Source organism: Myotis daubentonii, chromosome 11 (assembly GCF_963259705.1).
Source record: "Myotis daubentonii chromosome 11, mMyoDau2.1, whole genome shotgun sequence".
Taxonomy (NCBI): Eukaryota; Metazoa; Chordata; class Mammalia; order Chiroptera; family Vespertilionidae; genus Myotis; species Myotis daubentonii.
Window position 1 is genome coordinate 49,754,984 of NC_081850.1, and position 121,973 is coordinate 49,876,956.

At 41.9% G+C, this 121,973-nt stretch overlaps 3 protein-coding genes, 1 long non-coding RNA gene and 1 pseudogene across 11 annotated transcripts; 2 read left to right on the forward strand and 3 right to left on the reverse strand.

Annotated features, from left to right (window-relative positions):
- The first annotated feature begins 20,556 nt into the window (after positions 1-20,556).
- On the forward strand, positions 20,557-68,615 carry NAA35 (N-alpha-acetyltransferase 35, NatC auxiliary subunit). 7 transcript variants are annotated; one of them, XM_059657086.1, is made up of 23 exons: positions 20,557-20,806; positions 21,490-21,633; positions 26,600-26,633; positions 28,776-28,890; positions 30,183-30,257; positions 32,572-32,739; positions 43,147-43,213; positions 43,288-43,331; positions 44,506-44,556; positions 45,196-45,279; positions 46,109-46,223; positions 49,272-49,450; positions 51,973-52,032; positions 53,675-53,781; positions 56,518-56,584; positions 58,461-58,559; positions 59,370-59,548; positions 61,008-61,144; positions 62,155-62,222; positions 63,298-63,438; positions 63,832-63,954; positions 66,567-66,647; positions 67,462-68,615. In XM_059657086.1, exons 2-23 carry the CDS (start codon positions 21,510-21,512, stop codon positions 67,519-67,521), a joined length of 2,178 nt encoding a protein of 725 aa, XP_059513069.1. In that variant the 5' UTR covers positions 20,557-20,806; positions 21,490-21,509; the 3' UTR covers positions 67,522-68,615. The 7 variants fall into 7 exon arrangements, with proteins under 7 accessions (XP_059513069.1, XP_059513070.1, XP_059513072.1 ...); XM_059657087.1 differs by having other exon boundaries at positions 21,505-21,633; XM_059657089.1 differs by having other exon boundaries at positions 20,572-20,672; positions 21,505-21,633.
- LOC132212040 (thymosin beta-4-like) lies at positions 37,349-37,574 on the reverse strand. Its single transcript, XM_059657058.1, has one exon. The coding sequence runs from the start codon at positions 37,478-37,480 to the stop codon at positions 37,349-37,351; it is 132 nt and encodes a 43-aa protein (XP_059513041.1). The 5' UTR covers positions 37,481-37,574.
- Positions 59,940-60,065, forward strand: LOC132212910 (small nucleolar RNA SNORA48; annotated as a pseudogene).
- Positions 68,616-69,360: 745 nt separating the features above from the next.
- On the reverse strand, positions 69,361-114,942 carry GOLM1 (golgi membrane protein 1). Of its 2 annotated transcripts, XM_059657092.1 has the most exons (10): positions 114,804-114,942; positions 104,505-104,654; positions 102,767-102,946; positions 88,976-89,030; positions 86,545-86,647; positions 82,476-82,605; positions 77,769-77,904; positions 76,827-77,099; positions 75,044-75,157; positions 69,361-72,446 (listed from the first exon to the last, which is right to left on the reverse strand). In XM_059657092.1, exons 2-10 carry the CDS (start codon positions 104,631-104,633, stop codon positions 72,403-72,405), a joined length of 1,164 nt encoding a protein of 387 aa, XP_059513075.1. In that variant the 5' UTR covers positions 104,634-104,654; positions 114,804-114,942; the 3' UTR covers positions 69,361-72,402. The 2 variants fall into 2 exon arrangements, with proteins under 2 accessions (XP_059513075.1, XP_059513076.1); XM_059657093.1 differs by lacking the exons at positions 75,044-75,157; positions 114,804-114,942.
- Positions 108,264-110,019, reverse strand: LOC132212041 (uncharacterized). The gene is made up of 2 exons (XR_009447643.1): positions 109,456-110,019; positions 108,264-109,337 (listed from the first exon to the last, which is right to left on the reverse strand). It is a non-coding gene; the product is annotated as an uncharacterized LOC132212041 (long non-coding RNA).
- Positions 114,943-121,973: the final 7,031 nt, after the last annotated feature.

Below are 121,973 nucleotides of genomic sequence, written 5' to 3' on the forward strand. Positions count from 1 at the left end.
GTTCTGAGGCTTCCACTGCTGAAAGCAGGTATCTGGTTTGTTTGGGTTCTATAATCGAAATACTGTATCAACTCCAGCTCTGATATCCCGGAGGGCTGAAAGCAGGTTTCTGGGATTTTGTTTAGCTTCTATATTTGTAACAATGTTTCAAACTGCAAGCTCAGAGGCCGGCAGCAGCAGGCAGGGAACATTGGAGTCCTCCGTCACTGAAGCAAGCAAGCCTCATGTTAGTTTCAAGCTGCCTGGCTGCCGGCCGCCATCTTGGCTGGCAGTTAATTTGCATATCACCCTGATTAGCCAATGGGAAGGGTAGCGGTCGTACGCTAATTACCATGTTTCTCTTTTATTAGATAGGACTAGAGGCCCGGTGCATGAAATTTGTGCACGGAGGGGGGGGCGTGTCCCTCAGCCCGGCCTGCACCCTCTCCAATCTGGGACCCCTTGGGGATGTCCAACTGCCAGTTTAGGCCCAATCCCCCCACTGGCTCCTAACCATTTGCCTGCCTGCCTGCCTGCCTGATCGCCCCCTAACTGTTCCCCTGCCGGCCTTATTGATGCCTAACTTCTCCCCTGCCGGCCCAATCGCCTCCCCAACAGTCCTCCCCTGGCAACCCGATCACCTCCAACTACCCTCCCCTGCCAGCCATCTTGTGGCAGCGTGAGGGCAGCCATCTTGTGATGATGTTGTGCAAGGGCGTGATGCCACCGAGGCTTTTATTATATAGGCTACATCTCAATGCAGCTACTGATTCCTGTCTCCCAGTGTTTTCCCACTGGTTTTGTGGCAGGATAGTAAGAAGCTAAGAAAATCCCTGGCAAATGGAATTGGAAAACTGAGACAAGAAAATTCAACAAGACCAAACAATTTAAACCATTTGCAGCCAGCTAGTGAATTGTAAGACCTTATCTTCCCTAACCAAGGACACTTGAGAGCAAATGGTTTTTACCTCCCCTCCCTAATGAGAGAATGCATAGTTTAAATCACCATGGTTGGGGAAAATAGGGAACATAGACCAAATTAATGCCATTTGTACCTAGTAAACCCAAGGACAGATGAAGTCAGGAGAACAAATAACAAAAATCCCATTAAAGCCAGACCAACCCAAGGTGAAAAGTAAAACGGTAAAGTAAAGCCAACCAAAGAATAACTCCAAACTCCCCTATTTGTTCATTTTGATGCATCAGCATATTTAAAAAATGTACCTGGGAAGCTGATGACTATTCTGCTGAAACTCTCCCTTAAGATTCTCACCCACAGGAAAAAATATATATATTAAAGACCCTCAAGAAAATGTTCCAGTGTGGGCTCACTTTTAGTTTCTCCTAAACTCTAAGGGATCAGAGAGCAAGGACAGCTCGTCCTGAGCATACCCCCTGATTCTGTCTCCAATGCCCCCTTTTTCTCAGACTTCCCAGTGAGCTACCAACAGCCCTGCCTTGGCTCACTTCTTTCCTATAGCTTTTCTAGAGAACAAAGCAGAGCACCATCTAAGCTCTCCCCTGTTGTTCTTCTCCCCTAAGACCTTCCTTGGTTTCTCTGTCTAGAGCTTTAATAAACATACTCTCAAAATCACCTGGACTTGTGTTGTGAAATCCTTTCTATATGAAGTCAAAAACCCACACACTACAGGCTGGCCTGAAACAGACCCGCTCCAAGCCTGTCACTGCCCCGTAACAGTGTCAGGGGCTGGGCTGGCCCCCACATCAGACCCGGAAGAGGAAGTTGTGCATCAACTTAAGGAACGTGTCATATTCTTTTTCTTAATGCAAATGTCTCTATTTCATGGATTTTATATGGGTGATGAGAATTCAACTCCTTCAGGTATTGCTAATTTTCTTGATATCTTTTTGCTTTCTTCTAGTTTACCTAACACATATAACACTAGCTACATGCTTGCTTTAACTCATTTAATCCTCAAAATTTCCCCATAAGGTAGGTACTGTTGTTAATAGCTGCCCTTTTTAGATGTAGAAACATCTATAGACCAAGTTAATGGCAGAGTCAGGATTTGAACCCAGAGAATTTCGGACTTCAAAGCCTGTGCTCTTAACCCCTAAACTTACTCTCTCTTTTTTCATTCTGTACCCTGCCTCTAGTTTAAGATATTTTTCTAGAAGTAAATGGTATATTTGTATACCTGTAGAACAATAGGTCTGAAGCAACCCTAATGAGGGCCTATTGTTCTGTGTAACCTGTAGGCATTCATCAATTGAGCCAGAAAAAAATTTCAGAGGTCACTTAATGCTTCAAGATGTAGATTATGGTTAAAGTGTAGCTTTTCTAAGTCTTGAAGGAACTGGCCAAATAAATGCTTTTCCAGGTCCTGGAGTTCTAAATCCTAGGCTCTCCCAGCAATTACCCCAAAAGAACATGGACCGGAAAGGCAGTTGAACAGCTGGTGGCTCCGAAGAAACACAGACCTGCTGATCCCTGGTCTCCATCACATTCCTTGGGCCCTGGACAGCACTCTATTTTTTTCATTTTTGTACTCACTCTCAGCTGGACCTATGTGGTTTTATTATTCCGTGTTCATTTAGTTTATAGACTTTCAATGTTGTTGCTTTTCACATTATCTGTTCATTACTGCTAGATTTTGTTTTTATTAAATAACCACTTTATTTTTTTCTCTTTTACTTTTCTTTGATTTTAAAATTATGCCTTTATTTTATCATGTCTTATTTTTTTACCTCTCTTCTGTCATTCTATCTTTTGTTATGTATCTCTTTCTCTTGCCATTTTAGTTTCACAGCATGCTGTTTAGTTTTCTAGATTTTTTTTGGTGTCTTATTTTTTCCTCAACTTCTACAAATGATAAGCAAGAAGCCCAGGCAAAAGGGGCATAGTGTGAGATCCCTCTTCATCCTAAAGGAAGGAAGATAAATGTCTGCTGAGTTAGGCCTGCAGTGACTTGTTCAATCTCCACATCACACTTCTAAAATATTAACTTCAGATGTCTTTCCAATGGTTCTAAACCATCTGTACCTTTAACAAAATCTTCCCTGGCATTTTGTTGTTGTTGTTTTTGTTGTGTGTGTGTGTGTGTGTGTGTATTCAACTGTAAAATAGCCAAGGGTTTTTTCCTCTTTAAAAATCTTCAAACTTAAATTCAATATGTGACTTCATTCTGAATTTCTTTGTGGGAGGTTGGGGGGAGAGTAGCATATTCATTTTCTTGGTAATTTTTAATATTGATATAACTTTAACTTGCAGAAATATTCTAATAATATTACAAAGAACACGTAATCTTTTAACCAGATTCACAATTGCTCACATTTTGACCCGTTTGCCTTATAATTTTCTCTGTATATTACACACATTTTTTCTCTGAATCATCTGAGAATGAATTGCAGACAACATGCTTCTTTATTCCTAAATAGTTCAGTGTTTATTTCTTATGAACAAGGATAACACTTAAATAATTATATTAAAATAATCAAAATCAGCAAAATTATCATTGATGCAATAATCTTATTTAATCCAAGTCCATATTAAACTTTTGACAATTGTCCTAATTATATCTTTTGTAGCAACCGTACCCCCTCCTCTTCCCCCAGATTCAGTCTAAGATGACACTTAGTTGCTATGTCTTCTTTAATCTGGAACAATTCCTCAGTCTTCTTTGTTTTTCATGATTCTGATATCTTTTACCAGTTCTTTTTGCTAATCATGGAGGTAGCTGCTTTAGTAGATTTCCTGTGCAAATAATATACAAGTCACTCATTAACCCAACAGGGTCTGTCTGGTACCCCAAAATCCATTAGGAATCCCTCTCTCCATGGATTTAAAAAATACCCATTATCCAATCCCATAAATCCTTTGATTCCTTCTGCATTTACTGAAAGAAAAACAGTGGCAGAGATAAGGCTTTGCCAGCCATGCTACTGTCACTTAACATGACATTTGATATCTGAGCTTTTGTGATTATGTAATCATGACATGTTTCTTCTGACCTTCATTCATCTCCCCGGTGAATGGAATTGGTATGTCTCAGTATTTATATTCCTTCTGCAAGTGCATACAAATCCTTTAAACATCAGATATTGATTTGAGTCTTCTAAACGCTCTATATTTTATAGGATGAAGCCTGGTGTGTGTAGAAATAACTTCATGAGAAGTCAGAATGCCTAATTTAAAATTCCAACTCTCACTTTAGGGTCTGTTACTTAATCTCTATCAAATTGAGATAATAACACCTAATTTATAAATCTGTAAATCTTAAATAAATGTATGTAAAGTGTCTGACCTTCAACAAACTTTAGCTTATTGAAACTTTTCCACTCCTAAACTCAAATGTATACTAGCTTTGATTAAGGTATTGCCAAAACCACACACACAAATATTCCAAAGTATGAGAAGTATTTTCACGGGAATCACATTTAGGTGAAAGATAGATGGATCAATGAAGAAATCACCTGGCTGGGCCATTCACAACCTTCATATTGACTCCACATGCCCCTCAATCAACCACCCAATTTCTTTGCTCACTTTCTAGCAAAATTCCTCTGGGGACTGTCTCTACTCACAACCTCCTATTTTTCCTTGGTGTCTTGTAGCAGTTTCGGAACATTCTTGGCCATGATCTAGTTACTTCCTCCCCTTCTGCAGTTCCTCCGTCGGGACCACATGTGTTTCTGATCTGATGATCTTTTTCCTGCCTGTGCTTCTTGGTGCCTTCATTCTTTCCACTTGTGTGCTCATAAATCCAGGTAGGGAGTCATCTGATGTTTGGGTCATTTGCGTGAGACACTGAGAGAGCCCACAGATGGGAATATGGAGCTGTTTTTTTCCACCAAATGAGCTGGAAGAGAGGGGAGATTAGTTTGTAAGGTTGTGTTTCAGCAAAGCTCCCAGGAAGCTGAGGATGCTTGGTCAGCAGAATGCTTCACAAAGATAGGCATCAGCCTCACCTGGGAGGCTTGTGAAACCACAGATTTCCAAGCTCCGCCCCAGAGCTTTTAATTGAGTAGATCTGAGGTGGGGCTTGAGAACATGTTTCTAACAAGTTCCCAGGTGAGGCTGAAGCTGGTGGTATAGGGAGCACGCTTTTGAGAACAGTGTCTACATGAAGTAATAGGTAATGGAATCTTGTGCTGGGGAGCTGGAAGGAACTTACTGATATTCAGAGCAATTGCTTTTCTTTTGAGACTGTGCAAAATAAGTTTTGCCCTTTTCTCCTGACAGCTCTTCCCCCTGCCCAATAAACCTATTTCTGGTTTCTATTTCAGAAAGTCATCAGACTCCAGCTGACTTTGCCTTACTCTGAAAAGAATTGAATTGCTAAAAGGGTGGGCCTTCTGAGGACCATTTTAAAAGCCAGAATAATAATAATGATCATTAAATAAAAGAATTAATAGTAAAAAATAAAATAAAAATAAAAGGGTGGGCTTCATTTCCACAGAGTAGGAGTTTGAGAAAAGCAAGAGTTCAGAGAGAGGCTTCTATTTAAAAATTAGATTTTTAGCAATTAGCATCAGAGAGGTAAATTCCAATCTGTAATAATAAAAGCGTAATATAAGAAAAAGCTAAAGGAGTTCATCACCACCAAACCAGGATTATATGAAATGCTGAAGGGTATTCTTTAAGAAGAGGAAGAAGAAGAAAAAGGTAAAGATAAAATTATGAACAACAAAGTGACAACAAATACATATCTATCAACAAGTGAATCTAAAAATTAAGTCAATAAAAAAAATCTGATGAACAGAATAAACTGGTGAATATAATAGAAGCAGGGGCATAGAAATGGAATGGACTGACAATTCTCAGGGGGAAGGGGGTGTGAGGGGTGCAGGAAGAGATTGGACAAAAATCTTATATCTATGGATGAGGACAGTGGTGGGAGGTAAGGGCATGGGGTGGGGTGGGAACCAGGTGGAGGGGAGCTATGGGGGTAAAAAACAAGAGGAACATCTGAAATAACCTGAACAATAAAGATTTATTTAAAAACAAATAAATAAAGCGTAATATGCTAATTTGACCATATGACCTTCCAGACAAAGCCATGGCTGTGAGGGAAGCCGGTGCTGGCAGCTGGGGGAAGGAAGGCCTACTCTTGCATGAATTCCATGCATTGGGCCTCTAGTATAAAAGAAGTGGATTGTGTAGAGAGGGAAAAACTAATACAAGACTTTAAGAAACAATTGGTAGATTTAATAAAGCAGATTACCCTCCTGAACGAGAGGCTCATCCAATCAGTTGAAGGCCTGAATAGAATGAAAGGGCTTATCCCCATTTTCACCTGCCATGGATAAGGGGAAACTCCTCCTGCCTGGCTGCTTTCAAATGTGGAACATCAGTACTTTTTCTGCCTGCAGACTCTAACTCAAATATTGGCTCTCCCTGATTCTCAGCCTGCTGGTCTCAGCATTACCTCTCCTGGTTTTCCACCTTGCCAACTGCAGATTTTGGGACTTAGCTCCCATAATCACATGGGCTACAAATTCTTTAACATAAACACACACACACACACACACACACACACACACAATATCCCAGAGAATCCTGATTAATAAAAGCAGAGATGATCCCAGCCACAGCACAAAGAAGTCTTCTCAGAAGGCACCTGATGAGGAACCAGCAAGAGGAAGGTGCTTTGAGCCCAGTGATTCCTCAGGATGGACCAGCTTGGAACAAAACCTGAGCTTTGTCTTTAGTGTATTAATACATCTTCAGCATAATCCTCACTGTAGGCTAAACTTACCCTCGATCAGCCAAACCCACACTAGGGATCAATGGTTTGGTCTCCCCAATGTACATTTTTGTTATTTTTTCTAGAGCAGTGGTTCTCAAGCTTGGCTACACATTGGAATCACTTGGTCTTGGAATATTTCTAGAAAATTTCCATTGACCTAACCATTCTACAGACCAGGTAAAACAGAATCTCTGGACAGGAGGCTTGGCCATGGTGTTTAAAGCCCTCTGGGTGATTCCAGTGTGCAGCCAAGGTTGAACCTCTGAGTCCAGAACACCGCAAGTTTGCTAGGAACTAAATATTATCTAAATTATAGTTCTGAGTCCCCATATTCCTCTGGTTACAGTGTATAAAACTACTTGACAAACTGGGTTCATAAGAGCAGTAAATATTTTACAACTGATCCTTCTTCATGACTCAAAGCTATGTCATTTTGTAAATTCGTTTGTAAACATCTTGACGATACCTTATTTAAAACTTAATCCAAACCTAAAATATGGGTAGTGTTATGACTACTTCCAAGACAGTAAAACTGAATATTAAGGATGTTGTGACTTGCAAAGTTCATATAGCTAATAAATAGTAAAGCCAGAATTAGATCTGAGGTTAGTGGATCCAAATTTATAATCATCTCTACTCTACCTATTAATATAGTAAAGTAGTATGTTCTCTGTGACTTGAGAAGTCACTGTTTTTTACTTTGCACTAAACTCTGGATGCCTACTGGGAGGCATGTAATAGATAATGTAAAATATGACAATTCTCAGAACTAATGGGTTATTGGCAAGTTAGTAACCTAAATCTCAACTTAAAGTAACTTAAGTAAATTTTCTAAATGAAATAGACATGTTCAAAATCCTCATTGAAATACTTCATTCATAAAATAATTATTCAATTGCTGCTGAGGGTTTTTTCCCCAGACTTTTTCTTTCTTGAGAATTTGTCATGGAGATGTCACATCTAATTTAAACAAAAATTGCCTTCCCTATCTTGCTAACCTGTATTCTCAATGTGCTTGGTTCCCAATTATCAGCAAATACAACATTCATCTTCATATCTGTGTTTGCCATCTTTTGTATCATTAGATCGTTCTGGTTTTTCCCCCTCTTATTCTATAGCCTTTCCTGGGAATGGTGGAGAGCATCTCACATATTCCTGTGGCTTCGGAAGTATAGAAAAAAAATGATCTCATTTCATATCAAACCTAAAAACCTAAAAGACAGATGGGTGTTACAGATGATGAACTTGAAGTTTAGCCAGGGAAAGTAGCTTTATTACTTAGATAGTTAAGTAGTAAATGGCAGGGCAAGAACTAAAGCCCAGTTTCATGCAGTTTTAATGACTGCAATCTCTTGGACCCCCCAAACTTATATTTCCTTGATTTTCCTCTGGAGAATCTATTGCCTTAAGGACTTGCCTTTAGACCAGTCTGAGCGCTTCAACCCATATAGATTGATAATCTAATGGGCTGTCCTAGAATGTAACCCTTCAAGTTAATTTTTCCATCAATGTTTTTTGTTTTCTATTGCCAACTATGGTGCCAATCTTAGATGAAGTAGCATGTGGTGGACCACATTAGTTTAGTTCCCAGTGGATGGTAGTTCTTAGCCTAAGAACAAGGCTGGTATATACAGCATTGCTTATAGATGCTACTTGGAAGGTTTGGTGGGACCCTTCTGGATATAGTCGTGAATACCACAGTGGATAGCTAAGCTATAGTGACCAGTGTTGCAAATTTGACCAAAAACTAGTTACTAGCTTTTACCTTATAAGAATCCTGTGTGCCTGACTGACAGAGAAATCAGGTAATTAGGTGAAGATCTCCCACCACCATTCCAAGGTCCTCCATGCCTATCTCAGGTTTATGGTATAGTTCGTCCTGCATTGGTGGCTAGCCATATGGATATGTTCTTGCCTGCATGGGAGAAATGGAGAGGGAGCAGAGGCAGAGACTAGGTACATCTCTGCTTCTCTGCTTTCTCTCTGATTATTAAAAATTATGAAGTCTGATTTCTGGAGCTGTTTAGATGAACACTGCCCTCAATTTATTTGACCTGTGGAATTCTATGGGGGGTATTAGGCCATTTCACCCACCAGGAACCAATTCAGTGACCTTACGTAACTACTGTCCTAAGAACATCTCCAGTGTAAGAAGACACCATGGATGGTTATGCTCTGCTGGGCAGTCTAATATACATAGAGTTCTGTGCTCTAGAAGTTGACATAGGGCTATAAAGAAATGCTCAGCTTCACAAGTCTTTGCCACCTAACCAGTTGAAAATTGGCATATGCCTAGCCAACTGGAATTTGTAAAATATTATTGCCTGCAGCAAAGCTCTGGGCCTGTGGGTGACCACAAGTCTCTCCAGTGGTCTGAGGCTGGCCAGAAAATAATGCACCTCACAGGGAGCATTCAGGGAGTGTGACTTCTGCTTCAGGGAGCGTGACTGTTCCAGGAATTTGAGTCTGACCAAGAATATTTCTTGCCTCTCTGAGCTGAAATTCCAAGCCCTGAGACTATACTTTTTAGAAATGTTATATTAATGTATAATTTATATACCAAAATTTTCACTCATTTTAAGGGGGTACACTTCAATTATTTTTAGTAAACTTAGAGTTATGAAACCATCACCATAATCCCATTTTAGAACATTTTCACCATCCCAGAAACATCCCTCATGACTACTTGCAGTCACTCTCCAATCTCCAACTATCTCAAATGCTTTTTAAAAAGCCAGCTTTATAAAGATAACTCAGAGATAATACAATTCACTCATTTAAAGTGTACAATTCAATGGCATTTTAGTGTATTCAGAGCAACCATCACCATCACCACAATCAATTTTAGAACATTTTCATTACCTCAAAAAAGAAACCTTGTGCCCCTTAGCAATCACCCCCTGCCCCAACCCTTTATCTCCCCTAGTCCTATGCAACTACTAATCTACTTTCTGTCTTTAGAGATCTGCCTTTTCTGGATATTTCATCTACACTGAATCATGTAATATGTCGTCTTTTGTGACTGGCTTATTTCACTTAGCCTAATGTTTTCTGTTTTTAAATTTTTTATTGAACTTATTGGGGCTACATTGGTTAATGGAATTATATAGGTTTCAAGTATACAAATCTATAATACATGTCTGTATATAGTTTTGTGGGTTCACCACCCTAAGTCAAGTCTCCTTCCATCACCATTTATTCCCCCTTTACTCTCTTCTACCTGCCCTCACCGCCCACCCCCCCTTCCTTCTTGTAATCACTAAGCTGTTGTCTGTGTCTATGAGTGGTGGTTGTTTTCTTTTTGCTTAATAACTTCACCTATTTCACCCATTCCCCAAGCCCCTCTGACAGCTGTAAGTCCATTCTCTGTCTCCATGAGTCTGTTTCTATGTTTGATTGTCTCTGTCATTGAAAAGTTTTACTATTAATCTTTTTCTAGTAAAGGTATTAACTCTGAAAAAATAAAATAGACTTCTGTTCAGCTAGTTTTCAATTGGTTGTTCAGGCCAATTGTCCTATATTTTAGTTGTAATTCCAGTTTGATCCTGGGAGGAGGTTAGTGTAACTTCCACCTACTCCGCTGCCATCTTGGATCTCAGCCTAAACTTTTCAAGGTACATCCATATCATAGCATATATAAGTACTTCATTTCTTTTTTAAAATATTTATCTATATTGTTGATGGTATTACAGATGTCGCCTTTATGTTTTTTCCCCCCATTGGTCCCCTCCACCCCACACCTGCCCCTCCCAGGCCTTCACCAGACTTTTGTCTGCGTCCAGGGCTATGCATTTATACATATAAGTTCCCCAGTTAATCTCTCCTCATTCATTTATTTTTATTACTGATTAATCTTCATGGTATAGCTATATACCACATTTTATTTATTCATTCATCAGTTGATGAACTTTTGGGTTGTTTCCACTTTTTGGCTATTATGAATAATGCTGCTATGAACATTCATGTACATGTTTTTGTGTGGCCATACATTTTGATTTCTTTTAGGTTTATACCTAGGAGTGGAGTATCTGAGTCATATGATCACTTTATGTTTAGCTTTTTAAGGAGCTGCTAGACTGTTTCACATTCACATCAGCAATGTATGAGGGTTCTAATTTCTTTACATCCTTGCCAACACTTGTTATTATCAACCTCTTTTATTGGTATGAAGTGGTATCCCACTGTGGTTTTGATTTGCATTTTTTCTGGTGGCTAATGGTGTTGAGTATCTTTTCATGTGCTTATTGGCCATTTGTCTATCTTATTTTGGAGAACCATGTGTTTAGATACTTTTCAAGTTATTTAATTGGATTGTCTTTTTATTATAGAGTTGTGATAGTTCTTTATACATTCTATATACAAATCCTGACATCTGAGATACAAAATTTTTCTTCCATTCTTTGTATTGTATTTTTATTTTCTTCAAAGCTTCTACCTCTGTTGTAGTACCTTACTTCCTCCCGGCTCATGTTGTAGCTAGTTGTTAACAAATAATTACCTCCTTGGAAATCAGGAGCTAATTGAGGGCCACACCTTTATTTTGGTTTACCCTCAGAAACCTAGGTGGTTCTCTGCACATATATACAGTTTATTAGAATTAAGCCCTAAATTCTAGGTTCTATTATCTGAAGTATTTCAAAAATATCACTAAAGCCAAAGATTTTGTTTCCCAAGTAAAATCAACACGGCTGCCTTATATCTGAATAAGATAAATGGGTGGACATGACTGATTCTATCCATTAACAATTGTTCCCTTTATCAAGGAAAAATAGCATTGATATAACAGTCAACACTTTATAAATAGGTCATATTCCAAAAAGGTATTTGTATGGCAGTTACTTGTAATGCTGGACATATTTTCACCTACTGCCAACATGATAACAATGATTCAATTAACACATCTGGTATCCAAAGCCAATGAAGCTTAATGTAATGAAGCTTAATACTAAGTCCATCATAGGCCAAAAGAGCCCTTCATGATCAGGACTTTCCTGGGAATTGAGATGTCATTCATCATGTTATTTCTATGGAAAAGTGTGTAATAGCACTGGTGGTAGCATAAGCACATATTTGTTTTCTGTGTAAATCGATTGTAGACTTAGTGACCTCTGGTCAGCAAGCCTGAATTTAAAAGAGGATTTGGGGGTATAAGGAGGATTTCTTACAAACCCCAGTAGTGGCTAGTTATTCCTAAGGATGGGATATATAAACTTGAGCTTTGGATATTACCCAAATACCAACGTCAGGAAACAGTGAATATTTGAATATTATAAACTATCAAAATGATGGTCATGAAGATTATGCAGTTACATGAGCACATGTATATAAGTGGAAAATGGCCGAAACCGGTTTGGCTCAGTGGATAGAGCGTCTGCCTGCGGGCTGAAGGGTCCCAGGTTCGATTCCGGTCGGGGGCATGTGCCTGGGTTGCGGGCACATCCCCAGTGGGAGATGTGCAGGAGGCAGCTGATCGATGTTTCTCTCTCGTCGATGTTTCTAACTCTCTATCTCTCTCACTTCCTCTCTGTAAAAAATCAATAAAATATATTTAAAAAAAAAAAAAAGTGGAAAATGTAGGCTCTGATATTTAAATACTACCCCCCCCCCAAACACACACACACCCCATAAAGAAAAACAACAACAAAATTCTAGCAGAGGAAAAAAAAATAACTGAAAACAAAGAGACCAAAATGCTAACAATATATTTGGGCAGAATTACCTTTTTCTGCTTCTCTTTATTCTGAATTACTTCCAATTTGCTTAGATTTATTTTTATTTAAAAACACCAGAATAACTTATCTTTCTCAATTTTAATTTCTGTGAGAGCAGGATTGTTTGTGTGTATATTAAGATATTGTCACTGCATAGAAGAGTTTGTGGGTTTTTTTAAAGGTGCTTAAAAGTATTTATTGAGTTATATAAGTAATGAATTAAAAAGTTTCAGAGCTGAAAAATAAGTAGGGTTTAGAATGCAGTGATGTGCTTGACAATAAAAATAGTAATTTTTCTTCTTTTTTTAAAAAATATATTTTATTGATTTTTTTTTACAGAGAGGAAGGGAGAGGGATAGAGAGTTAGAAACATCGATGAGAGAGAAACATCGATCAGCTGCCTCCTGCATACTCCCTATTGGGGATGTGTCCGCAACCAAGGTACATGCCCTTGACTGGAATCGAACCTGGGACCCTTCAGTCCGCAGTCAGATGTTCTAGCCACTGAGCCAAAGCGGTTAGGGCTAATTTTTCTTCTTTATAGTTTTCTCAAATGGAGTAAAGGGAGACCAGCACCATGTAAAAATTCAAGAAATCATATAGTTTTTAGGGGCTTATGTTGTAGAGAAAGATTTCACAGCATGAATGTAGTCTGCTTTTAACCAAACACAAAAGGATGTGTAGAAATATAAGTTCTACACACAAAAAAAATCTAAAAAATATGCACTTCATATCTTTCCCAGCCTAATTTCCAGAAAGGGTGATCAATAATGAAAGAAGACTAGTACTGCAAATACATGGCAGGTATCTTTTCAGTTATCTGTTTCATTGTGATTTGTGTGTGTAGAAGGATGTCTCACAGTTTAGATTCTTGTAGAACCTAGAAGTTGTGATACTTCCTCAAATTCTTTAGTATAACTGCAAATATTCCAACACTCATATGCTGACATTGTATTATAAAGTTAACTCTAAATTTCATACATTGGTATATCTGCAGCAATCCTAGTTCTCAAATGTCCTAAGGAGAAAAAGGCTAGAGCAGAACTGGAAACGTTACTAATCATAGTCTGTAACACATGGTGTTTTCCCCCCCTGCACACTTGCCAGTGTACTTTTTCTGGATTAGTTTCAAATTATTTTAGTAATTATTTTGTAAGAAAGATTGCTAGAATAGGTGCCATTTCAGATTCTTTTTTAGCTACTGCATTCCAGTTTTGAATGAACCATATTCTTAGTCTTAACTTTTTAATAATACCAATATACGTAAATCTTGTTTTGTTTGTACTTAAGCATATTTTAAGAATAATTGGCACTGAATAATGGAAATATGCCATTCTATAAATAACAACATTCTTTTCGTGATTTTCTACATTTGCTTGAGTTGTCCAAACTTTTCTTTTTTAATCTTGACAGAGTTCTCCAAAGACTTTAGATGTTTAGGGACTATGCAAGTTAAATAGCATTTCATTTTTTAAAATAAAAGGTACACATGATCATTTATAGCTTTTTTAAAAAGTCATGCCTAAAGGATAAAAAGAGAAATCTGTAATTTTGGTTCAATTTAGTTTAGAATTATAATAATTTTACAATTTATCTCAGGGCTGACAATCACAGAGACTTAATATAAATCTTCAAGCATCTAAAGGGCTGCTTTTTAGGCAACTGAAATAATTTTTTCCATCTACACTGAGTACTTGTACAGAAGCTAAAGCGTAAGTGCCTTTATAGTTTTATAAACTCAAATAACTGAAATGGATTTTTGAAGAGATGGGAATATAAAATAAAGATATTTTCCTCAAAGATGCTTGATAAAATGGGATAAGCAAGCCATGAATCTGAGTGGGACAAAAATGAAGTACTGGACTTCACTTTCAGTGCTGGATAAATAGTCTTCTAGACAGTGTAATCAAGTGCTACTGAACAACTAAGACATCCGAAAATTGATAAAAAGAACTACATTATATAATTTTACGATTCACCAATCTCTCTGATTCTCATAATGCTGTAAGTGATGTGACGTCATTGTTTTATGAATGAGGACACTGGGATGTAGCATACTCAGGAGACTTGCTCATGCTGCCTTTGCTAGGTTTTTTGTTAAATATGGAGTGAGCCCTAGCTGGTTTGGTTCAATGGGTGGAGAGTTGGCCTGCAGACTGAAGGGTCCTGGGTTCGATTCCGGTCAAGGGCACATGCCCAGGTTGCAGGCTCAATCCTCAGTAGGGGGTGTGCAGGAGGCAGCCAATCAATGATTCTCTCTCATCGTTGAGGTTTCTATCTCTCTCTCTCTTCCTTCCACTCTGAAAGCAATAAAAATATATTTTTAAAAAATATATGGAGGAGGGAACAAAGGTATTATAACATCCACAAAATGAAAGTGAAAAGGCACACAAAATGACAAAAGGAATGGAGGAAGTAAAAACAAACAATATATTGGAAGATATGAAGCAGACTATGGGGACACTGACTTGGCAAATCCAAGAGAGTTAGTCAAAGGCCAGTTGTGGGGAAAGCCAGAAAGCCACCCATTTTTGTTCTATAGAAACACCCGAGACCCAGGAACTGGTGGAACCAAATGCCTCCAGAGGTGGAGGTTAGTGAGTAGATCTAAGGCTCTGTGAGGCGATGTAAGGCTCTATGTTACTAGTAGGGGTTTGTCAAGGGAGATCTAAAACAAGGGACTGTGTTTAAGAAGCACCAGCACTTGACATCTCCCCCATTCCTTGGCTGTAACTGCCTTTCCCCAACTCCTGTAGAGGACTGGAAAGAGTAGAGGAGAGAATGTCTGGCAAGGAGGGGTTAGAGTGAGGTAGGAAGAGATACTAGAGCAGATGAGAAAGGGGATTACCTTAAGAAAAAGGGAGATTAAATGAAACTGTTATGATGAATGTGCAATTCTCCCTGCTCCACCCCCCAGCCTTCTTCCTCCACTCCAAATGGCTGTCTAGCCAGCAGGTTTTTATTTTTTTATTTTATTTTTTTTAAACTATCTTTTTTTATATATATACATTTTATTGATTTTTTACAGAGAGGAAGGGAGAGAGATAGAGAGTTAGAAACATCGATGAGAGAGAAACATCGATCAGCTGCCTCCTGCACACTCCCCACTGGGGATGTGCCCGCAACCCAGGTACATGCCCTTGACCGGAATCGAACCCAGGACCCTTCAGTCCGCAAGCCGACGCTCTATCCACTGAGCCAAACCGGTTTCGGCAAATTTTTAGAGTACAGTTGCTAAATTGCACAGCTCTGGGGGAGCCTGGCATACACACAGTGTATGTGAATGACACCGATGAAGCTGTGAGTGCCCAGCTTTCACACCCATACATGAAGGCTCTAGATCAGAAGCACTTTCTCTGAGAAATGGAACCAGTCCAAGAAACAAGACCCAAACTTAATTATGTGAGATTCACCACCTGAATGGTCCCACTAAGTCTCCTAATAGCGAAGGCAACATTTGGCAAGTCCCTACTAGTAACACAGAGCCTTAGATCTACTCTTTTTTTTTTTTTTTTTTTTTAGATCTACTCTTTGAAACCCCAGGCTCCAGTATGAACTTCTAGCCAAGAGTCCCCAGGCTAACATGAAAAACAGAGACTGAAATAATTAGGAGAAAAAAAACTTAGAGGAAATAAAGTCTGTAGGGAAAAAAGAAAAATATCATTAATGTTATCAGAGATATGAGAAGATAATGCATATGTGGAAAATATACAATATTTTATTATGGTAAGGAATAGCCATAGAACCAAAAAAAGCCTCTTGGAAATTAAAAAATGTGATAGCAAAAATGAAAACTTGATAGAAAGTTTAGGAGATAAAGCTAAAAACTCTCCCAGTTAACAAAGCAAAAACAATTTTTAATTTTAAAAAATATTTGTTAAATACAGAAAATATTTTTTAAATTAAGGGATCAATTCAAGACATCTGACATCTGAATAGTAATATTTTTAGAAGTTGATGACAAAGGAAAAGGGGGAGGATACAATAAAATACAATTTAAGGAAATTCCCGAGAACTGAACGAGATGTATTTTTACATTTAAAGGGTCCACTTAATGCCCAGAAAAATGATAGAAATAAAGAAAATAGATTTATACTTTAGTACATCATCATGCAATTTTAGTACTTTGGAGTCCTATTTGATTATTAACCAATAACATTTAAAATAAAGGTTAAAAATACAAATAGGTGACCCCTCACATTTTTATTTTATTTTTTTGTTAACCCTCATGGGCGGATATTTTTCCATTGATTTTTAGAGAGAGTGGAAGGGAGGGGGAGAGATAGAAACATCAATGTGAGAGAGACATATCAATTGGTTGCCTCCCACATGCACCAGGATCAGGGTTGAGATAGAACCTGCAACCAAGGTATGTGCCCTTGACCAGAATCGAACCTGGGACCCTTCAGTCCATGGGCCGACACTCTATCCATTGAGCAAAACTGGCCAGGGTGGCCCCTCAAACTTTAAAAAAATAATAACCTTAGATCAAGGAGGAATTTTTAAAAGATGAACTTGGCCAGGGGTGAACCTGAGGGGGAGCCTCCGGTGAAGGATTAAAGCAGACAGACAAGAGAATAAAGCTGGGGCTAGCTAGCTGGGACACTGTTCTCGGATGGAGAGACTGCCACAGCCTGTTAACCGAGTCTTTATTTTATAGTCAGATCCCACGAGGCAAAGCAAGGGCGTGGTCAAGATTTTAACAATGTTCTTGAAGGTTTCAAATCTACTCAATTACATGCACCTGAACGCTATCAAGCCCACATCACTCAGCCTCCTGGGATCACAGGTTCGGACCATAAGGTCAAGCTTACAACTATTGCCTTTGGCTATCATTGTGCTGGGAGGGCTTTGCCCTCCAAGCTGGGACTTGCACGTGGCTTTGCCACGAGAGGACCGTGCCCTCTCATTAGTCTGAGGCTTGCACCTGTCCAAACGTTGTAGCCGCTCTCTACATGAAATAAATCAATGGAAATAGAAAAATGTTATAAACAATACCTCTAGAAGGAAACTTTAGCATCTCAAATGTCCTCATTATTAAATACAAACAATGAAAATTAAAGAACTAAATATTCATCTTATGAAATTAGGAAAGGACTATTAAGAGTCTCAGAAGTTAGTAATAAGGATAGCATTTAAAAATTAATAAATTAGAAAACATACAAAAAGGATAAAAAATAAAAAGATGGTTTGGGGGGAAAAACATAAATGGAAAAAAATTGTGTGAGCTACATAAACTTTTTGCAAGCCTGATAAGGTGAAAAAGTGACAAGATTAGAAATCACAAAGGAGAAATAACCACAATCCTGAGTGGAAAAATATTTGTGTCTGATGTTCTACAATTTTTATTAATGTGAAATATATTCATACTCCATTTTGAAGTTAAAAATAGAATACAAAACAGTAAGTACAGTGAGGACCCACTTTTTTTCCCCCAATATATTTTATTGATTTTTTACAGAGAGGAAGGGAGAGGGATAGAGAGTTAGAAACATTGATGAGAGAGAAACATCGACCAGCTGCCTCCTGCACACCCCCCACTGGAGATGTGCCCGCAACCAAGGTACATGCCCTTGACCGGAATCGAACCCGGGACCCCTGAGTCCGCAGGCCGACGCTCTATCCACTGAGCCAAACCGGTCAGGGAAAGGACCCACCTTTATTAAGACAAAATAAAAGCATATGTTGTATATTCATGGAAAAGAGTATAGATCTTGAACAAAGGTCTTCTTTCAGCCTAGAATTATGGTTGATTTCTATATTAGGCTTACAAGTATGGGTAACTTTTTTTTAAAAAAAGATGTATTTTTATTGATTTCAAAAGGAAGGGAGAGGGAGAGATAGAAACATCAATAATGAGAGGATCAGTGGTTGGCTGCCTCCTGCACGCCCCCTACTGGGAATTGAGCCTGCAACCCAGGCATGTGTGCTTGACCGGAATTGAACCTGGGACCCTTCAGTCAGAAGGCTGACGTTCTATCCACTGAGCCAAACTGGCTAGGCTATGGGTAATTTTTTATATTGGTTTTATAACAAATACTAGTATACTTAAAGGTTAGTGTGTAAGTTAACAAACATTATAAACTATTTTAGGTTACTGAACAGTAACTATTTAGTGTAACATTTAAGGGAAGACAATTTTAAATTTCCCTATTTACTTTGCAGTTTCCACACCAATATGTTTTATTTTGTAGCAACATACTTCTTGCAATGTGTCGTTACCCAAACTGCTGGGATTATGGTAATATAGCAAAGTAAAGATCATTTTCTCCTTCAATGAGATAAAGCCATAAAGGACAGGCATTTAGCTCTTCCTTTCTTTTTTAAAGATTATTTTGTTGATTTTTAGAGAGAGAGGAAGGCAGAGGCAGAGAGAAAGAAAAAGAGAGAGAGGGAGAGAGAGAGAGAGAGAGAGACAGAAACATGGATTGGCTGACACCCTACTGGGGATGGAGCCCGAAACCCCAGCATGTGCCCCATCAGGAATGGAACAGTGACCTCCTGGTTTATAGGTCAATGCTCAACCACTGAGACACAGGGGTCCTGGCCTGAGTGTATATATTGAGTGCCTACTATATGCCAACCATTGCCCTAAATCAGTGATGGTGAACCTTTTGAGCTCGGCGTGTCAGCATTTTGAAAAATCCTGACTTAACTCTGGTGCCGTGTCACATATAGAAATTTTTTGATATTTGCAACCATATTAAAACAAAGACTTATATTTTTGATATTTATTATATATATTTAAATGCCATTCAACAAAGAAAAATCAAGCAAAAAAATGAGTTCGCGTGTCACCTCTTACACGCGTGTCATAGGTTCGCCATCACTGCCCTAAATGCTGCCGATACAGGTTTACTAGTAATTAAAATAGGCAAAGCTTGTGCCCTTAGAAAATGTATTATCCTGTAAAACATAAATATGTATCCTTTATTTTTTTTAAATCAACTTTATTGAGGTTTAGTTTGCAAACAATAAAATGCATTCTTTTACTTCAATGAATTTTTTTTACACGTGCATATACCCATATAACGATCACCATAATCAAGATACAAAACATTTCCATCACCTCGGATCACCTAGTCCTATTCCAGTGAATCCTTTCTTGACACCCCCAGCAGCCACTGTTCTGTTTTCTGTCGCTGTAGTTTAGATTTGTCTTTTTGTAGTTTCACATAGATGGAATCATACTCTTTTGCCCAAACTCTGCTTTCCTTTGCTCAACATAATTTATTTTGAGATGTGTTTCTGCATGTTAAGTAGCTCACCCATTTGCTGATAATTACTATTAATTACATCGTATGGCTATGCCCCAAGTTCACCAGTTGATGAACATTTGGGTTGTGTCGAGTTTTTTGTCATTAAAAATAAAGTTATGAAAATTCATGTACAAGCACATTTTTATTCCTAAATACCTAGCAGTGGGATTGCTGGAACACTTAAGTGCCTAACTTTATAGTAAAGACGAACTTCGCCAAAGTAGTTGTAACCATTTTTGCATTCCCATCAGCAACAAGAAAGGTCCAGCTGCTCCATGTCCTAGTTAGCTTTTGTTATCTTCTTTTAAAGTTTAATGGGTATGTCGTGGACAAGATGCGTTCCTCACCCGTCCCAGGCTACTGCCGTAACCCCACTTTGAAACTGATTCTTTTATTACATTTTTTGTAGGAGTCTGAAAGAAAATGGCTGGCTTGAGCCTGCAGATGTTGTGTTCCTATTTTTCCTCCAGAAACCCGCAGGCGCTCTCCAGAAAACATAAACCTGGTGCGGGGCGGCACTAGCCCCGCAGACCTCCAGGAGCCGGCTCTTCATTCCAGACCGCAACGGATAGGGGCTCCTGACGCACCCATATTTCCTGGAGGCCTCGCGTCACCTTTCTGAGAAGTTCCCAGGGAGCCGCGCGGGGCGGGGCGGGGCGGGCTGTGCCCCAGGCCCCGCCCCTTACTGGGACCCGCCCACTACCCCGGGACTGGGCCGTAGCTGGAGCAGGAAGGTATTTTCCGGTCTCGCGATTGGCGGTATTTACGCGAGAAGAAAAGACGGCAGCCATAGGCCGGACGGTGGCCGAGGCGAGGGAAGGGGTGTGGCCGGGGAGCGCGAAGTCCCTGAGGGTGAGGGAGGGGGGCGGGGTCGCGCGCTCCGGGCGTACGCATGCGCGCATGCAGCTAGGAGAGCGGAGTTGAGGGGAGGGAAGGGGGTGGCGGCGGCCGGGGAGGCGTCGTTATTTCCGCGGTCTGCTCGGTGCGTGGCGGCGCGGGTGGCCACTGGAGTGGTAGGTAGGGACCGCCCGTGCGGAGCCATTGAGACTTCCTGTCTCCCGTGTCTGAGCGCTCAGACCCCGCTCTTGTGGCAGATCCTGGGGACGCCAGGTCACCCTGCGGCCCCGGCCCTACCGCCGCGCCTCAGGTAGGAGCTGGGGTTCCCGGACACCCGCTGCCCGCCGAGGCCCGGCCTTGACGGGTGTTACCGGGGCGAAGACCCGGGCCGACGTGTGCCCGCACTCCGCGCGACAACAGCCCTGCCCTTGCTTTTGCGCCCTGTGGGGCCGGGGCGTGCTGACCCGGTGGGGAGGGGGTGCGCGTCCCCTCCTCAGGTGCACCCCTGCTCTGGGCCTGGCGGGGGGGCCCCACGGGGCGCTCCCGCGCGCCGCGCCTCTCGGCCAGGCTGTGCCGGGGTCCTGCGGGCTGGGAGAGGCGGCCCGTCGTCTCCTGGCAGGTGGGGGGTCACCCTGACCCGAGTAGTTGGGAGAGGGGAGCCTGAAGGATGCCTTGGCCTGAGTCCAATGTCGGAAGCTCTGGAGTGGGTTCTGCTGGGGCCAGTGCTGGCATGAGGTGTGCTCTTTCTCCTGAATAGTGAGCAGGCAAACTCTTTGTGAGCTCTGGTAGGTGGTTGGCCAAGTAGATGAGCCGCAGTGGTGGTAATTATTGTGAGACTTCATTGTATGAAGACATGTTTTTCCAATACCAGCCGCAAACTCAGAAGAGCTGGGCTCAAGCACTGGGGTGAGATTTTCATCCCCGACTTAAACGCACAGGGGCTTGCCGATAGGCTGGCCCCGAAAGCGACGTCCGTCCTGCCTTTCACACCAGGTGTTCATTCTGCAGGCATCATGGTTATGAAAGCGTCCGTGGAAGACGATGATTCAGGATGGGAGCTCAGTGTACCCGAAAAGATGGAAAAGAGCAGTGCGAACTGGGTGGACATCACTCAAGATTTTGAAGACGCTTGTCGAGGTGAGTTTGGATATTTGGATTGGAAGCTCAGAATTTGGGCAAAGGTAACATCAAATCTTGATTGTGATTTTGGCAGTGTCTCCGTAAATCAAGTCAGTAGATAAGCGTGCTTTATGTAAGTTTTGTTAACCACACTCATTCATTCTCTATCCTCTAGGTTTAACTTTCATTTAAAGCCTATATATATATGTGTGTGTGTGTGTGTGTGTGTATATATCTATATATATATATGTATATATGTATATATATGTGTGTGTATATATATACACACATATATATACACACATATATGTATGTATGTATATACGTGTGTATATAATAGAGCATTAAATAAATATGTTGAGGCACTTCTATTAAAATTTTCTTCACTTTTTAACTAAAGGTTAGAGTATCTAGCAATAATTTTAAACTGTGCAAATGGAATGTGTTGACCTAAAGACAGTAATATTGTTGTCTGTTTGAGGTTTGAAAGTGATCAGATTATGTCATGTCCTGCTTAAGATCCTCCAGGGGCTTCCTGTGGCATATAGAATAAATTTCAACTTCTTGCCCATGGCCTTTATGATCTGGTGCCTGCCCACCACTCAGATACCTTTTTTTTTTAATTCTCACCTGCGGATATGTTTTTTTATTTTTATTTTTTCCCCCTCAGGGCCTAGGTTTTTATTTTATTTTTTCATATTTCAAGAAAAATGATCTTAAATATAATAATGTTACATGCAATAAACACCAATTATTACAGAAAAACGATCTTAAATATAATATTACATGCAACAAACATTAATATTTCAAGAAAAAAAAAGAATTTTAAGTATAATAATATTACCAAAACTGTACTAACAGTATGATATCACAAAAGTTGTAGGAAATATTAAAAATCTGCAAATAACAGGATTACTTCTACTATAGTCTAAAATATTTTTTCCTCTGGCTCTATTTTTTGTTCATCAGTTTATGTTGTTCATTATATTCCACAAATGAGTGAGATCATGTGATATTTATCTTTCTCCAACTGGCTTATTTTGCTTAGCATTTTTTTATTGATTTGAGAGAGAGAAAGAAACATCAACGTGACAGAAAAACATCAATCAGTTGCCTCCCGAACATGCCCCAACGGGGAATCGAACCCACAACCTGGGTATGTGCCCTTACTTGGGACTGGAACCCACCATCTTTCGAGGTACAGGACCACACTCCAACCAGCTGAGCCACATCATTCAGGGCAAGATTTCATTTTTGTACCACTCTCCCACTGGGCTCATTTATGTTTAGTTGTGTTTTTTGTTTGTTGGTTGGTTTTTTAAAATGTATTTTTATTGGTTTCATAGAGGAAGGAAGAAGGAGAGAGAGATAGAAACCTCAATGATGAGAGAGAATCATTGATCGGCTGCCTCTTGCATGTCCCCCACTAAGGATCGAGCCTGCAACCTGGGCATGTGCCCTTGACCGGAATCGAACCTGGGACCCTTTAGTCTGCAGGCCGATGCTCTATCCAACGAGCCAAACCGGCTAGGGCTGTGTTTAGTTTAAGTCCTTATCTTGTTAAGCACTACAACATGGTCCTTCTTTGAATATTTTGTTTTTCATACCTTAAATTACTTTACCCCTGGGTCTTCACATAGCTGGCTCCCTCCTGAGCACTTAAAATGTTACCTCTCCAGTGAGGACTTGTCAAAACAACCAATCTAAGCAGATTCACCCCCTTCTATCCAACTCCAGCTCAGTTAAATCACCCTGTTTTATTCTCTTCATAACATTTACCTACTGTCATAAATTATCATTTTCAGTTATTATTTATTATCAGTCTCACCCACTGGATTGTAACTCTGTGAGTTCAGACATCTTGTCAGTAACTTAGCAAACAGAACATTTCCTGATATATAGTAAGTTCAATAAATGTTTGGGCATAAATGGTTGGATAAATGAGCATGTTTGTATGAGGGGAAAAGCCTTACTGAGGTAGGAGATTGAAGATAAGAGAAAGGAACAAAGAGTGAGAGCTTGAACTTTAAGAGAGAATTGGCTCAAAAACATGGTAGAGAAATTAACTTGGGGATGGGGGAAAATCAATATATATAAAAGGCTAATATGCAAAGTGTCCCCTCGGGAGTTTGACCCAGAGACCAGGAGTTTGATTGTTCACTATCACATGCACTGACCCCCAGGGGGCAGTGCAGAATGAAGGAAGGTCCCAGCCAGCAGCTGGGGAAGGGAGGCCCCAGCTGGCAGCCAGAAAGCCCCCATCAGCCCTGATTGCTGGCCAGGCCTAGGGATCCTACTCAATGCACAAATTTTGTGCACCGGGCCTCTAGTGGGGACATAATGAGACAGGAGGAACTGAGGTTAGGATGTGAAGATACAGGTCTATTTCTAAGTGGATGGAGAGGAATGGTGGAGGGATTCACACCTTGATGGCTTCTACATTAGTGAGCAAGAAGGTTAGGTCTTTGGTGGTGAAGTAGGGGGTTTTTAGAACAGTGCTCTTAAGGAGAGGAGTGAAGACTTGGAGCAGCTGCAGATGGAAAGGGAGCCAGTTGAATATAAGCAGAATGATAAATCATGTGCCTACCCTTTTACTCTTAAAATATGTGTCCAATTAAAATATGCCTGAGAGAGAGTGGAAAGAACATTAGACTGGGAGTTGGGTGATTGCCCATGTACTGGTATGGGCAATCTAAGGAAGAGAGAAAGAAGTGTAAGTTACAGTGTAGTTTTTGTGCTCAGAGATCTTAGACTATTAGTGGATCTCATACCTATCATCTTGCACTGATTTTAAGTGATCTATATTAAAGGGCTGTTATTATGAACCTAAATGGGAAAGGTTTTATGACGTACATATGGCTTAAGTTGGGGCTTAAAGAAATGGTTGAGTTTCTCTAAGTCAGTGGTTCTGAACCTTGGCTGCACATTAGAATCACCCGGGAATCTTTTTAACATCCTGATTTCTGGGCCTCATCCTCCGGAAATTCTGTTTCTTTGTTACTAATGTTGTGGCCCCACCCCATAACAAAGAAACAGAATTTCCAGAGGATGAGGCCCAGAAATCAGGATTTTAAAAAGATTGCCAGGTGATTCTAATGTGCAGCCAAGGTTGAGAACCACTGCTCTAAGTGAACATAGGGAATTATTCCAGTGGTTCTCAACCTTCTGGCCCTTTAAATACAGTTCCTCATGTTGTGACCCAACCATAAAATTATTTTCGTTGCTACTTCATAACTGTAATGTTGCTACTGTTATGAATCGTAATGTAACTATGTGATATGCAGGATGGTCTTAGGCGACCCCTGTGAAAGGGTCGTTTGACTGCCAAAGGGGTCGCGACCCACAGGTTGAGAACCGCTGTTCTAGGCTGAGATGAACCATTAGAGTCAGATACAGTTTTTATGTTTGAGGAACAGTGAATAATTTTGCTTCCTGATGGAAGGACCTCAAGTAGGAAATATGGTTTAATCTCTGCTTCAGTGTGGATTGAGAGAGGGTAGTATGTCATTTTGTTGCCAACATCAAACCATCCTATTAACTTCTCCATAATTAGCTCTTGCATTTTCTCAAGTGGCACAAATGTGAGGTGTACTTCTTGAAACTAAAAAGTTGATATAGAACTAATTGTCATTTACATGTAGATTTAGAACTAAAGGCTTTTGGCATTGTGGGACTGGTGCTGGGTGCCAGCAGCAGGTGCGAGCACTGGGTGGGACTGTGGCATGCGGGAGCAAAGAATTTTCAGTAACCACCAGAGGCCCACCCCAATGACAGTGACCAGCACCCTGCCTTGGTCTGGCACCCCCGCTTACCTACTCCACCATCCCACCACAGTTGATGCCCGCCATGTTCCACACTCTGCCACCTGCTGCTGACACCCGCCATATTCCACACATGTCCCCAGGTGGTCAGTGCATGTCAGTGACCAGTTTGGTTGTTCCACTTCGGTTTATTTGCATATTAGGGTTTTAGATATATAGATAGACTAGAGGCCCAGTGCACGAAATTTGTGCACTGGTAGGGTCCCTAGCGGCTGCCAGCTGCCGGCCGGGGCCTCCCTTCCTTCCTCCGGTGGCTAGCAGCTGCTGGCTCCCTCCCTTTCCGCAGCCGGCCCCAACCCCTGATCGAACTCCTGGACAACTCCCAGTTAAGGTGACAATTTGCATACTATGCTTTTATTATATGGGATATTTTTATTGCAGAGAGGAAGAGAGAGATAGAATCATCAGTGATGAGAGAGAATCATTGATCAGCTGCCTCCTGCATTACCCCCACTGAGGATCGAGCCCACAACCAGGCATGTGCCCTTGACCAGAATCCAACCCAGGAACCTTCAGTCTGCAGGCCAAAGCTTTATTGACTAAGCCATTTTCTTCTCTCTTTGATGGCTTAGTTCCCACCTTACCAGCTCATTGATATTACTTGGAGTACTTTAAAACCACTGCATAAGCCCCACCCTTCATTGGTTTGGGGTGCTGCTTGGACTGAAATTTTCAAATGCTCCCCAGTTGATACTAATATGCAGTTGTAGTTGAGAACTGTTATAGAGGATGAACAGTGTTTTCATTAGCTGTTTATGCAAGTGTTTTCTATATTATTTAACTAAAATATAATTAAAAAATAGTTTTAACACTTTCAAAGACAAAAGACATTAGATTGACACCAACTGGTTTAAAAACAACTTGAGAAATAGCAGTTCTATGAAAAAGTTTATTTAAGGGAACACTAGTGATTTTTTAAAAATGAGGTTGGCAATTCTAATTGGATTATTTTGGCCCTTGATGGGTTGCTTATTAATTCTTAAAAGTTTAGTTTATGGTTAGTATCTAAATGTTCACTGTGTAGAAGGCATTGAGTTAGTAATTGAGTAGAAATAATACAACCATATCTTAGAAAAGTAATGCAAGCACATTCTTCAGGTACTAGCATTTTGTTTTATTTTTTTTCTTAGCATTTAAAGGATTTTTCTCTTTGTTTCTTTTAGAATTAAAGTTGGGAGAACTGCTTCATGATAAGCTGTAAGTATATTGTGCCCTAAGTATTTGTTTTTTCTCATGTGCAGTAGTGTTCCTTGAAGTCTGAGTAATTTTATATTCAAAGCTATAAAAATAAAACTAATTATAAATATATCTTTAACCTTAGTGAACTATATAGGGGCAGCGGACACTAGTTGGTGATATGAAATGTTTGTGTCAGTGGTTAGAGAGTCAGTCTGTGGACCAAAGGGCCTCAGGTTTGATTCTGGTCAAGGGCATGTACCTGAGTTGCAGGTTCGATCCACAACCCTGGTTCGAGTGCATACAGGAGGCAATTAATCAATGTCTCTCTCTCTCTCTCTCTCTCTCTCTCTCTCTCTCTCTCTCTCTCTCTCTCTCTCTCCCTCCCCCCCCCCCCACACACCTCCAAAAGCTAATATGCTAATATACCCAGTCCCTCTGGTATAGAGTTTCCAAAATGCTGTTGACCATGGAAACTTTATTTCATGGAATCTTCATAGGACTAATGTTCTACAAAAAATACTTTGGCACATTATCTGGATTACAGAGTCCCATATATTTGTTCAGTATACATTCATAAACCAAAAATAGCACAGGCTCTCTAGAGGCCATAACTACTAGGGAACATAAACACTAAGCGTTCTCAGGACTCTCAATTGAGCATGTAAAATTGGTAAGGGTCTCCAGACTGCCAGCCATAGGATTAATTAAATTCTGTAATTTATATATACAGAAGACAATTTTTAAAATCCCCAAACTGCATCGTACAGATATTGTGCTGAAGTCCAGTTCAGTAGAATAGAAGGGACCAGAGAGATTTGAAATACAGCCTCCCTTTACTGGAGTAAAGCGAGTTTACATCATGCTTCCCCTCTTTCTCATAGGAGGTCTCCAACTCTGAGAAAGCAAGCGGAGCAAGCACCTCCTGAGGGTGACTGTGTGCTCCCTTTACCCCAGCCAGTTCCAGCCTCTACCTTTGTACACCCTTTTCCTTTCACCCTTACTTTCCCTTACCTACTTTGCCTAGCTAAATATTTGCCCTGTTGGTTATTTAATTATTTCATATATGCATGTCTATCTTTCCAAAAAATGTTTTTAAGGCCCTGATGATAAGAACTGATTCTAGCTTAGGGCCAAGCCTTTATGAAATACTGCTATAATTGTTATATCTAAATGACATGACTGCAAGAGATTTTGTTTATCACTTATATTTGAACAAAATTCCACTTAGATATCCTGAGAAATTGGACTCTAATCTGAGGCTCCTGGTTCTGTTCTTTTGTTTTGTTTGTTTGTTTAATGGTTTATTTTTAAATGTTAACACAGGTTCTGATTCTCTAAGATGCTACTTTCTTAAAACTTAAAGAAGCAGCAGGAAGAAGGAAAATTGGTGACCTTAGAGACCTTAGGTGAAGTGTTGATGTTACTAGAAGCAAAGTTCCGGAGCTGTGCTATCCAGTAACCACACATGGCTATCAGCTGGCCCAAATTGAAATGTGGCATAATATATGCATTGGAATAAAAACCTTAATATGCAAAAAAGAATGCAAAATATCTCACTAATAATTTTAAATACTAAGGATCAATTAAAAAAACTTTTGGACATATTGAGTTAAAACATGTTATTAAAATCAATTTTATCTGTTTCTTTTTACTTTTTTGTGTGGCTACTAGGAAAGTTATAATTATCTCTGTGGCTCACATTATATTTCTGTTGGTCATTGCTGCTCTAGTGTTTTGAGCACCCAAGACTAAAACGTGGTCCAAATACTAAATGTGACTACTAATTTATAAAACCTAGTTTCATTTTTTTTTCAAGTTCATAGTGCTGAAAGAAAAACCCAACAATAATAAAGTTGAAATAGATCAGTTGATGTCTTTTCCAAAAATTTCTAATGCCCAGCCTATTGAAAGAAGTGCAAAATTCATCTTTTGTTTTCTCTTCCACAGTACATGTAATTTCATTGACAAGTACATTGGAGAATTTTTGTGTTAAAGGAAGGTTATTTAATTGAAGTGTTAGCAAGTTGGAAAGACTTAAATATTAAGTACATAAAATAATGAAGTTATTTTAAGTACTACTTTAATTTTTTACCATTGTGGAAATCTGCATAAGCTTACTAGTTCAGAAACAATTTGTGGGGTCAATTTTTTTATTTGTAGATTTGGTCTTTTTGAAGCCATGTCTGCCATTGAAATGATGGATCCCAAGATGGATGCTGGCATGATTGGAAACCAAGTTAATCGAAAAGTTCTCAATTTTGAACAAGCTATCAAGGTAGTCACCATTGTGCTTTTTGTGTTTTCTTTTATTATTTGTTATTCACATTTTAAAACATTTTTGGTTAGTAACGAAAATGAAACTTAGTATATTACTTAAAGTATAATTTTCTAAGAGTATCTCAGATATATAAATGAGTTATTTATAACTTTTAGTTATCTCTTTCTATGGAAATCTGAAAATTATCTAAGGTCTTCATTAAAAGTTTGCTCTAATTTTGTGTGTGCATTATAAAAATTGATTTTTGAAAGCATTTGAGTATATATTCAAATACCAGGGTAATTGGCTTAAGGATTAAATTTTATCTATTAATATATTTATTTATTTATTTATTTAATATATTTTTATTGATTTTTTACAGAGAGGAAGGGAGAGAGATAGAGAGTTAGAAACATCGATGAGAGAGAAACATCGATCAGCCGCCTCCTGCACATCTCCTACTGGGGATGTGCCCGCAACCCAGATACATGCCCTTGACCAGAATCCAACCTAGGACCTTTCAGTCTGCAGGCCGACGCTCTACCACTGAGCCAAACCGGTTTTGGCTATTTATTATTTTTTATTATATAGTTTTTAATCCTCACCTGAGGATATATTTTCATTGATTTTTAGAGGGAAGGAAGGGAGAGACAGAGAAACATCAATGTGAGAAGTATCCATCAGTTGCCTCCTGTACTCCTTCTGACCAGGGATCGAACCCATAACCTATCTATTTCATATTAAGTAAAATGCTTGTGGCAGTGAATTTGAAATTTACTCATTGAGAATTGATTTAGAAATTCATTCATAGTTACCACAGAGTTTAATTTTGCATATTTTATGAAAAAAATTTGCTAAGTAAATGGATATTGTAAACAAAATTTATAAGTAGTATAATTAACCAACTTAAGGGAAGTATATTTTTTTAAATGTTTATTTTATTCTTTGTAAGTTTTGATTCATTAAAATGATTCATGTTAATGCTTGATACTAATTTGAACTGCTTTTAAAATACTTGTTAGTTTGGCTTTTCAGTTCTTTATAAAGTCCTTTATTCTGTTTCAAATGAAAGAGGCTTGGATTTTTCTTACTGAAGACCTGTTTCAAATATATTACTTTTAAGAATACAGAGTTAATTTGGCATCTTAGTTTTATCAGATGGTGAGGTAGAGTGCTCTTAGAATTGCTATTTCTAAATACTTAATTTTTGAACGCCAAAATGCATGGATCTGATATAGCATTTGCAAAATGCTACTGTACATAAATTTTGAAAACTTCTGTTTATATGTCATATTTCCCCTCCTTTTTAGGATGGTACCATTAAAATTAAAGACCTCACCTTGCCGGAATTGATAGGGATAATGGATACGTGTTTTTGCTGTTTGGTAAGAATCAAAGTAACGCTATTGGTTAATTTTAAAACTATGACTTACCTGAATCTTTAAATTTAAAAGTATACACACTGATGTTGAGTATGAAATATATGTAATGCTTGGCCTAGTAAGGTGTACAAAAGATTGACAGGCCAAGTTACGCTATAGGAAATAGCATTTTATCTACTCATCTGGTGATTTTAAAATCTCAGTTTCTGGAAAAGGGGATATTTTCTTTCTAGTGAAGATAATAGTGTAGCTATTACCCTAAGGGCCCTTTTTGTTCTCAAGGTACCCAGGGAAACAAATCTGTAATTGAAAGGTTCCATAAAGAAGCATAGAATTGAAACAAAGATTTTGGATTGGCTTTGGAGAGATATTTTTCCTAATCTAGAGTGAATTATACAAAACTGGCCATGTTTTTGAAGATGAAGAAAATTTTGTGGTGCTTTCTATATGCTGGATAAGTTGTCTTCCCTAAACAGCATTGATTAATTGTGGCAAAATTCTCATTTGTACTGCTTTTCTTTCTGTTTTTCCTTTTTTTATATATATATTTTATTGATTTTTTTTACAGAGAGGAAGGGAGAGAGATAGAGAGTTAGAAACATCATTGAGAGAGAAACATCGATCAGCCGCCTCCTGCACATTTCCCACTGGAGATATGCCCGCAACCCAGGTACATGCCCTTGACTGGAATCAAACCCGGGACCTTTCAGTCCGCAGGCCGACGCTCTATCCACCGAGCCAAACCGGTTTCGGCCTGTTTTTCCTTTTTTGCCCACTTTCTAACCATCCTTTTTAAATTTTTAAATTATCTTAGAAATATGTAAATTTTATTCATTTGGTCATTTAGTAAGTCTTCCTTGCCAGTGTAAAAATGAGTACTTCTATATTTTTCACTTAGGTCTTATATCAGCTCTATTCAATATCTGATATAATCTTATTTGCCTAGGATTACATTGCTAGGAAGGGGCATAACCAGATTCTTGATCCTGATCCTTCTTCCCCCAAAGCTGTTTCTTTCCCTCAAAGATATCTTTCTTACTTTTTAGCAGTTTACAGTCCCATAGGACAAATGGAGGCAAGAGGGAGTATTTTTGCCCAAGTTGAGCAACCATTATTTGTATGAGATTCTTGGGACTGTAGCTAAGAGTTTGGCCTTTAATAAGCAGATGGCTTTTAGTCTGGAAAATCTTCTGCATACTGTGGTAATACAAAATACATACATTAATTATAGTAATTTTCATACGCATTTCTCATTTTGTAATGCAGCAGTATGTGTCTTCCTCTATTGCAGAATTCTTGGACTTAATGTAAAAAAATAACTATATAAAACTTGGACAAAATTATTTACACTCTCTGACTTTATTTCTTTATATGTAAAAGAAAAATATCACTCTCCTCAGAGTGTTAGGAAATGAGATAGAATATGTGAAAATAGCATAGCACTTGGGGCATAATAGTTACTCAGTTTTGGCTGCTATAGATATTCCCAGCTTTGAGCACCTGGTTCCTGGCCCATTGTAACTACTCAGTAAAATAGTGTTGAATGATTTTTTTTTGTGTTTTATAAAGATTCATCTCGTTGGGGATATATGAATTAGAGATGGGGGGGGGGCAATAAAACCATTGTATGTTTCTTGTGGTAATACTAGAGGAGATAAGAAGAGTTGAATGAGTGGGTTGGGACCTAGTTCTAAAATTGTAAATTCCCTAGTAGTATGGATTTTTATTGACTGCATGGGGAATTGATTGCATTTGGATGCCATATTTGGAGATACTTAATTTCATTAGTTTCCAAGTATATTGCAAACTTGAATTATATATAAGAATGCTTTCCATATTTATATCTTTTAGCTAATCATATTTATGGTATGTGACTCTTAAAAGACTTTAGTCAATGAAAGTGAATTCTAACTTTTTTGTCTTTCCTGACCTTCCCTTTAATCACCTTTTATTTTATTTTATTTTTTTTAATATATTTTATTGATTTTTCAGAGAAGAAGGGAGAGGGATAGAGAGTTAGAAACATCGATGAGAGAGAAACATCCATCAGCTGCCTCCTGCACACCCCCTACTGGGGATGTGCCCGCAACTAAGGTACATACCCTTGACCGGAATTGAACCTGGAACCTTTCAGTCCACAGGCCGACGCTCTATCCAGTGAGCCAAACCAGTTAGGGCCCTTTAATCACCTTTTAAATCTTGTTATTAATATTATATTTACTTGGGTCTGTGGCAGTTTGGTCTTTGGCTGTTGGATCAGTTTAGACTTTGCAGACTCTGTCACTTTAAACATATGCATTGTTTTATTTCTTTATAGATAACATGGTTAGAAGGCCACTCCTTGGCACAGACAGTCTTTACATGTCTTTACATTCATAATCCAGACTTTATAGAAGATCCTGCCATGAAAGCTTTTGCTCTTGGAATCTTGAAAATCTGTGACATTGCAAGGGAAAAAGTAAATAAAGCTGCTGTATTTGAAGAGGTAAGATTTTGTAATTAATTATAAGTGTGAGATACCATTTATTTATTTATTGTCTAAAGTTTTACATGTCTCCTTTTTCGCTGCTTGAACCCTCCCCCCCACCCCCCCAGCCATTCCCACACTGTGCAAGCCCCCATCGCCCCAGTGTCTGTGTCCATTGGTTATGGTAATATTCATACATACAAGTCCTTTGGTTGCTCTCTATCCTCCTCCCTTCCCTCCCCCGCCGTTTGTCTGGATTATTTTAGCCAATATATATGTAAATAGCAATAGCACTAGTTTTAAAAATTGTTTTTATCTATACATGTCACAAAAATATGTATCATATAATCATTTGAATACATAACAGTGAAAAAGCTTCAGGGATTTAAATTGCAAATAATGGGTTAAAAAATGGTTATCTCTATTGTTGCTGCTATAACAATACCATAGACTAGTTGGCTTTTAGACAACAGTGTATCTCTGGTTGTTGTTAAGAGATACCATTTTTTAACCCATTATTTGCAATTTAAATCCCTGAAGCGTTTTCACTGTTATGTATTCAAATGATTATATGATACATATTTTTGTAACATGTATAGATAAAAACAATTTTTAAAACTAGTGCTATTGCTATTGCTATTTACATATATATTGGCTAAAATTATCCAGTTCTAAGAAAGGACTTTCATCCTAGGGTATGTTCTTTCTATCAGTACCATTCGTTGAGTATTGATTATGTGCAGAGTACTTTGTTCTGGCTATTGTGGAGATTCACAAAGAAAATAAAAGAGCCAACCTCTGCCCTCAAGTTTCTTATAAACTATAATTTAAGAGTGCTTTACTTTCAGTCTTCAGATGAGAGAGAACTAAAGAAAACAAAAATATGAGGAATATTTTAGGGCAGCGATTTTCAGTCTTTTTCATCTTGTGGCACATATGAACTAATTCTGCAGCACACCAAAAAATATAATTTTTCTGCCCATCTGACCAAAATAAAGGTATAATTTTGAGTCATGCACACCAGACGGCTATTGTTGTGTTGGCTGTTATCTTTTTTTATTTGACAGTCTAAGGGAAAAGAGGTCAGTGCCCCTGACTAAATAATCAGGTATTGCATGAATTAAAAATTATTTTGGCACATTGGTTGAAAATCGTTGTTTTAGAGTATAAACATTTTCTTAAAGTTAGTACTAGGCACCTTGCCCTGGGAAAGTGTTCTGAGGTTATATTTTTCTCCTTATAGAAAATAAGGTTTCAGATGCTGATAATTTTAAGGGATAATGTGATAGCATTTGAGATTATTGGTAAACTAGAGGCTCAGCGCATGAAGTTTGTGCACGGCGGGGAGGAGTGTCTCTCAGCCTGGCCTGTGCCCTCTCGTAGTCCGGGACCCCTCAGGGGATGTCTGCCTGCTGGCTTAGGCCTAATCACCAAGGGGAGCGGGCGTAAGACAGCAGTTGGACATCCCTCTCACAGTCCGGGGCCCTCCTTACCGCCTGCCTGCTCGCTGCTCCTCACCACTTGGCTCGCTGCTCCTCAGCGCTGCTGCAGAGGCAGGAGAGGCTGCGGTCGCCAGCCGTGAGCCTGGCTTCTGGCTGAGCAGCGCTCCCCATGTGGGAGCTCACTGGCCACCAGGGGGCAGCTCCTCTGTTAAGCGTTTGCCCCCTGGTGGTCAGTGCACATCCTAGTGACTGGTCGTTCTGGTCATTTTGCTGTAATGGTCACTTAGGCTTTTATTATATAGATGATTATTTAATTTTTCCCTTTGTTGAAACTGGTAAGTTTCTTTTTAACATTGTTGTTGATCCAAAATAAATATCTTAGACTCCTACAGTAGTCCAGTGTATAGTACAGCCGTGGGCAAACTACGGCCCGCGGGCCGGATCCGGCCCGTTTGAAATGAATAAAACTAAAAAAAAAAAAAAAGACTGTACCCTTTTATGTAATGATGTTTACTTTGAATTTATATTAGTTCACACAAACACTCCATCCATGCTTTTGTTCTGGCCCTCCGGTCCAGTTTAAGAACCCATTGTGGCCCTTGAGTCGAAAAGTTTGCCCACCCCTGGTATAGTATGTAAAGCTTTTCTAAATAATGTTATGTATGTGAGAATAAGTATATACCTAACATGATTGTCCACTTTAAATGTATGGCTTGTGTGTTGTCTATGAAATAACTGTCAACTTTTATATATTCATTGTTTATTTAGCTACATATTTGAATTGACATGGGTATAATTATGGAAAATCTAATCCATTGGGTAGAATTACTTAAAAGATTAGTTTAAGTTAATAAGTGAGAAGAGAAATACAAATTATTTTAAGTAGTTACATTCTCAAAGGATATCAAAAGTCAGTGGGGCAGAGAAATGATTCATTTGAAAAATGGTACTGGAACAATTGATTAGCAACCTTGAAAATTAACTTACCATTTTACATCTGCCTTAGTCATTTTGGGCTGCTATAACAAAACAATAGACTAGTTGGCTTTTAAACAACAGCAATTTATTTCTCACTGTTCTGGAGGCTAAATCATCTAAGATCAGCGTCTGGTGAGTGCCTGCATCTTTATTTTACACTGTGTCCACACATGGTAGAAGAGGAGAGGGAGCTCTCAGGGGTCCTTCTTATGATGAATGACATTAATCCCAAAGGCCCCACATCATAATACCATCACATTGGGGTTTAGGATTTAACATACGGGTGGGGTTAGGGGGAAGGTGGTTAACAACATCAAAATAAATTGCAGATAGATGAAATGTTTTAAGTGTTAAAAAGTTTTTAAAAATCAGAAGATAGTTCACAAAGTAAAATGGCCTTTATACATAAGATGCTTAAACTTACTTAAGAGAAATACAAATTATAAGTATATCATTTTTAACCCATTATTGGCAAAGATTACAAGATTTTTTATAATACTCCATGTTGATGAGAATGGGAAAACAGGCACTCACATACTGTGTATGTATGATATGAATGGTCATTGTTTCCCTCCAAACTTGACCAATTTTCCAGATAAATTTGTCTCAGTTTTATAATTAGGAATAAAAAAAGATTGCTCAGTAAAAGTCCTTAAGAGATATGGCAATGGACAGAAAAAAAAGGGGACATCTGTAATACTTTCAGCAATAAAGTTAATTTTTTTAAAAAGAGATTTGGTAATGAATAAATAAGAATGACATAATCATTTTTTTGTTTGAAATAACGTTTCTGAAGTTCCTAAGTGCTGGTGTATTTTGTTCTCAGATTCTGTCTCTGTTTTATTTTAACTCCTGAACTGTATACATTTTCAAGCTGTGTAAAAATGTTTCTTTCTTAATGTCTTGCTCACACATTCAAAATGGGAACCATAATCGCCTCCCCCCCCTCCCCCCAATTAGACCGCTTTTCCTCTTGCATTCTGTATCTTGCAAAATGGTTTCTAGAATGTTATCTTTGATTAAAAAAAATTTTTTAACCTTCTGTATCCAGGTTTTTTTTACCTTGCAGATACCTTGAATCTGGGCTCTGTTTTTCTTTGTTCCTGCTTTCGTTCATGCCTTTGTTAGCTTTAGGTTTAGGCAGAACTCTTCTTTCTGGCCTGATCTTTCTCTCTAGTTCATTCTCTACTTGACCCTCTTAAAAGTAGGTAATTCGGTCATATTCAGTTTTGCTATTCAAAAATTTTCCTTGGGATTTGTGTTTTAATAAAAGTAATAATACTTGCACATAGTCAAATAGCCCACAAGTCTTATAGTGAGAAATTACAGTTCTCTGCTCTTCTTATCCATTCTGTCATTATATTCTTTTAGCTTTTTCCTACTACTTATTTCCATATTTCTGGATAATAGGCTTATATTCTAATTTCTGGATTTAAGGACTTAACAGTTTTTAGCAGTGATATATCAGTACATCTTTGGCAGGTACTTAGCATTTTTACATTACCCTCTCCCCCACCCTAAATAGGAATTCAATTTTTTGTTAAATCATTATTTATTGCTGACATTATTGTGATTATTTAAATATTAATGACAGATGAGCCAAACTAGTGTATGCCTACATTTTCTTTCTCATTTTTGTTTTTCTCCCCCTGGCATATTATTGTTCAGCTGATCCTAATATTATTCTCTTCCATTATTTCATGCTAGTGCACAGGATGTGCCTTCTGGCTCTTACGCTTTCTCTCTCTCTGTCTCTCTCCCCCCCCCCCCTTTCTCTTTCTTTCTCTCTTTCAAGTTTTAAAACTTTATTTCCATATTTTTTAAATTATTCATTCCAATGATTAAAATCATTTTAACAACAACAAAAAAAGACACTCTGATTAAACTGCATTTTACAGACTGTAGGACACCTTGGACCAGCTTGGTTTTTACTCTAGATTTCACTGTCGTCCCACCCAGCTTCTTCCTTCACCAACATGCAAGTTCTTTTCCTTCCCTGCCTGCCAGACAGACAGATGGGAGAGGCAGGTGCAGCCTTCACTGTCAGTAGTTCTTTGATGTGAAAAGGGGCAGGAGTCATTTAAACTGATCCAAGCTCTTTGCAGCTTACAAACTTAAACAGCTAAAATAAGAAAAATCAGAAGGCAGTGCTTGTGGAATATACAGTGCATATTGGTGGTTTGTGCATAGTATTGGCAGTTTGTGTCTCATGATTTGCCTGCTGGCTTCTGCTGTCGAATGGTTTCTTTTGAAGGCAGTGGATTTTTCTCTTGTGTTTCTGTCTTCAATTTCAGCCTATCAAATTTCTCAATCTGAGACATGTTGGGTTTGATAGGCATGGTTGCAGAGGAAGCGTTCTGGAGGGCACAATGTCACACAAGTTTCACGGGGCCAAAATCAAGGTATTGTCCTTTCCAGAGGCTCTAGTGAATGCTCTGCTTTCTTGCCTTTTGCCACTTCTGGAAGCCTCCTGCATTTCCATCTTTAAAGCCAGCGACTCTGCATATCTTTGAACCTTCGCCATAGTAACATTTCCCTCTGGTTCTCCTTATGCGTTTTCTCTTTTACTTAGCTTTTTAGGGCAAAGTCCTGCTTATCTTTTTGTTGTTGTTAATCCTCACACGAAGATATTTTTTCCCCATTGATTTTTAGAGACAGTGGAAGGGAGTGGCGGAGAGAAAGAGAGAAACATCAATGCATCGACTGGTTGCCTCCCACATGTGCCCTGACCAGGGCCAGGGATTGAGCCTGCAAATGAGGTATGTGCTCTTGATTAGTATCGGACCCGGGACCCTTTAGTCCTCGGGCCAACATGCTCTAACTGCTGAGCCAAACCAGCTAAGGCAGTCCTTCTTATCTTTAAAGTTGGATCCCATTCTCCTGACTTGCCCAGATTTTAGTTTTTTCTCTGCCCTTCCTCAGCACATTCTTCTGTTACAGCTGGTGTCCGTAGGTATTGGTTAGCATGGAACAGTCCTACTTGACACCTTTTTGTTCTGGTGTGATTATTAATAGCATCCTCTTCTACTCTGAACAGAATACCAGTTTGACTAATAATGGTGTGGTCCACCCCTACTAATCTCACCTCCAAAAATCTTGATTGCTTCCACTTACTCTATTTACTGTGATTTCCCTGCTACCACTATCCTTCAGTTCTATTCTAGAGACCTTCAATTTGTTTGCTTTTGCTTTATTTTTCTGTTTCCTTGTGTCCTCATTTTCCTGATCCAGTGCTCTCATTTCATCATAATGTGTCACTTATCTGGTAAAACCCCAACCATCTGCCTGCTTGCTACTTGTACCCAAACAGCAGAAAACTGCTTGAGAAAATCCATATCTGTGTGTCTAGTTCTCACTTTAATTTTAGGACTGCAAATCTCAGATGGGCCCTTAACACTAGCGACAGCCCTACCCCATAACACTTGTATAGTGAACTTGCTTTTCCAGTCTCCAAGGTGACTTTTCCACATCATTTCCTCTCAGACCTCTAATGCCAACCCTTCTCTATCAGCTTGCTTTGTACTGTAATGAAATATTAGTTGGAATCCGGTGGAATTAGAAGTACCTCATCTCTCACTATCACAAGTGCTAACCTGTGTTGATTCCCATATACTCTGCCTTCTATCTTGTTGAAATTGAAAGTATACCTGTGACAGTCTAAGCCAGGGGTGGGCAAACTTTTTGACTCGTGGGCCACAATGGGTTCTTAAACTGGACTGGAGGGCCGGAACAAAAGCATGGATGGAGTGTTTGTGTGAACTAATATAAATTCAAAGTAAACATCATTACATAAAAGGGTATGATCTTTTTTTTTTTTTTTTTTAGTTTTATTCATTTCAAACGGGCCGGATCCGGCCCGCGGGCCGTAGTTTGCCCACGGCTGGAAACTCAGCCCCTCCACTAGCATTCTAGATTCTTTTCCCTCTTGCCTACTGCAGTTATTAATCCTCTCTTTGTATCGCATTAGTAGTGTTTCCTTCACTACTAATTGGCATATAAACATGTTTTACTATCACTTAATTTAAAACAGGACATCAGTCCTGGCCAGGTGGTTCACTTGGTTGGAGTGCTGTCCTGTTCATCAAAAGGTTACAGATTCAATTCCTGGTCAAGGTACATACCTAGGTTGCGGGTTAAATTCCCTGGTTGGAGTGCATTCGAGAGGCAACCAATCGACGTTTTCTCTCACATTGATGTTTCTTCCTTTCTCTTTGCTTCCTCTATAAAATCAGTAAGAACATATCCTTTGGTGAGGATGGATGGATGGATGGGTGGACGAACGGACAAAGGAATGAAAGAATGAATGAATGAATGAATGACAAAACACCAGTTCCCTTGACCACATGGCTCCTTTTATTTATAATTGCATTTCTCTGCTACCCTATACAAAAGACTCCTTGAATGAGCTGTTAATATTTACTTATTTTACTTTCTCTTTCAGTCTCTTCTCACTCATTTGGACATTGTCCAACAGGACATTCTTTTCTACCACTACACAGAAACTAGTGTTAACAAGGTCCTTAATGATATCCATTTTGCTAAATCCGTTGTTCGCACCCCTCCCTCTTCAACCTGTCAGCATCATTTGACCCAGTTGACTACTTTTTGAAATACTTTCTTCTCCTCATCCTCCTGATACTTCAGTATCTTAGATTTCTATCTTCCTCACTGAGTCCATTTCCTGTGCTTGTTCTTCCAACTGCTGGAATACTCCTAGGCTTTTTCTCTTCACTATAACTTCTTCAGTTGCTTTCCTCTAGTTCTTGTGGCTTTTTATACCAACATTATGATGCTGAACCCCAAATTAATATCTCTGGTTCTGATTTCTCCCCTGACTTCCAGACTTAAGCAAGTAGCTTCCTGAAATCTTCATTTGGTTGACCAAAGAAATTGCAAACATAATATAAATAAAATTGTATTCCATTTCTGCATTTAATCCTGCGCCTCCCTAAATGTGCCCATTTCAGTAATGGTACCATCATTTGCTAGTTGCTCAGACTGAAAACGATTCTTGATTGTACAGGTTTCCTCATACCCCATATTCATTTCATTGGCACATTATGTTGGCTTTACCTTTTATTTTTTATTTTTTTAATTAAATCTTTATTGTTCAGATCACCTTTGAGATATATACTGATTTCAACCAACCCACTCTTAGTTATAACCTTAATCCAAATCACCGTTAGCTCCTGCTTGGACTGTTGGATTGTATTTAGTATTGGTTTCACTTTGATTTTTGTTCTCAAATCCACAAAATTTTTAGAGTGATCTTTAATGGCAGCATCTTTAGCAGCATCCTCTGCCTCAGCCCTCCAGTGACTTAGGTTAAGTTCTTATAATTGAGGCTTATATTTATTACACAGACCTGAGATATTCTCCTAGAAAATGCTTTTCCTTAGACTCCTCTAGGTAAACTTAACAGTTCACTGAGAAGGCTTACAGGTGTTTTGTATTTTTTTTGTCTTAGCAATGTTGGCCTACTTTATTTTTGAAAAATTGGTAACATTTAAAAATTGGAAAATTTTACATTAAATTAGGTTTTTGCTTTGAAAAATTAGGAGATCCTACCACACTAGTCCTGCATTAATTCATGGCCACAATAGGGTAACTAGTGACTGACTGACTTTAGATGAGGTGTGTGTTCCCTGGTTTGCTACGGTCTCCACTATTCTCCAAGGTATTTTGTAACCAGCCTGATATACTCAGGAAAGTTACCAGCTGTTTACACTTATAGCCCCTGCCCTACAGCAAGTTATCATTCATTCAACAAATATATTTTGAACAGTACTCTGAGCCAAACACTATTCTTAAGTCCTGGAATAAAGTAGTAAATAAAGCAAAGCCTGATCTCATGAATTAGGCATTCTGTTGGATAAGCAAATCTATAATAATAATCTATAATAATAAAAGTGTAATATGCAAATCAATCGAACAGCCGAACAGTGGAATGACCATCGAAATGACCACGCTGACACCCACTGGCGTCAGGCCAGCCAAGGTGGGTGCGATGCGATTGGTTGGGGGCCTACCCATCGCCCCATGATCGCCCTGCAGAGGGAGGCCCAGGCCACCGGCCGGCAGGGCAATTGATCAATCAGGGGGCTCCACGATCACCCCAAAGAGGGAGGCCCCCCAGGCCACTGACCAGCAGGTGGGCGGAGCCTCCCTCTGGGGGCAATCCATCACAGGTCTCCCGGACTATGAGAGGGCACAGGAGGGTGCAGACCGGGCTGAGGGACCCCATTCCCCCACCCTGAGTGCATGAATTTTGTGCACCAGGCCTCTAGTACATATACAATGTCAAGTGATGATTAATTTTAGGAAAAGCCAAGCAGGGGAAGGGGATAGAAAGTGGTAGAGGGTACTGTTTTAGGGAGAATGCACAGGGGAAACCTCTGTATGAGGAATTGACATTGGAACAGTGGGGGTGGAGCTTTGTAAATCTTTTGAAGAAAATAACTTTGAGGGGGGGCTCAGTAAGTACAAAGGTGCTGAGAAGAGGATGTGTTCAATATGTCTGAAGTACACAAGCAGGCCTGTGTGGCTGCAGTACAGTGTACATGGAGAAGAGTGGTGGGTAGGAAATGAGGTTGGAGAGGGAGACCAGAGCCACATGGTGGCTGGGCTTTTGGATTTTCCTATGAGGAAGGAAACTAGGTTTTGAGTAGAAAGTGCTGTAAAATGACTTATTTTTAAAACAATCCCTTGACTTCTGGTGGCAAATTATAGCAGGGATAAGTATGGGAAGGTGGGGACCTGTCTGCAGACAGTTATAGAAGGTTGAAGTGCAGGTTTTCAGTGGAGTAACTGGATAGATGGAGGTGCTATAGCAATGTGATAAACATTAGGAGAGTTCATTTTTTCATACACGTAAACTTTGAGAATCCTATTTGATGTTCAAGTATTGCATCCTCTGAGTGATATAACACCTTTGAGACCAGGGGCATAATGTATGTTTTTTTCCTGTAAGATAGTAATACCTGACCATGAATTGCATGATTTCTGTTGCTTTTGTTAAGAATTCAGAAATTTTGCCGAAACCGGTTTGGCTCAGTGGATAGAGCGTCGGCCTGCGGACTGAAAGGTCCCAGGTTCGATTCCGGTCAGGGGCATGTACCTGGGTTGCGGGCACATCCCCAGTGGGAGATGTGCAGGAGGCAGCTGATCGATGTTTCTCTCTCATCGATGTTTCTAACTCTCTATCTCTCTCCCTTCCTCTCTGTAAAAAATCAATAAAAAATTATTAAAAAAAAAAAAAGAATTCAGAAATTTTGCTATAGTTCTGGCCCCTGCTGTAAATACCTATTAAGTGCATTATATTAAGCTTTTATATACATTTTTATAAGAATTGTAATGTGACAGAAACACTCCTTAAATAGAGCTTCTGACTTGTTAAATAATCCAGATGATATTAAATTCATAGTCTTCAATGCAAGTCAGCAAGCCACTTAATTTGTTAATGTCTCAGTAGTGTTTTAAATTATTCTGGGGGTAGGAATCCATGTGTGAATAATTTTTCTTTGGAATGGGGCTAAAGTAGGAATGTGGTTTTGCTGTCCTTTGAGTAAGGCTTAACCTTTGTTATACTAACAGTGAAACAGGCTTTTGAAGTAAGAATCTTATGTAAATCTTACAACCTTAAGATCAACCAGTAATTACTACATATTTACTGTTCACCTGTGAATTTGAGAATACTTTGTAAACGGGAATTGCCTTGTAATACTATCATAAGCATTAGCCTTATTTGTAAATGAACCTATTAAATGCAAGTATATTTAAATTGCCTAAGGATAAGTAGTTGAAATTAAGGACACGGGGAGCCTTAGAATATGGATTTTTAAGGATGCAAGGATAAGGAAAGCTTGGATGTTTGATAACAATATTAAGACAAGCAGGCTGATATTCCATTATGTTTTCTTACTAACAAATAGTAATTTTTTTAAGATAAATATAAGGAAAGGTTTTGCTACTACTCAGGGACCTAATTATTCCTTTTTTTGTATAGGAAGACTTTCAGTCAATGACTTACGGATTTAAAATGGCTAACAGTGTGACAGATCTTCGAGTTACAGGTAACACCATCTATAAAGATAATTCACAAGTTTATTGCTTGTATTTTTTTTAACCTCATTGTCTCTCTCTCTAGGCATGCTAAAAGATGTGGAGGATGATATGCAAAGAAGAGTAAAGGTATATATATATATATATATATATATATATATATATATTTTTTTTTTTTCCTCTTTGGTGTAGGATTTTTTTCTAAATGTCAGGTTAACTTTAAGTACAAATAACTGATGTAGATAGGACCATCAACTTCCTTTGTATATGCTGTGCCTTTTGGTAATGAGTTTGAAGGCTATTACAGAAGCTTCTGGTAAGTTAATGTCACTTACAAGTATTGAAAAATAAACCCTCTCAATTTTTCAATTTTGGGCTAATTTTTTAGATTTTTGTATGCTATTTTAAGAGTAGTACATATTGTAGAATTGGAAATTCCTCCAACATAAGGACTGTCTTCATCTTTGTACCTTTAATAGCTAGGAGAGTATCTACAACACAGAGGAAAAGCTAAGTAAATGATGGTATCCCAAATCTGGTAAATATCTTCTATGAATGGCATACTTTGGCCAGATGACCCTGATGTCATGGGTCTATAGAGATTAAACAAGGGAAAGGTTAATATTTCTACTATTTTTTTTACACTTGTATAACACAGCATAGTTATCAAAGCAGTTTTACATTGTTTTATTTGATATTCACAATTATTTATTGAATTAGACAATAAAATGCACATAGTGCCCCACATTTAGAAAATACAGTTCAAAGGACTTTAATAACCTGTCTGAGTCTCACTAGGACATGCTAGAAACCAGCTCTTTTATGAGATCTTCCTAGAATTTTGTCAAAACAGTTAACCATATATTACTCATGTATTAATAAGATGGCTTGCATTTAGTGCAGAACAGATCGGTATTCACTATGTGGCTTTATTTTTGTGATGTGATTTTATAAAGCTTACTTTTTCCCCAGCAGGGTTAGTTTTGAAAGCATCTAGAATTTCAAAGAATAGATTTTTTAAAAGAAAGAAGTACCATGTGCTTTTACTTATATTGTTTTACTGTTTTGCTTTTGCTGCTTTTAATACCTTACTCTTTTGTATGATCTTTGTAAAACTAACTTTTTAAATATAGTATTAATAGGAGGAAATAAATACTAAAAAACAGCTTCTTTTCCCTCTCAAATATTTTTTAAAAAAATAAATTCTTACAATAAACTAATTTAGTGCTTTACCTTGTGTATTTATAATTTAATGCTTCTATAGGCCTGTGTTTGTTTTAATTCACCTTTCTTAAAATTTTAGAGTACTCGAAGTCGACAAGGAGAAGAAAGAGATCCAGAAGTTGAACTAGAAGTAATTGAACTTATTTTCTGGTAGATAATATCAGAGAAGTCAACCTCTTAGTATTATAGTTTTATGAACTGTGTTATAATTTGTGGAAGCCCTTTTTAAGGTATTTCTTTACAAATTAGACATTGCAAGAGATTTTATTTCCCTTGTTTTTATTTTGATAGAATGATAATACAGTTCTTTCAAATATATGATTTCAAAGCTGAATCTTCAGTATTCCTATGAGGTAGGAAGAAAAAACGACTTTACAGATGACATCAAAACCTGGCAAAACCCAAGAACTTGCACAGAATCAAAAGTTGCCAAACGTTTGTTAAGGTCCTAAATTTTCTGACTCTGCTTAGTTTTTTCACAGTCCTTTTTAATTTATGATTAAATCAGTTTTGAGATGATAGTGTAACTTTTGTCTTAGGGAAAAATCAGTCCTGTTGATACAGAAGCTTTCTATTTCAATAGAGTAAGCTTTGCTATGTTTCCTGCAGCTCCGATTTTCAGGCATTTAAAGACTGAGTGAACGTTTTTGTAATGTAGTAAGTTATTAACACTGAGATTTAGGACTTAAAATATATTTTAAAATTAAATTCTTTTAACAGACTTTGCATCTTTTAACTTCTAGTTCTTTCTTATATATGTATTTTTTAGCACCAACAGTGTTTAGCAGTATTCAGCAGGATGAAATTTACTCGAGTGTTACTGACTGTGCTTATAGCCTTTACTAAGAAAGAGGTAAGGGCATTTACTATCATCTGTCTATTTACTGGTATGTGGTTTTTGTGCTTGTTTTTTTTTGTTTTGTTTTGATAGAATGCTTTATTGAAGTAGTTCTGAGACTATTCCATTGATATGCCCCTATTGCACGTGTACAGCACTGAACATTCAGTATATTTACACCAGACTAGCCCTGATGATTTTCTCAAAAAGTCACATGAATTTTACATTTTGCTCCATAACATATGCATATCTATTATTGATATGAAAATAGTCATATTTTGTGAGTTGAAAGGAGAAAGTAAAAATGAGAATTTTAGGATGTCCTCTTTCATTCAGGAAATAGCTGTTAGATTTGTGTAGACCACAAAGTAAGCCCTAGATGGTGATTTTGTGTGTGTGTGTGTGTGTGTGTGTGTGTATCTCAATTACAGGCAAGTTAGTGAATAGTTAATAAGTGGTGAGTAAAGAGCCAACCTTTACCAGTGTCCTAACTTTTGCAATGCTATTTTTTTCTGTGTGTGTTTTTTTATTTCACCTTAATGAATGACAGAGTAGAAACATTGTAATTTTCCAGTTGGCTGCATCTCTCTTTTTTAAATGAAATATTAATAGAATAAACCAGAAATGTTTTCTATTGTTTTTTAATGGCTCCTACAAAATTATAAAAAAAAATAATTTCTATCCTAACAGGATCTGGACATTCTGTATTAAGTGAATAGTTCATGAAAACCAATGTCATTACAACAAGCACTTGATTTCATTATTGTTTATAGGATTTTCCTATCCAATGTATATCTTTCAGTGAAAGAATATGTAAGAATGTTTTTGGTGATTTATTTGCTAGACCAGTGCTGTTGCAGAAGCTCAAAAATTGATGGTTCAAGCAGCAGATCTTCTTTCTGCCATTCATAATTCATTGCATCATGGCATCCAGGCCCAGAATGATACTACAAAAGGAGGTAACTATCTGTTTTTGCTCCTACTCTTTTTTCATTCTTTCCCATTCAGATTGCTATGGGTAGTATGGACATTGGCTAAAATTTTATTTAATTAAATCTCTCTGGGCCTTGGAATGTTTTTGCTCCATAGACTTATAAAGTATGCTCCCTTTTAAATTTTTTTCTAGAAAAAAAAACAGTACTATATCTTACTGTTTGTGCTGTATTTACCCTGTCTGGTGACCATGCTGTGATGTCAGCAGTACATTCTTCTTAGTCACCTCTCCCCTTCACTTCTTTAAGAGATCATCACCTCCATTACAAAGTCTTCCCTGACTCAACCAGACATATTCAATACAGAGGAATAAACAGGGAAAGGAGAAAATAGCAACAAAATTTTAGAAGCTGGGAAACAGAGGACATTGATCTAGCTGACCCCAAATAACTGAATTCTTAGCCACTGATAAGCAAAGTCAAGAACAGACCAGTTTGTACTGTGGATTCACTCAAGAGCCTCATTTTATATACCAGGTACCTCAGAAAATGAGGATGATAATTATGCGAATGACATGTGAACTAGTTTAAAAGCTGTTTAGAGACAGAGGTTTCCTCCCTGTTCTCCTGCATACTGTATTGCATGCTGTAAGAGCTGCTGCCTGAGGATCAGGCTTCCAGTTTAGCAGGCATCTAGGGGCTGGATCAGATCTTCCTGAGACTGGGAAAACCAGCAGGCACCTTTCCCAACTTCTCACTTCAACTTGTTGCAGTAATAAAACCCGGTTACCAGTATCTCCCAGGAAGGAGCTTGCACACAACTGGTGCTCAAGCTTTTGCAGCTGTCAGTCATTGGATGAGCCCCGATCACCTGGCCTGACTAACCAACTGCACTTGCATTCAGGAGCCCCACTGGCCTATAAAACAAAGAAACAGTTGTTAGCAGGTGTGGGAGCACCCTTCCTCCATGGGTATACACCCAGAAGAATTGAGCAAAAATGCCCATCTCCCAGTTTCTGCCTGGAAAGGGGCTTAACTATATACTTCCCCAGCTGCTACCTGAGGATTTAGCTTCTAATTAGCCTACATGTAGGTGCTGACTTTGGGACACTCATGGGTGTTGGCACAATCTCAGCTATTTCTAAGACCTGAAGAGGAGGTATGGACAATCACAGAAGTTTGAGAGGGAGCTTGGGCTGGGCTGAAAACAGAAAAGTATAAAACTGTTAAAAGTAAATATACACAGCCATCCCTCTGTATCAGCAAGGGATTGGTTCCAGGATCCTCTACGGATGCACATATAAAATAGCGTAGAACAATGCCTACAGTCAGCCTTCTGCATCTGCAGACTCCCAGGTGTGGATTGAATACTGTTTTTGATCTGTGGTTGGCTGAATCCATGGATGTAAAACCTGTAGATACCAACTAGTATCCAACTAGTAGGGCCAACTAGTTTCGTTCAGAATACTCTAATGTTGTAATGGTGGTGGGTAAATCACTTAAAATTTTTGTCTGAAGGTTAAAAGATAAAAAGTATTTAAAATACTATGTTAATGGATGTACAATATAAAAGATGCAAATTGTGCCCTCTCTGGTTTTGCTCAGGGGATACAGCGTTAGCCTCTGGACTAAAGGGTCCTGGGTTCAATTCTTGTCAAAGGCACACGCCTGGTTTGTAGGCTCAATTCCCAGCAGGGGGCGTGCAGGAGGCAGCTGATCTTTTACCATTGATGTTTCTCTCTCTCTCTCTCCCTCTTCCTTCCTCTCTGAAATCAAAATATTTTTTTAAAGGGGGGATGCAAATTGTGACATCAGATATGAAATGTGGCAGAGGTAGCTTTTGTGTGTTTGAAGTTATCAATTTAGACTATTACAAATGTATTTTATGCAAACCTCATGGTAACCACAAAGCAAAAACCTATAGATTTACAGGAAAAAAAGAACAGAATCAAAGCATACACACTACAGAAAATTATCAAATAATGAAGAGAGCAAGAGAAGGAAAAAGAGGCCCTAACCGGTTTGGCTCAGTGGATAGAGCGTCAGCCTGAGGACTCAAAGGTCCCAGATTCGATTCCGGTCAAGGGCATGTACCTTGGTTGCGGGCACATCCCCAGTGGGGAGTGTGTAGGAGGCAGCTGATCGATGTTTCTCTCTCATCGATGTTTCTAACTCTCTATCCCTCTCCCTTCCTCTCTGTAAAAAATCAATAAAATATACTTAAAAAAAAGAAAAAGAAAAAGAGAATAAAGGAATTACAAAAATTACAAAACCAGGAAACAATTGACAAAATGACAATGGCATTTCCATACCTATTGACAATTACTTTAAATGTAAGCTAAATTCTCCAGTCAGTAGACATATAGGAGTGTAGCTAAAGGTTTATCAATTTTGTTTATCTTTCTGGTAAACCAGTTCTTGGTTTTGTTAATATTTTCTGTTGTTTTTTGGTCTCTTGTATTTATTTCCATTCTAATCATTATATTTCTTTCCTTCTACCTTTGGGCTTAATTTGTTTTCTAGTTCCTTGGGGTATAAAGTTAGATTGTTTATTTGAAGTCTTTCTAATTTTTTAATATCTGCATTTATTGCTATAAACTTCCCGGTCACAACTACTTTTGCAGCACATCGGTTTTGGTATGTTGTGTATCAGTTTTCATTTGGTTTGATACATTTTTAATTTCCTTTTGATTTCTTCTATTAGTTGTTCAGAACTGTGTTGTTGTTTAGTTTCCACATATTTGTAGATTTTCCATTTCTGATTCATACTACTGTGGTCAGAAAAAGGGACTATATTAACCCTATTTTATCCCATTCTTGGCTTGAAGGTAGAAGCTCCTCTCTGTCACCACTACCAACATCATGTAGATAGGAAATACAATTTTAGGTTATTAAATATGCTTATCTATTTTAAAATCTGTGTGTATAGATATGTTAATTGTAAAATATAAAATCTAGACAATGTTGTGATTAGAATTTGTTTGGAGATGTTTTTAAAACTGGCCTTTTTTACTTTTAGTAGTATTTGAGATTTAAAATTCTGAAAAACATTGAAATATTTTTTTTTCTTTTTAGATCACCCAATTATGATGGGCTTTGAGCCTCTTGTTAACCAGAGGCTACTTCCACCTACCTTCCCTCGATATGCAAAAATAATTAAAAAGGAAGAAATGGTCAACTATTTTGCAAGATTAATAGATAGAATAAAAACTGTCTGTGAGGTGGTCAATTTAACAAATTTACATTGTATCCTGGTAAGTACAAATCTCTATTCTGGAATATAACTATTCATTTTAGAAATTAAGGAACTAAAGTCTAGAGAAGTTAGATAATTCATCCAAGTTTTAGAAATGGGAGTTTGAACCCTGGATTCTGTCTTCAAAAGCTTTTAAGTGTGCATGTGCACCAATATTTTTTCATATAAAAAAGTGTATCATGGTGTTTGGTAAACTTCATTAATTATTAATCTTTATATTGTGAATATCTGTCTTTTCATGTCAACAAATACATATATTTCTATATTAATGGCTACATGGCATTCCACAGTAAGCATATATCAGGTGTTTCGTTTTGTTTTCAATCCGTTCATATTGAATTGCATTTAAGTCTTTTTCATTGTTTTACTATTATAAACAATATTGTGGCAGATATCTTTATAGATAAATCGTTGTATCAGGTGCTTTCTTCCCCTTTAAGATAAATTCCTAAACAGTGAGGTTGCTGGGTAAAAGAGTATGTACATTTTTAAGTTAACAGTTTTTGGATTAATCTTTTATGGATTTAAATACAGAAAAATATACTTTTATTTTGGGAATATTAAAACATTCAGAGGTGGAATTTTGTTAATGGTAAGGTTGTAGTGATATTTATGTTTCGTAGGTAAGTAGAAAATATGCAAAATAATATTCTTGATATTTAGACATAACTACACTAATTTCTTTTGCGTGACTACGCATACATGTGCATTTGTCCCCTCCATGCTGAGACACATGATTCCTAGCTCCATGTCATACCTCTGTGAGTCTTCCTTATTGGTTCCAGGCCTCTTCTGTACCTGTGTTTCCTGAGAGGACAAATGAACCAGCTTACATTCCTAGAATTAAGCAGCAATTGTGGGACATAGTTGATAGTCAGTGAAGATTTGTGCTTTTGTTTATGTTCTGTCTTAAAATAATTTTATTTTCCCTTCCACTAATTCTTTGTCATTAAAGCCCAGCATAAGTCTTCATTCCTTAGTGAAACTTTCATTGATTATGTCTTTATTACTCCCCTTTGTATTTGTTTACTTTATAATAGTCTGTCCTTAAGAATCATGAATCTTAAAGATAGAAAAGATTACAGGAATAAGCCAATTCATTTTGTAATTCATTGTAACTTCATTAGATTGGTTAGTGACTTATCTGGATAATAAATAGAGATTTTTTGGATACTCTTCTGTATCCACTTTTCTGATCCTTAATTGTTACATAGGTACTTATTTGTGTTCACCAGATTAATTGTAGGGTTTTAGAAAAAGATCAATGTGAATTGGAATAAGAGAGTGTCATGCAAACGTTGGAATTTGTATTCTGGCAGGAGATTATGGATTACCTTGTCAGACGGGTGAATGCATAATGACATACCATAATAGAATGGAGCTGGGGGAACTGCTGGCACTGGACATGAAAAAGCCTAGTCAGAGAAAAGTCTGGATCCCTGGAAGGCTTGGGACAGAAGAATAGTGGTAGTGGGGCGTGTGGCAGAGGCCAAGAGTAAAGTGAGGAAGGATAAGGGACCAAATGGTCCGCTGGATCTGCATAAGAAGCTTCTTATTAGGATAAAGTGCCAGATTATAGAGAATGCGGACATATCAGTAAGATAAAGATAAGCAACAAAATGTAAAATTGGGATAGGACATAAACACACACATTTAAAAAGCAATAAACTTTAAAAATACTCAAACTTAATAGTAATATAAAAAATTTACAACAATTAGATTGATAAGTAAAATAACATTTTAATGTTGATAAAGGGAAATAGTCATTCTACTGTACTCCAGTGGCTATCTCTCTCCAGTCTTAAAAATGTACATTCTTTGACCCAGCAAAATGCAGAAAAATATGAAGATGATAAATAGCTACTATCTTATAACCTACAGATGTTAACATTTCAGTGTTGTTGTTGTTTTAAATATATATTTGTATTTAAATTATGTGATTTCAGAGAGGAAGGGAGAGGGAGAGAGAGCAAGAAACATCAGTAATGAGAGAACCATTAATTGGCTGCTTTCTGCACACCCCACATTAGGGATCAAGCCTGAAACTGTGACTTCCTGGTTCATAGGTTGATGCTCAAGCACTGAGCCACGCCAGCCAGGCTTCAGTGTCTTTCTTATCTTTTTTCCTATCTGTGTATAAACCCATCTATAGTTTTCTGAGCATATCTTTTGGTCTTCCCCTAGAGTCAGAAACAGTCATTTGGCAATATGAATCCAATTGGCCTACTTACTTGGTATTTATTTATGTGAGGTAGGAAGTAAACCTCTGTCATTAGTTAGTAAATTATTACTGTTATTTATGAGTATCCACACAATACTATTATTGGTCAGTTTGTTTTAAAACATTGAGGCTCTAAAATTATCCAAAATGTTATTGGTACAATTAGACAATTTAGAGAACATCTTTAGCTAACTCTGGTAGGATATTATTTCTAGTAAAAATTACACTCTCTCTGCAGATGTTTTTCTGCTTTTATGTAATCCATTATTGACATTACTTTTTCTCTGTTTCTCTCTTAGGATTTTTTCTGTGAGTTTAGTGAACAATCACCTTGTGTTCTTTCAAGATCTCTATTACAAGTAAGTTCCACTTAGTATTGAAAATACTTATTTAAACATCAAATTATGTGATGGATGGAACAAAAGGTAGATACTTCTTTCTATAGGATATTCCACAGTTAATGTTACATTTTTTAATTAGAAGCATTGATTTAGAGTGTTAGACATTCATCAAGATCATACCCATGCCATAAAATAAACCTCAATTTTAAAACAAAATGATATAAAATATGCACTCTATTTTGGAATTAAGTGAGTAATCAGTAACAGAAAGATAACTGGAAAATTCTCTAAATATTTGGAAATTAGTACATGTCTAAAGAACCCATGGATCAAAAAGGAAATCTTAAATTACGGTAAATTTTTGACCAAGCACAAAGGTAAATCAATAGAGAAATGGTAGTCTTTTACAACAGGTGGTGCAAATTGGACAGGCACATGGGGGGGAGGAATTGACTCAGAATACATCATAAACCTAAATGTAAAATGTGAAACTATAGGACTTTTAAAAAAAATGATATGAGGAAGTCTCTGTGACTTTAGAGAAGGCAGAGAGTGCTCAGATGTGATATTAAAAGTATAATCCTTAAATTGATAAATTTAAAACTGTCTAGTAATTCTGTGAAAGACACTTAAGAAAATAAAGAGCCTCTACAGAGTGGGAGAAAATATTTGTAAATACTGCCAGACAAAGGACTTGAATCTAGAACATATAAAGAACTCTGTAAGCATAACAATAAAGAAACAGTCCAGTTTTTAAAATGAACAAAATGTTTGAACACTTCAATATGGTAAAATATTTAACATCATTAATATTACTGAAATGCAAATTAAACTGCAATGAAATACTACTATCCACTTTTCAGAATATCTTTTAAAAAAGAAAAAGAAAGAAAAACAGAGTATCAACTGCTTGTAAGGATGTAATGCTTATGGGAATGTGAAGTGCTTCAGATACTTTGGAAAGCAATTGGCACATTCTTATAAAATGAAATATACAAATCCCACTCCTACTTGTTTACCCTAGAGAAGTGGAATCTGATGTTTTGGAAACCTGTATGTGAATATTTACACTGTTTGGTTCATGATCACCAAAAACTGGAAACAACCCAGATGTGTTAGGAAAGCAAATAAGGTACAATATAGTAATTATTAAAGTGCACTGAGGTTGAGGGGAGAAAATTAAATACAAATTATTATTAAATGGTTTCTTTTAAATTTAATAATGTACTTTTTAATCTATTGTTTCATCCAATTTTGGAAAGGTTGTATATATTCCAAAGCATTCATTAGAGATAAAGATTATTGACTAGTTTAATAAGTATAGCCACTTACTATTACACAGTTTATGAAGCCCATTCCTACATATTAGCTCATTTGACATATTTAGACTAGTCAGTTGATTTGAACAATTCGCAATTACTACTTTTGACTTGAAAGACTTTTATTCTCCTGCATCAAATACACCTTAAATAAGGATTAATAAGTAATACCTTGTGGAGACAGTGATTATAAAAATTTTCCACCAACTTTCAATATTTTAATCTCTTTTTACTTTATGGTAGGTATTTTAAAAATTATGCTCGTGTCACAGTAATGGCAGCTATAAGTGCAATAGGTCAAGTTTGTGGCAGTATTACTAATATATAACATTTGTTTTAAGACCACTTTCTTGGTGGATAACAAAAAGGTCTTTGGAACTCACCTCATGCAAGACATGGTGAAAGATGCACTTCGGTCTTTTGTCAGTCCTCCAGTGCTTTCCCCAAAGTAAGTATCATAGGAAGTTTTATAACATATGTGTTTCTTTTTTTTTTTTTTTTTTTTTAAGAAGGAAGGCGATTTTAAAAAATTATATCTATGGATAGATATATAGATAAAGATATATACATTTATTGATTTCAGAGAGGAAAGGAAAGGGAGAAACATCAGTGATGAGAGAGAATCATTCATCAGCTGCCTCCTGCATGCCCCCTTACTGAGGATCAAGCCCACAGCCCAGGCATGTGCCCCTGACCGGAATTGAGCCGGGACCCTTCAGTCCATAGGCCGATGCTCTGTCCACTGAGCCAAACCAGCTAGGGCCCTATGTGTTTCTTCTAAGCCCAAATTGCCTGACCATCTCCTTTTGAACCAAGGCGTTAAAACTGTTGGAATTAAATATCCATATAAAAAAACAAAAATTCGATCATGTTAAAATAGATTTATAATACATGTTGTTTAGATTTAAACTGAGGTTTTTATGAAGTTGACATTAGGTCCAGTAAGAGAAGAAAAACTTCCAAGGAGTTATCAGAAATTCAGTAAATTGCATTTGACCCTTACTGAGTGCAAAGCACTGTTAGGTGCTTTGGGAAATAATTACCAAAAAAACAAGGTCTATTTTCAATGAGCTGAGTCTAGATAGAAATAGAAAATGCAGATAATTGATTCTTAAATTACGTTCTGACAGAGTCACTGCCCCAAAAAACATGCTGCTATAAGAAGCTGGAAAGTATTTCAGGCAGAAGGAATCATCATTTGAGTTGGTATTTTGGAAAATAAGGAGAACTTTCCATGGCTGAAGGAAGAAAGGAGTCTATTTTATTTTTTTATTTTTTGTTATTACTCACCTGAGGATATTTTTCCATTGATTTTTAGAAAGAGTGGAAGGAAGGGGGAGAGACAGAAATATCGATGAGAGAGAGAGAGAGAGAGAGAGAGAGAGAGAGCAATTAATTGCCTCCCACATGGCCCCTGACCAAGGCTGGGCGTCAAGCCTGCAAACCATGTACATGCTCTTGACCAGAATTAAAATCGGGACCCTTCAGTCTGTGGGCCAAACTATCCACTGAGCCAAACTGGCTAGGGCAGGAGCCTATTTCTTAACAAAGAAACCAGTATGTATGAAGACTGGTTGTATGAGATTCGTGCACCAGTGGGGTCCCTTGGCCTGGCCTGTGCCCTCTCGCAATTTGGGACCCCTCTGGGAATGTCGGAGAGCCAGTTTCAGCCTGATCCCCACAGGCCAGGCTGAGGGACCCCACTGGTGCACAAATCTGTGCACTGGGCCTCTAGTATGCATATAAGATCTTTGGTTAATCTTTTCCCGCCCTCCCCCCCTTTCCTCTGATATTCATCAGTCTGTTTCATGTTTCCATGCCTGTGGTTTCTGCTCCTGCATTGAGCGTTTGCCTCCTGGTGGTCAGTGCGCGTCATAGCTACCGGACGGTTAGACGGTTGCTTAGGCTTTTATATATATGTAGATAACAGTTAGTGGTTCAGCAACCAATTTCATGAATAAATGATGCCACATCTCACTTAGAACTTTCTAGTAGCTTTCTTTCTTAGCTTGGATTCCCCAGAAGCAGACCCTGAGACAAAGATTCATGTAAATGTAATTGTAGTGTTCCCAGGAAAACCCAGTAGATTTTTGGGCAAGTGGGACATGAAAAGAAAGAAAGCCTACACACAAACGTGTGCTCATGGAGAGTAATTCCTCCGGTTCAGTCCTGTCGGGGAGTTCTGGAGACAGTGTTGATGACCCCTCAGAGTTGTCCTACTCAGGCAAGGGAACTTGAGAATTTACCCAGACACCTCTCATTTAAGGACTGCTTCTTAACTGGGAGGAAATAAATTCCTAAGCATCCTTGGTGCTGGTTAATATTCATCACTTCATTCACAGTAAAAGCCACTGTCTATAACTGAGCCTTCGAGGCCCCATATGCTCTGATCTAGACCCCTGATAATGCCTCTCTGACCTCATCTCTTACTTCCCTCCCTGCACCTCCATTCCTTCAGCCACACTGGTTTCCTTACTCCTCCTGGAACATACACGTTCTCTCATAGTCTTTACACAGGGATGGGAGTGGAGAACATTTTCCTCAAAAATTCCCAAGGCTGGCCTGGCCCCCTCACTACCTTGAGGTCCATTCAGTATCACTTCAGTGAGGGCTACCCTGATCCATCTATTTAAAAAGTCAGCTGCCCAGCCGGTGTGGCACAGTAGTTGAATATCGATTCATGAACCAGGAGATCACGGTTCAATTCCTGGTTATGGCACATGCTCGGGTTGTGGGCTCGATCCCCAGTGAGAGGCATGCAGGAGGCAACCGATGGATGATTCTCTTTTTCTATCTCTCTCTCCCTCTCCCTTTCTCTCAGTGAAATCAATAAAAACATACATTTTTTTAAAAGTGTCATCCTTCTCTTCTTTGCCCCCCAAGGCCTAATACTCCGTTTCTTTCTCTCATTATTTTATGTGCCATCTTGAGCTAAGGAGAAAGGGAGGTAGAGCTTTGGGACTTCACAGAGGAGGAAGGCAATTCACATGGAGATGGAAAAGCAAATGTTTGATAGGTGTTTTGCTGGGCCATCTTTAACAACAGGACACAGAAAGGGCTTTGATTGAACAGACCTTGCCAGGTTCCTCCCTGTCTGCCACACCTAGTTCCTATTAAACTATAGTTATTTCTAATAGTAGTTCCCAAATAGTTTGAGTTTCATGACATGGATATTATCTTACAGGTGCTGCCTATATAATAATCACCAGGCTAAGGATTGTATTGATTCCTTTGTTACTCACTGTGTTCGGGTAAGAACTACAGTTTGGAACGTTGTCATGGATACTTTAAAAATTGTGGGGTATAATTCCTTTAGTAGCATTAATTTGTGCTATTTTTCCATCTAATATTTCTTATTCACATTCACTACATAGAAAGTTTCTATCTCTTCTTATGCTTGAGTTGATAGCATCATAACCTATTGTGTTCCTGGCAGGTTATCAGGTACAGAGGCACTTTTGATGCCCTCTTACTACTACCCTCAGGAACCACAGAAACGGGTTATTACCCCCATCTGGGAAAACAGCAGTCCACATTGTTTTTTGGTGTGTTTTTTAAATAGACACAAAATCTTTACTTATTTTTGACCTTATAAACTAGGCATATTTGTAACATCCCCAGGCACATATCCTCATACTATCTTAATGAACAGGATTATAGTAAAATTATTAATTTAGATGAGATCAGAAACTTCTTTCAAATCTCAAGGAATTAGGAAAACTTACAACTCTTGTGCTGGATTAAGTTTATTATAAGCCATTCTTATTTAATTACAATCTCTTTATAGAGAGCTCTTTTTAGTAATTCCAATTACTAAACCACACACACACGCACATATACGTATATGAAGACAGCATGGTATGGTCAAAAGAGACCAGATTTCATTTTTATCACTAATACTTTGTCATTATCAGGGAGGTCACTTTACTTTTCTATAAACTTCCCGATTTTTAAAATGTGCAATGTTAATTCTGCCTCTATACCTCTTAAGAGGATAGACTAGTTAGTGATCAAATGAGATAATCTGTCAAAGTATACCATATTAAAATAATATTATACTTGAATCTTATGATTCATACTTCTTAAATCAGAGCATCCTACTGTTCATGTCTGTTGCCCAATTAGTGAAATGTTACAGTATTTTATATGAGAACTAGAGGCCCAGTGCATGAATTCATGCACAGGTGGGGTCCGGCTGGCCCAGGCCAATCAGGCTGGGCTGGCTGGGAGAAGGGGACATGGGAGGTTGGCTACTGACCAGCCCCACCCCCAATCGGGGAGGGGGAGCCAGCCAGGGTGAGGGGCCACGGGCCGTTGGCCAGCTGGCCCTACCCCCCAGTCGAACTCCTGGCGAGAGGACAATTTGCATATTAGGCTTTTATTATATAGGACTAGAGGCCCGGTGCATGACATTCATGCACTGTGGGGGGGGGGGTCTCTCAGCCCGGCCTGTGCCCTCTTCAGAGTGGGCCTAAGCCTGCAGACGGACATCCCCCACTGCCGCAGAAGCGAGAGAGGCTCCCACTGCCACCGCTGCACTCGCTAGCCGTGAGCCTGGCTTCTGGCTGAGTGGCGCTCCCCCTGTGGGAGCACAATGACCACCAGGGGGCAGCTCCTGCATTGAGCATCTGCAGTGCGCATCATAGTGACCGGTGTTATGTGGTTCGGTTGATTTGCATATTAGCTTTTTATTATATAGGCTACTGTATAGATTAGGAACAGAACAACTTAGAGTTTATCGTTATTAGCCATTACCAAGTATTATAATTATTAGGCATTCTGGTATATTTAAAGCAGCACAGATGTGTCAGCTTTGAACAGTGCCTTTTGCCTTGAAATAAGCACAAAAGAAACCCCTCTTTAAATTGTGGGATGATATCTGAAGATTAAAGGAAGATATTTTTGTCATATGCAAACAAGTTTCATAAATAGCCACTTTCTTCTAGCTATTGATAAATCCTGGTGTTGAGTTCCTCAAAAACACCTGTGTAAAAATACACATAGGCATGATTCTTATATGCACAGTATTTTTTCTCCTTAAACCAGATTTTGGAAACTTGGAATGTTAATTTTCTATGTTATCAGGAAATTTCATATTGACGGTTAACAAATTTTAATGTGTTGCAGCCTTTCTGTAGTCTTATTCAGATCCATGGGCATAATAGGGCTCGACAGAGAGACAAGCTTGGTCATATTCTTGAGGAATTTGCTACCTTGCAGGATGAGGTAAGAGCCAACAAGTAACCCTTCCTTCTAAAATTCAGCAATTCATATGACTTGAACAAACTTTTAAAACAATTCTTTGGAACAGTATTTTGACTATTTAATTTTTCACTATGGTGAATTCTCTTTTCACTTACAATGTAACAGTTTCATATACCAAAGTAAGAGTTTGCAAAAAGTAACACAACAAGCCCAGGCCACAGTGACTCAGTGGTTGAGCATCCATTTATGCAGGAGGTCATGGTTCAATTCCTGGTCAGGGCACATGCCAGGGTTGCAGGCTTGATCCCCAATAGGGGATGTGCAGGAGGCAGCCAATCAGTGATTCTCTCTCATCAGTGATGTTTCTGTCTCTTTCTCTTCCTCTCTGAAATCAAAAAGATATTTATATGTTTTTTAAAAGAAACAGAACAATAATTAAAACTGAATTTGGTAATCAGGATAAGCTATAAAATATATGTATAACTATAATTTTATAGCAAGTTCACATTAACATAAAAATGTATTACATATTAACCTTAGAGTAAATTTGTGAGCAGCAGCAATATTAATTGAAAATATAACTAAAGACCTGAAATCAATTACTTTTATTTTTGGCCTATTGGATGTCTTTTTAGCTTAAAGGACTATTTAGCTAAATGTTATCCATTGTGAAATGAAAAGTTTGGATATAAACTTAACCAAAACTACTTTTGTAAGTATGAGTTCTTTTAGTGGCAAGATTTTCATTTTCTGCTCATGCTGTTTTTAGCTGTTTATTTTAAATTCTCTCTTTACTTAAAAAGAAAGTATTACGATATTTTATTCTGATAGGCAGAGAAGGTTGATGCGGCTCTTCACACCATGCTGTTGAAACAGGAACCCCAGAGGCAACATTTGGCCTGTTTAGGTACCTGGGTCCTTTACCATAACCTCAGAATTATGATACAGTATCTTCTCAGTGGCTTTGAATTGGAGCTCTACAGCATGCACGAATACTACTACATATATTGGTAAGTGGGTGGGATAGGAAAGATCTGAGAGAGCATCTGTAGAATATAATTTTAGGGTACTTTTTTCATTTGTGTATTTTAATTTTAGCTGTGGGACAATTGGAAGAGCGCTTATCTATTTCTAAGGGAAAAAAATAATACACATTTTGGCCTAATTTCAGTGATGCTGGTTGCTACTGGCTATGTATTATACTTATCGGAATTAAAGTTCAAAATTTGAACCAGATCATTCTTCTGAGAAGAAATCAAGGCTGAGGTTATCATTTGCAAACTGCATCCCTGAGGACTTGTTTCAGGTGGTTTAAAGAAGCTGATGAGAGATGATCCTCAGTAGAGTAGTTCTCTGCTTTCACTTAGAGATAACAAAAGCTAGTAAGAGAATGCTTGAGAATATTTTAGGCATGGAAAAACTGTCATAGAATAAAATGAATTTCAGCCAGGGACAAAGTCACTCCTTGTTTATCCCAGCTTGGCTTTTGGTCTGTGCCCATGCCTGGTTCATGTTCTGGACACATGGGGGGCGGGAAAAAGAGAGAAAATTGTGAGCTAATGAATTGAGTCATCTTAAATCTTTTTCTTAGTCTGGCAAATTGTGTGGTAATTTTTAAATAATAATCTATTACTGCTCATCACAAACAACTAAGTTTAGTATATTAAATCTTAATATAGTTCATCTTTTTAACTCATTCAGATTATTATATTTGTAATTAAGATACTGTATATTCCTTGGAGTAACTCTATGAAGGAATGAAAGTAATTCTCTTCCATGTAGTTGACATAGGTTTTTTATCATGGCGCTAAGGGTTCTTTAATAGAAAGCTCTTGACTATGAAAATTAAATTTGAGCATCAACTATAGTGATATGAGAAAAATATTATTTAGTATATTCTCCAACATTTCAATAGATAACTCTTACCAAAAGGTCTTGGTATAGATACTTGGGTTACATTTTGTTAACTCATAGTAGACAAGACAGTTTATAGGAGAAAATGCTCAAGTTCTTTGTGGTTTGAGGTAGCTGATTAGAAGCTTTTGTGCTCTTACTTGCTTTCTTTTGTAATTAACGGGGGGGGGGGGGATTTAATAGGTTGAGGTGAACATGTCCTGATACAGTAAAACCAATGTAATGGGCATTAATTCGATTTACATATACACATCATTATCAAGAAATCTTTTGTAAAGTTGTAAAATGCATGTTGTTGTAGGGAATTAAAGAAATTTTCCAGTATTGTGTGGCAACATAGATGGCTACAAGAAACGGAAAGTTTAATTACTTGTAATGCTGATTTCTAATCTAATTGATCTGACCTAAGATCTATCAATTATCTAATTGGATAACCTATTTTTAAAAGACTTTTTTAGCATTATGAAAAATATCTCTTTATCAGTAGTAATACATGTGTTGATAAAGCTGTCTCATTTAGACACCCACTGTTAACTAACATTTTTATTCTATAAGGTATCTGTCTGAATTCCTTTATGCATGGTTGATGTCGACATTAAGTCGTGCTGATGGCTCTCAAATGGCAGAGGAACGGATAATGGAAGAGCAGCAGAAGGGCCGTAGCAGTAAAAAGACAAAGAAAAAGAAGAAAGGTGCTGTGGATTATTTCTAAACTTAAGAAATAAATAATATTGGAGACACTTCTGTCCCTTGTCATGGGTGACTTAGTCATAATATTTTAATTCTCACCTTCTCTTTAGAAGTATAAGAAAAAGAGTCCCAAAATTAATGATACAAGGCTTTTTGGTTCCTTTCTTTGCAATTCCATGTGTCAGAGGACCTTAGGACAAGAAGTAGCACATAGACCATGCAAGCAATTTAGTTAAGGCGCAAGACAGCAGGTCTCTGATCTTTGGACAGAAGGCTGGCAGCTCAGGAGAGAGGCAGATCTGGAGCTGTGCGCTTAGAGTCAGCACAGGATACCTAGCACCTTGGCACAACACTCCTCTCATGAGGAGGAAGAACTGTTTCAAAGGGACTGTCTCATTAGTCACTAGTGACTAGTGGAAGGGTACAGATATTGCTACAATCGTTACAAAATATTTCTTTGTATTTCCATCAGATTTTAACAGTTTGGGTGGGCTATTAAATGACGGTTCATGGGTTTCTTCTTTAAGAAGTCTCTTAACTATGTGTGGTGCCAGGTGGGTACTGGAAATATAGGGAGAACTCTGTAAAGTATATGATTGTCTAACCACTATGCTATACACAGGCAACTAATACAACATAACTTTGAACATAAACTGTAATTGAAAAATAAAAATTAAAAAAGAAACATCATGTATCACAGCATTTGGGACTAAACATACCATATTACATATAGAAAAAAACACGTTAAATCTCTATATGACGAATTCAGAAGTTCAAATTACTTTAGAATTCTTTAGTATTAACCATTCAAGGAGCATAATTTCTATTTAGTCTTTAAGTTATATTTTATTATTTGTAGTTTTGGACCATAAAATAAAATGTAGCCTGTAGGAACAAACTATTCAAAATTTTAATTTAGTAAACATGGAAGATTTTTAAAAAATTAGATTTTCTCCTGCAGTAATGCAAGAGGAAGGTGAAGAGTACAGGTGATTTTTCCTTCTAATTACAGTTCGCCCTTTGAGCCGAGAAATCACCATGAGCCAGGCCTATCAGAACATGTGTGCTGGAATGTTTAAGGTAAGTTGTTGAAAATAGAGTTCTTTTTGCTTTTGAACTACACTGCTATCATGTAGTTTAGTTCAAATTGACTCTCTTTGATTTTTTCCAGGTTCTAATTTCACCTATGTTAAACATTTGCTTGAAACTTTTTTTCCAAGTCTAGTTGTTTTCATTGAGTTGTTTACCAAATATTTGAGCCCATGTTATGCCAGATATCTTGTACTGAATACCTTGCAGAATACCAAGTCTAATCAGATGTGATCCTTGTCTCAGATCCTTATTAATGACAGGCCAGGTGACTTGTGTGACACAGATAATCAGTGTAGGAAGAGTTTACTTCTGATTGATGATCAGCAAAGGTTTCTTGAAAGAGATGGGGTTTGGATCTTTTAGGGCTGTATTAGGAAAGGGGCGGGCTCCACAATCAATGGCTTAAGCAAACGCAGGCATTTTCAAGGAGGTGGAGTGAGCACTGAGTCCTAACTTTATTGGTAACACATTAAAATATATAGAACATGGACTCCTTTTCTTATAAAAATTTATGCCTACATGTTTCTTCAGAAACTTTTACTTGAAGCTTCCAAAGCTATTGTAAAGCATGAAGCATGGGAAAATAATGTGCATATGGTATAATTTCACTGGGAAAAATAGTAATATCAACACTAGGCCTTGAAAACCTATTAAAGATGACACATGAGCCCTAACCGGTTTGGCTCAGTGGATAGAGCGTCGGCCTGCGGACTGAAGGGTCCCAGGTTCGATTCCGGCCAAGGGCATGTACCTTGGTTGTGGGCACATTCCCAGTAGGGAGTGTGCAGGAGGCAGCTGATCGATGTTTCTAACTCTCTATCCCTGTCTCTTCTTCTCTGTAAAAAATTAATAAAATATATATTTTTTTAAAAATAAAAAAATAAAGACATATGACATAAAAGTAAACACTAAAGCCAGTTTTTCTCTTCCTGTTTCTGATTTCTGAGCCTTAAGTTGTTTTAGATATCTGTAAATAGTTGTTTCTCGTTTTCTATTCTGAATTAATGAGAATGTTTACTTTTTCATATTGATATATATTTCCTCATTCTCTTTTTTCCTGTAGACCATGGTAGCATTTGACATGGATGGCAAAGTACGAAAACCCAAGTTTGAGCTTGATAGTGAACAAGTTCGATACGAGCACAGATTTGCTCCATTCAACAGCGTAATGACACCACCCCCAGTACACTATCTGCAGTTCAAGGTGAACCTGCTCACTAAAGTCACTGTAAAATATTTAGTCTTAGGTCTTAGAGATGTTTGTACCGAGCCACTTCGTTAAAATACTAAAATCAGACTGTTGTTGGACTAATGGGACAGAGTAAGAAAATGGCAATTTAAATAGTGTCAAAATTATTTGGCTTTTTTGGGATACTAATATCATGTTTAACATTTATTTAAGAATGAGAATAATATGAGGCAGTATTTGAAGGTTAAGAATTTAATATTACCTAGGAAAAAATAGGGACATGCTGAGTGTTTGCTTAGGTGTTTATATAGGAATGGATAGTCAATGTAGAATTCTTTAATTTAAAAAGGTTTTTTTTAGAGTTGTTCATATTAAACATGTTTTGAATAATAGTGTTTCCCCCTTTAGGAAATGTCTGACCTCAATAAATACAGCCCTCCCCCCCAGTCTCCAGAGCTGTACGTGGCAGCTAGCAAACACTTCCAGCAGGCCAAAATGATCCTGGAGAACCTCCCCAACCCTGACCACGAGGTAAGGCTCAGTCTCGGCGATTCCACAGGGAAAGACTGGTGGGAGCACAAACCTTACCCCTGATAACAGTTTAAGTGTAAAAGTGAGCTTCATGCTATTCATAAAGGAAGCCTGTCATGTTTCTGCCCTGGATTTCAAATGGCTTTCTTAACCTAACCTTGTCAGACTTAAAAGTATTTGATGAGAGGTGATGAAAATACCTCCTATGGGTAAATTTAGAAATCAATGCAAGGAGAAATTATGAGTTAGAGCTGTGAAGAATAGAAATAAGATCTGGCTTGTTAGAAATGTTAATGTTTAAAATATTTTAATCTATAGTTTACTATATTCAAATATAATCACATAAATCTTAAATCTGAAAAATGATCTGGTTAGTTATCACAGGAAGTGAAAACCACCTTATCCCCTTGACCATATAAAATAAAGACTATTGTTTTTGATGACTTTATTTTAAAATGCCATTTTATAGAGGTTGTACATATTAAGTTTCAGGTTTTCATAATTTTCACAATTCGCTGTATACCTACTTTTATTGAAATGCATTTCTTCTGTAAAATGAGTTACCTGTATCATACACCATTTGCGGGGAGTATATCTCAGTACAACCTCCATGGAAAGGTAGCTCAGCAGTTCTACTTCTTAGGGTTTTTCTACAGATACATGTGCACATGTGGAAAGTAAGGGAAGTGACGAATATACAAGAGTATCCATCACAGCAAGATTTCTAATAGCAAGAAAATGAAGGAAGTAGTGTTCTCCAACAGGGGACTGTAAAATAACTTAAGACACGTTATACAATGAAATACTGTGCAGCTTTTGAAAGGACAAGGAAGACCTTTATGCACTGTAATGGAACATTCTTTAGAATACAAGAAGTTTAAAAGGCAAGGTAGTAAACTATATAGTATGTTGCCATTTCAGTCAAAAGGGGCAAGTATTATATAATATATATAATACTTCTGGAAAGATAATAGAAATTAGAATAACAGTGTGTGCTTCTTGAGAGGGAGTGTCAGGGAACAGGGATGGAAAGGAGACAACTTTTTTAAATTCACATACTAGTATAATGATGTAATAAAAAAGGGGGGGGAGTATAAAAATTAGAGGAAGGTACCTATAATAAAAAACAGCCTATTTATTTTACTAGTAGTGGACTTCACTTATTCAAGTATTTCCTTAGTGCCTCCTATGCCTCCGACACTGTGGTAGATTCCAATAGTGAAAAAGGGACAAAAATCCCAGCCCTCCTGTGTTGAGGAGAGTGGTGGGTTGCAGACAATAAGTAAATAAATGAAAAGATAAGTAAAATAGTATATTAGATCCTAAGTATTATGAAGAAAAAATCAAGCTAGGAATGGGATAGTGACTGCTACAGGAGATAAGAGGAAGAGGAGGTGAGGCATTTTTTAATAAGGTGGCCTTTGAGCAAATCCTGGAAGGTGAAGAAGCAAATCATGTGGCCAGGTAGGGATGGAGCCTTCTAGGCAGTGGGATCCGTGTGTGTAAAGGTGTGATGAGGCAGGAGTGTGCCTGGAGTATTTAAAGAACAGCCAAGGACTGATGTTCTTCAAGGGGCAAACAAGGGGTGAGTTGTTAGAGGGTTTCAAACAGAGGAGTGACCAGGTCTGTGTTCAAAGGATCATTGTGGTCACTTGGCTGAAAATAGACTGTAGTGGGGCCAGCAGAAGCAGGGGAGCCAGGTAGGCCACAGCAGTATCCCGGGTGAGAGCTGGTGGTGACAGTGGAGGTGATCAGAAGTGATCGCGTTCTCTATGTATTTTAAGGTCAAGCCTGCAGAGTTGGTTGATGGATTGGATATGGAGTCAAGGGTGACTCCAAAGTTTTTGGCCTGAACACCTGGATGGATGGAGTTATATGAGGCAGATGCAGGTGGAGCAGGCGGGGTGGCAGAGCTGGGAGTTGAGCTGTTTTGGACACGCCACCTAAATGGAGCTGTCCCCAGGGCAGGTGGCTGTGTGATTTGGAGCTGAGGAGTGTTTCTTAAAGTTATAGTGAAGTGTGTTTCCTGAGGGGTCAGCAAGATGATGACAGAACTTTTTCCTTCAAGTTGCACATCCCATTGGTATTCATGTGTTGGCGTGACGCTTTTTAGACAGTGATAGAAATAACAGTTCACACTTACAGGATACTTACTACCTGTGAGGCCTGGTTCTCAGGTCATAATATAAATGAACTCATTTAATCTTTACAACAGATCCTGGTGGGATAGGGAAAATTATCCCCATTTTCACAGGTAAAGAAACTGAGGAAGAGAGGTAGAGACCTTACCAGAGATTTCATAGCTAGTAAACGGCAAAGCTAGAATTTGTAAGCAGACAGCCTAACTTGAGTCCATGGCCCCCTCCATGGTGTTGTCTTTGCAGCTCAGTGTTCTTTTGTTCTCATAAGATCAAGCTACGGTAGCCCTTTGATGTTTTCAGAGTTGACTAAAATAGGATTCTGTGTTACTAAAAGAAATCTATTTTTAAATAGCCTATATTTAATAAAGTATCAACACTTAAATGTGCAAAGTTCCTATTAGTATCTATAATATTAAGACATTTTGATTGTAAATTTTATGTTTTGATAGCTTAATGTTGCTCATTATTTAGGTCAATAGAATTTTAAAGGTTGCCAAACCCAATTTTGTGGTTATGAAGTTACTGGCAGGAGGACACAAAAAGGAATCTAAGGTAAGAACATTGTGGGGAAAATAAATGATCCTAAATTATCATAGAACTTCACTTTTTTCAATAAGGTGTTTCATTCTAAAAAAATTAAGCACTCCAAAAAGGATCAGAAGCAGGAAAAAGAAAATAGACTAGAGCTTGCCCTTTTGACTTGAAACATAGGTTCTGTTGACTTAAAATTTCAAGTCTGCCTTTTCATTCCCCTATTCCCACTGCAAATTACTGGATGACTTGGGATAAAAAAAAGAAAATGTGTATACATACATATATGGGAGAGGTATTTAAAAAGTCTTTAGAAATGGATGCTTCAATAATAAGATATTTTTAATGGTTCAGGAGATGGATGCTTCCTTGGTAATATTTTATCATCAGTGCTATGTAAATACTCAACACAGAGGTTCTGCATCTCGTTGGAAGCCAACCACTGAAGCATTTGCGGTGGCATCTGCCCATTATATGTACTGCTATTTGTTTACTCCCATTGTTTTTCTATCTCCTCTCCTGCCTGGCTTTACCAGTGACTCTCATGTAATTGCTCAGTACTATCAGTGACCCTGGAACTAAAAAATTTGCTGACCCATGACTTCTTCCTGTATTTTAAGTCCATTTTCCTTGAACTATTCTCTAAAGATAGATGTCAGCTTGTTTTCTAGTGATCTTCATAAACCCAGGTTAGTTTCTTAGTTTTTTGCTATTTAACCAGCTTTTAAAAAATCTCCCTTGTACTGCGCCTTGTCTTTAAAAATACTCTAAAAAATATTTGTTTATTGTCTAAATATTTATTAGGTACATTTGACTTTCTGATTTTTCTTTACAGGTTCCTCCTGAATTTGATTTCTCTGCTCACAAATATTTTCCTGTTGTGAAACTTGTTTGAGACTGACAGGTGACGATAAAGGGGTAAAATCTACTTTCAGATTCTACTTTTTAGGACCCACCCATCAGTCTTACCATATAACATGAAGTGAAATGGATTTCTTGGATAACCACCCATTATAAGGAATTCTTTTAATTTGACAGCCTTATATGATGTGAATGAAAACTGCTGTTTTAAAGTGGTTTATTATGTCCGTGGATGAAACTGATGTTGTTGAATGCATTGATGAACGTTATATGGTCTTATTACAGATTTAATCATAAATCATTTTTTATGAATGACTGAGTGAAAATAGTGTTTGTAAAGGTAAATAAATTTGACCAAAATGTATTACTGGAGATAAAAAAATAGTACTTTGTTGGTACATGTTAAGAGCTGAAGGTGTTTACTCTAACATTTGAGTAATTGAAACAACTTATCTAAAAGATGTTTCAAATCAAGTGATTTAGGCAAAATACATTTGAACGGGGCATAGTCTAAGCTATGTAGGGAGGCTATTATATGGGCATTATGATTCCATGTCATGACATTAAATTATATACCTGTAAGAATGTAGATGTTTTTAAAAATGTCTTTAACTATTACTTTGGTACTTTTAAAAGATTAAAGCTTAGGCCAAGCCCCTTAAAAGTACTTAGCACTTTCAGTTGTAATTTAAATAGTTGTTTCTATCTTCCCAACTGTAGTATAAGCTTGAGGAAAGTGACAATCTTTCTAGAACCTGCTCATTCAATTAATGGAATATGGAATTTTTAAATGTGGCATTGAGCTATTCTGGGGTAAACTGAGTAGAGAAGGTAAAAAAGGTCACTAGGGCAGTAGGTTGACTGCCTTTTTTTAGTAAAAGAAACACTGATGGTGGGAACAGGACGGATAAAAGGGCAGAGGAATTTGGAGTAGCAAGTTGGAGTCTGGTCCTTGCACTTAAACAGTTTGCTTCAGCTAATAAAAGTTGATTCATTTGTCGGGTATTTACAAATCAATCCAAGCACACAAGTTGGTATATCAGATACATCCAAATCTTGAGAGTAGGGAATCAGAACTGGTTGCTTTTGCTTATAAGGAGCCATAAAATAAAACTTGAGATGACTGAATATTTGTGTCATCCTACAGCTGCCCAAAGAGTTTTAAAATTGATTTTGAAGAGATGAAATGACCTGAGATACTGACCAGAAAGATTATAAGGTTTTTTTCCTGTAGTCCTCTGCTAATAATGCCTTCCATTTAAGAAGAGAATTTATCTGCTTTTGGAGGATCATGTAAAGTTATTACACAACTCTGAAACCTTCTGTCTACAATTCAAACATTAAGCCAAGCTTAAAGGAAGGTGTTGTACTTTGTTTTGATCACAGATATGTCATCTGTTGAGTTCTAGAATAATTTTGTAATGAGCCTATCTCAAAAACCAGAGCAAGATTGTCCTTTACAGGAAAACAAACAAAAAAACAACCCTGTCACTTGTAGGCTGCTGGTTGAAATCACAGAACTACTTTTTTAAATGGTACAGAAATGTTCAATGTTGATAATACAGCAGCTTTTTTGGAGAGAGAGTGAAAATGTTGAGGTGACTATTTAAATGTGAACTTAAATTCTGGATAAAGGCAGATATGGCACATCACCCTGGAGGTTCCATCTCTGTCGTTCACTACAGTTTTCAGAGACAAATTAGTAAGAAGCAAGCTACCAACACAGACTCTGGCTTCCCTCTTACAGCCAAGTGGGTTTTCATCTTAATTCCCATGTATTTAACATTCATACAAAAAGCCATCTATTCATTTAAATGTTTCTAACAGGCAACTTGCAGTTAATATGAAAAGTAGGTTATCTATCTAGGACATCTCTGATCAATCACAATCATTTATTTGGACTTAAGAGTAAAATATTTACTAAGCACCCAGCATAGGACTAGAATCTCCAGGGGTGTAAATTATATTGGCAACTTATGTTCAATGTCACTCAGTTCATGAGTAAGAATAGAAAATAAGCATTTGTCTCAATTTATTAGGGCCTTGGTTTGTAAAACCCATTATCTGAAGTGTATAAAGATAATATCAAAAGCCAGTTAACTTTTCCCAGAGATGCATACCAGTGAATTAAAGCCTTTCAGTTGTGTGTGTGTTAAGTACATGGGAAGATATGTATTTTAGAATAATCTTACAGTGTATACATTATCAGAATTTTACAAACCAGTTTTTAAGGAATAGTGGCTTAGTACACTTTAAGAAAGTGTTGCTCTCTGAGCTGAGAAATAGCATACAAACAAACATTTAAATACACAATCAAAATAAACTTTTCCCAACTTTCAGGCACTAATGAACATTTTCAACATCTAAGCTAATATGTGCAAAAAGGAAGTTAATAGAACCCAGTTAATAGAACCTCTGCCATTAAAAATTTTTTCTAAAATCCATTTCAAAGACAAGTGTTAGAATAACTATTTGTAGTTAATAATCTTTTAGGCTAAAACATAATGGTAGTAAAACTAACCACCAGGACCATGAATTCACAATTCTCTTCACCATGCCAGCTTCTATAAATGGATAACCAGCAATTACCAATTAAAACAATCATGTTAATGATCTAGTTATTTAATGACAACATACTGAACAGGGAGAGGTTTATTTCTCAAGCTTCATCACACAAAAGTACACACTAGGTGTGTGCTGTGATTAGATTCCTCGGGAAATCTAAATCTAATCCAAGGTTGCTTAGAATCTCCACCTGCAATCTGATCTGCAGGAAAAAAGATAAAACGATTCCTCTTTCCTGCCCACACACCATTTGAGAATAGAGGACAGGTGCCAATTAGTTGATGCCAATTACAGATTAGAATAGCTGCTGATTTAATTTGGATGCTTATTACACAGGTGTGTGTTTAGTTTTTTAACAGCCATAATACCTCTAAGTTGTGCTTCGGGCTAGGTGCTTGTGATCCCACAGGAAGCCAGTAATAATAAAGCATGACTGCCTGGAGAAACCACGCATGGCACACCCCCTAAAGCAGTGGTTCTCAACCGGCCTCATCCTCTGGAAATTGTTTCTTTGTTACTAATGTTGTGGCCCCACCCCATAACAAAGAAACAGAATTTCCAGAGGATGAGGCCCAGAAATCAGGATTTTAAGAAGATTCCCGGGTGATTCTAATGTGCAGCCACGGTTGAGAACCACTGCCCTAAAGGAATGGCCTTGATGCCTCTGTAAATGAAGATGAAATCATCATCACGGGTTACTTTTTATTTATATTGATATCTCATCTCCACAACTTAAAAGCTGGTTCTTTAGCGATCAAATAAGGGATGAAAGGAAAACTGAAAGTTTTAAAAGCTGGACTATTTCATTTCTCAGCAACTCTGTGCACACTAACTAAACATGAGATGAATTAACTATTTGGGAAATCAAGCCTAAGACTAAGGGAGGTGGGACAAGGACTTGGATAAAATCTTATAGAGCTACTTACATACTCTTAGATGCCTTTTCTGGGTGAAAAGTTCAGTCTTAGCAATTAGGTAAAAGGGAATTATACATGAAGAACATCCAAATTGTAGAGCTTAACCTGAAGGCAAAGCAGGTGCTGCCTCAGTGACTGCCAGGGGCACAGCTAGTCACCCTGGGTGTGTGGCCAGGTTATGCTCCAACTCCTCTGGGCCAGTTTCCTCTCAAAACAAGGGAGTCCCACCAAATGACCCAAGGAGACTGCATCTCAATCCTGTAACTCCAAATATATTTTAGTAAGCGCACCACCCACTTAACTGCTTAGAGAGCCTCATTGAAAGCCATTGGTGTGGTTTTGCCAGTTCACAAGTGGCAAAAGCCCATTTTCCTGAAATATTAAGGACCAACTAAAACCAAAACTATTATCAATGTAAATTATGATTAGTCATTTTCAAATGAACATTAACTTTTGATTTTTAAATCAGTTTTGATAGGCATTTACCACAAGCTAAATATGAAAACTATGACACAATGCCATTTCTCTTCCCTTTCTAATATTTCCCAGCTTATAACCGTGTACTGTTCAACACCAACTTTCTCTTTTCCTCCGGCGAAGTAGGCAGTTTGTCCACAACCAACCCTCCCCGTGGAGCTGTGCTGCCCTCGGGCACCCGGGTCACCTCTGCTCTGGCCCCTGTTGTGTCAAGTCTAATCCACTCATAGCTTTTTTTGGTGATGCCCACTCATTACAGAAGATCCTGCTTTGCCTACAAACATTAGCAAAGTAAGTACAGATCACCCGTTTTCACATTAGAAGCCACTTAACATTAACAACAAGGGCTATTATACAAGTGGTCGTTAAAAATTCTCCCACAAACATCTTGTTGTTTAAACGTGTTTACAATGCTGTCAGTAGTGTTAGTAGTCAGTGCTCCAGGCCTCTGAGTGTCAGAACCAGGAATGAGCACAGGAGAGCAGAAACCCGTAATCCAGTGCTGACCAGGGAGCACAGAAATGACAGGCCGTTGGAAAAGAGAGTAACTCCAGAAGGAACCAAGAAGAGATGGGGTTGTTGTTTTTTTTACGTGCAGCAGGCCTCTCCTTCGCACCAGAATATGGACTCTTCCTGTGGATTTTATTTTAAACACAGATCCTGGATGGTAAGTGCCACTGTCGCTATCCTGGAGAAGTTGTGTTCTATTTTTGGTGTTGATCTTCTCATGAAATACCTATTAGCCAACACATGTTAACATCTTTAATATAGATGCTTCAAAAGTAACCCCCAGTGACATACTAAAATTCCACAATAATCATCTTTAGGTCTATATGTTACTTAGTAAATTTCACAGTATTCAATCCCTTGCGAATATTTTGTAGTTATCGCTGTTCAGTCCTGACATGAAATGAAGTGATTCCAGTTTGATTGTGGGTTTCCTCTTTTCATGCTGATCAAGTAAACTTATTGTCTCTTTTCTGATTTTCTGCATTAAGAACTAAAAAGGAAAAAAAACACACCATAATATTCTAGTATTAAATGTTTTGAGAAACCAGCCCGGCAGGTCCCATTGACATAAATATTTAGAAACTGTCATAAAGACTCATAGCAACACTGCAATGGGGAATTGCACTCATAGGACAAGATAGCAAACGAGACCACTTGTTTGGCCAACAGGTGCCATGAAACGAAGCTCAAACATGTGAAAAATCTATATTTGAAATGGTGAAATTATGTCCCATGTCCTATAAAATGTACTCTCAGAAGAATTTTGATGCTGTCACAATCCTCATGAACACCTCTGTCAGTGCACCTGCAACAGGAAGCACATGCCTCCTAAGAGCCACTAGCAGCTTTGGTCAGCTCTCGCCACTCCAAAGCTCTCCCCTTTCAGAGTGGGAATGGACTGTGGCTTCCATCTTCCTTACTTTGTCCTTGGAACACATGGACAACATCAAAAGACATGCCACAAATAAGACCTAAGACACATACCTGATTTACAACTACTGCACAGAAATGGCTGACTTAGAAGAACCCCAGTGAGTTAATAAAGGCACTAAGCATCAATTGCTGCTTGTATCACAAAAAGAGAGACACCAGACATTACGTTCCTCCTGGTGAAAGAACGTAACTGTCATCTTACCAAAGGCTTGACCAGAACCTGAGTCTTATCAAGACTGGTTTGCAGGAGGTAAAAAGAACAACATAGTAAACTGCACTATCCAGACTGCGGAAAACTCCAAGTCAACTGGCTTTGGCTCTTTAACAGACTACAAAGAAGGAAAGGGGAAGGAGCCCCAGGGACTTACTGGTTAAAGAACATATTAAACTTAGGAAAACAGGCAAGACTAAACTATGGTGTCCAGGGATGCCCACCTGGGTGATAAACCCACAAAGAAATGTAAGAAAATGCCTACTAGATGGGTCAGGAGAGGGGTTGCTACTACAGGGAGGGAAGGTGCTGGGCCTGGGGCAGGGCATAGGGAGGGGCTTCTAGAGGGCAGGCCACATTCTATTTCTTGACAGGGTGGAGGGTGGTTACAAGGTGTTCATCTTCTAAAAACTCCTTTGCTTTATGTGGTTTTTCTGAATCTCTTTTACTTCCTAACAGGAAAACTTTGTAAGCCTACTAAATGAAAACACAGGTAAATTCCTTCCAACTCCCAGAGGCAATAAAAGATAGAAAAATTGTAGAAACTTGTGCAAGGCAAAAATACACCAGAGGCAAAATCAAGACAAACTGGGAGAAGGTATCTGCAACTTCACAGATAAGGAGCAATGTCTCCAGCATATAAAGAGTCTTAAAAACAGAATTAAAACACCAAGAATCTGAAAAAATAAAAATTTAAAAGGAAATCATAAGTTCATAATGATACTAAAACCAATCAATATGTGTGAGTGTATGAGTGTGTGTTGGGGTAGGGAGGTCCCTAAAGAATGGCAGCTAGTCCTGGCTGGGTGGCTCAGGTGGTTAGAGCATCGTCCTGTACACCAAAAGGTTCAATTCCCAGTCAAGGCACATACCTAGGTTGTGGGTTCGATCCCCAGCTGAAGCATGTGGAGGAGGCAACCAATTGATATTTCTCTCTGACATCAATGTTTCTCTCCATTCCTCTCTAAATCAATTTTAAAAATTAAACAACAACAACATGACAGCTAATACCTGTGAAGGTGGCAGGATCAGAAAAGTCACCATTAGACAAGTGGTTCCAATGGATGGTAAAGCCAAACCATTGCAAAGGACCCCTGCCCGTATGGGGATGGAATGTACAATATGATGGAAGTGATTACAATGCCTTATGATACATGAAAGTTGTTAAGAGTGTGGATCCTAAGTATTCTCATCACAAGGAAAAAAATATACTTTATATCCCTATGAGACGATGGATGTGAATTAAACTTACTGTAGTAATCATTCCACGATATACATGTCAACTCATTAGGCTGTACAACCTAAACACAGTGTTGTATGTCAATTCTATCTCAAAAATGGAAAAAGGGGTCCCATTCTAGATGACATATTAGTTCTATGGAAAGTGGACTTTGGCAAGGGAGAGACCTGGTGCGCACTGCCTTCACCAAGCCGCCAGCCTGCCATCCGTGCCTCCTGGTGTGGCGCAAGAGGAACGCAAGGCAGCTGCAAAAACGCCCAACCTGAATCCAATCACAGCAAAACGGACACACCCAGACCTGATCCAGCCCACTGGACTGGACTCTCCAAAAATTCAAATCCGTAACATTACAAAACGCTACTATAAAAAGCTGCCTGAAAGCGCTGTGCACTGTAACAGGGCTTTTTGATGGGTGCTACAGAGTAATCAGCGGTGACCTGGCCGTTTTGTTGGGAAATCCCTACGTGTCGCTGAAGACCCATCCTCCAGCTGACTCCCGAGGGCTGGAGCCCCATGAACACGCTCCTCAGCCCTGCACCTCCCTCCTGGCCCCTAATTCGAAGGCTTCTGAAGAAAAGTCTTCAGCGACGGATCACTTCTGCTACTGCTGGGATTCGCTGTACAGCCACCTCCGTGGTGAAGGACCACAGAGTAGAGCGTCACAACTGCGCCTAGAACGAGGCGACCCCACCACAGTCCTTACCATTCACGTTCCTGTCGTTCCCTGCAAGGGCTGCCTGCTTGTCTGTTTCAGATTCTGCCTCATTTTCATCCATGTTGTAGTCATCATCTCCTCCCACTTTTTGCTCGTTTCTCCCTGAAACAGCACAGACAACACATAAAACAGAAACTCCATCATTTCTCTTGGTGCCACAGACACAACAGAGCCCAGACACTGGGTTCTTCTTCCAACCATGGTTTCACCGACAGATCTTTTGCCACACCTCAGAACTGACAGGGACTCATGTATTTGCTGCCAGTACCCACACCGTGTAGGAGTTCTCTATTCACGTATTCCACTTTGACTCTGAGTCTATATAAAATGGGGGAACTACCTACCTAGCTGAACCCAAATCCCAGTTTTTTAAAGAGACAATCAACTCAAGGTTGTTTCCACTGTTTTTGGAAACAACAGGTTTCTAATTAACTAGAGGCCCGATGCACGAAATTTGTGCAAGACGCTTGGCCCTCGAAGCCCTGGCTTCGTCCAGAAGGTCGTTCAGCTGTCCGGCCTAATTAGCATATTATGCTTTTATTATATAAATAATGACATCTCCTTAGAGTAGCTCATTGCTCCAAAAGGAGGAAACGAGTGGCTGCTGTGAGCCAAACGATAAAATTTCCCATCAGACCTACAGAATTCCATCATTCATCACTACATCCATCCCTGGAAAGGAAGATCAGGACACAATGCATTCCACAGACATAGTCACAGAATTTAACCTAAACATGGCATATATGTATATAGGTAAGTAAATTTTTTTAAGCACACCTGGAAAAGTCAGCTCTAGTTATATTTCTCTGCACTTGCTGCCTGACGTGAACATGAAGCACAGGCCAGTGTGCCCTGTAGCTTCATTCCACTAAGTAGATCATCACCAGTGCACCTGAAAGGAAGTGCATCCTCATGTCCTACAGTAGCGCGCCCCCTGGTGGCCATTACACATTGTGACCATCTGCTCAATGGTCCAGCGGCTAGGGGACAGCCACCAACTGAATCAGCCACCTGAGTTTTATTGCTTCAATTCTTCAATGGAGAACTTGTGAGGACACATTCTTCAGAAAGAGAAACTTGAGCGAAAATTAGATTTAAATGGACTCAGGATAACTTCTGTAATAAGCACATTCCCCAACTTCTGTTCCTTGGTCACTCCCAGAGCACAGGTGCCTTCTATTTAAGTGTTCCTGGCAGCTGGGATTGAAATTTTTCACATCTTTAAGAAACCAAAACCAGAAAGGTGAGATTCATGTGTCCCTTTTTGGCAAACTAACTTCCTTCCCTCCTTCCTTCTCTTCCGCTGTCTATCCCCCACCCCCACCCCCCGCAACACACACACACACACACACACACACACACACACACACACACACACACACACACACACACACACACACACACACACACACACACACACACACACACACACACACCCCCCCCCCCCCCCCCCCCTCACCAGGTACTAACTGGTGACTCTGGGTGCTGAAGTGCAGAGATAGACAAGGCATGTGGGCTGCCCACCAGGAGGCCTTTTACCTGATGCTTAAACACCATCAAGGTCTCCCACCTGAAAAGCCCCTCGCTCCCTGTGAATATTATTTCTGAAAATTCCAGGTGCCAGGGAGTGTACTGCTCTTCCCTCCTGCCTCCTACATGATAACGGATACTGAATAAGCAAAATGAACCGTCTGATCATGGGCTGCTGTGTGGTAAACTTCAGGGGGACCCTTCCCATGTCAGCGGGCAGCCCACAGAGCCTCTCACCCACCTGCCTCGTCAGCATCCTGCTCCTCCTCCTGCCCATCCCGGACCACAAGCTGGTCCCGCTCAGGCTCAGGCTCCTCCACCTCCTGATTTTCCTGGCTCAGCAGGGTGGCTGGCACCTGTGGGGTTTGGCCGGGGTCTCTAGCATCTCCCGTGCCTCTTCCGCCCGCACGTCTGTCTGCTTCCACAGCCTGCTCGCGGTCTGGCTCCTGTGGCAGCGCCTGGCTGTCCCTCCGAAGCGCCTCCTCGCTGATGACCTGAATGTCATTGGTTTCCTCTGTGCACAGAGCGATGTTAGCCGTAAGCCCCCTGCCGTTTACTTCATTAAACCAAAACGCTCGCACCACTCGGTTCCCAGAGCCCTCCCAAGGACTGTGGATGGGGAGCTGAGGGCAGGTGGGGCGGCTGGGCATGTGCTTAGTGACCTCAGCAGAAGGCTCCCGTCCTGTCAGGGCTGGGGCCTGCCGTTCAGCCTCAGAACCAGGAGCAAGGGAAAGTAGTTTAGAAAAAAAAATCCGGACTAAGTTATCTTGTTTACAGTGACAACCTACAGATGGGGGAAGGTGCATGCTGGGATCATCTGACCACTGTATGCTGGAGACAAGTATTTGGGAGCCACTGACAGGTGCCTAGGACTCAGCTACCGTCTGTCATCCCCCAGCCCCACCCTGTCCTGAATAAAGGCGCGGCCTAAGCCCTTCACACAGAACAGGCGCTTACTTTACAGGGATGAGACCAGCAAGACAGAGAAGCCCTGTGGCCCCAGTTCCAGGTGCCCAGAGACACCTGCCACCTGCAGCCCCACTATCAAGCTCGCTGACGCCTCCAGCAGCACGCTCTGCCCTCCGAGTGTGTGTGTGAGTGCAGGGCTTGAACTCCACTGTCTTTTATGTGAATGGGGCTCTGGCGGGAGTTTAAACATGCTTAACTACCAAGCTTCACTTACCTTTCTCACCCTCTCTCCTCAAATCCAAAGCCGCCTCAGAACTGGGGACTGGCGTCGGGGGCTCACCGTTACTGGGCACATTCCCTTTCGTCTGTGGCACCTCTGCCGGGGGCTGAGGCTCACTGGGAGCTCGAAGCTGAAACAGGAGCACAGGACAGCCATGGTAGGGCTCTGTCACTAGATCCTTATAACAACCCTGAGCGAACACTGAGACCCTGAGAAATGCCATCTACCCCGATCGTGCCCCTTCACCTGGCATCAATCAGAACATCTGAGGCCGAGTCAAGATCTCCCCGAAAGTACTTTCAATAATGGATGAAAAACTAAAATAATGGATGGACAAGTGGGCAGAAGATCAATAAGGAAAAAGAAACTAGACAGGACATCAATAGAACACTCAACCCAACCAGAACAAAACATACATTCTTCTCAAGTGTACACTGAATATTCACCAGGACAGACAGAGGCTAGGCCACAAAATGAGCCACAACCAATCTAAAATGACTGAACTCATGCAAACTATGTTTTCGAACCACAGTGGAATGAAATTATTCATCATAGCAGAATGAAATTTGAGAAATTCACAAATAACCAATGGATCAAAGAAATCACAAGTCAAATGAGAAAGTGTTGAGAAAAATTAAAACAGAAAAAACACACAACATACCAAACTTATGGGAGGCAGCTAAAGCAGTGCTTAGAAGGAATGTATAGGCCTACATTAAGAAAAAGAAAGATCTCAAAAGTCAGTAACATAATCTTTCACGGTGAAGATAATGACGCAACAGGAGCAAACTGAGCCTACTCAAGGAAAGATCATAAAGAGTAGAGAAGGAATTCATGAAATAAGAAATAGAAAAACAGAGAAAAATCAATGAAATCAAGTTCTTGAAAATATGAAAAAAATTGACAAACCTCTAGCCAGATTAACTGAGGGGAAAAAGAGAGTAGACTCAAATTACTAAAATAAAAAATGAAAGGGTATAACAATACTAACCATACACAAATAAAAAGTATTATTTATAAGGAAATACTATGAAGAACTGTTTATCAACAAGATTGATAACTTAAATGAAATAGACACGTTCCTAGAAAGACAAACTACCAAAACTGACTCAAGAAGTAGAACATCTGAGTAGACTTATAACAAGAGATTGAATTAGTAACTTAAAAATTACACCCCTCTAACCCCCCGCCCCCCCCCCCAAACAAAAGCCCAGGCCTAAAATGGCTTCATTAGTAAGTTCTACCAAACACTTAAAAAAGAATATCAAATCTTCACAAACTCTTCCAAAAAACAAGAGGAAGGAATACCCCCCCAAGTCATTTTATAGCCAGTATTACCCTGATACCAAAACCAGTCAAAGGCATTACAAAAAAATAAAACTATAGACCAATATTCCTTATATAGGCACCAAAATCATCAACAAAATATTAGCAAGTCATATTCAACAACACACAAAAGAATTATATACCACAGCCAAGGAATTTATCTTGAGAATGCAAAGTTAGTTTAACATTTAAAACTCAATGAGTTAACTGCCACACATCTAAAATGGAAACCATCCCCACATGCCACGATATTTTAAATTTAATTTAAAAAATCAATTTGCAATGAATATTATAAAAATAAATATATTACAATTCGGGTGTTCTTGAATAGTTTCAGTTGAAAATGCTCACGAAAAATGATTATTTAAAGTTGGTCTATAGGTGCTTATGGTAGGCAAATGGTAAATGGAGCCCTGGCCAGTATTCTCAGTGGTTAGAGCACCAGCCTGTGCATCAAAGGGTCTCAGGTTCAATTCCCAGTCAGCGGTACATACCTGGGTTGCAGGTTTGATCCCCGGCCCGTGCAGGAGGCAACCAATCAATGGGTCTCTCTCACATCAATCAATGTTTCTCTCTTTCCCCCTTCCTCCTTCCCTCCCACTCTCTCTAAAAATCATTCAAAAAAGTATCAAGTTAGATCAATATAAAAATGAATTGTATTTCTATATACCAGCAAAAGATAATTTGAAAATGAAATTAAGAAAATAATTCCATTTATAATAGCATCAAAAAATACTTAGAAATAAATTGAACAAAAAAAGTGCAAGACTTCTGAAAATCATAAACACTGCTGAAAGAGATTTCTAAAGGGCTTAAATATGTGGAAAGACATCCCTTAAATATGTTAAGACATCTGATTGAAGACTTCATGCTGCTAAGAGGGCAATACACCTCAAACTGATCTACAGATTCAATGTAACCTCTCAAAATCCCACATGGCTTTGTTAAAGAAATTGACAAACTGATCCTAAAATTCATAGTGAAAGTCAATGGATACAGAATGGCCAAAGTAATCCTAAAAAAGAACAACAAAATTGGAGGTTACTATAAAGCTACAGTAACCAAGACTGTGTGTGAGGTACTGACAGGATAGACAATGGAATAAAAGTGAGAGTCTAGAAGTAAACCCTCGTGTTTATAGCAAACTGATTTTTAACAAGGGTGCCAAGACAATTCAGTGTGGGGAAGAATAGGATTATTTTTCTCAGTAAGTGGTGCTGAGACAAGTGGATAGATAGACAATGCAAAAGACTGAAGTTGGATCCCTATCCTCACAGCAGCTACAAAGACTAAATTCACTCAAGATGGAGCATAGGACTAAATGTAGGAACAAAATGTGAAGAACTATACAACTCTCAGAAGAAAACACAGGAGTAAATCTTCCTGACCTTGGGTTAGGCAAAGTATTTTTAGATATGACATCAAAAGAATAAGCAACACAAGAAATATATAAACATGATTTCATCAAAAGTAAAACCTTTTTGCTTCAATGAACACCAACAAGTAAAAAACAACTCACAGAATGAGAAAAAATATTTGCAAATCATATGTCCAATAGCTGTATATATGTATGAACTCATTACAAACTCTTACAACTCAATAAAAAATAACTTTTAAAAATGACAAAGGAGCTAATAAACATTTTCTCTGAGGAAGATATACAAATGGCCAATAAGCACATGAAAAAGATGCTCAACATCATTAGTTATTAGGAAAGTGTAAATCCAAACCACAATGGGAAAACACTCCACACCCACTAGAATGGCTGTAATGTAAAAGGTAGGTAATAACAAGAGTTGACAAGAATGTGGAAAAACTGGGACCCTCATAAACTGCTGGTGAGAATGTAAAATGATATGATAACTTTCCAAAATAGTTTGGCAGTTTCTCGATACATTAATTTACCATGACCCAGCAGTTCCACTCCCCGGTATATACCTAAGAGAAATGAAAACTTATGCCCATACAAAAATATGTACATGAATGTTCATAGCCACATTATTCATAACAGCCAAAAAATTGGAAATAACCCAAATAACTATCAACGGACAAATGAATAAAGAAAAGTGGCCCAGCCAGGTGTAGCTCAGCGGTTGAGCGTCGACCCAGAAAGCAAGAGGTCGCCGGTTCGATTCCTGGTCAGGGTATATGCGCAGGTTGCGGGCTTGATCCCCAGTGGGGAGCATGCAGGAGGCAGCCAATCAATGATTCTCTCTCATCATTGATGTTTCTATCTCTCTTTCCCTCTCCCTTCCTCTCTGACATCAATAAAAATAAAAAAAGAATAAAAAAAAAAAAGAAACATACTTTCATTAGCCGAAACTGGTTTGGCTCAGTGGATAGAGCGTCGGCCTGTGGACTGAAAGGTCCCGGGTTCGATTCCGGTCAAGGGCATGTACCTGGGTTGCGGGCACTTCCCCAGTGGGGGATGTGCAGGAGGCAGCTGATCCATGTTTCTCTCTCATCGATGTTTCTGGCTCTCTATCTCTCTCCCTTCCTCTCTGTAAAAAATCAATAAAATATATTAAAAAAAAAAAAAAAAGAGTCCAGAGACAAAAAAAAAAAAAAAAAAAGAAAGAAAGAAAAGTGGTATGTCATATAATGGAATATTACTCAGCCATAAAAAAATAAAGCTACAACATGGACTTTGAATGCATTATGCTAAGGGAAAGAAGTTAGACACAAAAGGCCACATATGATTTCATTGATATGAAATGTCCAGATTAGGCAACTCTACAGAGACAGGAAATGGGTTGGTGGTTATCTAGGGCTGGGGAGGATTGGGGTAAGTGGGGGGTGAGCTAATGAGTATGGGGTTCCTTTGGTCATGAAAATGTTCTAAAATTGATAGCAATGATGGTTTCACAACTTTGTGAATATACCAAAAACCAAAAAATTGCAAATATTATATGGGTGAATTGTATGGTATATAAATTATATCTCAATAAAGCTGCTATATTTTAAAACAAAAATGAACTCCCAGAAGCAATTTCATGGGATGTGCTTTACACAGGGGACAGCCTGGAGGCATGGGCTCTGATCAGCTCCACCGCTAACCAGGTTAAGTGTGACCTTGGCCATCGCACTTAACTATCACCATGGGCCTCAGCACCCTCAAAACATGAAAACAGCAGCAGCTCCCTCCCAAGGTGGCTGTGAGCTTTCCGTGAAGTAATCCCGGTAGAGCCCAGAGCACAGGGCCTGGGCCCGGAGGCCAGCCTACTCAGCACCCCAGGGCCAGGCCAGGTATCTCAGGGAAGCAAACCCACTGGGGAGAGCAGAGAGCAGAGCAAACCAGACAGCAGACAAGGGAACAAAATGCCTGGAGACCGGTAGGAAAACCTGCAAATCCTTGGCAGTGAAATCCAGAATTACCTGCTGGCTTGGTTCCTTGTGTTCACTCAGGTCTCTGGAAGCCACAGCTTCGTTCCCCTTTTTGGTGACTTCTTCTATCTGCTCCTCACACTGCTCCTTCACCTCTTTCATCTGATTGATGCACTGGCTCCTTTGGGACAGAAGGAAAGGACAAACATCTACAGGGGTGTCTGTACGCCAGGTGTGTCCCTGCAGTGACTGAAATCCACAGGAGACACTTCCCCTGCCCCAGGCACATCATCTACAGACAACACGTAAGCAGGACAACGTGTGCTTTTATTAAATGACAAGGAAACTGTAGTTGATTGAAACTTTCTAAGACTATGTCACCTTGTTCTAGAACAGGTAAACTTTACTGGTTAGAAAAAAAACTATTTTTAAAACATCATCTGTGGCCTGGCCGGCATGGCTCAGTGGTCGAGCGTTGACCTGTGAATCAGGAAGCCACGGTTCAATTCCCTGTCAGGGCTCATGCCTGGGTTATGGTTCGACATCCAGTAGCGGGTGTGCAAGAGGCAGCTGATCTATGATTCTCATCATTGATATTTCTATCCTTCTCTCCCTCCTCTCCCTTCCTCTCTGAAATCAATAAAAATACATTTTATTTTATTTTTTTTAATATATATATTTTATTGATTTTTTACAGAGAGGAAGGGAGAGGGATAGAGAGTTAGAAACATCGATGAGAGAGAAACATCGATCAGCTGCCTCCTGCACACCTCCTACTTGGGATGAGCCCGCAACCCAGGTATATGCCCTTGACCAGAATCGAACCCAGGACCCTTTAGTCCGCAGGCCGATGCTCTATCCACTGAGCCAAACCAGTTAGGGCAATAAAAATACATTTTAAAAAATAACAGTAATGTATGTATTGGTTAGTTCATGGTGACAAAAATGCCACACTAATGTAAAGTGTTAACAACAGGGGACACTGGGTGTGGGATATACGGGAACTCTATTATCTTAGCAATAAATCTAAAATTCAAAATTTATATTAAAAAATGGAAATGACTGAACTGAACTGGAGGAAACCCAGTTCGTGTGAGAGAACTGCGGATGGAGCACAGAATCTAATTCGGCCCGAGCTCCCAATCAGCAGAGACACTTTGAGGTATCACTTCAGCTTTGTACCTGGAACTCAAGTGTCTGTTATAAAGTAATTGAGAGAATTACCCACTTGTACAAATGAGGAAGCTAAGAGGTGACCTGACTGACACCATCCAGGGTTGCAGAGAGGAAGAGAGACAAGGCTGAAATCAGAAGCCAGAATATGGTTTCCTGACTGCAAGGCTCCCTCTGCCCCACGGCTGCCTCTTCCGAGCCACACCCATTTCAGAGCCAGGCTAAGTGCACGCGACCCCTAACTCTAGTGCTGTACTCGTCAGTTCACAGGACTTACTGGATCTCAGCCACGCACACAGAGGGACACCAGGTACTTTAGAAATAATGAAAGACAGAGATCCTAACCTGGCACAGCTTACAGATCAAGAGAAGACTTGGAGAAAATTTGCTTGTATAAAATTCTCACACACATGTGAGCCGCGGGCAGTAGACTAGTGCCCCGTAGCTTAGCACAGCAAACAAAAAGAAAGACATCTGTATATGGAAAGAACCAGAGGTGTCCAATTCATTGTGATCCAACAACGTCACAGAAGCTCAGGATTAGCCCAGGAGCAGGTGCAGGGCCTTTGCTGGACCTTTACACCTACAAAAGGAACCACTGTTTTCGCCTGCTCTCAGCCCTGCCAACATCAGGTACAAAGAAAAGAGCCTGTGCGTCTCAGCCCTGCGGATTAAGGTCAGCTTCCACGTCCCCACTCAACAGCAACAAGAGGAGCAACCGCAGAACCAAGCTCACGTGCAGGTCCTACAGAGCGGGACAGTGTTCCTTCCTGGAGGCCGCGGGCTGGCTTTCCTTACACCTTCATGATGCCTGTGCAGGCATTAACTGGAGCTCAAATGGAGAGACATACAAGACTGGGCCGCCAGAGCTCATCCTAAACCAGGAGTGGGCAAACTTTCTGACTCGAGGGCCACAATGGGTTCTTAAACTGGACCGGAGGGCCGTAACAAAAGCATGGATGGAGTGTTTGTGTGAACTAATATAAATTCAAAGTAAACATCATTACATAAAAGGGGACGGTCTTTTTTTTTTTTTTAGTTTTATTCATTTCAAACGGGCCGGATCTGGCCCGCGGGCCGTAGTTTGCCCACGGCTGTCCTAAACGGTGCAACCAATGGTCGGAGGACCATGAACAGAATGTGCTCAGAACAGGGATCTATCAAGGCAGATGATCTGAGGATCCAGGGTGCTGACTCAGAGTGTTACTGATTACATTCCACCAGCCCACTTCTTCATGGCATGGAGAGGAGAGCACAGGCCGTTCATCCCATACACCAACTCTAGGGGCTCTGGGAAGGGAACGCAAGGCTGTGTTTGGATCAAGTGCAGTGATCGCTCGGTGATGTCTGCCACAGGGCAGGAGCACGAAGTGGGGGTGAATGCTCACTCTGGTATTTGAGGGTTTCCTGGCCTTTCCTCGGCTTCTGCATTCTCAGCATGGCCTTCTGTAAAATGCTGAGGCCAGAGAGGGTGTTCTAATGGACGATGGGCACATTTATAAATGGACATATACACCAAGTTGTGCATTCAGTTTGTGGGACCTTCATGCACAGCGCTGTGTACATGTCCATTCGTCAACTGGCTAACAAGGTGTTCCTATCTTTTATCAGATCCTCACAAAGGGTCTCTAATCCAAAGACAGTTAGAAGCAACTAACTCTTTCCAGCTTTCAACATTCAATGAGCCTCATCCCTGGGAATCATCTTGTATCTGGCTCAGGGCTCTGGACACAACTAATGAAACAGATGTGCTCAGCCAGAGTTTTCCATCTATCCTCCTCCTAAGAAAAAAACAGTGCGTCCCACATACATGGCCAACCCGGGTTAGAACAATCCGCTCACTGCTTGTCTGAATGCTCCTATCTGGGAGGCAGAGCTGCCCTCCCTGTCACTGGGCCCTGGCTGAAGTCCAGCTAAAACCTTCTGGGTCAAATATATCCAGGCCATTAATGGCTTACTGTATTTCAGTCAATGGACGGGGAATATGTGCATTAAGGTGTCTTTCAAGGATGAGTAATAGTAAGACTGGGGCCCTTCATGTTTGTCTGAAAGTTTTGATTACCAACCTAGCTCAGGGTTTCTCAACTCGGCACCTGTGCTATTTGGGGGCAGGTAAAACCTCATTGTCGGAGGAGACCCATCTTTGCAGGATGTTTAGCTGTGTCCCTGTTCCCTACCCACTAGATGCCAGTAGCCCCTTTTCTGAGTTGTGACAATCAAAAATGCCCACCAAAAGTCTCCTTGGGCACGATGCCACCCACTGAGAACCCCTGGCCGAGCTGAACAAGGTTCCATCTATGCATGTTTTCTTACAATGTTTCCTTTGCCTTGACTACACATGTCTTTTGCCTGTTTATGTACTGGGGGCTCCTAGTTTGGGCGGTACTTGGTTTTAAAGTGATCAGGAAGATGTCACGGTGGACAATCGCTTGGAAGACATCAGAATCCCTACCAGGGCAATCGGTGTGCGGAGACTTGTTCTGGTACATCGCTGGTCACCACGCAGATGGCCAGAGTCCTTTCAGAGACCTACCTGGCCCTTAATCTGGGAGGTGGACGCAGGTCACATCTGAGCACTTCTGGAACACACGCTTAAAGGCTTTGAACGTACCGACTTAGCCAGGTCACCTGGGCTCCACAGAGCGTGAAGTTACATTACGGCTTAAAGCAGGCTGAGCAAGTCATTTCCTGCTACAGAGAACTGCCCTCTTATTTATCTTGCATTACGAGCCACTGGCTAACACTTTCCCACGCCTTTCTGAAGCACTGCTAACACTTAAGACATAAAACGCATTATTTCTGAAGGCCTGACTCCTGGAGGGGACTGGGCCTTCCCCATCTTCCCCCTGAAAGGGAGGGTGAGTGGCGACTAGGCCGGCCCGTCCGCTGCCCGAGGCCTGGAGCTCGGCAGCCCGAGTGCACGCACCTGGTGCCGAGACACACTTACAGGTCGTAGGAGAACTTCCGCTCCAGGTTGGTCTGGTTCTTCTGGAACTGGAGGACGTCCTGCTGCAGCCTGCCGTAGTTCCTCTGCAGGGCCTTCAGCTGGTCTGAGCCACAGGGAGGACGGGGTCACACAGGCCCACAGGACGGGAAGGGGAGAGGTGAGCGCACGGCCCCCCCGCACCCCGACGCCCCCGCCAGGGAGGTGGCCCTTCGAGATCTACAGGAACCCGCGGCACTTGGCTCCTTTTCCAAACATGTCTTCTCTCTTAAATCTCCTTCTTGACCTCCAACCCTGAAAATGCCTGTTTCTTTCTTAGACATCATAAGCCCTGAGCTGTCTGTCCTACCAGGTCACAAAAGCTACTATGCATCCCACTGATTTCGACATCTTATCAGATGAGTAGCCGCTCCTCCCTCCGCCTGTCCTTGGCTGCCAGGCTCCACCAGGGAACTTCTCCAGTCATCTGCTCACAGCCAAGCTACTCTTCGAGGCCCCCGCGTTCATGTAATCATCTCGCCCTCTTATCTGCAGCTTTCCTTGAGGAAATTCTTCAGCCCCATCTCTGCTGCCCTGACAACTTGGCTCATAAAAGCAACATAGGCCCAGCCGCGGTGGCTCAGTGGCTGAGCATCGACCTATGAACCAGGAGGTCCGGTCTGATTCCCGGTCAGGGTTGTGGGCTCGATCCCCAGCGTGGAGCATGCAGGAGGCAGCCAATCAGTGAATGATTCTCTCTCTCCCTCTCCCTTCCTCTTTGAAAGCAATAAAAATATATTTTAAAAAATTAAAAAATAAAGGCAACGCAGTAGGAAAAACAAACTAAGTAGGTATTTATAAGGCTGGTAAGAACTGCAAAAGAAAATGGCTGGGATGCTACAGAAACACTGAAAAAAAAATCTTGTAAAAGCTCTACAGAAAAACAGCAGCAGCTGACAAAGCGCCAAGCTGGGGGTGGGCGGGCAAGCTGCCACAGGGGGGCCCGCAGAGCGGGCAGAGGGCAGGAGGGCCAGGACACAGCCCTGGACAGACACCTGAGTCCCCCTAGGCTGTCCTCACAACTCCAGACCTGCCCGGCTCTCTGGGGGGAAGTAGGCGAAAGTGAAGGATTCCGGGCACTGCTGCTGCACAGCCACAAGGCTCCATCTCAAGCACATGTATGTAATGGCCTCGAAAGGCAACACCGGGGTGGGGTCAGGGGCATCTCCCGGGTGGGAAACGGCTCAGTGGGGGCCCGAGGCTGAGGTGGGGGCAGGAGGCTGACCACGAAAGTCTGCGGGGGGGCGGGGAGGGGACATCCTGGAGTGATGGACACGAGCTGTGTCCTGACTGTGGCGGTGGTGGTCTGGGGCACTCAGCATGTGTCACAACGTATAGAAAGGCACACTGCAAAGGGCAAACTTGATTGTGTGTAAAGTACAGCTCCATTAACCTTAAAAAAAAAAAAAAGACTCCGCCCTAACCGGTTTGGCTCAGTGGATAGAGCACCGGCCTGCAGTCTCAAGGGTCCCAGGTTCGATTCTGGTCAAAGGCATGTACCTTGGTTGCGGGTACATCCCCAGTGGGGAGTGTGCAGGAGGCAGCTGGTCGATGTTTCTAGCTCTCTATCCCTCTCCCTTCCTCTCTGTAAAAAATCAATAAAATATAAAATAAAAAGACTCCATAAATCAAACTGAGCATGGGCAATGGAATACTATTCCACAACGAAAAGGAATGAAGTACTGCCATCAGCCTCGGTGTGCAGAGGCCACACCATCGAGGTGTGGGTAAGCACACGCCACGCTGCGCGCACAATGACGAGACCGCCTAATGACACGTCTCAAAGCACAGCGGCCGCTCAGCAGCACAGGGTGCGTGGGAAAGGCTGCAGCCGTCCTCCCTTCCTGACGTGTGACCAGGAGCATCAGCAGATCGCAAGCTCTGAGAAGCCCCGGGGACCAAGAACTCACTTAACTCTGTGTAGCCCTGCCTTTCCCCTCCGAACAGTCCTAGACAGGCGCTGTCCAATCGAACCACAGGCGGGGGCAAAAGTAGGTCTGCAGTTGTGAGTACGAGTACAGTCTATTTTTCTTCTTCTGTGTTAATGACTGTATTATTTTCCATACGAACAACTGCAGGCCTACTTTTGCCCCACCCTGTATATACACCATATATAAAAAATAGATCACATACATATCATAGGTATGTGTGTGGGCACATATGTATATTCTTTTCACCGTATCAAAAAATGAGAGTGTGAATTCTTCTGTGCAGAGCAGCTTCCAATGTATTCAGTAGCATTTTTAGAGGAAAAGCTCTTTAAGGATAAATTAAAGATTACTCCATCACTCATAATCACACCCGTCACTAGATTAGAATAAACAACCCACAGAAGGACAAGAGGAAAGTAGGTCCGCGACCGGAGGCCTGGTGCCAGGGGGAGAGGACAGCTCACCTTGCAGGGTCCTGATGAGCCTCTCGCCTGTGGTGATATTATTCACCAAAACCGCCTGCAAGGAAGATAAACGCAGAATGAAACACCAGAACCCACCCCAGTAAAACATACACGTGGGGAAAAGGAAGGCTGCACCCCTCCCCCACCCAACACAGAGGTCAGGAGGGCAGGCCCTGGGCGGGCAGCTCTGATTATCTGACGCCCATAGCCAGAAAGGAAGTAGCACACAGAGACCTGCCCGCCCAACACCAGCTGTGGCCGGAGGAAGAGGAACCGGTCCCTGGCCCTGGCCGAGTTCCAGGACCGGCCCCTCCTCTGTGCAAGGCCCCTGCCGTGCCTGGCTGATTCCCAGCTCTGGCTTTTTTTCTGGGGGAGCCTGGGTACAGTCATATCCTCACTCAGAAGTCAAACTCTGAATGCCAGGCCGGCTAACAGAGCAAAGAGGAGGAAACCTGGGGCCCACTCCTCCAGCTCAGCACTCTGCGTCATTTTAACGTCACCTCTGGCCTCTTCCTTCTGTCCAGTCGGCAAGCCTGGGGAGTGCGGGGCTCACACCCAGCTAGTGGCACAGATTTGGGAACGCTGACAAGAGAGCAGGGAAAAGGCCACACAGGACTCAGGACAACAATGTAAAAGCAGCAACAAGAAAGAGAAACGAGTGTGCAGCTGAGCAGGACCAGCAGCCTGTGCGTGCCGAGCGAATGCCTCACAGCAGGTCTCTGCGGAGGCTCCGCATCCAGGTGCTCCCTGCTGCGGGAGCGGGCGGGTGCTCCCCCTCTGAGGCACAGGCTGCTCAGGAAGCTCCAGTCCAGGCTCTCTCAACAGCCAACACGCAAAGCCACCCCTGAGCCCCAGCGCCAGCTCTGGGAGCGAGCACTCCATCACCACTTGCCAAACTGGTCTAAACCTCGAGCCGGACACCAATCCAGTGGACTGCGCCCAGCACTAACGGCGAACAAAAACCTGAAGAGGGCTGGACTGGAGTATTACACACCAGAGCACCTCACACGGGAAGCACAGTTTGTGCACACACTGTGCACGGGGCCACCTGGGAAAGCTTCTTGCTGTGTCATAATCAACGAAGCTTGGAAAACGCCGCCCGTAACTCGGAGACACGTTTCTGTCCCATTTCTGGTTCCCGGTGATGATGCCAACCACACCGCCTCCCCCTTCTGTGCCTCTGGCCTTCCCCTGGACCTCTCTGCCCAGCCCCCGCCCTTCCTCTGGCCTGGACAGAGTTTCCTGGAGTCAGGTGTTTGTGAATACAGGGTGTGCACCAGAAATGAAATCCAGCCAGGCTAATCTGGTGTTGATTCTGGGAGACCCGAACAAAGGCACATTTCCTGGTATAACAGGGGAGAAGTCACAGTGATAACATACTGTACTAGAGGCCCAGTGCATGAAATCCACGCATGGGGATGGTCCCTAGTGGCTGCCGGCTGGGGCCTCGCCGCTGACGACCGGGCCCTTCCTTCCCCCAGCCACCTGCCGCCCCCGCGCCCTGGTCAAACTCCCCGTCGAGGGGGCAATTTGCTTATTAGACTTTTATTATATAGCAGCGGTTCTCAACCTGTGGGTGGCGACCGCTTTGGTGGTCGAACAACCCTTTCACAGGGGTCACCTAAGACCATCCTGCATATCAGATATTTACATTACGGTTCATAACAGTAGCAACATTACAGTTATGAAGTAGCAACGAAAATAATTTTATGGTTGGGTCACAACATGAGGAACTATATTTAAAGGGCCAGAAGGTTGAGAACCACTGGTATATAGGATAATTATTCTCTCAGGGAGAGTTATCAAGAGGGGTCTTTATAGATATTCTACGCCAACAAAAAATATTCTATGCGGGCAGCAGAGAGAAGAGAACCCGCAGTGACAGGAGGACCCGCACAGCCAGGAATCCGATTTACACAGCGTGCAGCTCCTGCTCCTCTCAGAAAAGGCTTGCGCCAGTTCAGCTAAAAAGACAAAAGATGAGCACGTAGCCCACTCCGGGGATTTGTCTGAAAGAACTCAAAGCAAGATCTCGAGGCGGTATCTGCAGCGCCATGTTTTACAGCAGCACTATTCACAGGCGTCAGCCCTGCAGCCACCCCCTGTCCCCGATGGTGAAGAAGATGTGCACGCAGCAGGCTGTTATGCAGCCTTTCAGACAGAATGCCACGTGCTGTAGCAGGGATGAACCTGGCGGACAGAACGCCAAGCAAAACAATCCAGTCACAAAAGGACAAATGCTACAGGATTCCGCTCGGAGGAAGGATCTAACGCAGTCAAAATCGGACAAACAGAAAGTAGAAAAGCGGACAGTTGCCCAAGGGCTGAGGGTGCGGGGAGGGGAGTTAGGGTTGAATGAGCATGGAGTCCTAGTGTTGCAAGATAAAAACTATCCAGAGATCTTTTGTACAACAACATGAACTGTACACTTAAACTTCCACCTCGCCCAGCGATCAAAACCTCCTTCCCTCTGAACACCAGGGCTGAAACAAACAGAAAAAGAAAAGGACCAACTTAAATGGCTGATCTCGGATGTAATCAACATAGAACAGTATTCATGAGATATTTTGCTTTTCTATTCATTCTAAGCCTTCAAATCTATTCACATTACAGCACATCCCAATTGGGACATTTCCAGCGCTCAACAGCCACAGGCTGGCAGGGACAGCTCAGGCCCTGAAGAATAAGAAGGGAGGACAGAGAGAGTCCCAGCAGCAGAGAAGAGCCAAGTATTTATTTATAGCAGCCTCTCTCTCCCCTTCTCCATGTTGCACCTGTCACCCAGGCCTGTCCTGCTGGCTGCCTCTCGAATCTGCTCACTTTGCAGAATTCATTCCACTCTTACCTCAACTCAGCACATAATTTTTGCTTCAAATATTTCAAGAGCTGCCTCTGCTCTGCCCTGCTCCCCACCCCAAGGACACTCCCCAGGGCCAGGACCCACCTTTTAAACCCCCAGACCTGATCTGATGACCTTGATCCACAGATTAAACCCTCTGATGGGTCCCCCGCCCTCCAGCTCAAGTCCAAACTCTAAGTGGCTTAAAAGACCCTGTGTGAAGGGCCCCTGTGCTCCTGTGTACTCCCTATATGTTCCTAAAATTAATGGGGATAAAAACAGGAAAGTAATGGAGACAAAAACCAGCCTCACACCCAGCCACGGGGTGCTGCTCCCACCTCCCGACACCCTCAGGGACATTCACCTGGCTTCCAGGTGTCTCGGTGGAGGACACTCTCCTGTGACCCCACAGCACTTGGGCACCCCCTCCCTCATGCCTGGGGGCGGACGCAGGTCCCGCATCTGCAGCACACAGCCTTCGCTGTGCCTTCCTGAAGCAGCTTGGAAGCTAACGTACATTTTCCAGACTCCTTCCCAGTGGGACTTAGATCCAATCAGATACACTCCCTGGAGACTGGAATGCTGACGGGGTTAGAGGCTGGAGGTGCAGAATGGAGCAAGGAGTGCGGTGGCCCTGCATCTGAGTGAAGGCCCCCACACAGCCTCCCGGTTCAGCCTCCGGCCTCCGGGTCGGGCCCTGGGGCTGGTCCTGACAGGTGAGCCATCCCAGCAAGCTTGCTCCCCCAGGCCCTTCCCACCATCCCGTCGGCATCTACTTCCCTGTACCAAATCGTTTTTGCATCCAACAGCTGGAGTGACTTCTGTCTATGACTGACTCCAACAGACCCATTTACTCATCTCTCCGCAGCACCCGATGGGAAATGCACAGACAACAGGCACAGCCTGGTCCCGACGGGGCACAAGGCCAGTGCCCGGCAGCATCCTGAGCAGACAGACAGACAGAACTGAACACAGAAAATGAATGGGGATAAAAACAGAAACGCTTTTCTAGAAGCCTTGATTCTTCCATCAGTCACAGGGAGAAGAGGTGATAAAAAGCAAAGAAACGACAGTGATCTGCTCTGGCCCTCCAAAACAAAAACAAACAAGAAAGCGCGTCTGCAGAAGAAAATCGCCTCGCTCTCAGGTGCACAAGGAAAGCCGAGCCGGAGCGGAGAAACTGGAGCCCCGAGAGCCGTGTCTGCTGCCGGGCAGGCAGTGGTGGAGCCAGCAGCCTGGGCCAGCCCCGGCCACGCTGCAGGGCCCTGGAGCCAGCCAGCGACCTCTCAGGGCGCAGCCTGTACCTCCATCCCAAAGGCCACACCTGTCTCCCCGTCGGCACCTTAAACGCGTTCTTGTGTGAAAGCACTCTGAGCCAGGACAAATGACCAAGCTGCTTAATTCTAGTCAAGTCCTTTGGAAGGGGCAGAATCTTCCTGAGAATCACCCACAGGAACCCACGCCGAAGGGAGCAGCCCCAGCCCAGGCCCACGGCACAAACCATCTTGGCTCTCCTTGCTTTCCCCGCCCAGCAGCCAGGGAAACGCTGACAACAGGAAAGCCCTCTGAAGCACGGCGATTTCATGCCACAGCCCCTCCAATAAGGCCGGGGAGCCTCCTCACGCACCAAGTTACCTACCAGGCAAGAAAGGAGAAACCCGGAAGCTCACCGAAGCCACCTCAAAGCAGACGCAGGTCACACAGGTGAGTGAGGAAGGTGAGGCTAGGTGAATGGAGGCCTGTTCTCCCTACACCTTCCCGGCTGCCTCCGCCTGTAAGCTTTTCTCTTCTGGATGAAAGGGCGAGGGCTATGCCCTCCATCCTACCCTGGATCCTCCATGTTGGGGCAGAGGCCATGTGCTCAGAAGAGTGCCTTCTTCCCGGAAGCCCAGGCCCCTGCTGGCCACGCCCGGGATTTCTTTGAACTAGCCAATGACAAGCAAGGGATGTTCGCGCCATAGAAATGACCACATCCTGTGCAACAAGACCCGACTTGGCGCCTGGCCAATCCGCAGGGCCCACAGCTAGCCCCCTCCCCTCACTATTAAAGCCCTGATTTTCCCATGGATATCACTCGGTTTTCCGGTCGCTGCGTCGGCTGGAGGCCCGGGTCGGGTTAGCTAACTCAATAAAGGACCTTCTGCTTTTGCATCGGACTGGCTCCCTGGCGTGGTATCTTGGGGATCTTGAATTCTGGGCATAACATTTTGGGGGCTCGTCCGGGATCCCCAACACCATCGATGGGACTCCCAGTCCGGAGGGCCTGACTGACCGCGGTAGGTAGGTCGTGTTTTGTTTGTGTCGTGTGTTTTGGTGTGAGCTCACTTCTGAAATCTGTAAATGCCTGTAAATGCCTGTAATAATGATCCCGTGGATGCATGGGATCAACAGGTGGGAGGAGCCGAGGGACGCCTCGATCCTCCGTCTGAAGGGGTATAGCTTTGCTTCCGCGGAGTCGGAAGGTCTGTAGGAACCCCCTTAATCTGAGACAGGCAGGAGGAGTCGGGGGCGCCCCGATCCTCCATCTGAAGAGGGGAAATTTTGCTTCCGCGGAGTCGGAAGGTCTGTAGGAACCCCTCAATCTGAGAAAAGGCAGGTCGCTCCTGCTGGTTGGCGCGCAGCCAACGTCTGGCTTTGGGTTTGTTTTGTTTTTTGTCTTTGTTTTTTGCTTCCATGGAGTTGGAAGGCTGTATTTCTTTGGGCCCTTTAGTTGTTTGTGTTTCCGTTTTATTTTGTGGACTTGCTGGATTAATAATTTCAAGGAGATTGGGGGAGGCTTTAGAGCTCCCTCAGGAATGGGGAAGTTGTTAGGAGTTAAATGGATTGTTTAAACTCTGAATGAATGTCTGATGAAAGTGTATGAATGTGGAGGGAGGGGGGACTGCTCTCACCCCTCCTTTGTGTGGCGGTCGGGCGGCCGCCTGAGTGAGGGTCTGTGGAAACAGGTCACCCCCTCCCCAAGTATTCTAAAATTAAAATCCTTCTTGTAATTGAAAAGCATTTACAAATTTATAAATGCATCCGGGATTTCTGTGCACATGCAAAGGGAAAAGGCCAGTTTAAAAACGAGTGCGCATAGTTTTGAGCTGGACTTGACTTTTTGCTGTGTACAGAATAAAAACCCAAGACTGTTTTGGTCTTAAAAACGGTGAAGATGAACCTGAGAAAGAAATGCAGACAGGTTTCCCAAGGCGATTTAAAGTAGCTCTTTTGAAATTTCCCACCCTGAGGCAAGTACCACCAGGAAGTTGCTGCTTACTAAGGGAGGATAGAATTTCAGCGCCGAAATCCTCTTGAGTGACATTGAATGATTCTTTCCTTCCTCTTTAACTTTTGGGGGACTGTATGAATGGATTAATAGCTTCTAGATGGTATTCACCATCTCTGAGACTTCCAGAGAGAAGTCAAAACTCAGACTGGCTACACAACTGAAACTGATTTGTTGGTATTTTGTGATATAAATGTGGACCGTTTCTATCTGGATGAGACATAGGTCAAAAGTCCTGTCCTAGGATGTGAGAAAGGGAGGCCTCCACATCTGTTCCTGTCTGCTCAAGATCCCAAGACTGTAAAGGTAGACGGCGTCGCGACCTGGATCCATCACACTCACGTCCGGTCAGCGGATCCATCCATGACCCAGAAAGACTTCATCACAAAATGGAGCATCGATCAAGATCAACGCAACCCGCTCAAGCTCAAGCTACGGCGTGCTCGACCTGCCTGATGCCGGTAACATGACTCACGATCGCTCCTGTCACCAGGAGCCCCCACAATACTGTGTAATACACTTAGATAATGCCTGCATCTTCATGGACATGGCTCCAAAGAGACAAGGACCATTTACAGGATCACATGTTTAGTGGTAGATTTGGCTACCTGAAGCGGCCATGATGCCAATATTATGTTTATGTTATATTGACCTTTGATTCTTTTGCAGGTTTGAATGTATGTTGGCTGTCCTGGAAGGGAGCTGTGTGGGGTGACCCCCAAAAGTAAAGGGTGCCTAGCTGCCAAGAGGACAAGTGCCCAACTGGGCAGGGAAGGGTGCCCATCAGGTTTTGGTCTCTGTTGAGAGACAGCTAACAGTTGACAGCCTGTAATACTGTCTTGCAGGCCTGGGTCACCATGCCCATGTCAGGGGTAGTGAAGCTGGAGGGAGCCTGTTTAGACTAGAAAGTCTGAGGCATGGTTATGCATAGAAAGAAGGTTTTATACCAACAATTACTGTTTTGTTTTAAATCCATGAAAAGGAATTAGCAAGGAAAGTCAGAAAATCTTAGAGTAGATCAGTATGTTTTTCTCCTTATGTAATTCCTCCAAAATCTGGCAATGCTAAATAAGTATGTTTCTTTGCATAGATCCAATGAGACTGGTTCCTAATAATGGTTTTATTAACGGAAAACTTTGACTGGAGTATCATGTTTTAAAGAGCCCTGCCTGAGCTCTAAAAACTTGAAGCCACTGAAAATGCCACGAAGAAAGCCTGGTATCCTGCTTGGGAGCCCTGAAGATGGCTGGCGCTGGAGCGTCAGGCCCATGCCCTACCATCACTGGCGGTTGGTAAGAGTAGAAGGGGAGCAGTAAAGATGCCTCTGCATCCCTGCGGAACCCCCACACACTCTGGGCCGCAACGAGTAGGAGGGCTACTGAGATGGGCCTTAAAGCCTGGAGCGTGGGCTCAGGTAGAGTTGCTACAGGTGAGGGATTCACCTAACTCAGCAGATACTGCAGGCAGGCTTGATGGCAGCTGGATGGCTTGGCTTCCTGGCCCTACGGGGCACATTAAGGTTCAACCATGAAATTCCAGCAAAGATAGTCAGTTACCATTCTTGTTGTGTTTATGCAAACATCAGGACAGTAAATAAATTTATCTTGATTTGGCTTTTTAATAGCCATGGAGGAATTTTAAGAAGAAAAATCCTATTTCAATAGAAGTTGTTAAAACTAAAATGGTTTCTTTCCCTTCCACCGGACCATTTGTTAAATGTATAAAATAGTTCAGTTGATAGTTCTGTGTGCTCACTATGGGCCCCTAGCGACGGTAAAATAAAAGTGCAGTCCGTCTCATGATTGAGACGGAAGTTCCAAGACAAGGGGGGAATGAAAGGGCGAGGGCTATGCCCTCCATCCTACCCTGGATCCTCCATGTTGGGGCAGAGGCCATGTGCTCAGTAGAGTGCCTTCTTCCCGGAAGCCCAGGCCCCTGCTGGCCACGCCCGGGATTTCTTTGAACTAGCCAATGACAAGCAAGGGATGTTCGCGCCATAGAAATGACCACATCCTGTGCAACAAGACCCGACTTGGCGCCTGGCCAATCCGCAGGGCCCACAGCTAGCCCCCTCCCCTCACTATTAAAGCCCTGATTTTCCCATGGATATCACTCGGTTTTCCGGTCGCTGCGTCGGCTGGAGGCCCGGGTCGGGTTAGCTAACTCAATAAAGGACCTTCTGCTTTTGCATCGGACTGGCTCCCTGGCGTGGTATCTTGGGGATCTTGAATTCTGGGCATAACACTGGACACAGATGAATTAACATATCCCCAACACCCCCTCCTCTCATCTCCCACTCGGCCATCTTTCTTCTTTAGGCCACTGCTGCCCTTCAGGACAGTACTGTATTTCCACTACAAATGAAATGGTACTCAAACGATTTGCTTTGCACTACTGACTGCAATGCTCCCTCACATATTTTTTTTCATTTACATAGTTTAACAGCAAATGAAAAGCCTAAATTTCAACATCAGATAAATGGCTGCAAGAAACCAGCCTAGCATGAACGTCACAAATAAAATTGTACAAAATGAAGCTACTTCTGACTCCAACCGGTAGCAAGCAAAAATGAACACAGTAGCAGGAAGCTGGTGTTCCCTGGATGAAGTGCTACTAAGTCCCTCAGGGTCTTCTGATTCCTTCCCCAGGCATTCAGAGAGGAGGTCACGTGCCCCTCACGTGCCTCCAGGGCCAGGAGAGGACCCGAGATCTCATCAAGTCTTCAGGCCCAAAAGGACTGATCTGCCTTCCGACAACCAAGTAAAAGAATGAATAAAACATCCTGTGCTGTCCGGAGACACTAGTGCAGACCTGCACCAGCAACTCTCCGTTAGCTTTTGCCAAAAACTAGCACCTGAAGGCCTCTTTCTACTGGGGCCCCCTAAACGCTTGTTTTATACATACACACATATAAATCTAAGAAGAAAATAGCATTTCACTGCTGGCTGCGTAAAGGTTATTTATAACCACACACATTTGGCGGTTGACAATGTGACCTCAGGTTTCTGACAAAGACAGAGGCTGATTCCCGCTCCCCTTCCGTCTGGGCCGGCCTCGGCCACACACTTCCAGCCACCGCAGAGGGGATGGCCCTGCTGACTTCGAAACAGGTGCCATGGCTTTTACCCCGAAAACCCATGTCCACCCAGAACCTATAAATGAACCTATGAAAAGCCTATTCAGAAACAGGGCCTATGCAGCTGTAATTAAGTTAAAGTCCCGAGGGTGGGTCCTAAATCGATGTGACCGAAGAGAACAGGCAAAGCTGCAGAGACGTGGAGGACACGCCCTGTGCGAACAGCGGCAGAGATCAGAGGGACACAAGTGTAAGTCAAGTCACGTCAAAGGTGCCAGCAGACGCCAGGAGCTGCAAGAAGCACAGGAAGGATCCTCCGATGGAGCCTCCTAGGTCCTGTGACACCCTGACTTTGGACTTCCAAGCCTCCTTGAAGGAGTTAATCTTCGTTGCTTTAAGCCACTCAGTTTACGGTAATTTGTTATGGCAGACCTGGGAACGCATACACAGGTGACCGCTTTCTCCCGGCTCCCCCCTCTCCCCCTCCCCCCCCCACCCCCCTCGGCAGGATGCTTGGCCTGGGAATCCAGCCTCCACAGTAAAGGAGGGCAAGCAGCCATGCGGAAAAGCCTCACAGGTGCTTCAGCCCCGGCCCCACGGAGGCCTCTGGTCACTGGTCACCAGACACGAGTGAGGAGACCTTCTGCCCCCCGACTTCGAGGCACCCCACATGGTGACACAGTGGAGTACACACAGTTGCCCCACTAAGCCCTCCCAAAAAGCAGACACCTGAGCAGCATACACGCTGTCCGTCATGGTTTTTTTTTTTTTTTAATTAAATCTTTATTGTTCAGATTATTACATTTGTTCCTTTTTTTTCCCCCCCCATAACTCCCCTCCTCCCAGTTCCCGCCCCACCCTCCGCCCTCACTCCCCACCCACTGTCCTCATCCATAGGTGCACGATTTTTGTCCAGTCTCTTCCCACATCTCCCACACCCCTTTCCCCCCCAAGAATAGTCAGTCCATTCCCTTTCTATGTCCCTGATTCTATTATAATCAACAGTTCATTCTGTTCATCAGATTATTTATTCACTTGATTCTTAGATTCACTTGTTGATAGATGCATATTTGTTGTTCATAATTTGTATCTTTACCTTTTTCTTCCTCTTCCTCTTCTTAAAGGATACCTTTCAGCATTTCATATAATCCTGGTTTGGTGGTGATGAACTCCTTTAGCTTTTCCTTATCTGTGAAGCTCTTTATCTGACCTTCAATTCTGAATGATAGCTTTGCTGGATAAAGTAATCTTGGTTGTAGTTTCTTGGTATTCATCACTTTGAATATTTCTTGCCACTCCCTTCTGGCCTGCAAAGTTTCTGTTGAGAAATCAGCTGACAGTCGTATGGGTATTCCCTTGTAGGTAACTGAGTTACTTTCTCTTGCTGTTTTTAAGATTCTCTCTTTATCTTTTGCTCTTGGCATTTTAATTATGATGTGTCTTGGTGTGGTCCTCTTTGGATTCCTTTTGTTTGGGGTTCTCCGCGCTTCTTGGACCTGTAAGTCCATTTCTTTCACCAGGTGGGGGAAGTTTTCTGTCATTATTTCTTCAAATAGGTTTTCAATATCTTGCTCTCTCTCATCTTCTGGCACCCCTATAATTCTGATGTTGGTACGCTTGAAGCTGTCCCAGAGGCTCCTTACCCTATCCTCGCATTTTTGGATTCTTTTTTCATTTTGCTTTTCCCGTTGGATGTTTTTTGCTTCCTCGCAATTCAAATCATTGACTTGATTCTTGCGCTCCTCTGGTCTGCTGTCGGGCGTCTGTTTAATATTCGTTATTTCAGACCGTGTGTGCTTAATTTCTAGTTGGTTCCCCAATATAAGATCGAGGGTCTTATTAGTTTTCGTGTAGATCTCATTAAGTCTATCGGCAGCTTCTAAACAGTTCTTGAGAGACCTTAAAAGTGTGGTTCTGAACTCTATTTCTTCCATTGACAATTTTGTCCTGTTTCTTTGTCTCCGCATTTTGTTATGCTTCTTTGGTGCACCCCCTAGTGGTCTTTGTTCGCAGTCTTATAGATAAATCTTGATTGTTGTAGCTAATTCCAGGGAGGGTTTGACCTCCAGGCCAAGTGGCTATGAGAATCAGCTGTGTCAGCAGTGAGAGAACTTCTGTCCTCTAGGGAGGTGCTAATCTAGCCTTTGCCTGAGGCTATCCGGTAAATGCCTCTGTGCAGGGCTTGGGCAGGGCGGGTCGAACAGCATCAACAGGGTGGGCCGGAGAGAGCAGTTATGGCGGCTCTCAGTCCTGTCCCCAGGGGCTCTGCCTCTCTGAGTCCCAGCACCCGCTGCAAGGCTCGGAGAGAAAGCTGCACTCACTCTGACCGAAGCCAGACAGTCCGCTTCTCCCGTTTGAGCCTGGGTCCCTAAAGACTCGCCTGTATCTGGAGCTCAGAGTCTGCGACTCCCTCCCGATTGAAAACGCCAACCGCGCCCTCCGCCGCCAGCCCGCTCCGCGCACTCCGCACCTCAGAATTTGACTTCAGCACTGCGCCTCCTCTGAGTGTCCGTATGCGTTTCTCTTTCCTCCTAGTTGTAGGACTTCCACTCAGCCAGCGTTCCTGTGGTTCTGGGCGATGTCCGTTCTGTGTTTTAGTTTCACTTTTGAAGTAGTTGTTCAAAGCAGCAAACTCCGGCGTTAACCTATGCCGCCATCTTGGTTCTGTTCTGTCCGTCATGGTTTTAAATCACTATGTTTTGGGGTAATGTGTTATGAAGCAGTAATACATGTATGTGCACTCCTGTTCATCTGAATTAAATGTACATCTCCATGTCCAAAACCTAGCCACCTCAGCCAATCAGATGTCAAGGGAATCCACTGCAGTTCCCTTCAGCAAACGTTTATGAAGAATTCTCTCTTATCTCGAATTATACTCCTGGTTTTCCATCACTGAAGTGGTTGCCTCAACACCCCTGAAATAACAATGCATAATAAACCAAGAGTTTCCAGGTCTTTTTAAATGATGTGCAAACTAGATGTGTTCAAATGTATGTATCATTTAAAGAGCCCCCTTTACATTCTATACTTTTCATGGCATACCCACATTTATAAAAGCTTGACTATAACAGTGATTTAGAAAAGCTTAGATGTAATCTATTTTTGTTTAAAGGGGGTGAGTGCTTCTCAGTAGTTAATCTCTGAGTGATGGAACTGCAGGTGATTTTAAATTTCTTTTTTGTATTTTCAAAACTGTCTATAATATTTTGATAATTAAGAAAGACAACTTTTTTGAAAGTTATTTAAGGTTAACTTCTTACACAATCATTTCTGTTACAAAACAAAGCTGTATAACTCTTCTTATATACAACTATACGAGGGCTTCCACCAAGTTGTAGCAATACAACATAAACTCTAATAATTGCATTTATGTATCAAGCCACCATAAACATACCTAATTCTGCAACAGATGAGACAAAAAAGAAATGAAAATCAGAATGACAGTTCAATCCCCCAAAATCAGCTGAGGCCTCAAAATCAAATTTTTTTTTTTAACTTAAAATCCAGCATCCTGAGTCCCCTTACTCTCTCTGTTAGTATTTTCCTGAATGACCCTTCATGCAACCTTTCCAATCATCCGACATAAAGAGCACAAATATTACTCTCCTTTGAGACACAAACCCAGCACAGGCCCGGCTCAGAGCAGGGACTTAACACATGTTTGAAGACAGTAAGAAAAAAAGCCAACAGGGGAGAAAAAGGAACCCTCGTGCACTGCTGGTGGGAATGCAGACTGGTGCAGCCACTGTGGAAAAAAGTATGGAGTTTCCTCAAAAAGTTAAAAATGGAACTCCCATTTGACCCAGTGATCCCACTTCTAGGAATATATCCCAAGAAACCAGAAACACCAATCAGAAAGAATATATGCACCCTTATGTTCACAGCAGCACAATTCACCATAGCTAAGATCTGGAAACAGCCTAAGTGCCCATCAGCAGATGAGTGGATTAAAAACCTGTGGTACATCTACACAATGGAATACTATGCTGTAAAAAAGAAGGAACTTTTACTATTTGCAATAGCATGGATGAAACTGGAGAGCATTATGCTAAGCAAAACAAGCGAGTCAGAGAAAGATAAATATCACATGATCTCACTCATATGTGGGATATAATGAGCAACATAAACTGATGAACAAAAATAGACCCAGAGACAAAGAAACACCAAACAGACCATCCAACCTCAGAGGGAAGGGGGGTGGGGGGGGAAGAGATCAACCAAAGGACTTGTATGTATACATATTAGTGTAACCAATGGACACGGACAGTGGGGCGGTGGGGGCTTGTCCTGGGGGGTGGGAGTGGCCTGGGAGGGGTCAATTGGGGGGGAAAGGAGATATATGTAATACTTTAAACAATAAAAAAAGATTAAAAATAATAATAATAAAGCCAACAGGCGGATAATCTGATGCTAAGATAGTTCTTTTCATTTCTCTCATTTATCCCCATTGCATAGGGTTTCACAAGAAGCCCATCCAGACGGGGAGATACCCAAAGCTTCATCAAGAGGCTAATCTCAGTTAATTCCAGGGATACACACACCGCTCCCCCTCCCATGGAGAAGAGCTGCCCAGCGTGGAAGGGTGTCTAGAACCCAAGCCGGCCTTGCCTTTTCATCCTGGTGTAACCTGTTGACGCTCTCCATCTGGAAGTTGTGGCTGGACTGGATTTTGTCCAGCTGCTCCCGCTGCTTCTCCAGCTCCCCCTGGAACTCGTTCTTCTTCAGCTCCACCGCGCCTCTCTCGGCGGCCGCCCTGCGGACCCTGCCTTCCAGCTCCATGATCCGCGTCTACAAGGACACCACAGTGTGAGGGCAAATGTCAGGCCCCTCCTGGAGACCAGACCACCTGCGCAAAGACAACTGGGGCCCCAAAGCCGGCAGCATGCCTTCACCCACAGGCTATGCCCAAGGCTCAATCTGCAGTCACCTGTGTAGAAGCTACAGCGGTTTTTCTACAAGCAACAGAATTCACTGCTATGAGCTTCCCTGACTCCACTGCACGTCTCCATGGAAACACCACCACACCTGCACAGGGATTTTGTGAACTTTAAATAAATACATAAACCGAAACCGGTTTGGCTCAATGGATAGAGCGTCGGCCTGCGGACTGAAGGGTCCTAGGTTTGATTCCGGTCAAGGGCATGTACCTGGGTTGCGGCACATCCCCAGTAGGAGATGAGCAGGAGGCGGCTGATCGATGTTTCTCTCTCATCGATGTTTCTAACTCTCTATCTCTCTCCCTTCCTCTCTGTAAAAAATCAATAAAATATATTTTTTAAAAAAATCTTAAAATAAAAATAAATAAATACATAAAATGTCTCATGCTTTACCAGGTGTGAGATGGAGATGCTGCTCAAGTACAGTGGGGCCTTGACTTACGAGTTTAATTAGTTCTGAGACCGAGCTCGTTAAGGAGCTCATTAACTCAAATTACTCTATCAACTCAATGCAAAAAATCAGCTGAGAGACAGCTGGTATCTCAAAAAACTCGTTAGGACACTGTAAGTCAAGGCCCCACTGTATTTAGTTCCTTTTCCACACTTAAGTCGTTAAGGGCACTTAAGGACTCCTTATCAGACAAGATTTCTAAAAAGAGACTCAGTTCTCCAACCCAGGATGCCAAGAGCCCATCTGTGCAGAGAACATGGCTCAGACAAAGGCTCTAGACCCCTGGAGGGTAAGCAGGAGAGGAGGACAAAACACTCGAAGTTCCAGGGCTAAGAGCCCAAGCTCTGACGTCAGACAGACTGGGTTGGGATCCCAGCTCCCCAGGCACTTTACCTCTCTGGGCCTCAGTTTGCCTACCTGTGAAATGGGAAGAATAAAGTCCCAACCTTGTAGAGTTGTGTACAAAAGATGATGATGTATGCAATCCACTGTTAAATAAAAACTATTCTGATGCTTATTAACACAGTAGGGAAAATTTTATTCGAGACAACCCCACAGGGTCATGACGGGGGCCGGGGGGGGGGGGGGGCAGAGAAACCATGCTCAACTCTGAATATAGCAAAGACAGCAGAGGATTGGTAGCCAAAGAACAGACTGAGGCGGTCAAGACGTGGAAAAGTATCAGAAGGAGATATCCTGCTAGAAGTGGATTCGGATTCTTGCTAAGTGGCTAGCAGGATTCTCTCTAAAGGCAGACTGAGGGCTTAGAGAATAAGGGAGGAGAAGCTTGGTCCGATATGGAGGCACATGCAGAGCCTGCACTGGCATTACAAGGAGCACACACGTTGAACAACGCCTCAGGGGGCGATAAATGCAAGCCAAACCCCTCAGGCCCCACCACCCAGCAACGTGAAATACTCTACGGCAGCCACACAAACAAAGCGAACAAGCAAAATACCTGGAGATCCACGCTCCGGGAGCTCGCAATCCAGTAGTTGAAGCCCAGGACAATGATACAGGCCACCAGGGCAGCCAGCACAAAGGGCGGCGACTTCATGGTCCGACGCCCGTTTCCCAGTCCCATCATCTCATAGGCCAGGCTGAGAAGCTGCCAAATAAACGCAGAGATAAACAAGCGTCAGTATTAGTACTCCACGGCCGGCCCACGCAGGCCACGTCCATCGCCACAACCAAGCGGGAGGCGTCCTGCCCCAGAGCACAACCGGCGTCCTCGCCTTGAAACGCGGAGCTGCGGAGGGAGAGCAGGCGGGCAGCACCGCAGCGGGCAGCGTGGCTGGCCCCCGGGCTCGCTCACGGACCTCGGCAAGTAAGCATTTCTCTCAGGCTTCAGTTTTCTCTGCTGTAAAATGGGGATGGAATCACTAAGGGCACCAGCCAACGTGCTTCCTGAGCAACGGGGCGTGTGAGGAGTGTGACCTGCACTGTGTAAGTCCCGGGACAGGCAGGGCCTGCGGGCAGGAATGAGGCGGGCACCAGCTCCCGAGCTCCTCTCCCTGACCGGTGGGACCACAGCACGTCCAAGGAACGGAGGCTTGGAGAGCTGCAGAGGGCACCGCGTTCTTAAAAGAAACAGACTCGGCTGACAAGAAAGGAGCCATCCATTTGGTTCACGGGCTTCAACCCAACGCCAGGTCTGACTGGATGCCAGCACTGGGCACCAGGGACAAGGAAAAGCTGACGTTGCCAAAAGGCTTCTGCTGAGCCAGATAAAGCAGGACCTTATCAGAGGGAGGGCAACGAGCAGTAACTGCTTCTATGCCAGGTGGGGCCAGCAATGGAGGAGGGAGAGGGAGGAGGGAGGAAGGGTGAGGAGGAAGGGGGAGAGGGGGAAAGACCACCAGGGACTCACCTTTGAGGTCAAGGTCTTGAGAGTGAGAGCACAGGAGAGCTGACGGGGCCTTCTTACCCTATGGTATTTCTAAGTGTCACTGGGAGATGTCCTCCTCCTTAATACAGGCAAACCTTACTTTATTGCTGGTCAGTTTCCTGAAGTGCATAGGGGTTGCCTTTTTAACAAATGGAAGGCAAGGCCCTCCACCGGCAAAAAGAGGACTCGCTTACTTACACGACTCGCTTTACAGCGGTGCCTGGACCTGAGCCGCCGGCGCTCTGAGGTGCGCCTGTGCAGACACCTGGGCCCCACGCCTCCGCCTCTAATCCCGACCGTGCTTAAGGCAGGGCCCAGGTGATGGTGCTTTATAATCTCCCAGCCACGTTTCTCGGCCTCATTCTCGATGTTTCTGGGTGCGTTTACAAGCAAACAAGCTCACCGCGGGGTGCTGGACATGTCCTGAATCAATCAGCGACACATCCTGCTACCCTTTTCCTGGCAGCACATGACAGTTTGCCCCATTCTTTCTAAAGGGCTGCCTCGGGCACCTGTGAACCAGGACTTAGCCAACCTCCTGCCAAGGGCCAGCGGGGTTTTCCAGGCTTATTTCCAACAATGCTGCCCCGAGCACTCTTCCGCATCTGCGTCTGTGTTTGCAATCCCGTATGCAGGTGTGCAATCCCTCACCCACAATTCTGAACTCCAAAATGCTCTAAAACCCCAAAGGGATTTTTCATCACTCACCCGGCAACAGAACCTGGCCTGAAATCAGGTCAAGGTCTGGCCAGAACTCACCTGAAGCTACTAAAAAACTGTCTTTACCTTCCTCCGGTCATGTGACTATTCATACATCGTGCTGCAGAAAGACCAGTGTTTGACTATGGGGTGCTGCTGCAGAGCTGTCACATAACATATAATAAGTGCCTCTTACTAGCTTCTGAATTCTGAAAGAACTCAGAATTCCAGATACCGCCGGCCTCCACGGGTTCTGGGAAGGGAGGGGGAGCCAGCAGGAAGCTCATTACGGGGGAGGCACTGACCAAGTGCTTCCAATAAGGCCTCGCTGAATCGCCCATCAGCGCGAGGGGTCCAGGGGTCCTCTCACCCCCTGCTGCAGCAGCTGAAACATCCCAGACAGCTGTGGATAAACTTCGGTAAGTGGAATTGCTGGACCTAAATATATGTGTTTAACACTGACGGCTCTTTGCTCCTTTAAGATATTTAACAAACTACGAAAGGAAAACAATACCTTCATACTGGAGAATCCTAACAGACTCCCCCTTATGTCAACATCACGGACCGCCTGATATGATGCACCAGGAGAAAAATTCTGAGGAACTCAATTGAAGAACATCCTATAAAACTCTGACTAGCACTCTTCAAATCTCTCAAGATCATGAAAAATAAAGAAAAGACTAAGAAACTGCCACAGACTTAATAATAACTACAGTCAAGAACTCAGTGCAAGATGGGATCCTGCACTGGACCCTAGAACAGAAAAAGACCACCAGGGAGAAAAACCGGTGAAATTCAAATAAATTAAGTACTTTGGATAATAAGGCAGTGCCAAGGTTAATGTCTTCATTTTGATAAACTCCCCGAGTACGTAAGAGGGTAACATAAGATGGGTGACGCCCTAACCGGTTTGGCTCAGTGGATAGAGCGTCGGCCTGCGGACTCAAGGGTCCCAGGTTCGATTCCCGTCAAGGGCATGTACCTTGGTTGCAAGCACATCCCCAGTAGGGAGTATGCAGGAGGCAGCTGATCGATGCTTCTCTCTCACTGATGTTTCTGACTCTCTATCCCTGTCCCTCCCTCTCTGTAAAAAATCAATAAAATATATTCAAAAAAAAAAGAAGAAGATGGGTGAAATATACTAGTATGGTAACCACCTGTACTATTTTTGCAACTCTTTCATAAATTAAATGTCTAATGTTTTGAGAAATCTTACCATGTTGGCTTCCAAATTATTTCCAATAATTTACCCTCCCACCACTTGTAGGAGAATATCTGTTTTCTCACATAATAACACACAAACTTTTTAATGTCTGGTAATCTCATTCATAGTAATATTTTTAAAATACACTTCCTTAGTTATGAACATTAATGAACACCTGTTCATTCACTGGCCATGTGTATGTTCATTTTGGTGAAATACCTTTCCATAGTCTTTGCCCACTTTAAACTGCAGTGTTCATCTTATTGATTTGTAAGAGCTCTTTGTATATTAAAGATAAACTAATTTTTGGTCTTATATAATTTTTTTTCTCAATTTTTCATTTGTTCTTTGACTTTGTGAAATTATCTGCCCATAGTTTTTGGCTGTTGGTGGTATTTTTAAAATAACCTAATCTTGTCCATCTTTTATTGCTTCTGGATTTTTCAGATTTAGAAAGACATTTCCTACTCTGAGTTTTGAAATATATTTACCCATATACCTCCTCTCAACATATCTGTGATTTCATATTTCTATTTAAAGTAGGGGCCCAGTGCACGAATTCATGTACCAGTAGGGTACCTTGGCCTGGCCTGCGGGATCAAGCCGAAACCGGCTCTCCGACATCCCCCGAGGGGTCCTGGATTGCGAGAGGGTGCTGGCCAGGCCAAGGGATCCCAGCGGTGCACCACTGGGGCCGGGGAGGGACGCGGGAGGTTGGCCAGCTGGGGATGGACCGTGGGAGGGCTCCAGGACATGTCCAGCCTGTCTCACTCAGTCCCAATCAGCCAAACCCCAGCAGCAAGCTAACCTACTGGTCAGAGTGTCTGTCCCCTGGTGGTCAGTGCACGTCATAGCAAGGGGTTGAGCAGCCTTAGCATATCATTAGCATATCACACTTTGGTTGAACGGACAACCGGACGACCGAACACTAAGCATATTAGGCTTTTATTACATAGGATCTTTCCTCCACTTAGAATTCTTTTTAATGTAAGGAGTAAGGAAATACAAAGAAAAAAAATCCCTCCTATTGACTCTTCTGTCCCCTGTAGCAGCAATAACTGCCATCACCTGGGGCTGATCCACAGACGCCCCTGCAGCAGTCGACGTCCCAGACCAGGCCCATAGCATGCGCAGGAGAGATTCGCGGAGGCCGAACACAGTGCAGTCTCAGAAGCCCCACTCGGTGGCCCAGGGCTCTGCTGGCTGGTGTGGACGCGAGGGGCCACATGCTAACCTGACTAGCTCAGGAAAGCCTTCGTGGCGGCCTTGCAAACTCAGAGACTAAAGTAACCACGAAGGATGGTCTGAAATTAAAACTCTAACTAAAAGCAATTATGGTGGGTAGTCATGTCCTAGGCCGGTCTCTCCCCTGACAAAGGCCAGTCTTTACCTTAACTGAGCCTACTGTCTTTTTGCATCTATGATAACATGTCGTTGGAATGTCAAAGTAATTTTTCCTCTTTTTCAGACCCCTCGAAGCACAGCACCACTCTGAGGAGGCCACAAACCCCTCACTGTCACTGAGGTCATTGTTAACCGTTAACTACCCTACACCCACCTAAGTAAAAGAAGCATGTGTCTATCATTTCACTTTTTATCCAATCCCAGAGGTTTCCCTGCTTTGCTTTCTCCCATCTCCCTAATCTATCACCAATGGCGTTCATGTAACCCACTAACGTCTCCTCTTTTGATTGTAATGTATAAAACAAGGTGAAAAATCACCATTCTCCAGAGCATTATCTTAATTCCTTGAGATTCTGTTTTCCAGCAATTGTCAACAGTTTGGCTCAAATAAGCTCCCAGAAATTATTCACAGGTTTGAATGTTTATGTTAACACCAGGAAGGTGTGCAGCTGCCCAGAGGGCAGTGTCAGGAGAGCCTGGGCACCAGATGGACACAGGCTGCCCAGGTTAGAAGGGGCCCATGAGGAAAGGCCAGCACCCCTGCTTCCGGCCTGCGGGTGCTCCACCATGGGCTTCTGGGACTGTGGTAACCACTGCTGCGGAACAGAAGGGACAGACACAGGTGAGAAATGACAAAGACGGAGAGGGCTTCAGGCAGGAGTTCAGAGCCAGATTTACAGTCGTCAAATACGATAAGCATTCTCCTATCCCCACCCTAAATATCCGTGCACGGAGGAGGCGATGAAAGTGGATGGGAGATACGATGATATTAATGTTCACTGTCATTTAGGCTTCAGGTTGTGTCTTGTCTCGTATTTGATTACCGGTATCTGGACATACTAAAAAAACGATTAACCTTGATTAACTAACCCCTGCGACCCCCGCTCCCCTGCAGTGAAAGTTGTGTGTTTCTGCATTGAAAGTCTCTTGGTAAATTGGAGAAGTCACATAAACACTGCAGATTCTTTCTTACTGGCTTAATTTTTAAAATTTGGTTAAAATTATTGTTGGCTTATAAAACAAAAATTCTTATAAGAGAACAGAGACCTCTTCTTTTCTCTTTTTTTAAAGAAAAAGGTATATGAAAATGGGCAACCTGCCAAATGCATCAGCCCCTTGAAGCTCCGAGTGAAATACTTTTCCTCCCACTTCCTTATTTTCCCAGAAGGGTTTTTAATCGTATGGGCAAACAGAAAGGAGCAAGCAGATCAGGTTAGCTGTCTGACCCACGTCACCAAGGCGGGACAACCCGGCTTCTCCGCGCAGTAGGGGGGGAGGGGGCTGCACCTTTGTTCTTTCTCAGGAAACGGCCTCCCCTGGAGGCCCAGAAGTCACTGTGAGACGACTCCCAGAGGCTGGTGAAGTAGAAGTACTCAGTCACCAACACAGTTTTGAGAGTTTAACATTATTCTCCCCTGTCCCAAGAATGTCTCCAAGTCAGGTCAGCAAACTGAGGCCCAGGAGCCACCGCTGGCCTGTGTTGTAAATGTAGTTTCACGGGTACAGCCATGCCCATTCCTTCAAGAATTGCTCAAGGCTGCTTCCTGGCTGCCAGGCAGAGGTTGAATGGTTGAGACAGAGATCTCTCAGGGTTAGTGTGAGGATTAAACCAGTTAAAGTATTTGTTATCTGGACCTTTAGGGAGAGTTTGTCAATGTCAGCTCCAAACTATGAGGGTTAATAACCAAGACCATTGTGTTCTCCTTACATTACTTTAAAAACGTACACAGAATCTCCTCCTCTCACTTTCCAGTCCACAATCCTATATAATAAAAGGCTAATATGCAAATCAACTGAACAGTGGAATAACCAGTCACTATGACATGCACTCAGCACCAGGGAGCAGAGGCACAATGCAGGAGCTGCCCCCTGGTGGTCAGTGCGCTCCCACAGGGGGGGCGCCACTCAGCCAGAAGCCCAGAAGCCGGGCTCATGGCTGGCGAGTGCAGCGGTGGTGGCGGGAGCCTCTCCTGCCTCTGTGGCAGCGCTAAGCATGTCCTACTGCCTGCTTAGGCCCGCTCCTCATCAGCTGGACATCCCCCAAGGGCTCCCAGATTGTGAGAGGGCGCAGGCCAGGCTGAGGGAACCCCCCCATCCCTCAGTGCAAGAATCTCATGCACCAGGCCTCTAGTTAGTATATAATTTTGTCTCTTCTAAAAATCTGTCAAGGCGCCGAAACCGGTTTGGCTCAGTGGATAGAGCGTCGGCCTGTGGATCGAAGGGTCCCGGGTTTGATTCCGGTCAAGGGCATGTACCTGGGTTGCGGGCACATCCCCAGTGGGAGATGTGCAGGAGGCAGCTGATCGATGTTTCTCTCTCATCGATGTTTCTGGCTCTCTATCTCTCTCCCTTCCTCTCTGTAAAAAATCAATAAAATATATTTAAAATAAATAAATAAATAAATAAATAAATAAATAAATAAACATCTGTCAAGGCAATACTTTTAAAAACTGGTAATAGCCAAAGTTCCAGCCCAACTGAGCCTCGCAAGACTGCTGCCCTGGCCAACATCACATGGAGCAGAACCACTCAGCTGAGCCCAAGCAACCTACAGACCCATGAGCAATGATAAAATGACAGTTTCGAGTTTGGAGGTGATTTGTTATAGAACAAAAGATATTCACAATACAAACTGTTGCCCTGGTCAGTGTGGCTCAGCTGGTGGAGCATCATCCTATGCACAGAAAGGTTGTCAGTTCGAGGTCACTCAGTTGATTCCGTCAGGGGATATGCCCAGGTTGTGGGCTCAAGTTGGTCAGGTTGCATATGGAAGGCAGCAAATCCATATCTTGTTTCTCTATTTCTTTCTCTCTCTCTCTCTCTCTCTCTCTCTCTCTCTCTCTCTCTCTCTCTCCTCCTCTCTCTCTCTCTCCTCTTCCTCTCTCTCTAAAATCAATAAAGATACATTTTAAAAAAATACAAACTCTCAAGTAAAAAAAAGTTCCAAAATATAAAAAGGAAGGATACATACAAGCTATGGTGAGAATAGAATGTATAGAGGAAAGGAAGAGTAGAAATGAAGCTTTCATTTTTTATTTTTCACAACCTTTTTTCTCCTCAATGAGCATATTTTTAATACAAAAGCCAAACAATAACAATAAAAAATTGCCGGGAGCCGGTCCATCCTTGCTGTTTCAAGGGACCTGGCATATATGGCATACGGTTCTTAATATGTTTGCTCACCTTCTTGGCGCTGTGTTTTAACCAAAGTCACCTCTCCGAGAAAGGTTGAATCCCCAGGTAGGGATTTTCCCCTGAAGTTAGGGAGGGAATAAAACCCCTCAACTAAGTGCCAGGCGGGTAATTAATCCCTTTAACTACGAACAATCATGCTTAAACTACATAATCTTTTCTCCCTGGAATGGAGATAAGAAACGCCCTAACCTTTGTAATAGAGATTGATAGGATTGAATCAACTGGTATAAATACAGTTGTAACAAGACAGAAACACTCAGAACTTAGAACAGAATCAAGAAGACAGAACCTACAAGGAGCCTAGAGACAGAAGAACTTCGCTGGAGAGAGCATGCCGGAGGATCCTGGAGAGGGACTGGCCTCGGAGCCTAGAGACAGAGCCTAGCGGGAGAACATGGCAAGGGATCCTGGACTGAACCTGACTACAGAGATTGGCAGGAGAACCTGACTGGAGAGCCTGGACAGAACCTGGCTGGAGAACCTAGCGAGGGAACATGGCTACAGAACCTCGCTGGAGATCTGAAGCAGAACCTCTCTGGAGATCCAGACCAGAACTTGGCTGGAGATCCAGGCTAGAGATCCTGGCTAGGCTGCTGATCAACTGAACGCTGTCTCCGTGTCATTCCTTCTTCGCCGACTCCGTCTACGCCTTTGGGAACCCCTGGACCTGCTGGGGTTGGACCCTGGCATCTGGCGCCCGAACAAGGCCTATGAAGACCATTCCTCTCCTTTTGCAAATGTTTAAAAAAATTAACAAAGTGGGGGTGTTTTTTTGTGTGTGGGGGGGAAGGGGTTGTTTACAAAAAAGATTTTTTTTCTTACCCCAATTATGGGTATTATTTCTCATGTTAGGTCATTGAAAAATAAATGAATCTTTTCCTCAGGCAACTTATTTTTTTCGAAAAATAAACATAGTAACAATAGTACAACTGAATTAAAGCCCAGGGCACAGGGGCTGTCAGCCCTCATCCCAGTCTCCCTCCTCCCTCCTGGTCACCCCAGGCAGTTTTAGAAGGGGCGGGGGGGGGGGGGGGCTACAAGCTCCCTTTCGCTCAAGTGCCATCAAGGAGCTCTCTGGTCATCACAGCCTGCCTGGTGACACTCCACCTTCCAACTCTCCCCGTAGAGGCGGTTTCCCAGGCTCTGCCGGCGACCCTGCCCGCTTCAGATGCAGAAACCGAGCGGAACAAGCACAGGATTGTCAGCAGGGTCAGCAGTGCCCTCCCTGCTGGGGGAAGGTGGCCACATAAATAGACTCAAGCAGCCCTGGGCCTGACCAGGTCAACCATCTTCACTGTGGTTTCTGCTTGCCGCTGCCCCCCCCCCCCCGCCATGAAAAAATATATATAAATGCAAAACGGTGGCATTCCCCATCAACAACTGGACCAGCAGTTAGAAAGCAGATGGCATCCTTAGCTCCTAACAGCAACCTCACTGCAATCTGACCCCTCCCTCGCTCCCCAGCACTCCTTCCTCTCATTCTGGGTTGAGCAAAACCAATGAAAAAAATGTGCTCCACAGGAGAACAAAATATGTCTTCAAGAGCTAACCTTTCCCCTCTAAGCATCTTAAGAATTCAATGTCTTTTTCACCGGGTGACACCTTAAAAATTGAGTGCTGGCCTAAGGACAGTGTTAGCCAGTTGCTGGTTTCTACTTAACGAATAAAGTAACATTCTTCTTCCCAATCGCATGAGCTTAGTTTCTAGCCTCGATGACAGGAGGGGGAGGAGCTAGAATGCCCCGGGCCACCACAAGGACCTCCTGGAGGTTACATGGCTCCCCAGGGCCCACGCTCCGAAAAATCCAGAAATACTACAACTGCCTCAATTTGAGTCCATGCGATGGCCATAGCCAAACCCCGCGTCACTCTCCAGCGCTGCTGAATATTTCATCGGGCTGTTGGACAGGTTAGTAATCCGCCCCTAGGAATGTCCCTCAACACCGGCATAATTTCAGGCTGCCGGCCCTCGGAGACCCCAACCAGACAAAGGAAATCTCGGAACGTCGAAAGACGCACAAGTTGAAGGCACCGCTAGACATGGGGCATCTGCAAATGGCTAGCAGCATCACGGCATTCCGAATGTAATAATGATTCTTAAGATCCGCTAAAAAGAAGATTCATCAAAATAGATTACTTCCCCCATTTTGCTTTACCAAAGATAAAACAACACACATTAAGAACATTAAGCAGGGTGTACATATAAAGCGTATATAAACCCCGAAGACCCTCTTCAGAGCAGAGCTAAAGTTCTGTGGAGCCGTCACATGCCAAAGGTGGGGAAGGCAGGGGGGGCCCTGGCGCCCCCCAACACGGGCTCCGGCGGCGCCGTCCGAGGCCCCGGCCACCTGCCAGGGCACGACCGCCGCCAACGTGGGCGCCCGCGGCGGCGGGCGGGGAGGTGGAGGGAGGACCGGGAGGAGAGGCGCGCGGCGCCAGCCCTCCCTCCTGCCCTCGCGCCCATCACGCCCGCGAGACCCGCACCCGTGCGGCTCTGGGGGACGCACGCTTTGGGCTTTGGATGCTGACGCGCGTGATCCAGCGAAGAACAAAAAGAAAGGCCCGCACCGTCCCCGCCTGGCCTCCGCACGGGCGGGCAACCCTCGCACGGCCCCTGGGCGCCGGGGGACGGGGTCCGGCGGGTCCCGACAGCCCCGAGGCGAAGGCTGCGGAGCGGGGAGGTGCGGAGCAGGGCCCAGCCGACGCCGGGAGCAGACTGCCGCCGGGGCGCGAGCCGGGCGATGTCTTCCGGGACCCGCACCGAGTCCCTGGGACCGAAGCCCGGGCGGAGGAGGGACGGAGAGAAGGAAGCAGCCAGGGCGCCGGGCGGCGAAGGGCGCGCCGGGCAACGCGCGCCAGACACTCACCTCCTGCCGCGGCTCGGGCGGCCGCTCGGCGCTGCAAGCCCGGCTCCCCGGTCCCCCGGCCGCTCTCCCGCCGCCGCCGCCGCCGCCCCCGCGCTCCGCCCGCTCCGCGCCGCGCGCCTCCGGCCTCCGCAGCGGCGAGTCCCCGCCCCCGGCAGCGCCCGCGGCGCGGGGAGGAGGCGGCGCCTGGAGCGCACAGAGGCCAGGCCGGGGCCGCGCCCGGACGCCGGCCCCACGGTGCGCGCGCCCGAGCCGCGGCCGCCGCCCCTTCTCTCCCTCCGGACGCGGCTCCGACTGCAAATCTGAGCGGTCCCGACGCTTCTTCGGGGGGCGGGGCGGTGGGACGCGGCGGCGGAGCAAAGGGAGCTGGAGAGTCCGTTCCTCCCACGCCCCCTGGGCTCCAGGGAATTTTCCGGAAAGCAGAGCCAGCCCCGCCCGGCGCCGCGCACCTTGCCACACTCCGGTCTCCTCGGTGGTCCAGCCCTCGCTGCTCGGAGTAGAGGAGCCAGTGAAAAGTACATGTTTGGTTTTGTTTTTTTAATTCCACAACCATTCTGGGTTGGCCATAGTCTCCGCTTGACAGTTAACTCGCAAACCTAATTGTTGGAGCTGTGGCACCCCGACTTCTTGTGAGAGCTACAATGAAGGTTCCTGGGCCCGCGGCAGTTTGGAAAGCACTGTCAGGTCGTATGTGGAGGCCACAAAACGAATGTCCTCTGGGGTTCCTACACTAGAAAATTCTACAGCAGCGGTTCTCCCCCCTGACCGCCCGGGGCAGAGTTGGCATGATCTGGGAGCTTTTACAATATTCAGGTGCTAGGGTCCCGCCGCTGGAGTTGTGAGTCCAAATATTGATATTTCTGCTTGTTTTAAAGCTTCCCAGGTATTTCTAACAGATGGCCAGACCGAGAAACGTTCTCCCAGAATTATCACTTGGGGAAGCTACCTAGCTCTGCTGTGTGGGAAAGGAACCCTTCCTCTCACCCCTCCCCAATCCCAACAACAAGAACAAGGACATACACAAACTCCCAAGGGAATGCTTACAGCCCAAATGGTTTTCAACCCGAGCAAAGACTCAGCTTGAAGGAGGTGACCAAGGTGGCCTCACACCTCCTGACCCTGGGTCTCCCTCACTGCCAGAAAAGACCTCCATGAGCCCAAATCTCCTAACGGAATTAGGAGCGGACGATCATGACCCCTTTAGAGCCACGTTTTACCATATTCCAACGTGAATTGCTCACTGTTAGACTGCCACCTGCTCAGACCAAATGCTCAGAAGCCGAGGGTGTGTGGGACAGCAGCTTTGGCGTGTCCAAGGACTGGATGTGTACCACTTTGATCTTCTCCTGACCTTAGGTGTCCATGTCCAGGTGTGGGGGCAGATGCAGTAAACTTCCTTGATGGCTGAGGGCAGGATTGGGGGGATGAGGGGACATTGGTGGGATAAGGACACTTTTGTAATATCTTATTCAATAAAGGAGAAAAAATAAAAATAAAAACTTCCTTGATGGCTCCTTTTGGCTCTCTTAGATTGGTAGCCCACAACTTCACCTCTTGCATTGGCCTCTAAGTAGGTCTCCATTTATCTGCAACTAATTAGTCAGCAATGACTCAGCCAGTGGTTATTTTTATGGAACACGTCTGTATGTCTGAGTCCGAGGGCAACTGGCTGAATTAACTACATCTTCACTGAGGGGGAATCAGTCCTTTTCAAGTTTCATGCGAACCTTTATGACAGAATTTGGAAATTTTACGATGCAGTTATATCTAAACATATATCATATACACTGAGAGGCCAGGTTATTATGACCACCTGACGTTTGGAGGCAAATTAGCTATAATTTCGCGCTGAAATTGCTAGAGGGCCAGACCATTATAAATAGGGAAGCAGGTTGTTTACCACGACAGTAGAAGTGATTTTTTTCTGAAGATATGGGTAAACAACGCGATTTAAGAGCCTTTGAACATGGGATATATATACTGTATATGTAACATATAAATACAATATATATTGCATACATAAATATTGGATTTACATTCCTTACAATGTTTTCTATTTCCTCAAGGCTTCTTACCCACAGTATTTAGCCTAATCAGTTGCTGGCCCTAAAGACTCAACTGGACATATTTTGATTAGATGATGTACGAGGAGCTGTGGTGGTTGGTGGCAGTGGGCAGCCATGATTTGCCTGTTCAGTATCCTTTCCCTCACTTGCTAATGGCACCTGCTTTTCAAACAGGAACCTCCCCCCTACTCTCCAAGGGATGCAGCCTTGATAGGACTGTCAATCAAAGGGGTGTCCTCTCCAGCTCAAGGGGGGGGGGGCACTTTGTATTAGTTTTCCATTTGCTGCCCCAACAGTTTATCACAAACCTAATCAGTCAAAAACCACGCCATTTTGTAAGTCAGAAATCTCACTGTGCTGCATTCCTTTCTGGAATCTCTAGGGATGACCCATTTCCTTGTCTTTTAGGACCTCGAGAGGCTGCCTGCATTTCTCAGCTCTGATGCCCTCCCCAGTTGGCAGCATCTTTCTCAGCCTGCTTCTACAGTCACATCGCTCACATCCCGCTGGGCCGGGTTCTCCACTTCTAAGGACCCTGTGGTTATATTGGTCCCACCCAAATACTTCAAGATAATTTCCCCACCTCAAGGTCCTTAATTTCCTCACAACTGTAAAGGCCCTTTTGCCATGGAAGGTAGCGTTCGAAAGTTCCAGGGATTAAGGCGTGAGTGTGTTGGAGGGCCATGTTTCAGCCTCCCACAGACCCCCAACCGGGCTGGTCCTTTACTCTGTTTCTGGAATGAGCAAAGGGATGACCAAGAACTAAAAGTATTGATGTGCACCTACCTCCATGATGGCTCCCTAGACCTGCAGGGCTGGCTCCTGCTTGATGCTTCAGTTTATCCTTCAATCCTTAGAAGTTCCCCATAGCCTAGAACTTGCTAGGATTAAATGTAAGACATCATAGGACAGCATCAGTGCGGTATCAGAACACGGTTTCCGAAAACAGACACAACCTCTCTCATCTTAAGCAAGGAAAAGGGAAATTGAGTAGACAGATGTCAGTGTCTCACAGAATCAATGGTGAGAATTAGTGTCATTATATTGATTGATTTCCAATCCATTTGGGAAAACCTAGGCAGCAGAAAACACTGCAAAAGTGATACAGCAGGAAGAGTGGGTGTAGTTTATCTGCCACACTCTGCAGCAGCTTTAAGAAACGGGGCCTTCAACCCATCCTTTGTAACCCTGGCTGAAGATACAAATTGCCAGGAAGGAGCTTCTAACTGGAGGAATGTGATTCCTCCCTGGTACTAGCAGGGACAGCCCCTCCGGTTTCTCTAGTGGGATGTGGCCACTAATTTTCATCAAAGCAGGCACCATAGGACTTTCCCCCAAGGAGGCAGGATGCTGGCAGGCAAAAAACTAGCAAATGTCCCCCCATAAATATCCTAAGAGAAATGCAAAGTGCTATGGGGGAGACAGAAGTCATATCTGTTTAGGAAAATCAGGAAAGGCTATATGGAAAGTGGGTATAGAACAGGGCTGTCATATAGAAGTAGAATTCAAGCCATTTATGTAATTAAAAATGTTCTAGTAGCCACATTAAAAATAGCAAAAGGAAACAGGTGAAAATCAGTTTAATGTATTTTATTTAACTCACTATATCCAGTGTATTATCATTTCAACATGTAATTAATATAATAAAATGCTAGTGAAATATTTTACATGAAATAAAGTGTTTAATGGAAAAATTTACAGTTTCAGTTATTTTAATTTAAATTAAATACGTGTCTTTAACCAATCTCCATGCTTACATGTATTTTCATATTGTTGGGAAGGTATCTTCAGAGTATGTACATTCTAAGAGATTTGAGACTTTCATACTTATTGCCAAGTTGCCCTCCAGAAAGCTATCCTAAGTAATAATTCCCCTTCTACTGCTCTAGACCATATCATCCTTTTTAAAAATAAAAATGAACGTATTGACTTTAATGCAGTGGTTCTCAACCTTCCTAATGCCGCGACCCTTTAATACAGTTCCTCATGTTGTGGTGACCCCCAATGTCATTGTTACAAATTGAACATAATTAAAGCATAGTGATTAATCACAAAAACAATATGTAATTATATATGTGTCTTCCGATGGTCTTAGGCGACCCCCGTGAAAGGGTCGTTCGACCCCCAAAGGGGTCTCGACACAGGTGGTTGAGAACCGCTGCTTTAATGGAATGGTCGCTTGGTAGTGGTATCCTCTTAGTTACAGTGAGGGGGGAAATATAAGTGAATAAAATGTTGTGTCCATCTCCTAGTGGATTTGTTTGAATAAGCAGCAGAGCTGTCTGAATACAGCCCGCTGGTGTGGCTCAGTGGTTGAGTGTTGACCCATGGCGGTCATGGTTCCATTCCAGGTCAGGGCGCATGCCCTAGCTGTGGGCTCAATCCCCAGTAGGGGGCGTGCAGGAGGCAGCCAATCAATGATTCTCATAATTGATGTTTCTCTCTCTCCCTCTCCCTTCCTCTCTCTGAAATAAATAAAAACGTAGTTTTAAAAAAGCTGTCTTAATATAGTATCTCAAGTGAGATAAGTTGAGGTCAGGCTTTATAAATGGTAAAACTCTAAACAAATAATCATCACCCTTACTACTGCTTAGAGCCCACAAAGGCATGCTGTCAGGGATCAATAAGAGCCTGCTCATTAAGGATGGGGGTGGGGCGGATCTAAATAAGTTACCACATCATAAGTATAAAGCCCAATATATCAGGTTGTTCTGTGTTTTTAAAGCCTCCAGACCTAGTTCAGCACAAAAGGTTTGTGTTATCTTCCTTTTTTCCTTTCTGCCTTTGATCCACGTGTATTCCAAATGCTTTAATTAGTGTCACCACAAGGTCTGGTTTATCATCACCCTATGCCTCCGGTGACATGATAGATAATTCCCTTTCTCAAGACCACAATGTCTATTTCTATTTTCAGACATGACAGTAATTAGATCATTTGTCTTGATTTTGGACCTGGTAAGACCCCAGCAGTTGCTTTTTAATTGTCCCATTTCCCCTTACTCATCATTTCTTAATAGGAAGCCACACAAATTCAAAACTAGTATGCTTCTTATCATCATGCAATTGTATCATTCAAGCGTTAATTTTCTCAAAGTAATTTTGCAGATTACTATATTTTTATTATCTCATAATCCTGATTATGTTACATACTCTTTTAATGAAACTGTGTATCCATGTGTATCTGCAACCCCTAATCTTATTTTTTTAATCTGATTTAGGTTGATTTTATTACCATTCTGGAAACAGATACAAATTAGAGGAAAACTAGAAGCAAAATTGGCACAACAGATTCTCAGTTTCATGATGCATTAAATTTGGAGGCAATTTATCATAAGTGGGAAAAGTTCAAGAGCCCTTAAAGAGATATAATTTTATCTTAAGGTTTAGAACAAAGAAAACTCATCTGTTAAGTAGAATTGAGTTCATGGGACCCATTTTCAATAGTGAAACACATGGATTATTCAGGGATTGATTTAAAAATTTTTACTTTCCAAAATAATTCGACACATGAGTCATTGTATCTGCCACGATGAGGTCAGTGGCCACATTTGGAACTCTCTGTGGGCACTTCAAAGAGCTGCAAAAACTTTATCTTCTCTGAAAAATTTCTGGGAAAATGATTGTGAGGGGAGAAAATGTGTTGTGTAGTGAAGAGGAAAGGTATAGTTCCATAGAGATACTCTCATTCATTCAGTAAATATGTAGGATTATTTTATTCATTCAATATTCGTTCCACACAAAAAAATCGTTGAGTATTTATTGTGTCAAGAAATATTCTACATAATAAACAAAACAGACTCATAGAGAGTGGGCTGGTGGTTGCCAGAGGGAGGGACATTGTGGGGCTGGGTGATAAAGGTAAAGGAATTAAGAAGTACTGATTGATAGTTACAAAATAGTCACGAGATGTAAGCACAGCATGGGGAATACACTCAGTGATCCGCAATGACTGTGTACAGTGCCAGGTGGGTACTGGAAATACCGGGACAACATTTTATAAAGCATATGGTTATCTAACCACTATACTGTACACCTGAAACCATACAAAATAATACTAAAAGTCAACTGTAATTGAAAAATAAAAATTATGCCCTGGCTGGTTTGGCTTAATGGATAAAGCATTGGCCTGCAGACTAAAGGGTCCCAGGTTCGATTCCGGTCGGGGGCATGTGCCCGGGTTGTGGGATCCAACCCCACTGGGGGGCGTGCAGGAGGCAGCCAGTCGATGATTCTCATCATTGATGTTTCTCTCTCTCCCTCTCCCTTCCCCTCTGAAATCAATAAAAAAATATATATATTTAAAAAAGAAAGAAAATGAAAAACCAACAGAATTTTTTAAAAAGATGTATTCTAGGCACTGGAGATAGAATGACAAACAGAATGACAAGATTCCTAGTGGGAAAAACAGACCAATAGGGGGGTTGAGAAGGTAGGTGAAAAAGGTGATGGTAGTGGACAATTATGTGTTCTGGATGAATAAAACTTTTATGATTAATAAGCAATCCTCTATTTCTAATGATGCTTCTTTTTTTAAGTTGGCTTTGTCTGATAGTAGTATAGATATAACAACTTTATTTCAGTTACTGTTTAGAAGATACATCTTTTTCCATCTTTGCACCTTCAACCTTTTTCATTATTATACTTAGCTTATGTTTCTTGTAAGCAGCATGCCATTGAAATTATTTTTATACAGATTGACACTCTTTGGCTTTTAATAGAAGTATTTATTCCATTCAAATTTAAATTAATTATTGCTATATCAATATCTAATGTCTTACTATTTACTGTTTTTCCCACCTGAACTATATTATTTTTTTCTTTACTTTCTTGTCTACTTTTGGATTGATTAAATATTTTTTATTCCTTTTCCCTCCTCTATTTGCTTGTTAATTATACATTATCTTCCTGTTCTTTTAGTGCATACCCTACATACTACAGCAAACATCCTCAACTTATTATAAACCAATGTCTATTAGTTCACTCCATCTTAGGACCCTCTCACTCCGTTTACCTCCATCCAACTTATGTGCTATTGCTTTCATGTACTTTAATTCTAGAGAGAGAGAGACCCATCCCCTAACATTAACAGAACTCAGAGAAGGAGTAC

Bases quoted from the DNA above. Each gene is read 5' to 3' on its own strand.
- NAA35 (XM_059657086.1), top strand. From the start codon at position 21,510: ATGGTTATGAAAGCGTCCGTGGAAGACGATGATTCAGGATGGGAGCTC. The intron at 32,740-43,146 runs GTAAGATTTTGT...TTTTTTGTATAG, and splicing joins AAGCTGCTGTATTTGAAGAG to GAAGACTTTCAGTCAATGAC. The intron at 61,145-62,154 runs GTGCTGTGGATT...TTCTAATTACAG, and splicing joins GACAAAGAAAAAGAAGAAAG to TTCGCCCTTTGAGCCGAGAA.
- LOC132212040 (XM_059657058.1), bottom strand. From the start codon at position 37,480: ATGCCTATCAAACCCAACATGTCTCAGATTGAGAAATTTGATAGGCTG.
- GOLM1 (XM_059657092.1), bottom strand. From the start codon at position 104,633: ATGATGGGACTGGGAAACGGGCGTCGGACCATGAAGTCGCCGCCCTTT. The intron at 77,905-82,475 runs GTAATTCTGGAT...CTCCTGTTTCAG, and splicing joins ACAAGGAACCAAGCCAGCAG to CTTCGAGCTCCCAGTGAGCC. The intron at 75,158-76,826 runs GTGGGTGAGAGG...GTGCTGTTTCAG, and splicing joins GCAGGATGCTGACGAGGCAG to GGAGAAACGAGCAAAAAGTG.